Source organism: Nelusetta ayraudi, unplaced genomic scaffold (assembly GCF_046127955.1).
Source record: "Nelusetta ayraudi isolate G7.1 ecotype Tasmania unplaced genomic scaffold, CSIRO-AGI_Nayr_v1 ptg000017l, whole genome shotgun sequence".
In the NCBI taxonomy this organism is placed as follows: domain Eukaryota; kingdom Metazoa; phylum Chordata; class Actinopteri; order Tetraodontiformes; family Monacanthidae; genus Nelusetta; species Nelusetta ayraudi.
In genome coordinates, this window is record NW_027466067.1 from 9,542,722 (window position 1) to 9,672,918 (window position 130,197).

General features: G+C 44.1%; 8 protein-coding genes and 2 long non-coding RNA genes across 13 annotated transcripts; 3 read left to right on the forward strand and 7 right to left on the reverse strand.

The window, feature by feature from the left end:
* Nucleotides 1-5,098: 5,098 nt before the first annotated feature.
* Nucleotides 5,099-24,206, forward strand: nckap1l (NCK associated protein 1 like). Its single transcript, XM_076025306.1, has 31 exons — nt 5,099-5,304; nt 6,485-6,595; nt 6,971-7,063; nt 7,547-7,603; nt 8,060-8,202; nt 8,569-8,659; nt 9,010-9,147; nt 9,649-9,697; nt 10,176-10,332; nt 10,584-10,640; nt 10,735-10,831; nt 10,953-11,062; nt 11,249-11,381; nt 11,499-11,580; nt 11,676-11,734; nt 11,818-11,963; nt 12,045-12,177; nt 12,791-12,910; nt 13,261-13,400; nt 13,844-13,975; nt 14,861-15,079; nt 15,336-15,466; nt 17,516-17,613; nt 18,099-18,192; nt 20,519-20,601; nt 20,946-21,026; nt 21,830-21,923; nt 22,010-22,126; nt 22,631-22,740; nt 23,051-23,140; nt 23,865-24,206. Exons 1-31 carry the CDS (start codon nt 5,215-5,217, stop codon nt 23,979-23,981), a joined length of 3,372 nt encoding a protein of 1,123 aa, XP_075881421.1. The 5' UTR covers nt 5,099-5,214; the 3' UTR covers nt 23,982-24,206.
* Nucleotides 15,473-16,204, reverse strand: LOC142887570 (uncharacterized). Its single transcript, XR_012926554.1, has 3 exons — nt 16,069-16,204; nt 15,713-15,858; nt 15,473-15,627 (listed from the first exon to the last, which is right to left on the reverse strand). It is a non-coding gene; the product is annotated as an uncharacterized LOC142887570 (long non-coding RNA).
* An 804-nt stretch (nt 24,207-25,010) lies between the features above and the next one.
* LOC142887569 (dual specificity calcium/calmodulin-dependent 3',5'-cyclic nucleotide phosphodiesterase 1B-like) lies at nt 25,011-40,898 on the forward strand. 2 transcript variants are annotated; one of them, XM_076025307.1, is made up of 14 exons: nt 25,011-25,279; nt 29,887-30,000; nt 31,066-31,248; nt 31,657-31,723; nt 31,844-31,960; nt 32,162-32,302; nt 33,231-33,331; nt 34,790-34,915; nt 36,262-36,363; nt 36,528-36,648; nt 38,402-38,483; nt 38,734-38,851; nt 39,276-39,412; nt 40,307-40,898. In XM_076025307.1, the coding sequence occupies exons 1-14, from the start codon at nt 25,203-25,205 to the stop codon at nt 40,405-40,407; spliced, it is 1,587 nt and encodes a 528-aa protein (XP_075881422.1). In that variant the 5' UTR covers nt 25,011-25,202; the 3' UTR covers nt 40,408-40,898. The 2 variants fall into 2 exon arrangements, with proteins under 2 accessions (XP_075881422.1, XP_075881423.1); XM_076025308.1 differs by lacking the exon at nt 25,011-25,279 and adding an exon at nt 27,390-27,641.
* A 4,392-nt stretch (nt 40,899-45,290) lies between these two features.
* LOC142887571 (protein phosphatase 1 regulatory subunit 1A-like) lies at nt 45,291-63,850 on the reverse strand. The gene is made up of 6 exons (XM_076025310.1): nt 63,398-63,850; nt 55,100-55,160; nt 48,700-48,737; nt 48,484-48,547; nt 47,388-47,570; nt 45,291-45,747 (listed from the first exon to the last, which is right to left on the reverse strand). The coding sequence occupies exons 1-6, from the start codon at nt 63,476-63,478 to the stop codon at nt 45,401-45,403; spliced, it is 774 nt and encodes a 257-aa protein (XP_075881425.1). The 5' UTR covers nt 63,479-63,850; the 3' UTR covers nt 45,291-45,400.
* Nucleotides 63,851-68,229: 4,379 nt separating this feature from the next.
* npffl (neuropeptide FF-amide peptide precursor like) lies at nt 68,230-70,326 on the reverse strand. Its single transcript, XM_076024379.1, has 3 exons — nt 70,032-70,326; nt 69,183-69,298; nt 68,230-68,713 (listed from the first exon to the last, which is right to left on the reverse strand). The coding sequence occupies exons 1-3, from the start codon at nt 70,176-70,178 to the stop codon at nt 68,593-68,595; spliced, it is 384 nt and encodes a 127-aa protein (XP_075880494.1). The 5' UTR covers nt 70,179-70,326; the 3' UTR covers nt 68,230-68,592.
* Nucleotides 70,327-72,173: 1,847 nt separating this feature from the next.
* On the reverse strand, nt 72,174-99,594 carry itga7 (integrin, alpha 7). Of its 3 annotated transcripts, XM_076025313.1 has the most exons (26): nt 99,093-99,594; nt 87,870-87,997; nt 87,680-87,759; nt 87,305-87,560; nt 86,414-86,545; nt 82,675-82,882; nt 81,995-82,191; nt 81,784-81,872; nt 81,569-81,696; nt 81,382-81,477; nt 81,201-81,262; nt 80,703-80,872; nt 80,354-80,503; nt 79,833-79,948; nt 79,335-79,521; nt 79,162-79,236; nt 78,946-79,025; nt 78,725-78,802; nt 77,975-78,077; nt 77,666-77,881; nt 77,326-77,442; nt 77,065-77,178; nt 76,809-76,907; nt 76,592-76,717; nt 75,676-75,830; nt 74,293-74,433 (listed from the first exon to the last, which is right to left on the reverse strand). In XM_076025313.1, exons 1-25 carry the CDS (start codon nt 99,290-99,292, stop codon nt 75,720-75,722), a joined length of 3,318 nt encoding a protein of 1,105 aa, XP_075881428.1. In that variant the 5' UTR covers nt 99,293-99,594; the 3' UTR covers nt 74,293-74,433; nt 75,676-75,719. The 3 variants fall into 3 exon arrangements, with proteins under 3 accessions (XP_075881427.1, XP_075881426.1, XP_075881428.1); XM_076025312.1 differs by lacking the exons at nt 75,676-75,830; nt 86,414-86,545 and adding an exon at nt 85,756-85,863 and having other exon boundaries at nt 72,174-74,433; XM_076025311.1 differs by lacking the exon at nt 75,676-75,830 and having other exon boundaries at nt 72,174-74,433.
* A 2,953-nt stretch (nt 99,595-102,547) lies between these two features.
* LOC142887068 (uncharacterized) lies at nt 102,548-105,112 on the reverse strand. Its single transcript, XR_012926498.1, has 4 exons — nt 104,955-105,112; nt 103,722-103,864; nt 102,946-103,056; nt 102,548-102,858 (listed from the first exon to the last, which is right to left on the reverse strand). It is a non-coding gene; the product is annotated as an uncharacterized LOC142887068 (long non-coding RNA).
* Nucleotides 105,113-106,870: 1,758 nt separating this feature from the next.
* On the reverse strand, nt 106,871-108,743 carry LOC142887573 (protein shisa-5-like). Its single transcript, XM_076025314.1, has 5 exons — nt 108,584-108,743; nt 108,155-108,311; nt 107,902-108,059; nt 107,660-107,815; nt 106,871-107,152 (listed from the first exon to the last, which is right to left on the reverse strand). Exons 1-5 carry the CDS (start codon nt 108,648-108,650, stop codon nt 107,052-107,054), a joined length of 639 nt encoding a protein of 212 aa, XP_075881429.1. The 5' UTR covers nt 108,651-108,743; the 3' UTR covers nt 106,871-107,051.
* Nucleotides 108,744-109,654: 911 nt separating this feature from the next.
* Nucleotides 109,655-117,990, reverse strand: LOC142887079 (uncharacterized). The gene is made up of 5 exons (XM_076024390.1): nt 117,795-117,990; nt 117,037-117,184; nt 116,580-116,755; nt 112,405-112,629; nt 109,655-111,435 (listed from the first exon to the last, which is right to left on the reverse strand). The coding sequence occupies exons 1-5, from the start codon at nt 117,859-117,861 to the stop codon at nt 111,254-111,256; spliced, it is 798 nt and encodes a 265-aa protein (XP_075880505.1). The 5' UTR covers nt 117,862-117,990; the 3' UTR covers nt 109,655-111,253.
* Nucleotides 117,991-119,643: 1,653 nt separating this feature from the next.
* Nucleotides 119,644-124,948, forward strand: alas1 (aminolevulinate, delta-, synthase 1). The gene is made up of 11 exons (XM_076025315.1): nt 119,644-119,817; nt 121,073-121,303; nt 121,440-121,622; nt 121,721-121,867; nt 121,985-122,204; nt 122,620-122,804; nt 122,930-123,109; nt 123,274-123,438; nt 123,922-124,190; nt 124,326-124,488; nt 124,624-124,948. The coding sequence occupies exons 2-11, from the start codon at nt 121,090-121,092 to the stop codon at nt 124,782-124,784; spliced, it is 1,887 nt and encodes a 628-aa protein (XP_075881430.1). The 5' UTR covers nt 119,644-119,817; nt 121,073-121,089; the 3' UTR covers nt 124,785-124,948.
* The last annotated feature ends 5,249 nt before the right edge of the window (nt 124,949-130,197 follow it).

The window sequence follows — 130,197 nt, forward strand, 5'->3', positions numbered from 1 at the left end:
TCCCCTTGTCATCTCTTCCCACTTACTATTATACCCCCCCCCCCCATCCCCCGCCATGCCATGTCAACTATCAGCTGATGGCTATCGGGAAAGCAATATGAGCGATTGTTTCACGAAGCGTGGAGCCTTTCCAGAAAATAAGTCGGGTACACACACACACACACACACACACACACACACACACACACACACACACACACACACAAACGAGAGTATTACGCAACACTCCCTGTCTTCCTCTCACAGTCTGAAGTAATAAATCATTTTCTGTGCGCATTCAGTCGGCAGTAGATGCCTCAGAGCCTTTATTTTACTCACACGGCCGCTGAGTCAGGCCACAGCAGTAGTGAAATTGACTAAAAGCATTTGTTATTTAATCCGAGTTACCAGCTGAGTGGTTGGCAGACATCTGACCTGTATCCAGCGCGAGGTCCAGACTGTCTGTGAGCAATTTACATTCCTCCCACTGAGGCTTTGATAATTTCTGGCAACCTTGTTAGTGTAATTAAAGAAAAGACATCAGCCCAGAGGACACTTGTCAGATAACACCACTGTTATGAAAGTCCACCTGAGGTGTTCATTGTTGCTCTTTACTCTCACGTGAAGCTGTGTTGGTCTGGAGCGATTGCAGCGAATGTGTATTTGCCAAACTGAGACTAAAGGTGGCGAGAGAAAAAAACAGGGAGACGTTTGAGTGGATGAATTCGTCCCATTGGTGTAGCGAAGTGGTGTTTGAGAAAGTGGCACGCCCTGGCTAAATGAGCCCTGACAGGTTCTGAGAGGTGCCTGAGTGAAACGCGGCCACGGCAGGAAACGGGGATATGGAAAATTAATCCTGAGAAATTTTCACCCAGAGCCTGAGGTTCCTTCGCAGAAACGCACACGTGTGCCGCATGTGTCCGCCTGTAAGTGCGAAGTAAAACGCTCTCGCTTTTATGTTGCCTCCTTGATCGCACTGGCTCACCTCACATGACCAGCAAACACATGACTGTTATTCTCATTTTTCAACCGTCTGCACGTTGGTGAACACTTTACGATCCTTCAACTTTGCACACTGTGCCGTGGTTAAACTCCTCTCACTGACAGTGTTGTTGGGATTACTCCATAAAAGTAGTCCAACTACTGATCACTGATTACTCCTTAGAAAGTAATCTAATTACTTATTTTACTACTTTGTTTAATAAGTAATCAATTCCTAATTACTAATTACTTTAGTTAAGTTGTTTCCTGAACATAACATACAACGAACCACAATATTCTCTGATTTGGACGAGATGAACTCAAAATAATGTTTGTATTTCCAGCTACAAACGCTGTTTTTTCTTGTGCATGCGCGGCTACATCATCAATCTGCGACATTGTTGTTTTCGGTTGTTGTTCTAAATTTCAGACATTTTGTGGATAATAACATATTTTCAGCTTGCAAAATACTTCAGAAAAGTAATGGAATTGTTACTTGTTAAAGTAATTATGATGTAATTATCACTTTTGCCACAGAAGTCCCGTTACATTTCCCCGTGACTAAAAAAAAGTAGTTTAGTTACAGTAGTGGATTACTTAGTAATAGATTACTCGCCAACACTGCTCACTGATAATAATCGCTGACCTAACTGGATTCAGCCTGACAACGTTCCTCACATGAGCTTCACTGTTTGTTTTTTTCCTCCTGGACTCGAAAACCTTTTTACAGGTCACTCCGGCAGCCGCAGACCAGGTGAGAGGATTAACGTCGAACTTCATCCTTCACCCCAACAAACGCCTCCTTCTCTGCTGATGTCTCTCCCTCTGTGAAGCCCTGCCAGGTTAGTGGATTTAAACCTCCAATGAATGTCACTCGGCTCTGCACCGACTGGCGCTGGCTGGCACGGGCGGCCGTGTGGGGCACGTGCTGCACGCAACGTTTGGGGTCGTAATTTATCTGGTCCTCTCCGCCCGCTCTCACTTCGCCGTGCAATTACAGGACAAAGTGGGAGGGAAGGTCTCGTGTCCTGCAGTTAAACTCCTCCCTGTTGGAGTGGAAGCAGCTCCAGGTCATGGGTCATTTTGGTCACTGGGTTTCTTTCTGCCGCCCTCTTGCAGCTGCAGGGTCTTTGCTCTCCGTCTCCACCTTGCTTTCACCTGTGGAGGTCACCACATGCTGCTGTCTCCGCGACATGAAAACTAAAGGGGGGTCACGCTACGGACTCACTGTGCACCAACAGACCAACACTGACGCTTGGACAGCTTGGCATTAAAAAAAAAAAAAGTAAGAGAATCAAAACTCATTAGAAATATCAAAGTATTTTTCGACAGTCCTGCATGAGTTTGAATATATTCAGTCATTAAATCTGACACAGTCAAAGCGCGATACGTAAGACAGAGGAACTGTAACATTTTTAATATTTAAACCACAATAGAATATTTTTTGAAATGGTTCTTTTCCAGAGTTTGTCAAGCTTTGCCACCTTTAGTACCAACCTCAGTTTTTATGATTTTGCCTGTTTAAGAAACAAAAATATAATGAAATGAAATTACTTAAACTCATCTTCAATTCGAGAGAAATGTTCATCACTTGAAGAAAATATAAACACTAAGAAGCTCAGTCTGGGTAGAATGCATGAAACACCCAAATGTTACCATAAAGATTTCATTGGGTCCATCTTCTAGCAAATTGAGAATTATGCACAGCAGATTTGCTCTCTGAGTCTAGTATTTGAGTAATGAATTATTTCTGTATTATGGGCAACTTTGTGACATCCCTGAAGCCATTTTACTTAAGTCATTATTTCTGTGCAGTTCCTGTCTCACGTTAAGACTACACTTTCCATCCGGCTTCCTCTGTGCTGTGTCCCAGCGTGCCGCAGAAGAACGCTGCCTTTAAACTCCCCTGTATATTGAACTATTAAGATGTGTAATTATATGTTTCTTGTGGTGCCACAGTTTGGTGCCATATTTCCTCTCATGTTTCTGAAGAAATAAACAAACTAAGCAAAAAAAAAAAAAAAAACTTCAATAAACTATTAAAAGCACATGCGGAGAAAGCTGTAGTTACAGTTAAAGACTGTGGCCAACAAACATACACAGCTGAAAAATTTGTAAATCGTTTGTATTACAACTAGCAGAACCAGCACCATTTAGTTCTTTTCATTAAATTTACGTACTGTGAATTTTTACTTTTTATTTGTAATACAAAGAATTACATACTTGCATGCTAGGAAGGTCTGCCAATGCTAAAGATCTTGTGTGTTAACAGGTACTTACTCATATGCACAAGATATATGAGCACGAGTTGTTTAATGTTTCAAATGCAATCAAATTGGAAAGACTATATGTGAATACACGTCATTTTATTACTGTCAATTCAAAAGCAATATGCTTTAAGTAGCGTAAGAAGGTTGCAACCGGTCGCTGGCTTGTGCAGTCTTTGATATTTTCGGATTGCACACTTGCAGCTTCTACTATATGTGGTAGCTCATGTGCTTTTTTTTTTTGCCATCTCTCTGCTGACATCTGGGCTGCAGCCGGAGCTTTGAGCACTTCCTCAAATGCCTCCTCCTGCAGCACAGTTCACAGAGTGCCACAGATAATCTGTTGTCTTCAGTTCTGTTCCAGGGTTTTTTTTTTTTTTTTTTTTAAATCACTTTAATGACCTACTTTACTTGTTTCTCTTTAAATGCTAGCAACTGTCTTGAATGACACAGATGAAGCTCTGCTACTGTATGAGGGAGCTGAGGCACGACAGTTGAATATCAATGTGATATGAATCCCACAATTCTGCTGCAAAACTGCTGACAGTCACATTAGTGACCAGACCTCAATCCAGATTCTAATTTTGGAAGACGTCACAAAGCAGAAGATGCAACGTCCTTTTGCCAGTGTGTGTGTGTGTGTGTGTGTGTGTGTGTGAGTGTGCGCGCGCGCGTCTGTCCCTCTCTCTCTCTCTCTATTCCATAACGAACTTGTTCGGAGTCCTAACGTTTTACTGCGCTCGTAGAGAGTAATAGCTTTGTAAAGTTTGCACCCCTCGACCATCAGGCCACGCCTCCTCCTCCTCCTCACTTCCTCCTCCTCCTCCTCCTCCTCCTGTGTGTTTTCCCAGACAGCCTTGTTAACATGTCTACTGCTCTCTGAGCCTCTGCCAACGGGGAATAATAAACAGATTATTTCTTCGAGTCCACTTTGAATCACTCATTCACTCAGAGTTGCCCACGCTGATGTTGACATCAGAGAGTCCTGTTAGCAAGATTGTCTACAGTGCTCCACAGCACTGCACTGCAACCTGAGTTCGCACTTCACTGCACCAGTTACTTCCTAAAAAGGGGGTTACTGAGGTCTTTCAAGGAAGAAAAAAAAGAAAAAGAAAAACAACACCCGGTTGCCAAATAAATTGTTGAAGTGTTTCTAGCTTAAGTGCCGTGTCCTTGGTTTCAGTGTTGATGTTAAATCTCACGGCAGAGTTATGAGTCGGTGATCTAACTACCTGGCTATGACAGTTTTCTGAAGGTGCATATTTCAAATGACAGCATCCCACTTCAGTAGATGGACCAGATGTTGTAGGAGTTATCACATTGTCTGCCTGAAATGTGCTAAAGTGAAGAAGAGACTGCGTAAAAACGAATGACGTCTGTCATTGGGTGTTTGTGTCCGTCACTAGCAGAATACCGGTTTCAGTAGGTGAAAAGGGCCATCTAGTGGTGAACTCCGGTACCATGTTTGGAATTTAAGAATCGTGAGTTTTTGTTGCATTCTGCTTCATTGGATGGTGCTAGTCGCTGTTCTCGTCCCTCTTCAAAAAAAAAAAAAGGAAGGTGGGGGGGAAATCAAAATAACTGGGAAAAATATCACTTGGTTAGAGACATTTACTGCCATACAGTTACATAACACAATTATTAGCAAACTGCTTCCTTTTCAAAAAAACAATTCTAAAACGGACTGATAATTAAACTTAAAACTCTGAAATCATTTTGAGATTTTCTTCAGAAATATTTGCAGTTTGTCCGGCAATGATATATGTTTTTTAAGATATTTGATATTTCACCATTTAACCAATTCACCATTTTCTCGGTTTCATTCTGTGAGGTCGACTCGGCAAAGCTCCACCTCCACCACTCAGCTCCATGTGACTCTGTGTGGGTGAGGCTCCGGGGTGCACTTGTCTCTCTGTGTTTCATTGCGTCTCCTGAGCAGGAGGCCAAGGCTCGGCTGGAGGGAGAGGCGCAAGTGTGCCCCGGAACCATGGACTATCAACAGAAACTGGCCGAGAAGCTCGTCATTCTCAATGAGAGAGGGACCGGGGTGCTAATACGCATGAACTACATCAAGAAGGTGAGGGCGAGCAGGAAGAGTCAAAGCTCACCACAGAAAAGAGAAACCAGGAAAAAGGGAACTTTGTTCTTTTGTCACGATACTTTAACATTAGCCAACAATGTCAGTTTGAAATGATGCATCTAAGATTTTACACGTCAGAAATGCCGACATTTTTTCTCTTAGGTTTGTTCTAAAACACATTTCCATGCCAAAGTGGGTATAAATTGGCAATTTAAAGCAAACGACCTTCAGCCTTAAGACAAATAGGGTTTGATTGTAAAACTGTTATTATCGCTGCAATTTTTGTATTTAAAGGGGGGGAATTGTGTAAAACCAATCATGTAATAAGATATTGGTTGAAATTAATAAACAATAGAATGTCTGCGTTCAAGCCACGTTTGACCCCTATATTCAGTCCACTAAAGAGATTCAACACTTACTCTAAGTCAGATAGGTGTACTGTAGGTGAACAAAAGTGAAAGCTAAAGTAACAATGACGTGATGATCAGTTTTATTCAGAGTTTTTGTGAGGTGCATAATCCGCAGCATTGTCTCTCAAGCGGCAGCCGAACTTTTGGTCCCCAACAGGAAGTGCGAACAGGAAGTGAGTCTGAGTTGTCAGTCATCTTGAATTTCAGTTATTCTGAGCTGCAGTGAAACACACGCACACACACACACACAGCAGCAACAGCAGCAGCAGCAGCACAACAACAACAAGAAAATAAATGCTTTGTCAAAAAAAACAACAACTAAAAGGCGAAAATGAATTAAATTTGTCGTGATACCAAAAAGACTGCTGTTCGCCACCTCATAATCACGTTACTTTTTTCCCTCAAGGCTGTTAGAAAGGAATCAGAGAGTGGGAACTTGCTGAGTATGCAAGCTTAAAAAAGAGAGAACTTTCCAAAGGCAGCTTTGACGCTTGGGACGTGCTGCTGCTCATCTCTCTGCTGACAGCACAGCTACGCCAGGGCAGTTTCATGTTAAATATCCGGCCCATGAGGGAGGTATGGAAAGAGATGTTCGTTCTCCACAATCTGCTCAGCTACTCTGAAGATCGAAGTTCTTCACCTGGATGGAAAAACACAACATTTGTACAATGTTGACAGAAATGTTCACAAGATGGTGAAATGATGGTGTCGGCAGGATGAAGAACACAATGTGCAACCCCACCCTTTCTGCTTTCATTTCACCACAGACCTGCGCAGACCCAAAGAAGCGGCTCTCCTTCCTCACCGATAAGGGCATGGAGCCGGCCATCAAGTACATCAATAAGAAATTCCCCAACATTGATTTCAGGGGGAACATTGTAAGTGAGGAAGCCAGCTTGAAATGCATGACAAAACAATAAGATGTTGTATTTACTATTTATTCTTCTTTTATGCTCTGCTCATTGAAGGTGTCTAATGAAAACCATTAGATTTCTGTTGACTCTGAATGCGAGTGTGAATGATTAAATCTTACAAAAATGTTTTATCCAGCATGATTGATTATCCAAAAACTCAATTCATGACAATATGGATAATTATAAATAATATACAGCCTTAATCATTTATAGCACCCTGCTGAAAAATAAATGCTTTGTTGTACCTACAGTAATTTTTGATCAGGCCAAAAACAGACCAACTTCAATGCCAGAGTGTGGTCCTAACACCCCAACTCCTTTCTTCCTTCTGTCTTGCAGCACAATCTGATCAGCATCCAGCGACAGAAAACCGAGGTGCTGACAGCCACAGCAAGCTACTACGACTCCTTCCTGGACGTCATAGAGTTCCGGGTGATTTTTTTTTTTCTCCTCATCCGTATCTCTCTCCGGAGGTTCACATGGCGTCATGTGATTAACGCACAAAAGCAACAGCGGAAATCGCATCCGTGCCACGCATCCAACTCATCAAATCATAACAGTGAAGAATGGAAATGCATTGCTCTTCCGCTGTCCGGACTGAAATTTGCTCACCTGCTGTTCCCAGTATTTTGATTTAGAAGAAGACATTTACATATAGAGTGGTTTATTTTGGTGCGGGGATAAAATCATCATAATCGATTAATTCCAAAGATCAAGGATTGGCAGTACAGGTTAGCTACAGTCCTGTGAGGGAGGTCACGCTGCATCACCTTATAGCTGTGAGATTTTGATTTGCTCTGTGATGTAGTTTTCAATAATCTGATCATGTCTCTTAATTTTTTTTTTTTTTTGGCGTGTTGTTAGAATAAATGCATGCTGAGCTTGTTGTCTAATCCCTTCCTTTTCTCCATTCAGGACCATGTTTACGAGCTGCTCAACACCATCGATGCCTGTCAATGCTTCTTTGACATTGTGAGTTCACACTGTTGTGACCACATTTGCAGCATAATTACATTGTTATTATTATATTATAATCATTAAATCAAGAAAGTCTCATTTCCCTTGCGCTCAACATGTCCCACATACACTATTTTGCACTGACCAGCATGCCTTCTTGTTCTCTTTTCTCCTTGCAATGCATGTACAATCACTGGGATCATTGCACAGTTGTTACAAGTTAATTAAGACATCACTCTAAAGCATAGTTGGCTTATTTATAATTTAGTAAAAATAAATAAGATAAGATAAGAAAACACTTTAAAAGTACAATTTTCACAGTACTTTTTTATGGACAAATACCCCATAAAACTGTGGCAAGAAATATTCCAAAGATTGAGAGTGATCTCCGTGACATTGTGGCCTGGTGAAATGGTTAAAAAGATGATGGGGAAACTCGTCAGAAGATGATTCTTGAATTCCTGATTTCAGCTCGTCAACTTTGACTTCACCAAGAACTACTTGGACTTGATCGTGACCTACACGTCTGTGATCCTGATGCTCTCCCGCATCGATGACAAGAAGGCGCTGGTGGGCATGTACAACTGCGCCCATGAGATGACCAACGGCTCAAGGTGAGAAAATGTATAGGATCTTAGTTGCGCTGTTGCACTAGTATTAGTACGATGGCGGGTTTTTCACAGTCATCAGGGCAGTATTTGTTTTTTGAAACCATATAGTCAGTGTAATTATTGTAGTCATATTTTAACACCCACACTACACTGCTAATCCTCCCTGGTAGCCTACCCACCTTGCCTTGTATCTATGCATCTGCTCAACAAGGATTCTTATTTAAATTTTCCACAGACTTACACTCCAGCTCTTCTTTTTTCACAGCTGTGCCCGTAGACAAAGCTGTACAATGTTGTGGGCCATTTACCGCTAGCGAAATGCAACTGTTGCCATTGATTGTCTACATACTGTGATAACTCCAAATGCAGCGACCCGTCCTACCCACGTCTGGGCCAGATGTTGCTGGAATACGACCAACCATGGAAGAAGCTCACAGAAGAGTTTCGACCTCACACTAAGGTGAAGTCGGCGCTTATCTTCTCAAACACTTAACAGATCTGACAAAAGGTTATTATTCTTTAACTTTGTGAAAGTATCAGATGCCATTATTACATACAGTATAGTACAACAGTGGAAAAGACAGTGTCAATAAGCCGAAAATAAAACATAAATAAACTAAACTGCAACAAATAAGTCAAGTAAACAGAATCAAAGGTTTGTGAATGAATTGCGAACTATGCTGATGATGTTACACTTTAAACCTCAACAGTCCATCCTGCTAAAATGCAGCGCTGCATTGTGCATCACATTGGCCATTTCATCCCACTGACTCTTCTGGCTTGTCGTCCTCCTTGGATTCCTCCCTCCAGACTGTGACCTCAGCGTTGCTCTCCCTGAAGATGGTCTACCCACGCAGGAACCTGCCAGCAGAGCAGTGGCGCAGCGCTCAGCTCCTCAGCCTGCTCAGCGCTCCGACGGCCATGCTGGATCCCGCCTGTTGCGACACGGTGAGTCGCCGCCGAGGGCACTGGACACACATTTGTGTCCAAAATAAGTTTTATATTTCACCGGTGCCATTCGCACAGTTGAGACAAGCTGTCGCAGCCAGACGATGGAACTTCCATGTTTATTAACCTCTGTACTTCTGCTCAAACTTTTACTTTAACTCATCTCCCTTTATGTCCCATCCCGTCCTATTTAATGGTCTCTGTCCCCATCACTTGTGACCACGGGGGCTCTTTTGATGTACTGTTATGGTACAGCCGCTCAAAGCGCCTCATAAAAGGAACAGCAACTTTACCCAGTGAAGGACCTGAAGGCAGATACTTGTGATAAATATACAACACAATAAACAGGGCAGGCACTCACGTCCACTTATTTTAAATCCATGAAGAATACTATATTTTATTGAAACACTTTTTTACTTCCTTGACTTTTTGTTGCTCATCGACCAGTGGGTCGACATTTAAGGCTGTACTGAATCCATATAACTGTGTTGTTCATAACAGATGGCGTGTGAATATCTGTCTATGGAGGTGATGGAGCGGTGGATAATTAGTAAGGACCCAGAACACAATTCTATATCCTTTGCTTTGTACATACATGATTCATAACATGAGGATATCACATGCGCATGACGGATTAGGCCGGGTTGGTCAACCATTATTGTTGAAGGGGGTCCAATTAGTTTTCTTTGAATTAGTTCTAAATGTTGTAGCTCATACAATTACAACATCACACTTAGAATATTGGCATATTGACATTTTCAATGCTAGTCAATTTCATCTTGGCACACACACAGGCAGACAGAAACATATTCTATACATGCAGTAGTGGAAAAAAGCTTTTCAACACTCTAATTCTGCTAAAGGAAATTGCAGAATGATTCTCAATGCACTATGTCACAACTGCATGGGGTGTCCAAGAACCCTTTTTTCACCACTGTACATCATTAATACCCAAATACATTGTTCAAAGTGAATCTTCCTGCCTCTCTCATAACACGCACTTCGCTGCCTGCTTTTTTATTTTCTAGTTGGCTTCCTCTTGTGCCACAGCAGTCTGAACACAAACCAGGCTTCCCAGGAACTGTGGAAGATGGCGCTGCGGAGCGGCTTCTACCTCACGCTCACCAGAGACGAGCTCCTCAACATACACAAGGTCACCGAGGACCTTTTCGACAACATTAAAGGGTACGAAAGGCGCTCTGAGCACAGCCGCTGCAGCATTAGGAAACAGCCGCTGCAGATACACGTGCCCTCGAAAAACATACAATCACAGACAGTTTTGGAAATCAAAGGGCACCGATACCTTTGATCACAAGGCAGGTTAATTGTTTTGAGGCCGAGGTCTAAAAATTCACACCATACCCACATCACCCTCGACTAGTTCTCCAGTTTCAACAGCCTCTATCAGCTGCCCTGTAATGTTGTTCAATTACCAGATACAGCAAGCGCGTGGCAGACGTCAAGGAGTGCCGCGATCACGCTTTGGCCAACTGGTGAGGTTTCAACTCCAAAAATGAAACACCGCTGTGCTGTGGAGAGACCCGTGAGCGCCAAAGTGCCCAGGTTGATAGTTCTTGTCTTCCCCAGCGGGGCCATGCACAGAGAGAGGAGACAGTTCTTACGAGGAGCGCTGGCTGAACTGGTTAAGTTAATGGAGGATGAACCGGGACTTCTGGGACCAAAGGTAGAGGCTAAATAAAGTAGTAATAGACTTTTTTTTATTTTTTTTTTTTATCATTTTGAAATGTATCACTCCAAGAAGAGTCAGACTGAGAGTAATTTCCTATGTTTCTCGTTTGTTCAAGGCTCTCTTTGTCTTCATGGCTCTGTCATTTTCCCGGGATGAGGTCATGTGGCTTGTCAGGCACACTGAGAATATACCAAAGCTGAAGGTGATTGATGATTACATTGACAGGTAAGTTGTAAAAAAATAAATAAATAAATAAAAATGGCTTATTACAGTGTAAAAACTTTTGGAGCTGTCAATACGCCTGCCTGTTCTGGAATGCAGCGTGTGCAGTTCGCCTCAGCCATCATCTCAGTAGATTTCTAACAGGAAGTCTGGCTATTTTTGTTTTCCCTTCTTCCCTTTTTCCAACAGCCAAATGGCAGAGCTGCTCTTCTACGTGGAGAAGCTGAGAAGCCTGATGAGAAAGTACCACCACATCGTCCAGCGCTACCACGTGCAGTACCTGGCACAGTTTGATGCCTTGGTCCTCAATGACACCATCCAGGTAAGCCGTGCACGGCAAGAAGCGCACGTTTGGGTTTGCGCATGCATGTGATGAGCAGAGGGCTGGGCCTTCACTGGCAGCGCTAAGTTTAGAAACCTTCTCCTTTCACTTCTGCAGAACATGTATGTCTGTCCGGAAGAGGAGTCAGTGCTGATGAGCTCGTTTGTCTCCACCCTCTCTGCGCTGTCGATCAAACAAGGTAAACACAACACTGCACGGGGTCATTCACCTGGTACAATAACAGCATGTCAATGTGGAAAGTGAGAGCATAAAATCAATTTTCTGATCTTGAAGTGGATGAAAAAGAGGAGTTTGACTTCAGAGGGCTGAGACTGGACTGGTTAAGACTGCAGGTAGACCTCCAGTTTTTCATTTGACCGAATGTCTGCTAATTTGTATCTGTTATGATAAACTTTTTGGTTGCCTTCCATGTCAGGCCTACACAAGCGTCAACAAGGCGCCGCTCCCGCTGAGGGAATACACTGACTTGGCCAAGGTGATGAACTTGATTCAGTTCCACACCAGGATGGTGGACAGCGTGGACGAACTCTTGCACGAGACGGCGGAAGTGTCCATCTTCTGGTGGGTCTCCTCTCTTGCCTCGCCTTCGCTCCGCCTCCACCTTCTGTCTTCAGCTGAACTTGTGGCTGACTGGCTTTGCAGCTTCTTTCCGCGCACCTTTGAGAAGATGTTCACCCAGAGCTGCGAGGAGATGTACATGAAGCGATACCTCTTGGCCTTCCCGTCCGTCTGCTCCCACTTCAGCCAGTGTGGGCACCCTTTGTGTCCAGAAGAGGTCAGTGTTTGGTCATTTCCTGACCTGCTCTAAATTCATCAAAAGAGGCGAAAACACGATATATGATATTTAAGACCCCAATAAAAAGAAATGAAAATTCTCATGTAATTATTGATTTTATAAATCATGATGATGGCAAAATATATGCATTACACAACAGGCTGGTAACACTGTCAATCAAGTTTCGATCTGTGGTATAAAGCATAAGCGTGTTCAAAATGTTAATAAACGTGTTATAAGCTGATAATTCATGATGTTTTATGACTATGACAAGCCCAGTTAATTTTCGCATTGATGGTCATGTATCATGTTTGACAGCAGGTCGTATTGTTTTTATGGCTTGTGGTTATGACATGATGCACAACCCAACACTTCAGATTCATCTGTGACACACTGCAGAGCTTTATACCCACGTTATGAATGTATCGTGAATATACGTCTAATGCATGACCGCCATAGATCTTTAATGGCTTTACGATTATGCATGATTGTATTGTCTTGTATAGGACATGCGTGTTTACACAGTGCATGGCAGTATAGCAGTATTTTCCAACGCTGACGCTGTAAACCCTCCTTGCATGTGCACCGGCTTACTGTGGGCCGGTTTGTGCAGACGGAGGTGCTGCAGAAGAGGAGTCTGCATCTATGTGTGACCTTCCTGGAGCAGATTGCCAAGATGACCAGCAGCATCGTACTGGAGCTGTGTGCCGAGCAGTGCAACCTCAACGAGAAGGTGACGTCTCGTTTCGTGTCCAACCGAGAGATAATTACCCTGCAGAGGCTGATTCTGCCTAACTGCACGTCCATTTGGAGAAGACAGATGCAGAAGACAGATGAAAATAAAACAAAAAAGGAAAAACTGATGTAAAATTGTAAAGCCGATGTAAGATAATGACTGCAGGCTTGTTGCAGAACAGTGGGGGAAAAAAAAATGATTTGCTTGCCGTGTCCATTATGAATCCAAAATTCCCATTATCTGCGTCTGTGTGTGTTTATCTTGTCTTTTCATCCGACTCCATCGTATCTTCCCCCTTTCTCTCTCTTATCTGCGCACCCAACTCTTCCCCCTTAATGACCCCTCAGCTGCAGCCAAAGCACTGTGCCGAGACCATCAGCGCCGCTCACTACAGGAAGCAGAAGAAGCAAATGCCAAAGAAAGGGGAGGTCCCGAAAGAGAAGCCAGGTGCCGAGAGCCTGAGGAAGGACCGGACTCTGGCCACCAAGTCAGCTTTTCTCTTTGCCTCGACCGTGATCGATTTGTCTATTCAGTCATTCCAACTGATTCTGCTGGTTAAAGATGATTTTCGTTGAATATTGGAGAGCTTGCGAAGTGCGCAGATGAGAGAATTCCTGAGGTTGAAAAATTGTAATTCTTAAAAACATGTTTAAAATCGTTTTCTTCGCCCTCTGCAAAGTTATTAAATTTGTTAAGAGCGCTTTAAAAACCTGTCAAAGCTGACAAGTCCACAATTTAACCATAAAAATGGAGAAAAAAATGACACACTCTACAAACTTTATGAAATTACTTGTCTGCAAACCCCCCAAAAAAACGCCAAATCGCACTGAAGTCACTGTCAAAACATTTGTCTCATGTTTCCTAAAGACTCCTAAAGTCCTCCTCTCTGTCTGTCCGTGTCCTTCTCTCTCTCCCTCCTCTGTGTCGCAGCCTGGACAAGGTGCACCTGACGCTGACCGAGCTCTGCTCCTGCTACAGCCTCTGCGGTGACCTCACCGTCTTCGACCACATCGTCGTCCCGGCGGAGTTCCTGCTGTCCCACCTGGAGAGTCGCCTCTCCGAGTACGTTGCAGCGTTTCGGCCCTGGGCCTGCTAATTCAATTTGCCTCGCTGAATTACAGGAACTAATCCTGGCGGCGTGCGGACCGTCCCTGGGCTCCGAGTCCACCGCTTTCTAACAAGCGCCCTGGATGTTTGCGCTCGTTATTAGAGACGATGGTTCGCCGCCAGAGAGATATTGTTTGGGTGTGAGATTGCTTATCAATTATTACGGAGCTGTTTTTCCCCCCTCCTCACTCACATCGCGTTTGACCTTGGGCTTCAAAAAATTCTGTCCGTTCCTAAGTCACTGGGCGTCTGACTGATTATTTGCACCATCCTTTGCAAGCATACTTGGCTCCGGGCTGACCTGCGCGCTCAACAGGCGCAGTAAACAATGTCACGTAACACGCACTCGGAGAAGAACTCAAGAGCATCTTAACCTTTCCAGTGAGACGACTCTTCAGCCGGCTAAATGGACTGCCTTCTGCCATCTGCGTCGGGCTGCGTCGCACTCACTTGCGAACCTGAGGAGACGTCCATTCTGTCACTCCCCGGCTCTGCGTCATTTCACTCCTTACCGTTATTTAGATTAGGCGACTGGTACCAGGGCAACCTGGTGTTTCTGTGTGTTGGCTCTGCTCAGCCTCACGCTTTACGCTGATGACTATCTCCTCTGTCACCCTGAGATTAGCCACCTCGGAGTCGCAGCAGAGTGCCCTCACTCTGCTGCTGCTCCATTACGATAAACAGCCTTCAAAACAAACAAACAAACAAACAGCTTGAACATGGTGAAGTGAGCACCGGGACGCCACGGCTCGTTTGGGCCGTTAAAAGGCGGCCAATCTGTCGGCTCCGGCTCGACTCGGGGCCCCGGTGAAAACTGACGGCGGTGACATGTTTCCCCAGGATCATCGTGCGAATGGCAAATTACAACCAGACCACCCAGGAGATCGCGCGTCCGTCGGAGCTGCTGGTCTCCCTGAGAAGCTACACGGCCAGCCTGCAGAGCCTCTCCAGCTACATCAACGTGGACGTCACCCGGCTGGTGAAGAGCGTCCTGCTGCAGCAGACGATGCCGCAGGACTCGCGGGGATCGCCGACCATCACCACCCTTTACTCCAACTGGTGTGTGTGTGTGATGTGAACATACGTGCAACCACAGTACAGCGCACGCATGTATGAGTTCAAGGCCACAGCTATTGCCTTTATAGAACCGTTGCAGAATGATAAAAGGGAGCAGAGCCATGAGTCTCAACAAATGTTCCCTCTTGTGGTTTTTGACTCATTTCCTGTATTTCCCCCCTGTGTCTTCCCCCGCTGTAACTTATAGATAATTTGTCCTATTTGCCTGCTCTGCTTGTTGTTGTTTTTTGCCTCCCAGGTTCCTGGAGAGTCTCTTGCGTCAGGCCAGCAACTCCCTCATCATTCACTGTCCTACAATGCACTGCTTTGTCAGCCAGAACACGGACAGCGAGCCAACTTTCAGAGCGGAGGAGTTCTCAGACGTATCAGGTCAGCCCCCAAAGCTTTACTACACCCGTCTTCCGTGACTTCAATGTCTTTTCTGAGGGGGGGCAAAAAAATTTGAGTGGATTGCTTCAGTGTTTGCTTTTTATCTAGGAAAAAGTGAAGGCTGACAAAAAGTGAGAAAGGAGAAACCTCCAAAGTCTGTCCTTTTCACATGGCTTCGTAAACAGAGATATATATATAAGCATTCTTGCATTTCTCAATATTTTTTGTATGTTAAAAACTTACGACCAATTTTGAGCTGTCACAATATCGCCCAACCAATCAGTGTCTGTTGGGGAAACAGAGTTGAGAACTCTGGGGATTGATGAGTGATGAATAATATATCAGTGATAAAATCAAGAAGAAGGCAATGAGAAGTACCAAGCTGCAGTCACCTAATCTGATTGGCGCTTTTTACCGTTGCTATATGTGACAGGCTTTCTTTGCTTTGCACCGCCTTTTTTGGCATATTTGCATGTAAAATAAATCCTGTGTACAAATGGACAGTTGAGTTCATGTGTATATGACAATTGACACACGTTGATTGTGTCAATTAGTGTTGCATGCTACATCCACGGCAACCTTTACTCATCCTTAATGGTCACTGTGATCCTATTTGCGTTTCGTCTCCGTAGATTTTAAGCTTCTGCAAGGTATTGAGAACTGGAGTGGGAACTTTCTGACATGTTATTTTGCTCTAACAGTGTTTGCATAACAAGAGCACTGAGGAATTATTTCTGGGGAAATGTTTTCCCCGCTTTCATGTCCAGCAGACACTCGGCCCTCCACCTAGGGGCTCATAAAGTTGGCCCGTACTGCAATCCTCCAGTGATCTCCGTCCTGAGGAGCCCGAGAGGCATCTTGTCTTTTCTCAGATCTCACACCCCTCTGGTGACAGCGCACACTGGGAGAGTCATTTTCTCTAAGAAGGAAATGTGATCACTGAGGGTTTTTTTTTTTCCTCCATCGCCTGTCAAGCTGCTCATTCTGATTGCTGATTCTGGTACTGCTCATCTCCTCCATTGGCTGCTGTGTTCTAATCCTGCGTCACAGGCCCTCCTGTCTGAGAGCACATTTGTGCTGGATGTATTGAATCATATATTGTTAATTTCAATCCCAATATTAGTATCGATCAGTGCCAGCGTAATGAGATCTATGCTTTAGTTTCAGCCACTCTCCTGAACGCACTGGTGTAGTTTAGACATTCAATCTGGCTGACAAGTATTGTTTCTCACAGCACAGAGCCATATTTATTGTACCACACCCATAAATTGAAATAAAATAGTTTTTCACCTCATCTCATAAAATGATAGTGACGATTCAGCAAACTACCAGGACAAATTCTGTCCTAGATTTTAACTAATTGATAATTTGTTAAGGAAAAATCACAAAACCTCCAACAGAATTGGATGGAGCGTCCACCTCGATGAGTGAAAAAGTATCTTTATTGATAGCAATGTCGTTACTGACCTTGTGTTTACTTGGTTTTGGACTGATACCAACTTTTACAGTATCGCTCACCACCGCTCACACAGGTTATATCCCCTCAAGCCACAAGGATTCTGGCACGAACCCACACTCTGAACTGTGCTGCGCGCAGACACTTAACCCCGGCGATCAGCGCACGAGGAAACAAAACAAAAAGCCCTCACACGACTTTGCGCTGTCCATCCATTGCTCCTCCGTAGAGGCGGTGACTCACTTGCTCACCCCGTTACGCAACTCTATTTTTAACCGCACACGTCCTCATCCGTCCATACTCATTGAGCTGAGTGGAAGCGCTGACAGCTTCAGCACTTTGCTCAGTTTAGCTGCACTCGGAGCAAATTCGATCTGCGTGCTGTCTTGGATCCGCTGCCAGGGCCCAAGACGAAGCGCCAAGCTGGAAAGAACCGCGCCGACCAAAGCCGGGCCACATTCGTGCATTTATTTTTTTTTCTCCACACAAATGACTTTCTTTTTCCCTAACTTGACAGCATCATTTAACCTCTGCCAGTCCTTTATCTCCCTTCAATCAGCACCCTTTAATTATTCATATCGCCCTGTGGACAGAGCTGAAGGCGCTGGCGGAGCTCATCGGCCCGTACGGCCTGAGTTTTCTGGGCGAGAACCTGATATGGCACATCACCTCTCAAATCACTGAGCTGAAGGTAGGATGTGGTGAACGGATTTACATGGCTGTCACTGAGGTGAGGACAGGAGACTGTGCCACCCTTGAAGGTTGTGTTTTCCCAGCCGTGAAATTACCCAAAACATGCAAAAAGGATTATTGCCTGTTTGAAAAAAAAAAAAAAAAAACACATTTTGCTTTTAGGTGACATCTGCCTTGCTGTCATTTGACGCTTTTATGTCATAATTGACGATTGTATTACAATAGAACTAATTTCATCAGAATGTTGCCAGTCCAACTGTTTTTCCTTTAGTTTCAGACACTGCTTCTAGTTTCCTCACATTTGCTCACTTCTGTAAGACCTCTCACTCTGACGTCTGTGACTTTAAAAAAAAAAAAAAAAAAGACTAATGGGCCGTTAAAATGAATACAGTTGTCTGCCACATCTGTGACCTCTCCCTTTAACAACTCAGTGAGAGACAGGTTCACATCGTCCACTTCCCGTCCACCCTTCTCTCCCGTTAGAAAATCGTGACTGAAAACATGGACGTCCTGGTGCAGATGAAGAACTGCTTCGATAATCCAGAGGAGATGGCCCACCTCAAAAAGAAGCTGACAGGTGAGAAGTGGAGTGGGAGAATGCGGCCGCGGAGGGGATGGAATGAAGAGGTGGAGGTGTAGAGAGAGACAGAGTGCAGGAGGAGAGCAGCTAATGCACTGTAAATGAAGTCAGAGGGAGGGTGACAGAACATTGATGTGCACAGATCAGAATGGGTGGATGGAGAGAACATACGGTGCTGTGAAAAAGTATTTGCCCCCTTCCTGATTTCTGTGTTCTTTGCATATTTATCACACACAAAGGTTTCAGTTCATCAAACCAATTTTAATATCACACAGAGACAATGCAGTTTTTAAATGATGATTTAATTTACCAAGGGGGCAAAAAATACAAACCTATCTGGCTCTATGTGAAAAAGTAATTGCCCCCCTTTGTTACATCACAAAGTAGCTGTGACTAACCACAGCTTTGGGAAAGCTGAGTTCAATTTCACAGGCCACACCCAAACCTGATTACCACCACATTTGTTGAATCAAGAAATCACTTAAATAGAATCTGTCAGACAAAGTGAAGCAGGCTACAAGATCTCAAGAAACAAACTCATCATGCCACGATCCAAAGAAATTCAAGAAAAAAATTACAAAAAATGGGACTGAAATCTATCAGTCTGGGAAAGGTTACATAGCCATTTCCAAGGCTCTGGGGCTCCAGCGAACCAGTATCAGAGCCATTATCCACAAATGGAGAAAACTGGGAACAGTGGGAAACATTCCCAGGAGTGGTCGACTAACTAAAATTACTCCAAGAGTGCGACGACGACTCGTCCAGGAGGTCACAAAAGAACCAAGAGCAACATCCAAAGAACTGCAGGCCTTGCTGACCTCAGTTCAGGTCAGTGTTCACGACTCTACCATAAGAAAGACACTGGCAAAAAAAGGCCTCCATGGGAGAGTTCCCAGGCGAAAACCACTGCTGTCAAAAAAGAACACAAAGGCTCGTCTCGCATTTGCCAAAAAACATCTTGATGATCCTCAAGACTTTTGAGAAAACATTCTGTGGACTGATGAGTCAAAAATTGAACTTTTTGGAAGGTGTGCGACCCGTTACATCTGGCGTAAAAATGGCACAGCGTTTGATGAAAAGAACATTATGCCAACAGTGGAGCATGGTGGTGGCAGTGTGATGGTCTGGGGCTGCTTTGCTGCCTCAGGACCAGGACAACTTACTGTGATTGATGGAACAATGAAATCTGCTGTCTACTAGAAAATCCTGAAGTAGAACGTCCGGCCATCAGTTTGTGCCCTCAAACTCAAGCGCGCTTGGATCATGCAGCAGGACAATGATCCGAAACACACCAGCAAGTCCACCTCTGAATGGCTAAAAAAAAAAAAAAAATTAAGGTTTTGGAGTGGCCAAGTCAAAGTCCGGATTTAAATCCAATTGAGATGCTGTGGTGTTGCTAGAAAACCCTCCAATATGGCGGAGTTGAAGCAATTCTGCAAAGAAGAGTGGGCTAAAATTCCTCCACAGCAATGTGAAAGTCTCATCACCAATTATCGTGAACGCTTGATTTCAGTTATTGCTGCCAAGGGTGGCACAACCCGTTATTAGGTTCAGGGGGCAATTACTTTTTCACATAGGGGCAGATAGGTTTGGATTTTTTTTGTGCCTTAATAAATTCAATCGGCATTTAGAAACTGCATTTTGTATTTCCTTGGGTTGTCTCTGTGTTATATTAAAATTGGTTTGATGATCTGAAACCTTTGTGTGTGAGAAATATGCCAAAAAACCCCCAGAAATAAGTCACTGTCACTCACCATCCTTACATCATATCATCATCATAGACCAGTGGACAAAAAAAAAAAAATGGTCTTGGTCCGTCTGTTCATCTGGTGCAAGGGAATCATTGCAGTCCAAGAAAATGATTGCACTTTAAAAGAAAACACAAGGTACAAGGAATGTATAAGTTATTCAGTTGTTAGTGGAGTGTTTGAAATAAAACATAAAATTTAGGTAATTATGTAAATTGTATGTTGCTGATTGGACTTTGAGTTCAGGCATAACCGTTTGTTCTTATAACGTGTCAGGAACTTAATAATAGTAGTAATAGTAAAATCAACTTTAAAGCATTACATTTCAAGCACAAATATTTCTTCCAACCAGTTAAGTCACCAATATAATAGTGTATATAACAATTACCTTCTCATTTGAACACGTCAATCACAATTAGATCATCACCTTTCCTGGAGATGATTTCTATAATGACAATGTAATGTAAAAGCAGAAACAGGGAAAATCCACGATCAGTCTGATGAGCTGTGAGTCGCAGGTCCATCAAACCGCTGCGCTGAGGTCAACCTTTCTTCTTCTGAACTCTTCCACACAGGCAGTGAAAACCTTCTGAAGAGGATGACCATCATCGGGGTGATACTGTCCTTCCACTCGATGACAAAGGATTGCCTTAAAGATGTAATCTCCTGGAAATTTACAATACGTTATTATCATACATGCATTAGAAAAACTGTTTGTTTACAGCACAGCGTTTTTAGTGGTTTAAGTCAGAATAAGTCAACGCAATTATGTATTAAGTGATGTGTAAATCAGATGAAACCAAAAGTAGAAGAAACAGTAAGTGGACCAGGACTGAAGAAATATATTTATTCTTCCAGGCAAGTCTATTTTATACACAGAGCATTAATTAATGAATTAATAAATGAATGAGTTAATTATGATTTAATGCACTGTTGCTTTCATTTAAGTCAATCCAGAGAGCGTTACAGTCATGAATGAAGTCTTGCGATCTTGTTCTCTAGATCCTGCTAAAGCATTGTCCCTACATGATGGGGCCCATTGAATGTCTGAGAAACGTCATCTACCCTGACGATGACATCAAGGTAAACCGCAGCTTCGCCACCTCAACCGCAAACCCTCCTTTTAGGATCTCACACACTGACACAAATGTAACTGTCAGTTTTTGCCTTTATTTGAGAAAAAAGAAAAGAAAGAAAAACAACAGCGTCACTGTTTTAACAAGTAGTAGTATACAGTCACAAATTAAAAACTTTTGAAAGGATAATGACAGGGGAAAAGATGTTAGAGTTCACCTAATTGTTTCTGTTTTTTTACACCGATGTTTTGGAGTGACTGGTGGGAGACGCAGCAGAATTTATTTTCACAGGGCAGAAACGTCTTAGTGGGAGAGTCAGAGAGAAAAAAAACAAATCTTTATTCTCTCTAGTACCAACCAAATCAAATTCCTTATCTCCCTCTGGAGCAATCTGTGTGACTCAGTAGCCCCGCCTCCCGCCTTACTCACTTACGTCTGGCCTCTGAGTGAGGCACGACAGCCATGCCAAAGCCGCCACCAGGATAACCCCAAAGACGTCAGCAGCGCGCTCATGCCTCCGTGAGAGAGGCCGCGACTGCTGCTGCAGCTCCGCACTCCTCGACCACATCAGTGGAAACATTTTTTGCGCGGGCGGCCCAATCTCGCACGAAAGCAGAAACGCCAGTGCAAGACCGCAAACCTGTGTGTCACGGCAGGGAGGCTCCCCCGGTGGAGGGGGGAGGTAGTGCAGTGTTTCGGATTTCCAGCTGATTTGTACCGGCTTAAGTTTCTGTGAAACAGACTCCAAAGTCTCTAAAATATGCGCTGTTGTTTTATTGTGCCGCGACTCCCCCTCCCCTCCCCCCGCAGACGACCCTGGGCATTTTTCAGCTGGCGTCCGCGGCCGGCTTCAAGTGCGACATCAATCCGACCCTTGTGGCCGCCATCACCAGCATGCAGACAGGTAGCGTAAAAAAAAAAAAAATCCATCGGTGCCACTTTCGGAGGACAGCTTGGCCGTCACGCTCTCTTATCTCTCTGGTCTTGCAGACAACACGTCGATGGATCAGGAGTACAAGCTGTCCTGCCTGCTGCTGGTGCACATCGCCGTGTCCCTGCCCACCTTGGCCCTGGACCCCAACTCACTCTACAGCCAGCAGAACGGAGGTGCAAGTTCATTCGGCCATTCGTTCCCAGCTGCTGCGAAACCTCCTGACAGTAATTAGTCCCCCCGGCAGCCACTCCGCAAAGCGCTAACGACCGCTTCTATTGTAACGGACGCTCTGCCCCGGAGTCAAGCCGCCTTGTTTACATCTCGCGTATCAGACTTTCCCGTTTGATTGGCGCGGTCTGGTGGAAATTACGCCGGGGTAATGAGAGACTTTTGTTTGGAGATAGCTTTGTGTGACGCGCATCCCGTACGGTTAGTCTTGGCCTGCGGCCCCGGCGACCCCTGCCGCTTGGCTTTGAGCCTGGATCGCAACATTTAGAGCAAATTGCCGAGATTGCTATCGGAGCGGCGGCCGGCGTTTGCCCGTCTCTGTTAACAATCAGAGGTTGAATTCAAGTCAAACGTGCCGATTGTAAAGTCCTTTCCCAAAGCACAGAAAACATCCTCTCGGTAGCCTTTTCCATTCGCCACTTTCGCTGACGACTTCTCCGTCTTCGCAGGCCACAACAACAACATCCACTGCTTGGCAACAGCCATCAACCAAGTGGCCGCTGCCATGTTCACTGTTCAGGGCAAGAACATCGAGCACCACCTGAAAGAGTTCCTCCTGGTAAGCCGTGCAACAATCAGCGCTCCTGCCGCAATAAATAAAACCAGTAATGCAGAGTGAACAAAGGGGAATTGAAACACAGGCGCTGAATAAGCAGCTGGTCATGAGAAAGAAGCAATATTAGACACATGCAATGCAAGAGATATAAAAGTTTCTCACGCTACACTCCAACAATAGCGGAGTTAAAGAGGTTTCTCAAGACTCTGCCAACATTTTGCTCCGTTTGAGGTCAAGTTGACCGGTGTTGAAAAGAAAAAAAAAAGTTCCACTTGTTTGATCTGCGTCCTTTTAACGTTGTTTCGCCCCGCAGATGGCCTCCTCCACACTGCTACAGTTGGGCCAAAACATTGAGAGACTGGAGTGCAAAAACCGAGAGTCCGTCTACCTGCTCCTTCACATGGTAACGTCAACCACGCAGTATTAGTTGTGTGTTTTCAACGAGAGTTAATTCATTGGTGGGTCCGGAGACTCAAATTCCAATTCTTTATTTTTTAAAAAAAGTACATTAATCAACATTTCCACGAGAAAGAAAATATACCCAAGTTAGCTGAAGGCTAATTTCCATCGGCTGTCCCTTTGCCGGGTGTTAATAGACTCTTCAATAAAATACATGATAGACAAGAAGACATCATGAAGACGGACAGATACAGTACAAAGATTAAATAAATACAACAGTTTTAAAGGACATTCATCCGGTCACTATCTGATACAGACAAAATAAGAAAAGAAAAGAAAAAAACACTATCCACTAGTAGTCGTAGTACTACTAGTGCTCACATTGTTGGGAGTCAACAAGCCAGGTCTTTGCGTTGACTTTAAATGAGTGATATGACGGACACTCAATAACAGTAATGTAATCATCTGAAAAAGTGAAACATAAACAGTATTTCCCATTCAGCCTAAAGTGTGAGACATCTGCATATTGTGTTGCACAAATCTATAAAAATAAATAAAAATACAACAAATAAAGACAGGTCCTTACACCAGATCCTTTGAAAAATCGGTGTGTATCTGATAAATGCTAAGCTAAACGCCTAGCATTAAATGGCTAAAAGCTAAAACTATTCAGCTTCCTTGTCAGTCTTGCAGAAATCTAATATTTACGAAACGTGTGATTGTTTCAGATTGTGGAACAATCTCCTTACCTGAGTCAAGACATGCTGGAGAGTTGCTTTCCGTACGTCCTGCTGAGGAACTCCTACAGAGACGTGTACAAATCCTTCATTGTCACTCTGGGATAAAGACTTCAACAGTTATTTTCATTAATATATATCTGTACAAACATTAGCCTTTTTATGTTTTCATGTGTTTAGCAGTTTAACCTCGGTGGCGGTGTTCACGCCGTAGCTTTGCTGAAGTGTTGCACTAACAGATGCAATAATGGGACGATTTTAAGCCATGTTTTCCAAGTCAAACACACCATTGTATTCAAACTTATTTTTCCGATGAATAAATATTATAATACATCTTTTGTGTCCTGCATTGAAAAAGAAGAAAAAAAAAATCCCCACTTATTTTTACCCTCTTGTGTTTCCTTTCTGAGACTTCCTCCTTTTTGTTTCATGTACAATGTAAATGACACGGTGTTGTTTTCGAGCCAGAAGTGCTCTCTGCCTATTCATTCCCTCTCTTTCCCCTCTATTGTCTCTACCTCTCTCGCCCCGTTCTGCAGCTATCTTTGGTCGGTTGCTACACTGGAGATATGGGTGTATGTAACTGTGTGTGTGTGTGTGTGGTGCAAATGTGTGAAGAGGCCCATCCTACTCACAAGAGAGCAAAAGGTTCAATTCCCTTTACAGAGAACAATAGTGTGTGCACACAAATGAGCAGCGGCGTGTGCATAAACAAATGGCTAATCCTAAAAACAGCTCGCATTAATAAATCAGAGGTGTTGCACGAATGCCAAAGTCACGGACAGATGCCGCTGAGCAGCCGTCTATAAAGGGCAACTTGTCCGTCAGTCTGTCAGGTATGCATGTGCAAAATAACTCGCCGGATAAAATATGAGCGGCCGAAAACAAAGGTGTTCAAATAGTCATTTGCAGCCCTTGATTGCAGGATTTTGCTAATGGGAACTATTGCCTCCACAGTGTAAACTGTCCCCAGATAATGGTGGAAAGTCTGGTCCTGGTGCAGACGCTCTCTGCTGACGGTGACTTGTGAAACAGAGCTGCTCTCCTGCCGACGCACACACACACACACACACACACACGCAGACACACGCGCGCAGACACCTCTATGGCTTACGCCTCGGAAATAAAATAGAAAGCAGCCATACAACAGTGTAAACACAGAGCGGCATGGCTCAGGCTAACGCAGCGGGCGTCTTGGGCACGCAGGCAGACGGACGACGGTCACACATGTCGGATTTACTGTGAGCGGCGAGAGTTCTCTCTCTCTCTCTCTCCCTCTCTCTCTGTCGGCCGTGTGCGTCCCAAAGTCCTCAGTCCTATCCGGGGGTCATGACACCGACTCGCAGGGTACGCAGAGCAGCAAACAGACACCTCAGTCTGGTGACATGGAGGAGCACACTTCAACGGTAAGAGCAGCTGGTTGCGCCGTTTTGTTTTTTTTTTTTTTTTTTTTTTTTTAGCGTCGAGGAATTTATTGCAAAAAGTTACCCACCAAACTTGCATTTGTATTATGGTGGCGGATTTGTTGCTATGTTGTTGAACAACGCTGTCAGGTTATTAGGCGGGCATTGAAACTTCACAAGGGTCAGATGATTGCAAATAACAATAAATAATAATAAAGGAAGAAGGGGAAGGTAAAAGAACTGAAAAAAAGCAGATTTTGCTGTTTTCGCTGCTTCTTCGATCAAGGGGAGGAGCTAGCAAACAGAAAAGGCATTATTGTTCAGACCAAGCCTTGTCATTGGATAAGAAGACCGCTCAGTTTAACCAGTAGGCGGTGCTACTTTTTTTTTTTTTTTCTCGCTTTAGGACCAAATTCAATGGTCAGTTTTGCAGTCATGCAGCAGTCTGACCGGTGCAGTCGCGGGATTTGCGTCGTTTTGTGTCAACACGTGGCAGGTTTTGTTTGCCCTACAGCTGAACAAAAGCAATATCATGCGAAAGGAGCACCGCTCTCATGCTGTGTGATGACGACATGAATATTTGAAAGGAACCAAATGTATTCTTCGGAGAAATAAAGGGAGAAAAATAACCCGCTGGCGTTCTTACCCCATGTTATTCTGGAAGAAACACTGAAAGCACTAAATAATTAGATAAAGTCCTTGAGCTAATAATAGTTAAGGGAAAAAGGAGCAGATAGGGTTCGGAAGATTTTTGCATAAACTCTCAACATATCCCCAGGTGACCAGGAACGTCTGCACAAATATTTTTGGCGAGCCTCACGTTCCTCAGAGGTTCCTCTAAAAGAATAAAGAAAATTGTTTTTTTTAGTTCCCTTTCTTTTAACCTGAGAACAACTTGTCCGACGGTGGCGTTTGAAGAAAAACAAAACATCGGAAGAATTTACGTGGAGAATTTCCACAGACAGCAAAAAAAAAAAAATAAAAATATGTGTATTGTAGAGAACCTAAATGAAGCCACGCAGGAATCAAAGCCAGATGGCTAATTAGGTCTGAGGATCATCTCACGGGGACCAGAAAAACAAGAGATAATAAGTTTGCTGTGAGAATCCCCAATAAGTGGCCAAAGACTCATCAAAGACAGACTGAGAGGAAGGAAGCTGACTAGACGGCTGAGAAATGTGCAAGTGGAGAGTGAGGAGGTGGCCCTGATTATTAGAATTATGCTTGAGGCTCGACGTCGCGTTTCAGTGTTTTTAATTTTACTTTTAAGTCCAAGCAGAAGGTTTTCGTGTCATGAGTTGGCATCTTGTCATTATATATTTATATATTTATGTATTTTTCTCGCAGTATGCCATGGCATGTCAAAGAGCATGGGAGCCTGAGAGTCAGTCTGACCCGACAAGTGGGGAGGGGGTCGGACTGCAGGCCAGGGGTTTTCCCAGGCAAGCTGGAGCTCTCATAATAATAATAATAAGGACTCAATCGATTTTGTGCCTTGGCCCAATAAAAGAGTTTTGATAGCTGCTTTTCTAAAGCCTCTTTCAGCCTCCAGACTCCATGTTTCACAAAAGCCTCAGTTTGAGACCGACACAGGTGACATTTCGCTTAAAAAAGCGAAATGTAAACCGTTTACCAGGTTTAGCATTGTGCAATTATTTCAGCAATCATTTGTCACGATCAAAAACGTGAGTGGAGCCGAGTGACAGGAGGCGCCCTCTGAGACGGTGAAAGCCACGCCTTCTTTCGAGTCCCCCCCCCCACCCCCCCGCCCGGCAAACCGGCCCTTGCTGCCGAGCTGTTGTGGGTGGCTGTTTGTGTGTTTTGGTTTTGGTGACTTCTGGTGGGTTTCACTCAAAGACCCTCTGTGCGGCTCCCTAATTTGTGGCTGCGGTGGAAAATTCTCATTTGGGATTTGAGTACACACGGCTTGAAAGCCTCGCAGTCAACACTTCATCAGCGAGTAAGGTCAGCTCACTCACACTTCTCGCAACGGACACCCACGCGCGCACGCACACACATACACACACACACACACACACACACTCACTGACACACTTTGGGACTGCCTAACCAATCAGAGGGAAGTAGAGTAGGTCCCCCCAGAAGTGGGTGGGAGAGCTCTTGAAACAGAAGTCCGTCTCAGGGCACAAAGTTTTTGCCTTTTGCTTTTGGAGAACTTTTCTCATTCTGTGTCTGCAGCGGTTCTCCTTTTTTTTTTGTTCTTAGGTTTTGGTCTTTTTTTTTTTTAATTTACATCTCGCAGTTGTTTGAAATCAAATCTGGGGTCATTTGGTGCACAGCTAGAGTGTGGAATGGCTGAACTGGTGCAAATTCGTAAGAAAAGGCTGCAGATCCCCATCACTAGGTAAGACAGGGCTTCGGATTTACCACCTTTATGTTACAGTCTGTTGCTACCTGTAGACTTTTGTGACGTCAGTTGACAGAGCAGGCTGCTGCTGCTGCTGCTGCAGTAGAGAGAGACGAGGCTGCCTTAACATTAACGTGGCGTTGTTTTCAAGTTTTGCCGCAAATGGAAATATGTGTTCGGCATAGAGAGACCTGTTCAGGTTGAAGCAGCTCTTCCTCTGCCTGTTTGATTTACACGCGCGTTAGTCATGAGTGCGCCGAGCAGCCAGGAGCAGCAAACAGTGTTGAAGTGGCGGCGAGATCTCGCTGCGCTTCAGTTGTGGGAGGAAGACGAAGTGCAGAGTCGCTGTTTTGCAGTCTTGTTTTGGTTAATGTGTTTGTGCGTCGCTGTTTACCAGTCTCAGCTCGGAGGCCGGTGCCAGAGGTGAAACATCATCAGACGGGACGCTGACCTGCTTGTCAGACGACCTTCTGATTTATTTATTTATTACTTTATTTATTTATTTATTTATTTTTTACATGCTGACAGTTAATCGACGGCATCGCGGCGTCAGGAAACCACAGAGCCGGAGACAAGTGAACAAGTTTCGCAGCAGCTCCTAATGAGTGACTTCCTGTAGACTGACACCCCCGCCCTCCCCCGACACACACACCCCCACGCACACCCCCCCGGCTAGCGGTTCCCGTGGTGGTATTACAGACGGCCTTATCGTCAAAGATTGCCTGACATTAAATGCGAGCCGCGGCACTCAGATGGGGAGCTATTTTTGTGACTGGGCAGCTTTAGAAAGTCTGCGCCAGAGTGATTATCACTTGAAACGCCGCGATTGCCCCCCAGGAGCTGCTGGTAGTGCCGGGCGGCGGCGTGGACGCTGCTTGTTTACGAGGAGTCCGAGGAGGCCCAGCGGCAGTAATCTTGCATCTAATAAATCACCCGACGCAGATTTTTAGAGAAAATGAAATCAAGGAAAGAGAAAGAGATCTTATATCCATGCTGTGTGACCTCCCCAAACAGCATTAGCATCTGGCGGGGAACCTCCCTAACCCTCACCATCACCCTCACCCTCACCAACAGACAATGTTACAAAATATGTGTTAACATTTTTTTTCTTCTTTCTATTCAATAATTGTTACATTTGTTTCGAATAAGAATACGACCAACTAAGTAAGTGATTATCAAGGCCATTTTTCAGTTTGCTGCCTCATATTTTCTTGCCTTAGTTGGCCAATAATTAGGTTTTTTTTGCAGCAGTGTCTTCCACAGCTGGGCTGTCTGTCTGTTTGTCTGTTTCCTCTGTGTCTCTGTCACAAACCTGTCCAGCAAATTAACTTGATAAATGATGCAAACCGGCAAGTCGCGCCACGAACAACGTTTCTGACTGGCCGACACTCATATTATATACTGTGATAAATTATAGTTAATAATAATGATTAAAATATAATTTTTATTCCATTATTCATTTATTTGCGCTCTTTTTCTTATCTTCTCACGACCCCCACTCTAAAAAACAAAACACTGCTATAGAGAATTACAACCCTTCAGCCACGACGTTAAAGGTGAATTCAACGAATGCAACCGCTGGCAACGCCGAGCCCTGCTGTTTGTGTTTGCGGCTGTTTATCAGAGCTTTATTGTGACTGCCTGTGGATTTATTATTGAGACGAGCCTGGATTAACACGGAACAGCCGTGTTCAGCTGTGGAGAGAGACGGGAGCGGCAGACGGTTTTTGCAACTTCCTCATTGTGGTTGACTTGAAAACTCGAAATCTTTTTTTTTTTTTTGTTTTTTTTGCTTGTTTGTTTTTTATGACGCCCCCCCCCCCCCCCCCCTGGACAAAATGCAGCTTACATAAGACATCTTGCCATGGAGGTTTTTCCTTCCATGGAAAAATCAGGCAGTAATGATGCCCTTTTGCTACCGGCGACTTTGGAAAGCTTGGCATTGAAATCTCTTCCGCTGAAACTCTCCCTCTTTAATTCAAGTTCCGCAAACCTGTTCTTAAAGCACCTTTGAGGCTTTATCTCTCTCTATCAAGGCAGTTCCAAGCACTGTCAACCTCCAGGGCTGCACATCACACACAAGAATATGCAGTCCTGCTCTTGTCAAGGCCAAACATAGCTTTATTTAAATGGATCTTACACTGTTGTCCCTGACTTTAACAAATTTAAGTTTAAGGTACTAGCAGGTGTTAGCTAACTTAAACTCGCCTTAAACAAACAAATAAACTGTGTTTCCTGCCAGGCTGAGGGGCATGCTGAACCAGCTGGAGGAAAAAGACGTGGACTTCGAAGAAATCAAAAAGAATCTGGATTTCACAACATCGTTACTGGAGGCCGTTTATCTTGACGGAAGCAGGTAGAACCCGTGACCTACAAACCTTAAAATCCTCGCTTCTGTCTGAAACATGGCCTCCAAGAGGCATAAATCCTTCATTCTTGCATGAATGCCCACTTTAGAAAAAAAAAAAAGGGGAAAAAAATCGGTGGAGGGCAGAGGGCTGAAGACCATCCCAGTTCACGCACAGTTCACTGGTCACAGGGCGGCACATACAGAGCATTCACAATCACACCTTTCACACTGACATTCACACCCACCGTCAATTAACAGCTCCCACTACAGCAGGCCGTCGAGTGCCTGCAGCGCTCAGAAAAAGAAAACACACCTCAACAAATTAGCAAATGGACTTATTGAAGAAGAAATAAAAGTGAAAAAGTGAAAAATTCATAAATAAACCACTGTAATCAGTGTAGCAAAAAGAACAAAAAGTTTGTTGCCTTGCTGTCTAGTTGTACTTGGATGTAGTTAGTTAGTTAGCTAGCTGTTGCGTTTTTTCCCTCGGAATAAATACGTAACTGTGGTACAAAGAAACATGACTACATCATCACAGTATGAGATGATAAGCGTCTGATGGAGACGAGACATTATCTGTTTGCCTCATTCTGTTTTATCTTTAGCCTTTTTTTTTCACGCCCTGGGTTTTCAAACACTTATCAGCCACGGAGGAGCTGCTCTTCTTTTAGCAAGGCGTGTGTTTTAAAGAAACACAAACTTCACTGATTGGCCCCTCTGTTGAGGATAAATGGGTTGTATCCAGGGCTTTCACCCACAATACTGCAGTTCATGGCCTGTTTATGACGGGGGTTGGGTGGGGAGGGGGGGGGGGGGTTGGGTGGGGGTTTACTGTTAATTATTTAAACGTTATATAATGTGTTCATATATTTATTTATTTTCATCCACACTCAAATAAAGTTAGTCCTGAGATCTACTAGATTAAGTTTTCTTACACCGCTCTATCAACTGAGGCGACACATCGTCAGCAAATACATGGAACGTGAATCCGTGTGCTCCTCGTGCCACTGGGAGAAATCCTTTCCCACGTGGAATGGAGTCATCCCATTTTTTTTTTTCCCCCACTCCCAGGCAGTGCCTGGAGTCTGAGGATGACCTCCAGCAGCTGCAGTCGGACGGCGTGCCTTCGGAGGTCACCGATTGGTTGGCGTCCACCTTCACCCAGAGGGTTCGGCGACCTGCGCGACGCTCCGACGAGAAGCCAAAGTTCCGCAGCATAGTGCACGCAGTGCAGGCTGGGATCTTCGTGGAGAGGTGCGTGGCGTTGCCCGACGGGGCCTCCGTCCATCAGGGTTCCAGAAGCAGAGCCGCGCCCCCCCCTCCCACCCTGTATGCTATACACCCTATTTACAAGATTATAAATGACGTTAGACAATAAAATACTGTCTTATCATGAGATTCCCATTGTGCATGAATGATTTCCACTCCAGCGCTATAACTCCTATCGGCCTCGTACATTGTCGTTGCCGTCGCGGAGTCAGAAAACGCCGACGGCCGCGCCGCTGGGTGAAACATTAGCCTTCTTTTCTCTCTAAAACATCCTTCCAAAGGCGACGGGGGGACTGCGCGGCCTCTCTGTAAACAGCCCGTGAGACGAGTTCGCTGCACAGTGTCATCATCTGAACTCTAACTGAACTCAACATAAACATTGCATTATTCCAGGATGTTCAAGAGGGCCTACACGGCAGCCCTGCCAGACCAACCTGCAGCAGTTGTAAACTGCCTGAGGGTAAGACTCACGCGGCCGTCCGTCTCGCCGCCGCTCAGCGCGTGTTTGGACAAAAAAAGTCGGACATCACACGGGGCGGGGAGGAAATCGTAACGTCGTCTACTTTGGTCTCCCTCTCAGGATGTCGACCGCTGGAGCTTTGACGTGTTCGCTCTGAACTCGGCCAGCTGCGACCACGCACTGCAAACTCTGGTCTTTGAACTGATCACCAGATACGGACTCAACAGCCGCTTCAAGGTCTTTATCTTTGGATCTCGTCGCACTTGAGTAATATTCTGTTAAAAAACCCCAAAAATAAATAAATAAAAAGCTAAGTAGTGCAATGATTTTTCCGCTTTTACAAGAAACGCACATGCAACCGCTGATAAGACCTGTTTTGGCTTTCTTTTATGTCCCTGGATGGCGAAACACAACTCGATTGTGCGCTGCTTTGTGCAGATCCCCATCTCATGCCTGACTGAGTTCCTGTCTGCGCTGGAGAGAGGATACCGCAAACACAGCAATCCTTACCACAGCCACGTCCACGCTGCTGATGTGACCCAGACGTTGCACTGCCTGCTGCTGCGCTCCGGGCTTGTGGTAAATCACACCGTAACTTGCGATTAGATGAAATGCACAGCTTTAGCATTGCCGTGTGTTCTTACGTGTCATTGTCTATTAAAACAACAACGGCAACAACAGAATGCCAGGCTTCTCATGTGCTCTGCACAACTGCAGTAAGAAAAAGAAAACAAAAAAAAAAAGCTGATGTTTCTGAGGAAATTGTTTGCCTTAGCAGGATGAATAATGGTGTCATTTGAATTACCGGTTTAAATTTGACTAACAACAGGTGGGTGGGGGTTTGCGGCTGTTCACTGTTACCTTTGCACAGCAGCTGGATCTCATAGATTTTAACTCTCTGTCGTTCTCAACCATTGTGACATTCTTAAAAATGACACTGGAGTCCATCATCTCCCTTTTAGTTGCGTCATCAGAAGTGGTTAGCATCGTAGAGGGAGTTCAGTCAAAACATTATAACAAGGTGGCTAGCTCGCCATTAGCTTAACTAAGCTATTTGCTTGCTCACCACTAGCTTAGTCAAAGCATAACAGCAGAGTGGCTAGCTCGCTGTGTTTCTGTCGCCAGCAGGAAGGCTCTAAGTGGCTTAGGCAAAGGCAACAAATCTGATTAGTCTGCTTGAATTCAGCCAATCATCTTCTAAGTTCTGCCTATGTCTTTTTACACTTTCTAACGGCTATTTATCAGATGTACATGTGGGACAAACAAACAACAGAATTTAAGAATAATTTATTCGAGCAGACCAAGACGCCCTGGTGGTAAATAGGGAAACTTTACTGTTGCGTTCATGTAATTAGTACAACGTGAGTTGGAAAAAACAAACAGTTGGTATATTTCCTCAGCTTGATAGGGATATTCAAGCTACGTACCTGCCCAAAACGACATTGTCTGCATCCTGCTGCATGTTCACAGCTGACATTAATCTCTTTTGTCTCTTGTGTCTGCCAAGCACTGGCTGACGGAGCTTGAGGTGATGGCGTCACTATTTGCCGCAGCCATCCACGACTACGAACACACGGGAACCACAAACAACTTCCACATTCACACAAAGTAAGGAACCTATTGTCCATTTGGACTGTACTTATGTACGCGCTGTTGAGAAACTGCAAAATTGCCGAAGAGGAGTCCGCAAATAGAAGGGCCAGTGTTGCTCTCCGAGCAGTTTGAGAAACAGCGAGCGGGTCAGACTTAGCTCTAAAGCAAACACACACGGATGGAAGGAACACAGTATTTTTAGATGCTGATTTTCCACATAGGAGGGCAGAAGAACGCAGTCCCTGGGCACACATCATCCTCCGCAGCTCCATCCAGGGAATATAAACTGTCCAAAACAGGCAACAGAAAAACCCCAATCAACCTTATAAACTTTACCTATGAAAAAAAGATTTCCATGAAGTGTGAAACCTTCTTCCAAGAGGCTGGAGACAGCAGCTGCTCTGACTTCACCGTTTTAGCACCTTGTGAAAGAGGCAGACTGGAAAACTGAAAAAGCCTGCGAAAGGCAGAAAAACATTTGCTCCACGTAACCTCTTGAACTGCAGCTACTGCGGAGCGTCTTCTCACACTCAGCATTTTATCAAAATATGATGACATGCACGGCCTTCTGGCGGAGGAGACGCTGCTCCCACTGTCTCCTCACTGAGACACGCAAAGACAAGACACACAACGCTAACTCAAAAAAACAAACAAAAAAACAAACTAACAAAATAGACAAGAATGAATTCACAAAAACAAACCTCTTCCCATGTGAATGTGAATTCAGTGGAACATTCCTTGGTAATTACTGGATGAAAGAATGGTGAATTTGGGTGGAACATTTCAAAACAAAAAGTAAAGAAAAGGGAAAAACCCTAAAAAAAAAAAAATTAAAAAAAATCATTATGTGCCAATTAATTACCAGCCTCAGCTGTTCAACTGAACGTTTTTTTATGTGTGACTGCATGATATAGGTACACATACAGGTTATAAAAGTCCACATTAAAAGGCCCTGAGCGAAAGATTTAGTAGCATCTAGTGGCGGGAAAACAAATGAACAAATACATACACATGTGCCATTTGCTAAGCCTGTGGAGGTCCTTCGCTGGAAAACAACAAATTGGATGTTTTGCTATCAAATGCCTTCGGCGTTTGGTTTGACTGTGAAGTCTCTGCGGAAAGTCCAAAATAATCACATAAAAGAGAAAACTGTATTTACTGCCTCATAAAGTTGATCACTCAAATGAGCGGACTCCAAATGGCTGATTGGGAAATTAGCTAATTAACATGTTATATTGAGACATTAATACCCACAGGGTGCCGCTTCATCACTATTATTATTATTATTTCATCCCATCGCACTCCCTCTCCAGCAGTTTAATATTCATCATGACAAACCGCCAGCCACAGACCTGAAATGACCCCCTGCGGACACTCATCTCTCCCCCCCCCCCCTCCTCCTCCTCCTCCTCCTGCTCCTCCTCTCAAACTCGTTTGCTCACCGTGCTCGTTCTCGCTGTGTCTGTTCGCCAGGTCCGAGTTCGCTTTGATCTACAATGACCGCTCGGTGCAGGAGAGCCACCACCTGAGCGCCGCCTTTCGTCTGCTGCAGAATGACCAGATGAACATCTTTGTGAATCTGACGAGGGAGGAGTTGATGTAAGATCTTGGCACTGTCAAAAGCTGTCGTTTAAGGCGGAGATCGCTCAGACAAGGAAGAGTCAATTGAACTCTGGGTTGCCAGAATAGGAGATAGATGCTATCAAGCAACATTTCAGTAGTGTAGCTTAATAACGCTGCTTATTAAGCAGTCGGGCTATTTCGACATTTTCACTGCCAAAGGGAGATATTTAAATTTCCCCAATTTGCCACTTGCCGCTGTCAGTGGAGGCTGTGGTTCAGTTTCCCAGCCAATTAACCTGACTGAGGCTCAACGGTCAAAAAGAATGCCAGCCAATGGATGCTGAGGGTATCTAAAGGAGACACAACACGTCTCCTAACTGTTCATATGCTGCCAGAAGTAGTGTTGTCAGAAATGTGCCGCAATATATCGATTTTTTTCGATACTGAAAATTAGAAACAACACGACGTGACTTCTCCGCCGTATCGATATATCGGTACTACATTGAGGCGACATGTGGCACCGCCAAAACACACACAAACGCTCTGAGCGTTCCCTCCACTACCAGGAGTGTCGCAAAGAGACTTCTGCGGGACTTCAGTGCAATTTGCAGAAACCTCCGCGGATGCTAGTATCGAAAATCAATACTTTCACCAAATATCAAATGGAAGTTGGAAATCCAGCATCGTGACAACACTACTCAGAAGACTTCGGTGGCCGTCAGAGTGAGTCCTCCATGTTGAAACCCTCCAACATTTTATTATTTCCTATGTGGTGTAGTGCTTGTTAAAAAAAAAGAAAGAAAAAAAAAGAAATCACTTCTCTCGCTGATCTTTTGCACCTTATTCACACAGTGGAGGGTACGACTGAAAACACAGTGGCTGTTTCAAATCAAATTGGATGGGTCACATTTTCCAGCAACTTGGATGAGAATACACAAGTGTTACGGAGACACGTTGTGTTTTTCTTCTGTTGGAGTGTCTTTACTGTCAACATCCAATGGAAATAACTTGCAAATAGATCAACTCTCTTCGTGGGTGAATTATCCCCTCAGTTATGCTCTGTTAGTTAGTTGGCGTTTCCTGCTCCCCACCACAATCTATACCATGCAACATCAACATGTGTGAAGGTTTTATGTAGGGCAGATATGTTAAGTGACTGCAGAGAGCTTCAGTGACGAACAACAGCAAAACTGGAACTGGCTTCCACGGGAGCCAGCGTTACCATGGGAACAAGCAAATCCCATCAGCAAAATCTGAAAAGGGTAGAACCCTGATAACCCCCCCTCCCATCCCCGCTCCGCCCTGTATCTCAGCTCCCCTAATGCAACCATGTGCATAATCCAAGGTCAACTGTTAAAGTGCGTGTGTGCGCTTGCTTCCAGGGAGCTGCGCTCGCTGGTGATTGAGATGGTCCTGTCCACGGACATGTCCTCCCACCTTCTCCAAGTCAAAGACATGAAGGCCTGCCTGCAGCAGCAGGAACGGTAAAGCCGACGGGCTGCCCGCTGCGGCGGATCCCCCAAACGCCAGCAAATAAGCGCTGATTGAAATAGTCCAAACGCTGGGAGAAAAAAAAAAAGGACGCCCGGCTGTCATGCTCAGATTCGGAGCCTGTAAAGAAAAGTGTGTACGACGCTTCCTTCCACAGGATCGACAAGCCCAAAGCGCTGTCTCTGCTACTCCACACGGCTGACATTAGCCATCCGTCAAAGCCCTGGGCGCTACACTCTCGCTGGACCAAAGCCCTGATGGAGGAGTTTTTCCAGCAGGTAGGAACTCTAAAAGATGTGACATTGGCGCTTGTCTCGTCCTCCAAGCTCAGTCATCAGTAGAGCTGTTTATACCAGGTCAGTGAGGCGTAGGTAGAAAATAATTCGGATGTGAGTCACTGTTATGACATGAGATTTAAGCGAGATGTAACATAAAGAAGCCTTCCCTTCCTGTACTCGCAGCATTTTCCATGCATTCTCCCTCCCGTCTCTCCCACTTCAACATTCCGGCACGCTATCAGTCATGCCAGGCCAATAAATCAAGAGGTTACGAAGCCTAATGGGAGATTGACGTTCACGGATGAGTCATCACAGCCTCGCAGGAGGCGTGACAGCCCCTCGCAGAGATCCATCACGCCGGAACTTAAGTGGGAGCGACATAAATACACACCTCTGGCGCGGAGCGGCGGCAGTCGGAGAGACGGAGCCGTTTTTGAAAAGTTGAGGACAACGCTCACTTTGTGGCTGTCACAGTCGCAACCTGAGACACTATCGGGTGAAAGTTATCTGGAAGGAGGCAGAGAAGCAAGGCGAGTTGGGAAAGGTTGTAAAACTTTGGCTGCGGATGATATCGTTAAGCTTACATTGGAAAGGGCGTTTTGACATTGTAAATCAGGGGTATTTAGAGAGTGGTTTTGCATTACAACTGTGTGGAAGGTTGTTTTAAATTTTGTCACTTCTTCTCGTACTTTTGCTCTGGTATGTGTTGACGTGGACCCCAGGAAGATTAGACGCTGCCGTAGAAGTAGAGAATGGGGATCTATGAGGATGAGGATGAAAAACACGCATAAAATAAAATTTGCTTGTTCAGATTGTCAGGAGGGTTCATTTATACGATATATACTGCATGTGGTGGCATTCAGCTAATGCCGCTGTTTGGTTATCACTGAATTCGAGCAAGAGAAGGTTCATCTAACACCTTGCAGACTCATGTTTTATTTTTATTTTCTGGATGGGGAACATTTAGAAAATATGTTTTTTTTTAATGTCCATTCTGCCCAGATGGACAGATGTGTGAATAGATTTGACAAACTTTCCACCTGGCATGCTGGGTCGCAAACACTCATGATTCACAAATATTTGTCGTATTTTTTGTATAATAAAATAGTGTTGTCGCAAAGCCAACACAGATAAGTGGAAACAGCTACTTGCTTGAATTATCGGTTCCATTTCAAGCAGTTTTCCTTCCTGTTGGGATGAGATGTAAAGATAGCGACGCAACAACATATTGTCAGTTGTTTAAAATGACATTAGGGGTTTCGTTATTTATTGTTGGCTGGATTTCTGAGGACGTACAGAGCACATAGAGAGATTCGGTCATTTAATCAGCTGTAATCATAATTAATAGTTCTAAGTTTAAGGTGCCATATGGACTGCGTCAAGTGTTCCTTCAGCAAATGTCTCCTCAGCCTTAGCAGCGAGTTTGCTTCTCCCACGTGGCTTCAGCGCGACTGGATTTCCATTAAGTCCAGAGACATGTTGCGGTGCACCGTTTTCTATTTTCACTGCTTGGACCTCTTGAAGAACAAAATAACCGCTGAGAATGGAGGAGGTGTTGGAGCCTTTCAAAATAAGACGTGAGTGAAGCCTCCCTCCAAAGGCTCTTTCAGAAAGCCGCTAGTACGGCTGTGTTTGAACACCGCGGGAGTCCTAGGCGGTGGAATCAAATAACCTTTAAAAAGTTATTTTCAGAGCCGAGTGGGATGCCCTTTAATATATCTTCTCTTCCCTTCTCTTTCTCTATCTTTGCGAGGGTGATAGAGAGTTGGAACTCGGCCTGCCCTTCTCTCCTCTGTGTGATCGAAAAAGCACCCCGGTAGCCGAGTCCCAGATTGGTACGTCTCTCAAAAATCATTAAAAAAAAAAAAAAAACAACAACCACCAAACCTTTATTCTTGTATTCAGTCCTGTTGTTCTGAAAGAGACACATCTTGCTGTTCTGTTTCTGCTATATGTTTGTTTATCTTTAAGAAATGGCAAAGCAGCAGACCCATCAGTCTTTCTCAACTCATATCTTCCATTTGTCAATATTTAACTGAGGTAAATAAATCCACAATTGTACGTCTGCTGAATTTGCTCCCACAGGCTTCATCGACTTCATCGTGTACCCCACGTTCTCCCTGCTGACAGACATGGCTGAGAAGATAGTGATTCCTTTGGTGGAGGAAAATCCTGGTCCCCCAGACCCCTGCAACCGACACAGGTGGCACAACCAACGCTTTTATCCAATGCCATAAAAAAGAAGCTTTTGTTGAATGGATGTTATTTCCAGGATGCCGGCAGCGAGGTGGAAAGTCCAAAAGGAAACTCATCTGCATTTCTGTTTCTCCCATGAGGAAAAAAAAAAAGACTTGGCTGTGACTCTAAACATTCAGTTATTCATGAGATATTGCTTTGGTTTTGTTGCTTCGACTTACATTTGAGTATTACCAAATTTTATTACCTTTGTGCAGAGGAGTCCTGTGCCAGTCGAACTCGACGCCTGATTCTGCCTTGTTGTTTTTCCTCTCTTTATTAGACTTGAGATGGGTTTTTGTGAGAGGGACACTAATGAAAAGGGCGAAAGAAAGACGCTGAGAGACGGAGCAGATGTTGCCGCCCTGACGGTGCCTGTTGTTTGCCAACAGCAATGTGTGGAAGGAGAGTTCAAGGGGTCTGCAGTGGAGTCTCGCCCACATCACAGCCGAGCTGGTGAGCTTTCGCTCCACGTGGACACGGCACACCGAGGACAACAAGTTCAAATGGAAGGAGAGCGGCTCCAATGGTATGTTGGGAGATCCAGTCACCTGTTATTCACCTGTAGGACCGGGTTGCCATCAAGAAGCAGTAACTGAGGAAACAAACAAAACAGTGACACTTTCCTACCAATCTTCCAAACCTCAATCAAAACTCACCAAATACGCAATCCAACAGCTCCAAAATGCTCTAATGGACAAGTTGAGACCTACACATTCACCACACTATGAATTAATAACGTGCAAGCACATGTAACAACGAGTGACACAGTGCCACAGCAGAAAGTGCTGCATAGCTACTGACTTGGTTTTTGGCTCAAATAATTCAGGTCCCGGTCTCATTCATTAAGCAATGATCATCGCCATTCAACCACACAGTCTGTCTCAACAAAAATATTGTTTTGATGACAGGAGTGGCTGCACTGAACGTGCACTTTTGAAATCACGCCACCCATCAGGTATGCCTGGAATGCACTTCTTCCTCTGCATTTGTCATGAAAACAACTCTGTCTCATAATGTTTCATAATTACTATTATTATTTCACAGCATGGTGAATTTGCAACTTTTTCATTTTGTAGTTGTTGGATTGTGTATTTGAGGAGTTGACCTACACCCACATTCATCAAATCGCACGACTGCAGCAATTATGGCAATTAGCGCATTTGGCCAAATGTTGAACTGTTCCTTTAAAAAGCCTTTGACAGCCTCAGTAACACAACGCAGACGTGTTTTTTTTTATCTTCTTGGCGGCAACAACTCCCCGAGCTCCTTAAATGTTCTCACTCTCCCTGATTCCATTTGCAATCACTGTTTGTTTTTGGTATTGATCACACGAGGGGATTAGCAGACGGAGAACTTTGTTTCCCTTTCGGCTTAACAAAAGTTTTCCAGCGCCTCTTCCAATCTCCTTCGTCCGCCCCAGGGTTTGCAGAGTGCACCGTGACCACGGCGCACCAATCCAGAAGAGAAGAGGCGTCAGGCAAACCCCTGCAGGACCTCAGCAAAGATAGAAAACAGCAATAGGTTTACACTTTGTCGTAGAATGCGCGGGGAGGATTGACACTGTTGTGAATTCTGGAACTGAACCGTGATTTCCTTCTCTACAACTAACATGGAGGCCAACAGGGGAGGTTTGAGCTTCACAGCTTCATCATCATCATCATCATCGTCATCATCACGGAGTGAGAGAAAGCACTCACTAAAAACAAACAAAACAAAAAAAAAAACAGTCCTTATGTCTTATAATTGTAGTATGTTCTGATTATTTAAATGAAAATTATACATGCTGGTCATGTTATACCATTTAGCGCATGCTTTTAATTTAATTTGACACCTCACATTAAATAGTTTGACCTGTGCACAGTCATCACTTAACCAAGTTGCAATAAAAGCTGTAAATGTGTGTTATTCTGCAGCGATTAGTTTCAGAGTGTTTTTATTGATGTGCTGTGTCCTCCTTTGACCTGAAGCTGGCCAGTGACGTCAGTCCAATATTAACTTACTCCAAATTTGCATTTACGTCCGAGTCCACTTTGTACCAAAGTATAACTGATGCACATCTCAACTGAGTTTCAAATGAATTTATGACTTAATTTAAGTTCCATCTTGTTGGATTTGTTTGTGGATTTATCATCCATCATTGGGTTAAATTATTCTTAGCTTCTCTGAAGCAATGACTTATCATGTTACTGTGGCGTTCCCCTAAAACAAAAAGCTGAAGGACAGAAGTTTGTGATTTGGGAAAGTGTCAAACGCTGGCCAAGACCATGAACTGAAGGTCAAAAAGAAAATGGCCCCCTGGTGTCTAGAAGGTTGCAGTCCCCTCACTGCCACTCAGTGCTTGACCTAAGGGCCTCGATCCAAAAGTAAAACAGAAGAAATTCAAAGGACGAAAGGGGGCAAAATGTATCATAACCATTGAAAAGAAAATCTCAGTCACAATAAAACTGCACTCGAAGAAGAAGACCGGGGAGCAAACTGATGGTGTTGACTCTCCAGAGGACACACAACAAGCAACTACACGAGGAAGTGCAACCTCACTATATAGACACTGTCAGTCCCAACTGACAGCCAGGTGGGGCTGTGATAAACACAGGTGGCCCCAACAGCTCTTGATGAACTGTGGCCTAGATCCTGAAGAAAAAGAAAAAAAAATCAATAGTGCAGGAAAGGATTGGTGAGAAACACACTAACGAGGATTAGGGCCACAAGAAGAGAAAAAAATATTACAGGAAGAAGTTTTTATTTAAGTTTTCATTTCGAGTTTTATGTTGACATTTTGTCAATAAAGTCAAAATTATGTGAAAAAAGTCGTCACTCGACTTTTTTCTAGACATTTTGACTTACTTCACATTGACAATAAGTGCAAAATTTCGATTTAATTCATAAAATGTTGTCTATTTTACGTCAACTTTATTCTCGAAATTTCAACTTTAATCTCAAAATTTCAACTTTATTCTCGAATTGGAAACTTCAAAAAAAAAAAAAAGAAAATCTGTCTTAATTTTTTTTCTCTTCTTGTGGCCCTAATACTCTCCTCTCTTTTATAAACAGCATTAACTGAAAAAGACGTAAACAAATGTCTTCTTTTTTTGTAATCATTAAATGCAACTTGAATCTGGCAATTCCGTTAAAGGACATCTGTCTGATGACTTGTTCATTAAGGCTTTCACCTCTCTGCTCTCCCAGCTGGTGGAGCTGTAGAGCACACCGAGACCTCCTGCTGCAGGGTCGCCCTGGGGGGCTCGGCTTCAAACGGCAGCTTCTTAAAGGAATCGGAGTAAATGTTCATCACTCAAGCCCTTTGAAGTGTGCAACCACTTTTTTCCCCCCTTTCCATGTTATGAGAGAGAAGCGTTGTGCAACTAATGTGCAAGTAAACAACACGAGTCACACACGTGCACTAATGAGCGATTGTGCACCTTTGACAGAGCGCAATTTTCTGCACAATTTCAGGTTGTACGCTCCGGCCGGACGAAAATTGAAAAGGGTGTAAAATGCTTTGACAACTCAACACAGCAGCGATTAGCAGTGTCTCTGGCTTAGATTGCTGCAGTGCTACAATATATATTTGTGAAAACCAGCCCTGTGTATGAAAAATGAATGAATATGTTTTTATCCTGCCGGTTCTCAGTGTGTTGCATTATTAATTGACAGTCTGACTATTTTTAGTATATAGTCAAAAGTCGACCTCCTACAAACTCATGAACAGCGGTGCTCTGTTTCCAAGCCTTTGCCCTGACTTGACTTCTTTTTGCCATTTTAATGGGTCCTGGTAACACTGCACATGGCTCGGACGTCGGCCGTCTCTAAATATAGCCGAAAGCGGCTATTAGAGTGGATGTGACCCACAGATACGGCTCAGAAGACTGGGACGAGCGAGACAGATGAAACAAAGCCAATCACCAATTTAAAGACTTTTATTGTATCAAATAATTTCAGATTACAGACGTAATCATCAATCAATTCAAGTACAATTTGAAGAAAACTCCCCCGATTGAATTCATGTACCGTTGCCATTCGGGAAAAAAAAAACAAAACAAAACTGAGCAAACATTTTGTTGTCCTCGAGCACGCTGCGGAATAAAAACAAAAACGTTCGCAGGAATGTTTTGATCTCTGTGGACTTGGCGGTCACCGTTAGCGGGCAGGAAACGGGGCCGCCCTCCGCTGCCAAGTGATTTGCTTTTTGCTCAGGTATGTCAAGTATAACGGGGGAGGCGTACGGGAGGATTGTCACACAACACAACATCATAATTCCACTCCAGTGACACAGACAGCGGATGAAATGACAGCACGTTTTGTGAGCGTGACGGTGAATTTTGGACGCGTGGCCTCGTCACAAAAAAAGAAAGTTAAAGAGGGAGCAGCCTCGCGTCACACTGTGTGTCCAGTGATTCCAATGGAGGACTGGATGATCTAGAGAGCCTCTGTACTCTCGGTGCCATGCAGGGACATTTACAAACAGGGGTTGACATTCCCAGAACGCTTTGCATTCAAGTGTCACAGATGAAGGTGCAGTTTTGCTCTTTAAAGGTTGCGTTTATCTGGAAGTCTAAAGCGAAATGAAACAAAATATGAAGGTGCGTTGACTTCCTTATCTTCCTCCGGGTGGATGCAGTACGTATTATGATGATTGGTAAAGTCTTGATCACAAATAATTATGACTGGAAATTTACAGGCGTAATAAAAGCAACTCTAAGTGCTAAATTATACTGGTATCAAATGATAGTAATGAGTTATTGTTATTATTAAGCAGTAATAAACAAGGGTAAATGTCCAGTGGAGACAAATCCAGTGCTTCAAAGTGTTTCCGTATTTGTTCAACAGGAAAGCAACTTGCGGTGTCGTCCACTTCATGTGACGGACTGTTGTAGATACTAAAGAGTCAACAGCTGTGTTTCCAGGATGTTTCTAGTGTGTTAGCTTGGTGGCTAATTAGCCATCCAGCCTGAGCTCTGGTGTCGGCATGTTGCAAAGATAAGGTGCAGGGCACAACATGATCTTTCTTTCTTTTTCTTTTTGGACATGAGAAATGAATTATTTGATAGCTCAGAGAATATAAATTGTGGAATATATGGATGATTTCACATAGCCTGAAATGTGAAGGTTTAAATAATGTGGATTAAATTCACTGAAATACTTTCACACCAATTGTTTGCATGTTTTATTTTATTTTTTTCAAAACCATCTCACAGGTTTGTCTGGTCACTGCATGTTTAAAGAAATCTAATGCAGTTTGGATTGGAAATGCAGTGGGCTGCACGCAAAAAATATTTGGAATCAAGGAATCTAAAGTAAAACAAAAAAAAATATTTTCATTTTTCTCTTTATTCTCTTTGGATTGCAAAGAATAATGAAGCAAAATTGCAGAGAATGGATTTATTTTGGTATTTTAAGTCTATTTATTTATTTATTTATTTATGTTTTCTCATTTTCCTTGATTTTCAATACTGTGTTTAAAAGGTGACGCATGTAATGTCATTTGAACCATCAGCTTAAAGCAACACTTTAATGCTAAAGCAAATTGCATGAGTTACCAATGATTTTAGTGTTGTTTACATTATAAATGAATGACCGGGTGTTTTTCTACGTTGTACTCCATCGCTGATGAAGAATCGCCGTGCAGGTAGACGCACTGCTTATTGACTCAGCGACAACTTCCTGGAGCGAAATAATTGCATCCATTACTTCCAGTTTCAGCTACCAGTGAGGTAAACCTACATTTTTTTATTGCTAGGATGAAATATCATTACAGTCACGGCACATAATTGATGACCGAAACCCGCTGAAGGAGGCTTGCGTTGGTTGCCTTTGAACATAAAAAGGAGGAATTAACGTATGTGAGTCTCGAAGTTCCTGGTCGTAACCATGACCGTCTGGGTAATCAACTGGGCAGCCTGATTTATCGGTAGCACAACGCTAATTTAGTTCGGAAAAGGAAAAGAAAAATGGCATCAATAGATTGCCGTCCCTCTGCACAGGATCTTTCTCAGGATTTTTTTTTTTTTAATTATTATTCATTTCTAAAACCTGACTGTGGGGGAACGCTGCCGCCCTGCTGTTTATTGGGTATGGATCTGCAGAGACAATCTTCGGTCTTTGTGTCGGGCCGGCTCAGCACTGCGTTGGACGTCTCTACTTCTCCTTCTGCTGGCCGCACTTCTCTGTCTTCTCCGACAACTGACTCGCGCCGGACGCGGCGGCCTCTTTTGTGTCTGCACAGCACGGACAGGGACAGAGGAGACAAACCCTTTGATCAGCATCCAAAATCACCTCCCTGTTTACCCTTGACTGATAAATCCATCTAAAATGAAGAGACACGGGTCCTAGTTTGTCTGAAAAGCGTTGGTAACTGGCAGTCGAAGCTCTGCGTTACAGCCTGCTTCAAATGAATCCGAATGCAAAAGCGCACGAAGACGCAACAACCGCAGTATTTTTCTCCGCCCCCTCCACCCTCCTCGCAAAACCACTCTCGGCCCTTTCATACGGAGCTGCCTCCCCTGAGATTTCTGTTCTATGAAGCCAGGATCAAAGCGACGCTGCAGATGTTTACCAGGGTCCCATGAAGGCAGGAAAAGCCGGCCGAGGGTGCGGAACGATTTACCGCGTCTAAATAAACGCTGCCTGGCGAACGGATGACGACGGCTCCCATGAGGACGGCGGGTTCGTGCGAAAGCGCTTTTGACTCCGGAGTACCTGCGTTTGTGTGCTGCTGCTGCTGCTGCTGTTGCGACGATGACGAGGAGGGCGATGACGATGACGGATCCGCCGCGCCGGCAGCGTTGGAACGTTCCTCTTTCTCCTTGGAGAGGGGACACTCCAGTCCACCTTGGGCCTCTAATAGACTTTCCCTGGAGAACTCTGCAGGTGGGGAAGGACAGAGGAGCAGGAGCAGGGAGGGTAAATGCACTTTATGTAATCTCTGTCATCAAGAGCTGCGCTCGTACAAACGCTCTGGCAGCAAAAAAACAACTGCCACCCATAAGGTGTCATACTCACAGTCACCTCACCAGATGGATGAAGGGATTTCATGGGACTTCCCCGCACAAAGGAGCCCAAAGGAGGACTAGCATAGATAACCAAATATGTTTTTCACATATTAAGATGACTATCTGTTGTTGTTGGAATCAATCAGTAAAGATGCCCTTTGCTGTGCTGTGTCGGACCAAATGTCTCAATCAATGGGTAACAGAACACCAGATGTTATTTTTACAGTACATGTCGTAAAATATTCACAGTAAGTGATGAATTCAGTATACAGTAATACAGTAATAATCACAGTGGATGGCTGGCTTTTTGGACGAAGGTTAAGTAATGGAATTTTTATAGCACGACTCCCCAACCTACACAATAATGAGTCATATTACAACACAATCAGCTTGACTTTTCATATACATATAAGTATTTGTCTCTATTTTTTTTCCAGATCAATTAAAGCGGTCGTTTTATTAAGAGAATAGGACTTGACCACTTCTTGCCAACAATCAGCGACTGCAGACGCATTGAAGGCCTTTCTCTGCAGGATCGGTGTTAATGTCCATTGATTGGTTTCTCCCAGCATGCTCTGTGCTTTTCCCACCTCGCCTAACAGGCTAGTTTGCAGTGCATCAGCAGCCCACTTGCCAACGTAAAATCTGCTTCTACGCCGTAAATAACTGTGTTGACGTAAATTGAAGTTATTTTTCACCACGAGCAACCAGCAACCTTGTCGGCACATGATGCATTAGCGAGAGCAATTAGTAAATGTGTGGACAGAGTGCGATACTGGGTGGCCATTTAGTCGAGTGATTCTATGCTAGCCTCTGCATTCTGCCCTCACACGTGAGACATTTGGCAGGTGAAGTGAGCGTGGGCCGTGCGCCAGGGCGCCGGCATGATCTGGATGAGTGTTTTCATTAAAGGAACGTTTGCTAAGGTTGGTGCTGAAAACGGTACTCAGGAAGTACGGCGAAAGTTGCATCCTCTTCCTGTTAGCCGTCCTATCTGGTTTCGTAGGAATTCCAGAAAATGCAAACTGTGCTTTTTAGGGGATATTGGGGCGGAGCTGATCGAGTCAATTGAACTTAGATAGATGGGATGTTTCAAGTTTTTTCGAGTCTATACCACTGAAATTGGTTAAAAAAAAAAAAAAGGAAAAAAAAAAGAAGAAGGAATTTACCTTCGATGTAGCGCTAGCGTCTTTAGAATAAATCAAGAAACTATAGTATGCGCGACATGAAATAAAATATTTACTAAGATCTTTACTTGCTTACTTGCTTAAAGGTACAGTTTGTGAAATTTGACATTGCAGAAGCCAAACTGTGTTTTCAGTGTTTTTAATTCCTGCACAATGTAGCGAGTGTTTGGGTTTTTCCAGACTTTTATCAGACTTTCAGAACAGGATGTTTTGGGAATGCACACCATGTTTTTTTTTTCAAATTTGGCAGGATTATGCGCATGACATGGCAAAAAAGCCAAACCGCATCTAAAACCATTTTTTCCGTCATCTGGAACAAACATACCCTCCATTTGGCAGCGCAGCTTCTCAATGGCCTCGGCAGTGGCCTCATCATCGTGTGGCAGCTCCTCCCCAGTGGGAAACGAGTCGGGGCTGGGCCGGTCCGACAGGCAGCTCTCCGAGGAACACTCGTCCCCGGCTCCCTGCTGCTGCCTGTACAGGTGGTGCTCCACCAGGAACTGCAGCTCTTGGGAGGAGTTCAGGTGAAGAAAGAGAAGAGAGACAGAGGGAAAGATCACGAGTTAAAGACGTTTAAAGCTTTGAACGGTGGGAGAAAAATGGGAACAGGTGCACGGAGAGAGAGAGAAGCGGGAAAGAGTGGAGGAAAAGGATGGAAGTCACTGGGGAATTTGAGAGAGAACCAGGACGGGGGAGAGGGGAGAGTGGTGTGATGTGAAGGGAACCAATGGGAGAAAAGTGGTGTGATGAAGGCCTGGGATTCGACAAGACAGGCATCACTAAAAAGGAACATAGCGAATAATGTTTGGAATGAGGAGAGGTAAAGGCACATCCGAGTGAGGATGTGATTAAGTTGTTCAGTTGTCTTCCTCAACCTCCTTCAGTCACAGTTTTATTGCCCTTAATCTCCTGCTTGAAGGGATTTAAAGCTCACTTAATACTGTGTGGGCTTCCTCCAAGAAAATTCTCATTATATAAATGTGTGGAACCAATTGAGAATCCTGCCACCAACATTCACTCATCGTCTCTTCATATCTTTTTTTAATGTCCAAATAATGTTGTGTTCAGTTGGTAATAATAGATTTTTATTTCTTTTTTTTTCATTGTATTTTTCCACATTAGGTCACTATTGCGTTCTGTCCGTGATGTGTACTTCAACTGTCAGTAAACTCACCAAATATATTTAAAAAACATAATAATTATCACAATTATTTGAGTTAAATCAAATACAACAATGAAGAAATGAATCTTAGTCAAGTGGCTCCCTCTTCAGTTCAAGACCTACATTTAATAATGTCGGTCCAGAAGTGTGACTGCTTCTCTTTTAAAAGGATGCCCAGCGCTAGTGTTGCTTCACCTGTGACCTGAAGCAAAGAATGTCAGTGTCTGACACTGCTGACAAGCCCCAGGAGTGACGCTACCTTTCATCGTCGGCGTTCCTTTCTGTCCTTTCCGCCTTTGCCGAGGGGAGTTCAGTAAGGCTGCCTGTAAAACAACAACATGGCAGATCAACCGGAGGAGGAGATGTGAGATGGAGAAAAGACTGGCTTTATGTAATTACAGCCTGTTATTATAAAAAAGGGAAAACACAATTACATTTCTCTTTGTGTAATCATATTTGACTTAAATTTGATTACCTTGTACAGTTGGTTGGGTAGACGATCTTCATCTATTTCTAAACAAAATAAAAAATATTATCAGTTGTATGCTGAACACAATACATGATAAGCAGAGGAGCTCTGTGTATTTTACAGAGATTACATTTTCTTCCAAAACCTTTGTCCTGTGTTATTTACTGAAGCCGTCCCTACTATATATCGTATGTTCTTGTTGCTTGAATAAGGTTAGCTTGACGAAAAGCTAACATTTTGAATATGAAAGGCCTTTTAGTTATGAAATACAGCAGGTTTTTGTATACCACTGTATTCCATATTTATTGGTTCAAAATGTAAGTAAGCCCAAATTACATGTTTTGGCCAACTTTCACAGCAAACATCATCAATGCTAATGTGCTATCAAGTTAGCATTCCAAAAACCAAAAAGTAAGCCATATTTACAATGGAAAGAAACAAAAAAAAGCCCTGCAAGCTATACGTGTGCATGTGGAGTGAGCCTGTAATGGGAAATATGTATTCTTGGGTCATTCTTTATTATGTTGTATTCTGTGTCATATGATCACTAGTAGCACGTGTAATCTGTTCGTTTCATAGTATAACCTTCTCGAGACATTCTCCTCGTGGTCCACCAGAGGAGGCTGTAAATGTGTCAGCTTGTGCTGATTCTCTGTGCTTTGTTTTCCTCTTCTTCCCTTCCTTATCTGTTCCCCTCCCAGTCCAGTGTATAAGAGACCTTCTTCCTCCTTTCCTCCTCGCACTCGCACTCCCATTTTACTGTGTTTTGTGCCTCGGAGCTCCGATCCCCTTTTTATTGTTTGTTCATTAAATTACTTATTATCCCAGTATTCCTGCATCGGCATCTTCGCTCTTTTCCACAACAAGCCACATCCTACTGACTGGCTGTGGAACCAATGAGCTTCTTCTTTTTCATCCAATGGTGACATGCTGGTTTAACTAATTTCTCCGTAAAACAATGCAAAACATGCTGAGGTTTTCAATATATAACATGTGGTCCGTCATTGGCTTTCTTTTCCATCCCTGCATGTCGGCAGATCAGCACTGTTTATCCAAAGACCTTCGGGGAGCAACACTGCCGCAGGCAGTAATTAACAGCAATAACAGTGATTTTATTTTAATAAACTTCTAACGTAGACCAAGACAGTTCAACATTCGGTATGAAACAAATATGTATCTTCCCGGCGATTTTGACTTATGATGTAGATGATTTTGTTCTGATTACAAATCATTTCAACACAACTCACAGCTCGCCACCAAAACACACTGAAAGGGCTGAATTTGTTGTCTTTGACACATGATGCGATCATGTGACGTTCATGCGACTCCTACGGGATACAGGGAGGCGCTATTGTTGTGGATACGTGAAACACGACTCTGTCAACGCTTTTACAGTAAAACCATCTGCTGTGATCGATACTGAGGACGTGGGCCCCAAATACTACGAGTTTGTATCCAAGGAACTTTTTTTCTAGGACACCATGTTGTTGCTTGGCAACCCATCCATCCCGAGGCAATAAGAAGGTAGTGAGCGCGTGCGTGCACGTATGATATTCAGAAGAAAGCACTGTCTTTTAAAAACCATTGATTTCTACTCTACTTCTTTCATTTCATGTGAATATATATACATTAACAAATGCACACATACAATTGCATGCAATAAAACAGATTTTTAAATGTTCGATGTATGTTCGCTGATATGGTTGGAACAAGTGCTATTCTCGGGCTGGAGGTCACATAGAGCCCTCATGGATTTAGTTTCAAATCAATTCCAGGAAAACGAGCCAGTCATGTGCTGTCGCTCATTGATCGTTTCATCTCCAGCAGCTGTCAAACTAGGGCAAAACTGAGCAGAAGAATATCTGTAATTTGATATACTGCAAAGGACTGTCACAATTGTATTTAAGTACGTGGCCCAAAAATGGCATAATAAAGGTGGAACCAAAATAAAAATTGAAACATCTCAGTATTTACATTACTTTAAAAGTTAATGGTTGCACTATGGACTGCAACATATTTCATGGAATAAAGTTACTGAACTTTCAGAATTTAACTTTTTTATATATATTTTTTTGATTTTCATTGTTTCAAGTTTTTTCATGGAACTATATAGGGCATTTTGTCATGTAATCTCCATAAGGCAGCACATTGAAGCAGATATGTTATAAGGTTAGAATTAAAACAAAATCTCCCACATTGTTGCTGAGTTCATAAAGGGTCTGTGTGATACTAAGTTGTGGTAGACGGAGCTGGAAATGACTGAGGTCACAGTCAGGTTTTTTCGCACTGCAGCTGAAATTGGATGGGTTTGTGTGTGCAGTCAGTCCATCTGCTGCACACTGAGAGAGAAAGGCTCGAGAATAGAAAGATGAGAAGATCGCTGGAGCTCTTCACTGAACGTCTGTCTGACAAAAACTCTTGTAACAGTGAGGAGTCACAGCTTTTTCTGTTCAGCCAAGCTGCTGAATTCTATCCCTGCTTATATAAAAAAAGAAGGAGGTCAACTTGTGGACTATTTGGCCCTTTTTTTCCAGGTGTTTCTTATGCCATTTCTGAATTTAAGGAATCAGACTGGTCAAGCTTTTATTTTTTTAATATAATATATTTTGATGAAACACAGTTGTGGTTTCTGTCTGGTTAAGCAGCTGATTAGGTTTATCAATTGTCATTGCCCTGAAGTGTGGAAACGGAATTCTATCTTGACCATTAGCTCGGTCCAATTGAATCAAATGGGTCTCCATGCAACATGCACATCAGCGTTACAGATAACTACAATCCATGATATAGAACGGGAAATGGGAAATGATTAAGAGGATGTTAGCAGAGAAGACACTGAAACTGTTTGAAAACAAATAAGACAGCAGGAAAGAGTAACCAAAGTCATAAGTTGGTGACTTGTCCACAGTGTAACTCTACCTTTGCCTGATGACAGCTGGGATAGACTCTAGCATAAGCAAAGTTCAGATATAACATATTCAGACTGAATTCATGACAACATCTCGATCACCTTGGTCTTAGTGCTCGAAATCCCCATGAAATCCTGATAAAGGCATGGCTTTCATATTCTATCTGCCTCTATTTCACTGCTTACTGCTATCTCACATAATCAGGAATCAGTGGAGATAGAGGTCCGAACAAAAGGTGAGTCTCCTGGTGAGGAACAGCCTGATGAGGCAACCAGCCAGCTCGTGTCACAGCTCTCCAAGTAGAGCAGGATTCTTGTCTTGCTCAGTTCCTTGCCAAAAGCTGTTCCAAAGAACAGCCCTCGCTGTTTTTCTCCTTTCTGTCATGCAGGGGTGGGTGTTTCTATGGTGACAATGAGGTAAAATTTAGATCGGATCTGGGCTTGGTAATTTCCACCATTGTGTAGACAAATTTTTTTTAAAGCCAAGCATGCTGCCAGTTGAGAGCAAGGCAATTTAGCCGCTGTCTTGGGTATTTTCTGACAAATCATGATGAAGTCATGATTTGTCAGAAAATACCCACTTGTCACTCGTTCTTGGTCTTCTGTTGTCTTTAAATGACCCATTGTTTCCAGAAAGTCAGAAATAGGCACAAATTAAACACAAACCACGTTGTTAGCACCTGATCCAAGTCTGCCGCCATTAGTCAGGGATACATTAGCTATCTAGTTAGCTACGGAAGTGACAAAGTCCACCGTTTCGGCTTTTCCAGATCGTTCAAGCAAAACGGAATTGGAGTGATTTTGCAACGTGACTCCTCGCTGCTACTGGCTAATAAAAATATTTTCATCCATAATGAATCCATTGCATCCCCGCAATCAGGCTCAAATTGTTTTTTGCATTCTGGTAATGAAGGCTGCTATCGTTCTAATGTCCCTGGCTGAGGCTGGCATGGAGGTCACGGCGCGACTGGCAGAGCAATCTGCTGAATGCAGTGTGGCTCTCTGTCAGATGTTGGGCACCCCATTACTGCAGCAGCACAGCTCATCCTCTCCTCCTCCTCCTCATCATCATCATATCAACTCCATCCCATCCCCCTCCTCGCCAAGCACAGTGCACTCACTCACAGACGCACCAACCAACGTGGCCTCTAGTTGTGTCCCTTCCCGCTGTTGCGTCTTCAGCCAGACCCCCTGCTGCTCCTGTGCTCTTGAACCTGCTCCCAACGCAACTGTCTTTCTCCCGATGTCTCATATTAAGGACACTCACACATACTGGCGGCATGGAATTGGGAAAAAAAAAAAATCAACGTTAAAAAAGTCACACAGCTTGGAGTGCCTTCTTTCTTTTCCATCCAGTGTTGCAGCTCGGATGAGGAAGAGGCTGCTTCATACAGTCGGACGATCGATCAGGATATTGAGTGACCTCTGAGGAGGACCTGTTTTTAATGAGCTAGTAATGTTTATTCCTGAGGGAATGTAACAGATTTACAGAAATGTACACGGTAGCTATTAATACACGTGTGATAAGCACATTTTGAGACCCGCCTTGCCCCCACTCTGAAGCAAACACAGCAAAATGTATCATGTATGTTACTTGTATGTTATATGATAAGTTTTTCTACATAGGTTGGCCTTCCATCTACATTAACCCTGCAAGCTAAAAAAGCCAGGGGGCGCTGCAGAAAATTAGATGATATATTCATATATATATATAATCTAATTATTGTGAAATCATTATTATCAATCTATAATAATATATCATGTGATTTCCTGTCAAAAACATTGTTCATGCCATTGTGTGTATGAGCTGCTTGTTTTGCTCTTCATCAAGGTGATTTGCTCCACAAGCCACCTTAGGGAGAACAAAATGAACAGGTTTGTGGCATAGACATCGAGGTAACAGACCGACTGTCCAGCTGTGAGGAAGACACTGCTGCAAAAAAATAAAGACCAATTATCATATTAATAAAGAAAAAGAGTGAATTTTTGGAAGTGATCTCCTGCAGCTCCCCCCAAAACAGCATATGTTACCTCTTTTCTTCTGTTCATTAATTTAAAAAAAATCCAAATTAAATAACATAGATTCTGTTTGTTTAAGCCATTATTGCATATTCTCTTTCCGCCCACTCACAGATGCCGTTTGAACTCAATGAATTCCTCATTTCATTTTCCTTTTCTCTCATTTGGTCTCTGCAACAGCGAGATAGCTGAAGATCCCCGCCACCCTTTCATTCAGAGATCAAGGATGACTCGGCGACACTTCACACACTCAGCCTCCAATTACCGAATCAAACGCTGATACCGCTGCACCAACACACCAGACGCCAACAACTGATCACAGCCGCACGTTTTTAATTAGACGTGGCCACAAAGGCAGCTGTTAAATTCTTCGCGTGAGGAAATGCTTTGACGCAAAACAACAAAACAGTGGCGGTCCCTGCTGTTATTCAACCACGCATGAATTCTTGCAAAGTAATAATAATCCCCTTCAACAGGAAAAAAAAAGACAAAACTTGAATCCATTCTACTTTGTATTCGAAGCACACATTTTATCTCAGCGCAGGGTCATAGCAGAAAGTTGGACGAGCGAAGCGCAGCAGAAGCAGCGGTTGGGGGAAAATGGTGAGTCATCAAACAAAATAAACCTCAAGGAGTGCAGCTGTGTTTGATCGTCGTGCTCCCGCGCGAGGATGCAACCGGCCTGGTGTTTCGCTGCTCTCCAATCAGCACGTTAATTTGCCGCAAAATGGGGTTGAGACTCAGCGTCACAGCAATCAAAAGGTAAAATAGAAATGTCTGTGACGAATGCTGAGGCTGTAGGAATGCGTTGGCATGTGGGGATTAATTACCTGCATCGTTCCTGATTAACCAACAGAAGGAGGAAAAAAATAATGCTACATTGAGTTTCATTTCAATATATATATTTTTTTTATTTTGTGTTTGTGCTTGAACTGCAGATCAACACGGAATTGGATTTGCTCAAAAACGGTGTCAGGTATTATAGTTTATGACAATTTTCATATAAGCTTGATTGAAACTGAGGGCAGAACTAAATTAGTGCATAGCACATCAGATTAAGTTGATTTTTAAGTTGGTTTAAAATGATTTGCCAGCAATGAGATAGCAGACAATGGGAATTTCTTTCTTTTTTTGAAAAAGAAAAGTTTTTAATACATGGTGCAGTCACTGTGGAGGCATCCATCTACAGTATCGATCAAGCACAGTACAGATAAATCTTGTATCACTGAAGTCAAAGAATGATCAATCCTAGTGCACCTTTTAAAACTGCTTGACTGGCATCATAGCTGGAGTGATACCTGGTGTGATGTGCTAAGATTTGATGTTGGTGTCCTCAGATTTCACCAACAAAGCTCTTCATCTCAACATGTGTAAACATGCAGAAGGCTGACGTAAATACTTTGGATTGTAAAACCAATGACGTTGCAAGTGATATTTAAAAAGAAAACGCAAACTTGTCCTGAAAGTGATGGAGTGTCTTACCAGGTGAAGACTGGTCGCTGGATGCAACCAGAGTGGCTGGCGTGGGCCGACGTCTTCGGATCTGAAACGAGGGACACAGGTTCATGAGCGGCCAAGCATAAACAGAACCCTCAGTCAGGCGGCGAGGTCAAGCATGTTTCACTGGATCACTCCAATGCAAACAAAGCAGTAAATCCAAGTGTCGTAAAGGGACTCCAGTCTGTTGTCTCTGCGCCAAGTGGCAACCAATTACACAGACATACTTTCAATTTGGTCACTGTACACTTCATGTCAAAGAGGGGTGCGTGTGTGTGTGTGTGTGTGTGTGTGTGTGTGTGTGTGTGTTGAGGGGATGAAGGGGACTCCATCCTCAGGCTATCTACTTTAATGGAACTGTGGTGAGTGAACAAGCCAGTAAACTTGAAAGGAAATGAGAAAGAGGCTTCGGGGTGGCAGTCACACAAATGTACAGTGGTGCAAAAATATGTACATTGCATTGATTGATTGCATTGATTAGGCTGTGCTAGGCTGCAGTAAACAGCCACATTCTCAAAGCACCATCGACTACAGTTTGAATCAGGCAAAAGAGGGAGTCTGAGCAAATATAAAATATCATCAATATAAACACATGTTGGAGCTATTTGGCTCTGCTGAACAAGAAGTCCGGGGAAAAGTCAAATTTGTTGTTCAACAGCTAAAGCGCTTCTCTTCACATATTCTGTTGCTTCCTATCTATGCTGACGATCACTCCCTCACGGATACATTTGCCTGAGCATTTAGAGATCTGCACTGTCTGGGTTGTGGAGACTGAAGCGCAGAGATAATGAGAGCAAAATCAGAAGCGAGCAGCTTCAGCAGCCGTCTTGATGGTTTATTCAAAGTTGAAGAGGTTCCCTTTGTGCTGCCCCGAGAATCACAGCAAGGCACTCGAAATGAGAAGATGCACTCTGTGATTCCACAAGCGCTTCTTTCCTTTTCCATTTCTTTTTTTCTTACCTTTTTTTTTTTTTTTTTACTCAGATTTTAGAACTTCTAAAGCACGTCAGCTATTCTACACAACCTCTGCGCGAGGCATTTCTGCCTTTGATGTAATCCTGGGAATCAGGTCAGTGATACACTTACTTTATAATCAGATGCATACACACCAGCCAGATCGTGGATTCTAAACACCATCAAAGGCCTGGTTGGTAGTGCAAAATTCACTATACCCATGTTAATATGTATATTATGTGTGGAACTTCTGTTTTGATTGAAAATTACCATCTTGCAGACTTCATATGAATTTTTTTTTGTAAAGGCTTCTTGGTAAGAATATAAGTGTATGTACAAATAGGAGAGAGGGAGAGCCTGTGGTCTCATAGCAGGCAAGAAGGTTGTGGGTTCTATTCCTTGACCTGTCTGTGAGGATTTGGACGTTCTCTCTGTGTCTGCGTGGGTTCTTTCCAGCTACTCCAGCTTCTTCCTACACTACAAAGACGTGCACATGAGGTGTATTGGCAACTCTGAATTCGGTGCGAGTACAAGTGTGGAGTAACCCCTCCCTCAATACGACTGACTCCAGCAGCCCTGAATGCAAAGAAGCGGTGATAGAAAATGGATGGAAAAGCTGGAATATTTATACATTGCTTATGTTTATGTGGACCCCAAATAAAACAAGCTCACTTAAAACCCATTTATATGTATCTTTGTCCATGTCAATGTTAATTTCCCGTGCCGGAAAAAAGAAAAATTACCGCTTCCAAACTTTAAAGCACGACCGGCCGTGGCTTTGTAGAATGGCGAATTATGGCGAAGGTCATTGTTATTCTCCTCACCCCACTGCAGAACAAACTGCCGATGCTTCACTCACTGCTAACTGGACAGACTCGCCCATCAAAACCCTGAGGTCTGCCTTTCAACACAGGGCCTAATTAAAATGCAGCTGTGTCACTCACACACAACAACAACGAGCAAGTCACTTTTAAAAGTGATGGGTGGGCCGACAAAAAGAGCTGCGCGGGCCTCTGTGTGGGGACAAGTCAAGCGAGACACCTACTGTGGATGGTGCTGTTCTATTTATCTGGTCCCAGAAACACTTCATGGAATCAAGGTTCAAGGTTAATTTTATTGTCAACTTGTACAGGACACAAAGAGAAGGTTGAAGTGTCGTTTCTCTGCTCTCATGAATTTAGAAAAAAATGGACAGATATACAGTATATAGACAAGAAATAGACCAAAATGCAACAGACAACATTCAATGAAGTGAGTAATGCAAATACGAAAAAGCAAAAGTGACAGTGCAGATGTAAACAGGTGGTAGTTACATACACAAAATGCAAAGTGTTCAGCATCCTGACCATTTGATGGACAGAGCTGTTTGCAAGCATTGTGGTGCAGGCCCGGAGGCTTTGGTGCCTTCTGCCTTCAGGCAGAAGGCTGCCGTATGAGTGTGTGGTGTGGAAGGTGTCCTTCGCAGTGCTGATGGCTCTGCGGGTGAGACGTGTGGTGAATATGTCCGTGATGGAGGGCAGAGGTGCTCCAATGATCCTACTGGCTGTGTTCACTATGTACTCAAGTGACTTACGGTATGTGTCCGTGCTGCCACCATGCTACACAGTGATGCAGCCAGTGACACTCACAATGGTGCCCTGGTAAAAAAAAAAGAAAAAAGAGCACCATTGTGAAATTGTGGGGGTGAAATGCTTGCTTTCTTCAGCTTGCGCAGAAAGTAGAGGCGTTCCTGGGCCTTCTTAGCCAGTGATCTGGTGTTGATAGTCCAGGAGAGGTCCTCAGAAATATACATCCCAAGAAACTTAGTGCTGCTTACCCTCTCCACAGCAGCACCATTGATGGTCAGTGGGGGATGTTTAGGAGGGTGTATGAGCTGGGGTGCTCCTGTGTTCAGTGTGATAGTCCTTGAGGTGTTGCTGCACATACTGTGGCCTCTCTGTTAGGAAGTCCAACACCCAGCTACAGAGAGGGAGGTTTTCAGTCCAAATTGACAGAGTTCTGAATGGTGTTGGGGGACGATTGTGTTAAATGCTGAACTAAATTCCAGGAACAGCCTTCGTACAATGTTGTTCCGTCTGTCCAAGTGAGTGTGTGCTGGATGGGGAGCAGCAGTGATTGCTGCTCTCCATCCAAACTAGTGGAGACACAAGATTAAATGCTAAAAAAAAAATAAAAAAAAAATGTAACTGAAGAAACCTCCTTGTCTGATCCATTTTTGGCAAGAGCATCAATCGCTCCAACTACACACGACACTTTTCTTGTGACCTTCAGGAGAACAGTGTGCTTTCATGCACTTTCTTTTGAAACGAACACAGAATTCACACAGTGAAGGAAAGTCCTCTGGATCTCAAGGTTACAAAAGGCCGTGTTTCCATTGGCTCTTTTGAAGTCAGAAAAAAAGGCTTTAACACAGACAAGGATTCATGGGATCATCCTTAATTTGGCCGTTTGAAAAATGACTACATTTGTCTCTTGCGCTCAGCATTTCTAAACCGGTGGAGATTCTGAGTAGTCCCACGTTGGCTCTGAAGGAAACGACCTCAAAAAAAAAAAAAAACTGAGCTAATTAACTTTTGCTTTCTTTTTCCAATCGTCTACCTTTCTTTCAGATTATTCTCTCTCATGCCATCTTGCCCGCTCTTTGTCATGTAAGCATAGAAAGGATTCCATTTTGAATGCAAGTTGGGTTTTTTCTATAAATAGATTTTTATGCAACTTTCTCTGTTCCCTTAGAGACTTTCTGAGCACCACGGACTAAATTAGTAAGCTTAATTACAATATGGAGCTGAGGGGGCAGTGCTTAGATTTCTTTCTTGCACCAAAGTCTAATGTAAAACCTCGTTTGTGGTACGGTGGTATACGATTCTGAACAAGGTCATGCCAGAAACTAGAAGGGATATAAAAGTCTGTCCTCGCACAGATGTACATTTTCTTATAAAGCATCCATAGTTTGTTAAACTGTCAGTCCATTTGTGTCACATGTCCAAAGTCAGAAAAGTTTAAACATGCAAAAAGAAGATCTAAGGAAAAGGTCACATACTTACTGCAATATAATGCAGTATTCACTTTGCCAAAGTTGTGTAAATCAGTGTCTCCAGCCTCTCAGTCTCCAGTATTTGTCCTCTTCCAGTGATACCTGATTCCAATATAGAGCTATTGGTCTTACAGCATGAATAGAAAAATTCAGACATATTAGTAAGAATAAGATTGCTGTATTTTATGTATTGTAAAGATATGCTACTGCAGGAAATAAATGGTTTTACATAATCCAAAAACACTGGGAACCACTTCCACTTGCGCTGGCAAAAAAAAAAAAAGAAGAAAAAGCACAACTATGAAGTTCAGATGAGTGTCTCACAACGTTATCTGACCGCGCGTGGATAAGAAGATGAGTGAGTGCACTGTTGTTGTTTTAAGGGTCAGACCTCAGGGAGGATGTTCCAGCTGACATTAATTCTCCACACGGACAGATTTACTGTGCTGGTGGGTGTCAGGTGGCAGAGATTACTGGACCATGGGAGAAGCCCCCCGGAGGGAACATTCATAGTGCACTGAAAAACAGAGACAGAGACGAGGACACACACACACACACACACACACACACACACACACACACACACACACACACACTACAAAGGCAATGGGCCAAGATGCAACCACTCTTATTGACATTAAAATCTCCAACCTTTCTTCAGTGTCTGCCAAGTCTAACTGAATTTCACTTGTATTCAACTTAAGCAGCCAGCGTGCAGAAGGGAAAGTAAGCATAAGGTGTTCAGCATGCCAAGTCAAATCCTGGGATCAATATTGTGGTAAAATAAATGCAGACAGCAGATGCAGATTCCCAGACACAAGCAAGAGGGTCAAGGAGAGCAGACTGTTTTTCTCTACTTCGTGGAGCAACATGGTGACTTAGAATGAATTTCTGCCTACCCCTTCATATGCTTACCGGTTTCAAAATGTGCCTTTCTCACTTCTGGTGTCATGTTTATCTACTGTGGAACACTGAGGTGAAAACTGCATTTTATTAGCCTGACATGACAACAGAGAGTTGTCGTGGCGACACTCTGGAAACGTATCCCGCTGTTTGACAGGTTCTGTTTGGAACAAATTGTTGGACCATGACTTGTCTTCTTGAAAGGTGCTCAAAACTGCAACCTGTCACAATGACTTCAGAATTCGCAGGTCTTGCAAGTCTACCGTTCAGGTCTCCTAAATATCCCTGTTATTCAAAAAAAAAATATGAGACAAAAATGATGTATGTCAGTGAAAATGCAATAAACTGTCTTCAATAACTGACACTTGCACCAATCAGAATTATTATTCTGGATTATTTGATTGGATTAATATTATAAAAATGAGAAAAGAATACTTCACTGGCAACTCCTGTGTCCTGTATTATACTCCTACATTATGAGTGTATTATTTTAGCTTTTTTTTTTTTTTTTTTTTTTTTTTTAAATATAATTTTTTTTAATATTTATTTCTGAAACTTTAAAAGGAATGATTAACAAACTGGTTGCCTTTCATAGAAGGAATATAGCAGGTCAGAGTTGAAGGAGTAACATCCTGTGCAGAATTCGAGCATAAATCATGACAGAAGCCGTCTTACGACACGTTACATGTCGAGCGGGTCTAGACCACCGTCTTTTATAATTCACTGACCCATTTACTAATTTACAGACACCCAGCATTCCCTCATGTGCCGCCACTCACCTATTTAAGAATCCGGCGAAGACCTACAGTGGGATTCAAGCACTTATAACCCATCAAGAAAATCCAAACCAGTGAATTATGGACGAGCGGACGCCGCTAAATAAAACATGGAATTTGAATAATTGAACAAAAAAACCTGAGCAGCTGCTGAGGCTGAATCTCAGGATCGGTCCAACCAAGTGTTTAGAATTAAAACCCCATCATCAGCATTCACATCTGGGTCCTCCACATACTGCACCATCCATTTAATGGTCCTCATGGCAGCAGTTACTGTAGTGACAGAGTTATTCTGAACTACCGCTGGACTAAAATTGGCAAGAGACATGCACCACAATATCAAAAATGATCTCTTCACTGTCAGACGAGCTTAATTCGTTTTTTATTGAGTCAGCGCAAAATGATTTTACTACCAGGCCAGGACGCTCCCAGATCTTAATCCCTATATTTGCTACACACTAAATACTGTCCTTCACAACCCAGCAACAATCAGGAGTACCTGCCGGAGGCATTCATTGCCGTGGTTACAATGGCATCTATAGAATGCGGAGTAAGCCGTCACTGGTAATCCTTACACGCTCCCTGCGTCAAACCTCTCAAAGGCGAACAAGCTTTGAAAATGATGACACCATAAAATATATTTGCCCTTTCGCTGGCGTCAAAGCCTCCTTTGTCATCCCTTTTCCTCGTCACACACTCTCCCAGGTTTCCTTTGGTGCGTGACACATTTGCTGATCTGAAATGTCAGGCAACCTCAGGTGATGCAACTTTCCCCTGACTCATTATTTTAAAGCACACAGCCCCCTTGAGTGGGGCGGCAGCAGTGTGCGGGACCACAGAAAGGCACTGTGACGCCACGGCGAGGGGAAATGTCATGCAATCACAGTGCGGACCCTGCCGTCGATAAAAAGGCCAGAGGTTCATTATGGGGACAGCCAATGAGAGGGCGCCCTTCCAGAATGAGGAGCTTATCGTTGATCATGAGTAATTAGTCGCGGGTTAAAAGCCGAGGCTCGTTATCTGATACTCTGGTCACCTGACACTGACTGACAGCCGAGCTGTCTTTAACTAAGAGTGTGCCTGCTTCAGGTGAGATCATAATTACAGTGGAGATGTAATCAGTAGTAGCTACTGTTGGCCGCACCGACGCTAATATAAGATGGTATGAGATGATTGTTATTAAATGGCTTCCTTCTCTCAAACTACCAGAGGCCATCACTTCGTAATACAGAGGTTCACAGCAAGGGTGCATGTGTTACATTGCATTGTGTAGTACAGGTTACATGTATTTACTGATTGATTTACAATCAAAGCTGGTATTATAAAGATGTGAGATCAAATCAGACACAAAGAAATATCTGAAAATAACTGAAAGCCAATTAATTAACGTTATCTTTGCTTACTGTTATAGCACCAGAATGAATAATAAATACATTAACTTTGCAAGTCTAAAAAAAGGTATTCTAAATAATGAAAATGTTCATTCATGTTAGAGTTAAAACAAGAAAAACAAAAGTAAATTCAAAATGTCCGTCAAATTCAAGACGGATACGATCCGATTATTCAGGGCCGTGTACAAATTTCCACAATGTCTACAACATGATCACTCACTAACCTTTTCAGTCGCCTTATTCCCAGCAGGACTTTCATCTGACACCCTGTGTCATCTAATAAAACGTCCTAGTATTGTGAGGCTAACATTAACATAAACACACTCCCCTCTAGAGGTCTGGGCAGTTGTGCAGAAGGGTGGGCAGCAGGAAGACGGAGGGAGGGAGGTACGCTCACATATCTTTGCCGCTTTTACTCCAGGCTCATACATTATGAATGAACAGTCCTGTTCATGTTATATTCAGCAGAAAGTGGGACACATCTCTACACTTTATGCTGCAAAGTCACACAAATCCCCCCCCTCCCAACCCCTCCTTTATTTGCACTTTTGCAGTTTTGCTAAAGATGTGGGAAAAAAAAGTCACCTCAATTGTTTGTTTGTTTAAAAAAAAAAAAAAAACTGAAGAAATGTAATCTAATTTCTTTTGTGTCGTGCCGCGTTATCATAAAAGTGTCTGCGGCTGGGTTTGCCTTATCTTCTGATACCAGGAACTACTTGTATCTCTCAGCTGTACAGAACGTGCAGGCAGGCAGTCAACAAAAAAGAAGAAAGAGAACGGCAGCCCCCACAGAGGCACAATGCAATGCTCCTGCTGAGGCTGCTGTGTGTCGGAGAGCCCGCAACACTGCCAGCGGAGGCGGTAAAAATCAATTCTAAATTCATCACAATGGCCTTGGATGCCGCATTTTGACAAGAGACAGCTTGTTAATTGGTTTGGGGGCAGTAACAGGCAACCTAAAGATGTGGGTTGAGCAAAGTGCTTATATTTCGCTGGAGGCGGCAGGCACCGGCTACTCTCTCAGTTGTCTTGAGGTTTTTGGATATACAACAATCAGCATTGACTTTTTAAAAGATTTTTTTTTTTTTTTAAAAAGTTGAGTTTAAAAAAAAAAAAAAAAAAAAAAAAAAAAAATCTAAATAGGAATCCTAAAGAATCCCAAAACCCCAATAACTTCCACTGACCATAAAGATCCTTCATCATCCTCCTTTCTTTGACCACTTACCTGCTCGGCTGCCTCTGGGTCCAGGTGGGTGTCCAGCAGGGGGACAGTGAACTGTATCTTCCTGGGGCTCCCGGTTTCCATGGTGGCGCTGTCTGTCAAAGAGGGGGATACAGGACGAGGAAAAAAAAAGAGCAGAAGGAGGAGATGATCCACGAGATTAGAATCCGTGTGGGAAAGACGGAGGAAGAGGAGCTCAGTGAGCGTGGCCGGGCATGAAAAGAAGTGAGCACCAGCTCAACAAAAAAAAAATCTAAAGCTGTGTAGTAGTGTCTTTTAGATTACTTCCTGCTCTTTTATCGCTTCAACAAAACACTCCCTGATGCACTAGCTTGCTTCTTCTTCTTCTTCTTTTTTTTTTTTTTTATCTTGGCACCGTTGGTTCAGCTCTACCCTGCTCTCCCTTCTCTCTCCTCAGCACCTGCTGCTGTCTCAGCTCCGGCTTCCTCTCTCCCAGCTCTCCGCACTGAGGCAAGGGCATTCTGGGCTGGGAACACCTCTCCTTCCCTCCCATTGGCTGTGCCCGACTGCCTCTTGCGCCGGTCCCGCCCTCTTGTCACGGCTCTTTCCGCCTGCATTGGATGCGTCCGAGGCGAGGATGTGCTCTGCAGCAGCCGGTGCACAGATGGGAGAGAGGGGATGACATCAACATCTTTCACTCTGCCTGTTCTTCTTTTTTTTGGGAGGGGGTGCAGGTTCAAGTTTTTCCTTGTTCCTGTGTTATAACTTACAGCTGCAAGCAGAGAAACCTTTGCACGGGGGCCGCCTTACGTCTCATATGTGTGTGTTTGCTGTATATTTACAGACACTTGGAAGAGAAGTTGTGATCTGGCCGCCTCAGTGACCGGCCTTGTCCTCGCAGTGGCCCGGCCAGCCAATCGATCGCCTCTCAGTTACATCACACGTCGGCTGGGCACTGACACCCAACACCTGCAGCCGAGCTCCACATAAATGCCGTGGCGCTTCACATTTGTTTTACATGTGTGTGACTGGCTGGTTGTGAATGTTTTTGAGAGGGTGTCTGGGGTGATGTATTTCCTTTTTATTTTCTTTCTCTACTTAAATACTGTTTCATGAGGATTTTATTTCTGTATAGTTCTATGTTCAGAGGTGAGATAAGGAAATAGCAGTGATTTCCATTCTGATCCGATATTAAGTAAAAGAGAAGATCTTTATGGATACATTATAGCTTCAGCAGAATTACAGCAGTTATATACAGTTTTGCTGCTGTAATAATTAAAATTTCCCCACTATGGGATCAATAAAGGTCTTCTTCTTTTTCTTCTCCTTCTTCTTCTTCTTATAATCCCCAATTATTTTCTTAATTCTCAATTCTTAGTGGCAGCAAAAAACTGAAAAATACTGCCCAAACATTCCAAAGACAATATTCTTTGCATCAGCTTATTGACAGTTCAAGTAGCATTTTTGACGCGTCAATCAAGCTTCCTTTGTTACTTTCTCGGATGAAACAACACGATTTCCGTTCCTCTCTCCGTCTGTTCCATTTTTTTGTTCATAAACTAAAGTATCGATATTTCATGACGGCATTCGATCCAAACAAGGACAGCTCAACTATCTAATATCCTCGAATATTCATCCGCAGACATTTACACCTAGTAGCTGTAATCAGACGCTGGGACTGCGAACCAACACCGAATTGTCTGCGTCATCAAAGTGGGTGTGACCGTATGCCGCACTGGCGTCAACAGCTGGAACCGTAGTTTCCTTCACAATCTTTGATGTTTGTAGTGGCTGACGGGAAAGGAGTAAAAGTGATGAAACATGTCGCCATCCCTCCACTCTCCCTTTGTCCGCTTCAGCCCGGTCTCTGCGTGAGCAGGGGGAAGCCCACCGCCGCGTGTAAAACACTCCAGCAGATTGCTCCAGTTTTTATGTGAGCACTGTGAACACCGAACATAACCCCCACACAAGCCATTATAGACATTTTTGGCAAAATCTCCCTGAAGGGCACAAACTAAAAGTAAAGTATCTGCATGCTTCACTCTATAAATCACTCTCTAGCTATTATCGGTTGATGTGTGGGACAGGCTGCGCTGTGTCATGGCCACACATGGCTGCCTTGTCAGGTTTTGTCAGGAAGAGCCCAGCATACTGCTGATATAAATTGATTTAAAATGAAAGGATATATATCTCAGATTTTTTTTGTGTGTTTGGTCTCGAGCTGTCTGTCTCTTCCCGTGCCCTGTTATAATTGCGGAACACATAGAGCCTTTTTCTGAACCCCTGCAGACTCATGAAATTCAGATGAGCAGTATCTCTTTTCTTTTCTTTTTTTTTACTTAGCTGTCAGATCAGAGGCTACAGTCGTGTCGTCATTAGTAATCCCCCCGCCCCATCCCGTACCTTTGTCTTTTGTCTCCACGTGTGTCTTTACCTCATTCTTTATATACCATTTTGTTTGTTAGTTTTAAGTATGCACTCTTATATGTCCTGGCAGCCGGGGCTTCCTTTGGAGTATTTTCAAGATGAATGTGTCTCCAAACATGATTAAAAATATCTTTTCTAAGGGTTGTATTTTGACAAAGGCTTGTAACAAAAGTGTATAATTACAAAGGGCTCCACTGTCAGATTAGAGTTTGGATTTGCATTTGACAAATTAATGATGAAGAAAAAAAAAAAAAAACACTTGGCAAAATGAATAAGGAGTCGCCCTGATATGGGGAATCTTGAATTGTCCTGTATGCAGATGATATTCACTTCTATTCACCTGAGAACCTGTAATCTCTCCAGCCCATTTCCTAAATTACACTAAATATTTTTGTCTACTCACTGGTTATACAATTAACTGGCGGAAGAGATTTTTTTTTTTTCAGTGTAATAATGTTATTTGTTATCCTGCAGTAAAGACCATAATCCTCACTTAATTGTGAGGGTTGTGGTTGAAAGGTCATCAAACTTAAAAACCTAACTACTTATGGAGGATTAAGGATTTACTTTACCTTTGGGAGGGCATTTATTTTGTTTTCGGGCTGATTTTGTTGAATTACTAGGGTCCGAGCACTGAAAGCATCAAACGACCGTTTTTAAATTGCTAGAATTATTAGTGGTGGTAGTCATTGTAATAGTCCTTTGGAGGTTCTGAACACGCGCAGAATGTCACACACAAATTTTATTGGTGTCCCATAAAAGAGCAAATTTTCAAATCCGATGCCATTCTTATCAGACTTGGTGCAGTTTATCCACAGACATCAATGCTTAACCATTAAAACAGGAAGTGAGTTTGTCTCAGACAGGGAATGGACGATCCCTTGGGCAAAACATCAAAGTTGAAAGCTTTAACGTTAGCCAGCAACAGTGATCCTTTTGGGCAAACAGTCTATTATTCAAATGGAGTTAGGACAACAGGCCTCATCCAACAGAATATCCTTCTTGTTTTAACACAGGTCCTAAATATTTTGCTGCATGCATTTCATGACAGCAACACAAAAAAATATATTTCTTGTGTTTTGTTTGGTTGTGTTTTGCTTCTTTTTTTACCTCTTTAGTACAGAGGTCGAGCAAGTAACCAGTAAGCAGAACTGCCTATTAAAGCTGGTTTATAAACTGACGTTGAGTTGTATCATTACACCATGTGGGAAAAAATGTATACTATGAAAATGATTATACTGAAAATGAACACTAAGATTAGTCTTCATTGTATCTTCAACACGTTGCAATACCACAAATGGCCACTGGGCTTTTTTTTTTGTCTTTATCCTAGATATTCTTTGTGTATGTGTACCACATACACAAAGAATAAGAATCATTATAGTCATCTATTACTGTTGTACTACTACCACAACAACTATTGCACTGTTATTGGCACAAGGGCTGCCACTGTACATAATCTAATGTATACATCTCATATATGGACATCACTGCACCTTTATTACCTATTTTAACTTGCCACTGTTTTATCATATCTTCTTTTTTGTTGCATGTAAGTCCTTAGTGTGCCACCCTTTGCACCCTTAATTTCCCCTCACGGATGAATAAACTATTTTTCGGAATCTGAATCTTTGTTGCCATTTTCCAGAATATTGTCCCTTAGCAAACTAATGTCCATCTAATATGAATCATAATTTTATTTTTTGTACTTGTACTTCACCGTTTATTATGACAATTTTGACACTTTCAGACCTCTCACAACATGTTTTCTGAAAGTGAAGGCAATAAAACAAATCACACTGACTGAGGTTATCACTGACCTCTAAAACTGCCTCCAATCTAGTTATTCCTCATTTTGTCTTCTGGGCTCATAAAGAGGAAGGGGAGGTCAGGCTAATAAAAGACCCTCGCTAAGAGGGATTGACGCTCTCTCCTTCACAGTAATTGGCAGCGGAAACCATGAAGGCGTCGAGTAATTGCGTGTTGCTCTGTTTTAATTAGTGCTGAGGCTTACCGCACGCTGCCTCCCCAGGTGGCCTGTAAAGTCGGCACACACAAAACCAAACAGCCGCTTCTCTGTAAGCCAGAGCTACACAATATTTTACACAAGATGATTAGAGGACAAAACATTGGCACGTCATCCTGGCTGTGGGCCGTCGTTTGAAGATGGAAGTGATCACAATTTCACATGATGATTTTTTTCACAATAATTGTGAAGAAATGCAGGTTAGGATAACTTGTCAATTTTAACTCATTGTGCATTAAACAATTATCTTGTTTTTTTGTTTGTTGGTTTTAATGTTCATTGTTTTTTTTTAAGATTTTTTTTTTTTAGCTTTACTCATCATATCAGCTTTGACTTGATCTTTATACTCAGCACCTGATCTTGTAAATTATGCTGTGTCTCCAGTTGAAATGCTGATGACTGCACACACAACTCAAGCTGAAAGGTGTTTTATTTGACCCAGAAAACACAAGGACAACAGGTACTTGTAGCAACTGGTTTCCTGCAAACACATGTGATCCTGAATGATTATCCTGTCTGGACTGTAGAGTTGGCTCAGAAAACATTGTGAGGCACTTTCTGCCATGCTCTGTGCCGGTCTAAGTCAGATGGAGGACTGAAAATAAAATCAACAAGCTCATATCCCCTTTATCTTAACACGGAGCGTCAAATAAGGCCTCATTAGCTGGGAAATTGTTTTTAAAAATGTACATTTCAGATTCATATCTGCATATATTTATTTATATTGTATCGGTCCTGAGCCGCCTGCTTCTTAGCTCAATGCCAGGACAGCGTTGCGAGGATATTATTTCTTGCCGAATCTCTGAGGCCCAGCCATACTCCAGATCTGACCGGGGGCGGCCTCCCACTCGTTGTTGTGCATCTGATCCTCGGACATCACCTGACCCCTGGAGTTGCGACCAAACCTGCGAGGAATCAGAGACGAAGGCAGAGGGAGGCTGATGCAATTACAAGAAACACAACAATGAAATACATTTTCATTTTTCACATGGATAGCCGGAAATAGTGCACGTTTGCTAATCTATACCTTTATGTGGCAGATCGGAAATAGGAATGGAAAAAACAAGTTCCAACCTACTTCCAAAGTGGAGGCTGCGTTTTAGTACCAAAAACCTTATTGCATCTTTTTCCATAAGAAAGAGGTCGATGTGTTAATTCCTTTCTCATGAGTTACCTTACTTTATTTTTGACTTTTTTTAAATTGTCGATCATCACATTTTTTTCACCATACAATTTGTAATAAATCAAGTTTTTTTTTTTTTTTTGTTTTGTTTTTCTGAAAATCCCTCCAACCTAAACACACCATGACAAGATTCATCCTAGAGGCTGATGGTTCTTGTCGCTTTTTGCCTGCGTAATGAAATCACCACTGACCTCTGTGGCTGATGAAGGACGGAGTTCCTGGTCTCTCTCTGTGATCCGAGCAGCAGAGCTCTCAGTGCGGCGTTCAGCAGGCGTTCGTCGATGCTGTTGTCCACGGTGTCGCTCTCCTAGAGCACGACAACAGGCACACAAACGACATTCAAAGATTGTTTTTGACTCAACGCCGCAACGCAAAGTGTCCGAAAGGCACGTCTTCTTTAAAATATGATACATTTGAAGCTTGTTGTTAATGAGCTTTACTGCATTTATTTTGTTTTTCTTTGGAGGAAAAACCAGACACAAAAATATCTTCTGAGCAGCCAGATCTGTGACTGCCTTGGTTTTGAGGTGCAGCAGAAACTCGGGGGCTCCAATTAATCCTGCTGTGTCAAGAGACCTCGAGCTATGTCAGTGCACACAAGCAAAGAAAAATTCATTGTCTGTCTGATAAGTACGCATCCATTGCTCATTTTTATGCAATGTGGAAACGCTGCTCTGTATTCCTCTGCACACCAGTAGGAAAAAGCCTGACATTTTCCCCAGTGGGTTGAATCACCACGATCCTTCTGTCTCTCTGCAGAGCTCAGAATTCGTTTATCCTGCTACATGACAAGGTACGCAACTTGAAATTTAATTTTGTCCGATTCTATTGATACGATAGGAGCCCCAATCCAATTTTAACACTTCTGCGAGAAAGTGAAAAACACCTTTGAAAATACGGACGGTCGCTTTCTTGTGGCGTACTGCCAAAAAAAAAAAATCACAATTCAACTCTGTTTGGGGAAGAAAAAAAAACATGACAATCTAACATAAGGTACACGATGGAGAGTTTAAACTGATTTGGGAATATTTGCGTCTCACCAGCCCCAGCAAACTGTCGGGCATGTTCTCCTCCGAGCCGAGCAGGATGTCGTCTTTGTCCAGGTTGCCTTGGATGTGAAGAGCCTGGCTGACGCCAGCCATCGCCACAACCAGAACCAAAAGTGTCACCTGTGTCGCTGTGTCCATGGCGTGGAACTGAGGAGGAGGTCAGGCAGCAAAAGAAGGTCAAGACTGATGTCCAAGCTGCACCAGTTGTCCCAGGAAGGTTTGGTTCTGGTGGGAGGTGAAAAAAGGATGCAGGGCCGGTCCTGTGTGTGGATGAAGGTCCTGTTGGTGCAGCGGCCAGGCGAATTTCAGTGGAAGCGACATCCTTGCTTGGCCTTATATACACCTTGCAGCCGGAAGAAAAGCCCCTGGAGATGCGGAGAAGGATGCTACTGTACGTGGGGAGATGAGGGACAGGATAAAGGAAGGGCTGGCCACTAATATGAGACTTAACCAGGTCCATTTAGTGGGATCAGGGCATTAGTGATGACTGAGCGTCAGAGTACGTTATTATGTGGCCCTTAGGGCAGTGCAACACAACTCCCCCAGTTATTAAACAGATAAATCCCTGTAAATGGACTGATGCAACAGTCCCTATCGTCCAGTGGTCCAAAATATACGAGGAGGCAATATGTGACGACGCCAACACCCGCTTTATGACTCAACGCCAGCCCAGACAAGACCATTACATGCATCATTTACAAGATGGAGAAAAAAAGAAAATGCAGGACTACATAAAGTTAAACAGAATAACGAGGCAGCAACAATTTTTGCACAAAAAAAAAAACAATCTGTTTGTGACCGTATTGGTGGTTTGTTTAAGTATTTTCCTTGGAGACTCAAACACTGTCCACTGTGTGTTTCCTGCACGACTCATTGCCTACACCTGGGGATCATTTAGTACAAGGCCAAATGTTCCACTGTTTTGTAAACAGTAGCACAAATGCAATTTGAGAAAAAGTTGTTTCGTGGGTTTGTGTGTCTGTGTTAGAATAGAACTTAAAAAGTCTGGAACGTAACACAGATAATTGCGGTTACACTGTGGGGTGAACAGCTATTTCTTCTCCAGGACCTGACGTCCTATTACGAAGGTGAGGAAGCAACAACAACAAAAAAAAATGTGTTGCTTCAGTTTCAACTGAACTCTCTTCGTTTTATTAATTCAACGGTGCCTCACTTGTGACGGGCACTGGCCTCATTAGTGTCAGCGTCTGTGTGTGTGTGATAAGTAACTTGGGTGATTGTGGATGTGGCATCAACAGCTTTGGCTCGCCTAGTGTTTGAAATCGGCTTAAACTGAAACACAACCGCACACAAAGTGTGTGTGTGTGTGTGAGAGAGAGAGAGAGAGAGAGAGAGAAATATATATATGCACACACACACACACACACACACACACACACACACACAGAGAGTGTCTCAGAGAGTCTACCTGTGACTGTCTAAATGTCATGGCAACCCAGATGACATCAGTAGGATTCAGAGGGGAATTAGTTTCTCATACTATAATACAATCAGGCTGCTTTGAGCTTTTGGATTAGAGAAAAGTCCCATTTAGTCGCTCTGACGTGAATGCAAAGTGACATTTCCGATAAGCCCGTTCAAATGTCTTCTAAATTTCAAACAAAACCCCAAACCGAGGATCCACCTCCTCCATCGAGGAATACACAAGAAAAATGGAGAAAGAAAGAGATAAATGAGGAAAATCTCTGCAAAGCCTTTTCAGCTCTGTGTTGAAGCAAGTCAGATTAACGCAGGTGCTCGCAATGATACTAATTGCGGCTCTGCTCGGTAAAAGCGCAGGTGCTGCGCCTTTGCCTGATTGCTCGGGAGAACATCTGCACCACAATTAATGACCATCATGAATTTCATAACATCTATGTTTTACCCTCATCAGCACTCACTCAGCCACTGTGTTCCCGTCCGAGGTTAACATTATCATAATGTGAAAATCAAAACCGTCATCTTGCCTTCACATTAGCAGAAATTCTGATCATTCACTTGAAAACAGGGCTCAGAACCTGAACATTATAGTGGTCTGAAAACTGGAGCGCGCAGATGTGTGGAAATTACCGCTGTTTCCCCATTTCTGTTTTATTTACAGATGATAACAAAATGTACAGTGATACACAGGAGCAAAATACATTTATTTATTTATTCATCTGCATTAGTATTTACATAAAAGAGACATTTCTTTCTTACCAAATATTCTAAAGCCTTTTTCTTTTCTCCTTTCGATGCAAGATGTCTGTCCTCATGTTGATTGATTCAAGTTGCAATAGGTTACTGGCAACATTACTGCTGGAAATGAGTGAACTCATGCAAATTAATTCTAGAGCAATTGCATTTTTTTCTCCCCATCGTTTTATTAATGTTGCTCCGAACCCAAAATGGCCAAAAAAAAAAAAAAAAAAAAAAATGCTTTTTCACGTCACTACACTAATAATTGACTACTTTAATCCAGACAAATCTAAAGTTCCACAGTGTTGAGGGATAGTCGCAGACTTTTGCTACCACCCAGTGTTCTCAGAGTGAACTGCATTTCTAAAAGTTACATTTGGTAGATTTTTTTCGCATTTCCTCGTAATTATTTACATAGTATTTTTTTATTTATATATATGATGATGAAGCAGTGCAGCCACGCATGAAATAAAAGACACAAACACGGAGCAGTGACGAGCTGGATTTCAGAACCCAGCGGACGCATCATGCAGCTAATACAAGATTGTCCAGCAATACCTCAAAACTGAAAGACAAAAAAACTGATTTTTCATGCACGACAGCAATATTATTGATCCAAAATGAAAAATTATATTTAAAAAAAAATGAAAGTGTATGCTGACGTCCTTACTTGATGTTTGTGTTGGGAAGGAGTTTATCTGGAAATAGTGTGTGAGCTGCCCTCTGTTCTTCTGCTGCAGCTGCACACAGTCAGCAAATGTTACCATAAGGCACTTGTATGGAATAACACACAATGTCGTAATATATTTTGAGTACACTGCCAGGAACATTGAAGGACACATGTTGATATTACGACATGAGTCTTAAAGTCATTCAATTATTATTAAAGATCATGATACCTTCTGCTCAGATTACTTTGACCATTTAAAATAAAATAATCAAAAGATGGTTTGCTTGAAAAACGTAAATTTGGACGTAGCTCTTCAGCAGTTGTGTCTCAATCTTTAATTTTAGACCAGCTATATTTTCACAAAAATCCCTTAACACACTAAAAAAGAAGTGGGGGGAGGGGCACTGGTTGGACCGTTCAGAATTTAGTTTGCTACTGTCAGAAATAGCTACTTTACATGTAATAACAGTTCTATGGCCATGGCTTTCATACACTATCACTATTATTATTATCATTATTATTTTTTTGCTCTCACTCAAGTTCATTCAGGCTGAAATTGTCAAAAAAAAAAAAAATACAAAAAAAACACATTGGCAAACAAAAACAGTCCTTCCTTGAAGAGGGATACCAAAACTACCTGGCAACCTCATTGAAAGGCTCCATCGGCAGCTCGCAGCACTCTGCAAGCTCTCACAACTCGTGCAGTGTTCTGCAACATCCCACTCTTCTGTTTTATCTTACACACAGCCGTTTCCCAGCGCTCCAGAAAGAATTTCCCAAAGGATCACACATATTTAAAAAAAATGTTGTTTTTTCTTAAATTGTCCTCATTCGTCTTGCAGTAGTTAAGGCATTAAGTAGTCTTTTTCACGGGGCGGTGGCCTCTTTTCCAGGACTGAGTGTGTGTGTGTGTGTGTGTGTGTGTGTGTGTGTGTGTGTGTGTGTGTGTGTGTGTGTGTGTGTGTGTGCATCTAACATTAAACTGTATGTCTGTGCGTTCAAGCGTCGTGTCTTCCCTCTGTGGCCTCGGTTCGGCCACTCAGAAAAAGATGGCAGGCACTGAAGTCCCTCTAACACTTTACTGAGCAGCTGCTGCTTTCTAATTTTACCGCTGACCTCCAGTGTTTATTGATGGATAGGCTCGGTGTTTACCCAAGGCCTGGCTGTCGGTGGGGTTCATTATGGGAGAAGTCAAATCCAGTCACGGCGCGCCAGGCCGCAGATGAGCGGCGCTGGGCGCGCTGGATGTCGCCATCTCCGTCAAGGTGCACTTTTATTTATTCATTTATTTTTTCTTTTGTCCGTCGGTTCTGATCCAAAGGCAGAATGATCGCCGCACACGGTGAGTTCAATTAATTGGGTCAGTCAGTGCTCAGTCGGGAGTTGGAGTTACGAGGTACCGTCGCTCCAGTGCGTGGCCCAGTCCTTTTTCGACACGACTCCCGACTTCTCAGTCTGGAACTGTGGCCGATCCTGGCGAGGAATCTTCACCGCGTGGTACTGAGGCAGTTTGTCTTTGTAGTGGGCGCGTTGGAAGAAGCCACACTGTCAGGAGGAAGGGCCGGGAACCAGAAGAAGCGCGGGTGGACGAGGAAAAAGGGAAAAAAGGGGGGGAAGAGAGAAAAAAAATTAACTGATTGCATTTTGTTTTGTTTTTGTTTTTGTTGCTGCATTATTTTTTGTACAAAGTCGTAACAACCCGAAAGCTCACCACCGTGCTCTTTGATTCAGCATGAGTGTTAAGTGCGTCTTATCTACACGGCAACACACCAACAAAGTGCTATTCATTTAAAGGGATAGTTCACCCAAAAATTGCGTAAATGCTGCTGTCATTTACTTGTCCGTGAAACCTTTCTGCAGTTTCACAGAAAAAAAAAAAAAAAAAGTGACAGTAGACATGTACTTCTAAGGGCAACTGTAGTTACAAAGGCCAAAGTGGCATTTTCCATCCAATACAGTTTCAGCCCTGGGCTACAAATTACGGCCGGGGGGGGGGTGAACTAACCCTTTAATATTGACATAGTGCAATTCAAGTGCTGGCAGGTCAATTCTGCCACCTGATATCATCAGTGAGGGAACGCAGGTCAAATGTGAACGTTTGAATGAGTTGCGTGACAAAGTCAGCAAACAGGTGTCAGAATGAACAGGCGCACAATAAGCCACAGCAGAGACACACAGAACGCACAACACAACACAGCACAGCAGGCACCCAGGCTCATAAAGGAGAGGGGGCTGAGGCGCGTCCAGAATTAAGTATCAGACAGGAAATCCAGCCACCCAGATCAGTTTGGATTCATTTATGAAGCTGAGGTAAGAAAAAGCGAATCATTTTTATGCCGTCAAGCAACTTGTATAACCAACAAAGAACGTACTAATCTCTCTGGTCATAGCTAAATAAGATAAATAAACACACATTTCCTTAGATAGACAGATAGATAGATAGATAGATAGATACTTTGTCTGTTTTTCAGTATAAAAAAAAAGAAACAGAAATTTGTCTTTGACAAGCTTTAAAAATAAAAATAAGAAACCAAAAAAGCACTTTGAATTTATGCAAAGTCATGAACGGATTGTCTTTATGATGCAGCTTGAAATGTGTTACCCAAAGTGTGCTTTAAAGAGATGCCAAGACATTAGTGACCACCACACGGCCAGTTTGAGTATTTTTTTTTGTTACTGCGCAACATGTTTCAACATGTCATGCCATCGTGAACATCACCAGCCACACAATGAGCAGCACTGAAGCCATCACACGGTGTTTTTTGTATTCTGTTTTGTTCTTTTTACCGCTATGAGGGAGAGGAGGAGGGGAGAGCAGGCCAGAATTTTTATTATAGTTCTGATGCCTGCCTCTCCGCCTCCGAGGGTTGGACCTCCAAGTGTGCTCGGTAGTACTCCGTCTCATAGTGCCGGCGCGGCTCGCTGCGCTTGAAGAAGCCGCACTGGTGGACAGACCGAGCCGGTGAGGTGTGGAGGGGGTGCAGGGAGAACAACGGGGGGGCAGGGTAACATGGACATGGAAATTATTTTTTTGGGAGTAGACAGATTCCACATGGACACGAAAATAAAAGGGGAGACAACCAGGGGACGGAGAGAGGAAATGGACAGATGAGAAGTGGGCTGATAGGAGGAAGATGGTTACACAACAGAGTAGCTGGCTGAAATAACTGGCCTTAGCGAGAGACTTGACATCAGACAGATAAAGTTCAGACTCAACTGAAAGGTAAAGTGTGTAATATTTGGAGATTTTGAAGAAGAAACAGCGACATGAAGTGGTTACATTTCAGATTGCGGCGTCTTTCACTCTCTCTCCTTCTCTTGAGCTTGCCAGCGAACTACGGTGGCCTGCGCACCCAAACCTGGAACCCTTGTCCACCTTCTTCTTTGTTGGTTTATTTGAGAATGCTAGCAGTCTATATACTATTATATATACACTAGTGTATACTATATATAAATATACTGCTTTATGCTTAGTCTTTCATATGTATGTATATATATATAGATATATATAGATATATTTACAATATATATATATATATATATGAGAACCGTTTTAAAGGTAGGAAAACAAAACCAACCAATTACTTTTGTTGTACTCCAATTATAAACTCCAATATAAAAAACATAATTCGAGCCAAATATTACACACTGGACGTTTAAACATTAATGGACAAGACGATTCAATGAGAAAACCTGTTGTTACCTTCCACAGAATGCAGACGAGCAGCGTGAGCAGGAGGATGCCGGCCAGGATGGCTATGAGGAAGATCCACCAAGGGATGGAGTACTGGTCAACAAGACCCGGTTCAGGATAGATCATGACTGGAACCTGAAGGATGAGTGAGACCACGGTCACAAAAACGTGAAATGAAAGAGCGCAAATCTGTATGGCGTTCCATGTGCTGATGCGCGCAGGGCACCTGTGCAGCAGCGTCCTTCAGCACCAGGTGTTTGATGCTGGACTTCACGGTGATGTTGGCTCTGACCAGCAGCTCCAGAGCGCTGACCGTTGAAAAGTCCTGAGAGGCAGGGAGAGGAAAAAATTAATGAACTGCGGTCGTGCACACTGCAAATTCACCATTTACTAAGTTGTTTTTCAGGGTCGCGCGAGGGAAACCGTAGTTGCGATGTGCAGAGAAGTGCGTCGATGCAACAGCGTTAGAACTTTTGTCTTGCCTCTATGAAGCTACTGTTCCAGAGTCTGGCATGAATTTTGAGGACCGCCTGCCCTGAGAATCTGTGGAGGGGACACTGGAAGAGGACACAGCGTGCCGAACCCAAAAGACAGTCCTGCGGAGAAAAGGGAGAGCTGAGGTGAACTTTTCTTTTATTATTTCTATTTTAAAAAGAGAGAGACAGGAAATAGGACTTTCGAGAAAGCTTTCAAGAAAGTGTCAACTCGTTCTTCCTGCAAACACCTTTCTTTTCCCGTCTTACCAGTTTGAGTGACTTCCGTCTATCTGAAGCTGACACGGCAGGAGTTGTGCGTCCAATGCTGCCTTTTGGGGTCACCTGACCCTCCTCCTCTGCGTGTGAGCGACGCGTTCGCCCAGCCTGTGGAAGCGAGCAAGCAGTCATGAGTGAAACTATTTGTAGAAGGATGCTGAGGTTGGAACTGACAGACAGGAGGACTAGAGGAAGAGCAAAGGGCAGATTTACAGATGTGTAGTGAAAGAGGACATGGAGTCAGTTGGTGTGGCAGAGGAGGATACATCGGAGACGTCTAGATGGTCACTCACTTACAGATAGTCACTGTACATTTTGAAAGTAGTCTTACCGTGTGATTGAAAGGCAGCGGACGTGTTGCAGGTGACGTACTGCTGAGCTTCAAGGGATTCAGGGCGGCTGAGAGGGCGCAGTGCGTGTCTGGGTGATCCTCGAACGTCATGCTGGCTGGGTACAGGAGCCACTTCTCGTTGGCCAGCTCGTAAGGCCACATGATGTTGAGGTAGGCGGAGCCGAGCGTCTCCAGGGCTTTACCCGTGTTGACCACCTGACAGAACAGGGTTAGGGGCGGGGTGAAGCTGAAACAGAGCTTCTCGTCTGGCTGAGCCGAGGATGCTATTTTCCAAAACCTTCATCTCACCACAAACTCAATGTCCACTGGGCTGCCGATGTCCTCCAGGCTGGTCATGGCGCTCTCGCCTTTCACCGCCCCGCTGAAGAAGAGCTGGTGTGGATTGGCCAGGCTGCAGTGAAAACAGGGGTCACAACAGTGGATCACTCAGTCTGATTCACTAAGGATTAGGGCCACAAGAAGAGAAAACAAATATTAAGATAGATAGAATTGTTTTTTTTTAAGTTTCCAATTCGAGAGCTGACTTTAAAAAGACAACATTTCGTGAATAAAATCGAAATTTTGCAATTAGTATCAACTTTAAATAAGTCAAAATGTCGAGAATAAATTCGAAAGGCTCTACGCGGAAGTCCGGTGGAGTACTTCCGTTTTTGCCGGATTGCTGATTACTGTGGGTGAACCTTGTGGGATACACCTGTTTTCGGCAGTTTGCTTTTAAACGTGGGTAGCTGGGCTAATCCACCATCCATTGACTCTACTCGCCAATTTCTTCTTTGATTGCGCGACTTTATTCAAGAAATTTTGACTTTATTCACGAAATTTCAACTTAAAACTCGAAATGAAAACTTAAATAAAAATCTCTTTCCTGTATTTTTTTATTTTTTTATTTATTTATTTATTTTTGCTCTTCTTGTAGTCCTAAGACTTTTTCGTAAAAATGAGAGTGATAACAACACTATTGTATTTTTTTATTTTTTTATTTAAAAAAAAAAAAAAAGAAAAACAAAGATGGTGCGCGTTGAAGAAGCGCGTACTCACCCGCTGACCGACAGAGGGAGCAATATTACAACTTTAGCGAAAGCTGTGACTGGTGCGAGGTCAGACTGCTCGCTGATACTGGGGAGAGAAATCCAATACTTAAATAATCATGACTCCATAGACAAGATCGTTTTATTGTGTTGTTTTTTGTTTGTTTTGGGGTTTTTTTTTTGCTTGTTTTAATTCTTAAATGTCAAAATAGGGTGCAGGGTCTGGCTTACGTTGTCAGGGAGAGGTCTGCTGTCAGCTCAGTGGTCTCAATGGTGATGTTAGCTGTGCTCAGATTGATGGTGAATGTATACTGTAAAGGCAAATGTCACCCAAACGTCAAAATGTCAAATGTCAAAATGACGTAAAAAGAGAGGGACGTATTATTCAAACAAACATTTAACACCAGACATGACAAACATGACTGGCCTCGTGGGCTCTTCTCTTACCTTGGTGTCCCTTTTCATCGGGTTCCCCAAGTCACATTCAACCTGGGAGCCGTTGGTGTTCGCTTGGCATCTCATCTGCAAACAACCAGGCGTTTTGGGACAAAAAACATCAACACAGTCAGAGACACAAACCAGCTTGAGGTTTCTGCTATTCATCTTGAAGAGTCCCAAACCTGTGGTGGGATTCTGGAGCCCGCATAGGACAGAGTGGGTGGGAGAGTGATCACAAGCTGGGCGGCATGAGCATCGTCTCCATCCTCGAAGGGGTTGAGGGGGTCAGAGGGCATGTTGGCGACGGTGACCTCCAGCACCACCAACCGCTGGTCTGACAGAGACAACACCTGGACACCGTCCTCGTCTCTGGAGAAGGAAAAGTGATTTGGAAACAGCTGTTCAAAGCTTTGGGCTGGTTCATCCTGAAACAGCGGTATGTTTTCATCCTTCCCCAGTTACAGAATAAAAAAAAAAAACATGACACAGACAGTTAATAAGAGAAAGCAACTTTCGCAAAAAAAAGAAAAAAAAAACTTTCAGAAAACATTTTATTAAAACTATGCATTCATTAATTCAGTCCTTGGTCATATTTGAATTATGTGAATTAAATCTATGTTTGTCTGCGTCTGAGTCAGTTGCTATGTAACGGATCAGGCCCGGCTCTGCAAGATACTCACTTGGTCAGTGGAGTGAAGAGGTCGGAGGTGGAGGGCCGCGTGCCAAACTGGTAGCTCATCTTCAGGTTGCTCTGGCAGATATTGTCGGGGCCGCATCCTTCGCGCAGGAAGTCCACCTGCAGGGAGCAAACAAGCCAAACAGGAAGTCCTGCATCAAACTTTGTCGCCTGCACTTCTCATACATTGCACAATTTCGATGATGATGATGAAAAACTTGTGTCTTTGCTTATTGCTTTTGTTTGAAAAGAAAGTGAATTAATACTATTAAAACTAGTAATATATTAACTATAAACATATTAAAAGTTTGTCTATTTTTGTGTTGCCATAGAGTTCATTCATTTTTATTCACATTAATATTGTTCAAAAACTAAATTTACATCTCAGTCACATTGTTGGCTTTGCATTGCACAAAACTTGTCTTTTTGTCCAGTAAGCTGCCTTCAAGCCCCGCCCATTGACACTAATCCTGTTAGAAAATCTCTTGTTTTGTTTTTTTGTTTGGTTTGTTTTTCGCTCCAGACCTCATAGGGTATTGTGTTGGATGGGGAAACATTCAGCACAGGTGCCAACTTCTCCAGCCTCTTGGACCCAGAGTGTCTGCGCGGCGGGACAGACTTGATTGTGTGAGTTATCGCCAGCGAGATGGGGCGCAGTTTGTCGCGAATGCCTTCCTGCAGCAACAGGGGTTTAAGAAAAACAAAAAAACAATGAGTTTGGTGAGAAATCGAGTATATAGAGTAAAAATGAAATCATTTCAAAGTCGGTAGAGTAAAATGAAACAGGATTGTGATCATCTTTCCGTCCAAACTTTGTCCAAGAAAATAAAAATGAAAACATTCTGATGTTGGCACGGTCATGTGCATAACTGACGTGGAGCTGGAAGGTTGCCGTGGTGCACGCAGCCGTGTGCTGCCTGTGCAGCTCGACCTCTTCGGTCTGGGTGTACTCTGGCTCCAGGGAGCTGTGGCCCAGGAAGCTGACACGGTGCGGAAGGCCCAACTTCCTGCGCTCAGTGTCGGCCTCAAAGTGCACCATCAGGGCTGGGTGAGAGCAAAGAGAGACAGAGAGAGAGAGAGAGAAAGAGAGAGAAAGAGAGAGAGAGAGGGCAATAACTTTAACGACGACGTGAGGTGAATTGAGAAAACAGAAATGTCAGAGCGCGCACGGAAAGCACTTTGAGTGAGGCCACTGGGGACTGGACATGAGTGAGAGTCCGTAGAAGGGGAGACGGTGTTACACAGCTGTGATTTCATCAAAACAAACTGCAATGCCACTGCATAGATACGGTTTCTTCCCGGCTGCAAATAGAAATCCTGGCCCCAAGTGAGCTTAAAATCCTGCTTGAGAGACAAACGGCCGGCTACTTACTCATGTGCGGTGAGTAGTGGTGCGGGTGGGCCGTGAAGGCGAAGCAAGCGGTGACCTCCACACTGCAGACAGCAGAGGGTTTGAAAGCCATTAGCTGGGTTTTACATTTGTTTGTTTTGTTTTACATTTGTCCCTCTATCAACCACCAGCATTTTGAGTTCAGTCCCTGAACATTAATTACCAGACTCCCTCTCTTCCCTTGCAGTTGTATTTCTCCAAATCAATGTGCTGAGGCTCCACTGATATCTCTCTTATGATGTGAATGACTGGACGAGACCTTTGAGAACAGAAGAAAGAAATCACAGAGGTTGAGGAACAATTACCTCCAAAAAAAATTAAATAGTGACGACAGATTGAACATTTCTCACCGGAAAAGAACCACAGAGTCATTGAGCGATCCCACAGCAACATCGGGGTACTGGTTATTGTCGATGTCCAGACCACCAGAGATGGAGTATCCGAAACGTCTCACATCAAAGTCGCGACCATCCAGAATCTAATAAAATTTTAGGAAGGGTTTTGCCTGTCGGTCATTGTTTCCCATTGGCTTTTGGCTGCAGTGCTGGATAGAAATTAGACTCACCTGAGCCGGTTTGGTCTCAATCCCAGCGTCTGAGCCTCGGTAGATGAACACCTTGCCGTCACCGTCAAACGGTGCCCCGACAGCAATATCTGCACAGGTGTACAATCATTGCAGTTTAACAAAGTGATTCATGTTCAACACTAATCACTAATGTTCAACACTAATCTATAAAGTACATGAGACTTCTGGGCAACATAAAAATCAATCAAACCTCCGTATCCATCCTGGTCAATATCTCCAATGTTGCTGACTGTCATTCCAAACATGGAGTCATAGGTTCCATTGAGGCGGATGGGCCGAGCCTGATCGTCCCAGTGTCCGAAAGGGTTCAGGTAGACGTACACGGCTCCTCCAATCTCGGCTTTACGGTCAAAGAAGTTGGGAGCCCCGACAATCAGATCCGTCCAACTAGTATTGACAAAAACATAAGTTAGAAATCAAAGATTTCTTTCTCTCTTTCTTTTCCCAAATACAGAGACTGGGTCACTTGTTCATTTACAGTTTTCAGTCTAATTGACACAGCAGACAGTTGGAAGCCAGTTTAACCACAGTTTTTTTTTTATAATAGTCTCCCTGACCTTTTATATTTCCAATTGCACTGCCGGCTCTTTGTTGATCACACCATTACCTGAAAGGTCATGTTGTACTGTTGTCATGTTCTGGATCAACTGTCTAGTGTGTCTGTTTTTACTGTGTTTATCTTTATTATACTATCAAAAAGTAGAGTTGGGTCAGTTGTCAGTTGTCTCCCAGCTTTAAACATTTTTTTAGGACTTGATGATCGTGTGTGTGTGTCTTGCCAGCTTGATTAAGACGCCCTCCACTTTTATACACCGATCTACATAATAACTATTCCTTTTATTGGAGGCTCAAATGTGTGTCTCTCTGTACCCGTCCTTGTTCAGGTCCGTGGTGGCCACTGAGTACCCGAAGGAAGAGGCCAGCTCTTCCCCCCAGAAGATGTGCTGCGGCACCAGTCGGTACACGTTATCCTTCTTCAGGAGCACCACAGCCCCCGTGTGATTGGCCCGGGGTGCCCCCGCCACGAAGGTCAGCTCCCCGAGGCTCATTATCCCCATGGCGGAGTCCACTGAGAACCCTGCCGAGGGAGAAGAACGGAGGACGCAGGAGGAGGAAGAGCGGGAGATGGAAGAAGGGTTAGTATTGACTGCAGGGCTGCAGAGTCTCATCTCCTCTCAGTGCTGCATGCCGCACTCATCTTCCTTCTAATGAAATGTGCTTTAAGTGGCTCATTGATTTTGATGTCAAACTCATGATGGCCGCAAATGTCTCATGTGCCGTGTTCCGCCGTGGCTGCGGGAGGCCCGATGAGGGTGGAGTTAAAGTGGGTGTATCGTATGAGGATCAGGCCGGTGTGTGGCGAGATTCCCTCCAGCAGAAGTCAGTATGTAAACATGCTGGGCGGACATAAATCAGATTTACTGCCCCGAGGCTCCTCCTCTTTGGTTCGCATTCGCAGTGGGTGTGTGTGTGGGTGGGTGTGGAGATGTAAAGACACGCATATAAATCACATAGAGCCAAGGAATGAACCAGCAGTCGGTTGCCGGTGTTTATGTTTTGTCTCTGGCAAAAAACGATGCGCAAAAAGTAGCGCATTACATCCATTGTTTCAATGAGGGAAGGAAATCACCTAATGGAAGCGGCCAACATGCAGTGGCGCTTTTGAAAAACATGCAGAGGCTGAGGAGGAGGAGGAGGAAAAAGAGGAGGAGGAGGAGGGAGTAAATTATTGGGACAAGTGTGAGAACCTGAGTAAACACACAGAGGGGAGACGACAACAGAGACAAACAGTGGGCAGCTCCAGGGTGGCAGGTGTGGAATGCAGCCATCAGCTCTACAGCTCTAGTAAACACTATAGGGAGGAGACAAAGGCGCTAGTTTTTCCACGCAAGGCGGCTTTCAGCGCACGGACTGGCTACAAGGTCACCGCTCGTAAAACTAAATAGGGAGTGGAAGCGAAAGGCAGCGAACAGCCTTCAACTCGCCTGTTTCAGCCATGATACATTTATTTTTATGTATTAAGTACTTATTTTGCATGTGTTATACAAAAATGTTGTTGTTTTTTCGCCCTGATTAAATTATTCAAATACGTTCTTCTCAATAAAAATGGACTTTCATCTTTTTTCTCTTTTAGATAATGTTGGCCTTTCTCTCTGTTCATCTCACCAAATAGATTTTCTGATCAATTTTCTTATGAACAGAGACAATTAATTTTTTTAGCCATTTTTTAAGATCCCAATCATGACGTCAAGTAGAAATGTTGCACTGAAGCAAGTAGTGTCTAAAGCGCTGACACGCACAGACGGAATTAATTCTTTGTAATGCATGGTGGGCTGAATGGCTGTCAAATTGACTTGTTTATTAAAACGCGCCATTAAGCGCCTGGTTAAGTTTATCATAACAACCTGCAATAAATCCCTCTGGAATGAATGAGTCTATGGGCGTATCGCTGTGACATTTCAGATGTTTACGATGGTTTCCAAAATAAATCACCAGAATTAGCTGCCTGGCACTGGGGTTGGATTTTAGTAGGCATGCATCGGTGTGGCACATCATCTGAATCAGATCAATGGAAGCATGTGAGTAATAAATGAGGGCTAAAAGGTCATGTGGGAATTAGCGTTGCCAAGGAGACGGCTCAACGTGCAGAGAGGAGGGCAAGAAGGCTATGCGAATGAAGAGATTTATGGCACATCCACGCACTTAGTGAAAAGTAATAACTGGGACCCCACAATAGCAACAAAGATATCCTGCCAAGCAGCGATGTTGCTGCTACCAGCAAAGACAATACCACAACCATAACGCCCGCTGGAGAGCAGAGGCAAACGTCAACATCTACAAGAGAGGTCAGGGGTGTCACCCTGAGGTCCTATTTTATAAATGCAAATAAAATATGTCAAGAAAAGACCTGGAAGACAACCATAGTACATTCTCATGAGTGAACAACAGTCCGTCCTAACAACAAAATGTTAACTCTGGTTGAAATTTTCAACTTTCCGACTATCCATCTACATTCTAGAAGTGCTTCAGGGAGTCCATCTTTGCTCCCGGGTTACACCAAGAACACAAGACGCCAACACAGAGGCAAACAATGCATCCACACTTACAGACAATTTAGAGTTGCCAATCAGTCTAATGTGCATCTCTGGACTGTGGGAGGCAGCCGGAGTCCCTGGGGAGAACCCCCCGCCCCCCACACACACACACACAGGGAGAACATGCAAAGTCTACTCAGAAAGACCTGGGAATCAAACCCGCAACCTTCTTGCCGTGAGGCGACAGTGCCAAACCACTGCATCACAGCATGGCCTTGTTTTCGAGTGCTAAACCCACACTGACAATCCCACCAGCGTCGTGTCTACCCTCAGATTTGGCAATTAAAATGTTACTGGAGACAGCAAACGTGCTGAACTGCAAATTCTGTGAGCGTGTTAGCAAGACGTAGAAACTGGCCTTTATCTGCAAACTGAACTTACACAGGGAATGCAAATTAGTAAACCTGCAACAGGTCGGACAAAAATACCAAACTTCCACCACCAGGAGATTTTGACGCTGACACGCACATGCAGACTGTCTGAACATATGACATAGGGACAGGTGCTGACAGACAGAGAAGACAAACAGCCTAATGCTGTATGAAGAGAGTGCCACCACCAAAGAGGAAAATATCAAATAATTAACAATAATTAACAAATAATAATATTTTGAAAATGAAATAAAGAATTAAATTAAATTAAATTAAATTAAATTAAATTAAATTAAATTAAATTAAATTGTGATGGCCATCACTTTATAACAGCAAAGGTGATACAGCTACATTTATAGACATATTACAAACCAGACGCAGACAAGGTTGAAACTACCAGAAAGGAGTAAGACGGAGGAGACGGTAGGACTACACCACTACAAGCCCAAGTCCGGTCCAAACAAAAACACTTCACGCCTACAAACCTAAGTAGCTATTATGAGCTACATCCTCAAAGGGCGTGTGCCGGCTGGAGGGCTCCAGAGTTTTGTACAGCAGTGCATCTTCAATGGGGCTAGCCATGAACAAGAGCCCTATGGTGGCCCAAGAGAGGACAGAGGGAGAGACAGAGTGGAGGGGGGAGGGTGTGGGTGAGGAGTGAAGGGGGTGGTGAAATGGTGAGGGGAGGGGGGGAAAGGAGGACAGGGAGGTGCAGGTGAGACAGGCTGTGAATGATTGGCTGTTTTTTTCGCCCTCTTTGCGGCCCCCCGCTGCGGCCCCCCGCTGCGGTGGTGTTTCCTGCAAACCCACCGGGGGAAAACCTGTCGAAGGGACGACGTTTGGGGCTCAGACTGCAAAGCGCCCCCCCGTCAACATGTTGGCATTTAAAGATGGAACTTTATCGGCACAACGAGCTCTTGAGATTTTCCCACCATCCTCTTCCCACGCCACTGGAAATAATCCATGGGAAATTGCCAGTCAGGAACATTTTGGGCTTTTTTTTTGGGCTTAGCTTTTGTGACCAGTCCTGGTTGATTTTTTTGGGGGGGGCGCACACTCTGTAGCCCCGTAGCGTCGTCCCTTCTCGGCCCTCTCCTTCTCTCCTGTGCACAGGCAGCAGTGAGCAGCGAGGGCAAATCCTACCCAGGTAACTGTGGTAGGGCACAGGGATGAGCTGGGCATTAAGCTGTTTCTGATCGGCCACCTCGTAGGGCCCATCGTCATAGAGGCCGAGGTCGAGCAGAGTCTGGTTCAGGAGCTGGACGCGCATCTCACCTGAAAGGGAAGCGGGTGAGGGCCGAAGCAAAGTGACAGTGAAAACACACTGGAATACAAATGATTACATGTGCAGACACACACGTGTCTCCCATCGCTGCCGTCCACTGTGACAAAAACCTGGATATGGAAAAGACATAAATACAACAAAAGGAAACAAATCCATCCACATGCAACATGCATGCACCCAAAAAGTCACTCATTTGTTGTTCTCAAAGTTTTTTTTTTTATCATCATTGTTCATTCATTGTTCATATTTGTGAAACCAAATGTTCCACCACAGTTAAGAGTACAATACAAAAGACTACCGCTGAACACGAGACAATAAATCTAAATGCTGTCTTGGTTTAAATGTACTCGCCGTCTCAATCACGAGATTGGTTTATAAATCAATTTGTGTTTTTGTATTATTTATTTTTTAAATCACGAACAGCACTGTCCTGTTAATTATGCAGGTGATATTGGGCTGTTTGCACGGTTGACTCTCCTCTTGGGCTCGACTATAAATCTAGTGGCTTTTTTAACGTCACAGTGCTGACCACACATGGTTAGTTCACTGTAGCAGCCGGGCTTAAGTAGGTGCATAAATCCAGATCATTTTTTCACCTCGTATGAAACAGCTTCACATGCAAATCTTCTTCCAATTACTTTTGATTTCTGAGAAAGAAAACCTACATCAATTTGTTTGTGCCTCCTTGTGACCACAGATTTTAAATCTCAAAAAAAAAACAGTTTTCTTTGATACAATCAAGATCATACCTTTCCAATTGTACGTCCCTGGGGCCCCAAACAAAATAAAGTTGTTGTCTGGGGTGAAACTGACAGACAGCCCCTGCTGACAGAAGCCAAACTGCTCGTGTCCCTGCGGACGGCCCTCGCAGAACTTCCATTCCCCTCCGTCCAGGTCATCTCGCTCCGTCAGGTCCTCGCTCAGCACGTAGCAGCGGCCGATGGGGTCGCGAGTTTCCGAGGGTTTGTTCACCCGTTGCCGGAGCTCATAGAGGTGAGCGCAGGTCTGGCGGAGGACAGAGGGTACAGCAGCTGCTTTTAAACTCTGTGGAACCCAAACGCAACAAACCGACCTTCCACCTTGCCTCTCCTCTGATCTCTTTACGGGATGTGGCCGAGACTTACCACCACTTTCCCTCCGATCCCCTGACTCTTGACTGTGACTCCCAGCCACTGGTTGTCTTTGCTCTCTCTGCTCAGACTCACTGAGGGGAAAAAAAAAACAGAGGGCAAAAGGCAAAAGTTACGGCTTCCGTATTGCTAACAAATTAGCATCTGAACCACATTAGTACAAAATCAGTTGGTGTCCACTCACCATCTCCATCGATATCCACCCTTTCGCAGTCGTACTCCTCCGGTGTGACTGGACACCTGAACAGGGCACCTGGCCGACTGCCCCTCAGCCGACCCTGCCCTGCCGCCTGTGGCGCCCCCACAAGGATCCTGAGGTGACAGAAATGACACTTAGCTGTAATGGCGTCAAATACTGGCGGCTAATTGCCGGTGTGAGTGAACCAAATGAATGGTTTTGTCCCCAAGTGGTGGGGTCCCCCACCTGTTTCTGCTCTGTTTCACACCCAAACCACCAAATTGCCTTCGCCTCCCAAAGCCAAAATGACTTTTAAGGTTTTGCCAACATTACGTAAACTTAAGACATTCAAAACGCAAGCGAGACCACCAGAGGCAAACATGCCTTCGCTCTAAGGTTGTTTTTCAAAAACAACTCTCTCATGTGAAGGTTCTGTCACCAATCACGCTTCGCTATCAGGCAGAAGAGGAGTTTTATTCTGAGAAGCCGTTGTTGGTATTTGGGGGGCAGTGTCACTGCCCTCTGCCTTATTAGGAGTGGCTAATTCAACCAAGGATGCTATTTAAAAACCAAACGCTGGGCCACATTCCACCCAACACCATCGGCCGCGGCACAAGCACGGAAGCGAAACGTGGGGAAACAGAGTTTGAGGACACAGAGCAGGGAAGAACACAGAGGAATGCTGTAAAAATGGAAGACAGGAATCCGAGTGAGGTGCCTAAACTCGTTTGTTATTGATGTGTGATCAAAATGATGATAATGGAGGTGGAGAAAACACTTAATTGCCCCCTGCCTCCCCCCCATGTCTTGAACATTCTTAAATTAGAACTGTCTTTCTGGAAGTCGTTTGCCTAAAGATACTGTGCAGCAAGCTGATAGCACTGCCTGTAACTTGGATGGACAGGCAGACTAGACAGAGGAGAAGGTGTCTGGGTGGTCACTGCCCCACAAGCACAACAGACCACCACCCCAAACATGAGGGTGGGTGCCAGGAACTCCACAGCTGCGCTGGGTTAATGTGGACGCCCGGGAAAAGGAATGATAGTTGAAGGTACATCTCACGCATTAAGTGATATCCATAGTCCATAGGGAGAGAGTGCCTGGTTTTAGCCATCAGAACTCCAGTGTCCTTCCCCATTCTATTCTCTACTCTCGCCATCTCCGCCTCGACAACCAGCTCTGTTTAAAATCAGCCATGCATGAGACAGGAATGATTCTCCTCATCCTTTATGACCACCAACCCAAAACAGCCGGCCAAAGCCAAGGCCCTTCCATGATGACCACTAAACATCATTGGTGGTCCACGCCAGAAGCCAGACTGAACACTTCTTGAGCAAAAGGTATTTGATAAAGTCAGGAGGGGAGCATATCGCTGCAGAAAGAAAGATAAGATTGTATTTTCTCCTCTGGCTTTACATTCCGGGGCGCTCTGGTTTATGTTTAGGAGCGAAGGTGATACCTATCATTCACCCCGCATGTGCAGAAGCACATGCAGGTGTCTGGAGAAGAGAGAAGGGTCTGTTAAGCTCTGATACTGCCAGTATTGGGAAGGGTACAGGAGTCAGACTTGTCTACATAAGAAAGTACGATCTGTTTTAATGAAAAAAAGCTAATCGGCCAATTACTTGGCAGTAACTTAATGCATTTACACTTGTAAATGTTGCGAATACAACTCGCTGACAGCCTTAAAACAGGGAACAAAGGCAGGTTAAGTGACATGGAACATATGAATGTAGTTGATGGTGCCAGACAGGCTCGTCTGACCATTTCTCCAACTGCTCATCTACTGGGACTTTCACAACCATCTCCAGGGTTTACAGAGAATGGTCCGAAGAGAGAAACTATTGAGTGGGCAGCAGTTGTGTGGAGGAAAATGTCAGAGGTCAGAAGACAATGGGCAGACATGGTTGGAGACCTTAAAAAGGCAACAGGAATTCTAATTACGGCTGGTCACAACCAATAGCATCTGTGAACACAAAACACCTTTAGCATTGTAGCAGCAGCACACATATATGTAAATACACAATTAGGTATCTGGTGCAAGCAAGGTGGATCTAATAAAGTGGCCTGCAAGTGGATTTCTGGACAATGAAGTTCTAATTACAACTGTGAAAAGAACAGGGACACGTTGTTTGGGTTGTATGAATATGGGTGATGGAGTTCATCCGCCGATGCCCAATAAAAAAGAAATGGCAGGCATCCTAATATGATGCATGAAATGTCATGACTGACTCATGCCTTCATCTGTTTGCCCCTAACCCACTTTTAAGCCTCTCCATTGTTGGAGACTGAGTCAGACAGTGTGATCATCATCCCCACTGCTGCTTCTCATCTATCAGTGAGCCCTCATAGATTTGACATGGTGTGTGTGTGTGTGTGTGTGTGTGTGTGTGTGTGTGTGTGTGGGTGGGTGGGTGCGTGGGGTGAAATATGAGCGGTGAGATGCCAAGGAGGTGTTGAGCGTGACGATGCAATATCTTGAGGAAAAACCCAAACAACCCACAGCCAAGTTATGGGAGGAGGTTGAGGAGTGCACCTGGCCAGCGCCCGGATCACTGCTGGCATTTCAAAAACCAATAAAAATATATGCACTGAGCTATGTGGAGAGTGTTTCTGCTGCTACATTTAGCCTAGATCAAGTCTGGCTTTGAGCAAAACATTCACGGGCTGTTGTGCTTACAATAACAAAGCCAATACAGCCATTAATTTTGAGCACAAAGATGAACAAGAAACAAAAAGTGATAAGATTAAGAAGTAAAAATTGGAACCCAAGTATTAGACTACCTGTTGGGTAAAGACATTTTTGGATGCATAGTGGCCAAAACCACGAAAAAAAAAAAGGCAGGAAAAGTACACAACACTCTATTTGTTCACTTGGAACAGCGGTTTGCCCCTGTATAAAACTAAAAATGCAAACGTCTTCTCAAAGGTATTTTATAATCCAGCTTTAGCCCCGATTTGTTATCGTCTAGCATTCACAGACTTGATCTAAGACCGAAAAAGGAGAAAAATCCGATAGAGGATGTGAGAGACGAGAGCAGCTGAGTTATTCATCTCGCTGCCTCACGGAGAATTCTTCAACAACGCTTTTTCAAACGAGATTTTTTTTTTCTTTTCTTTTTTTCAGACCACAATCCAAACGCTTTTTTTTTTTTTAGAATTTTCCGGACGATGGACTTCGGACAAATTAAAGTTTGCGAAACGCAGAAAGCAAAGTTTATGATCTGTCTGCTCCAACACTGTAACATATGTCCATCAGGGAGCAGCATCAGCATGAGGCAGCAGACAGTGGCTCTGTAGGATCAGCATGGGGCCAGAGGGATCTGGCCCTTCTGTTATTTCTGAAGAGAGACTGTGACCTCTGCCCTGGACACACACACACACACGCACACACAGAAAGGAAAACCTGTGCAAGCATGCAGACATTAATGGCACCATGAGAAGGTCCACATAAACTCTTTGCAATGAAACACAAAGCTCCTCCAACAATCAGGCACCCGATTGGCAGCACCTGTGATGACCAGAAGCTCAAAAACAAGACTCAAAGTTCCAGCAGTTTGGTATTGGCGGGGTAGTCTTCTAAGATCTGCTCCTGACCCCACAGATGAGCGTCCCTCAAATGTGAAGCCACACATTTAACTTGGGAAATAAACAGGCTTCCCAAACATAAATGATTCATTGCCAAGAAGCAACGTGACATCAAAGAAATTATCTACCAAACACAATTTTCCAGTACTTGTTATCCTCGGTTTATTTGTCCATAAAGGCAGGCAAGCATTTCCACGTGCACACACACACACACACACGCACTGGACAAGCAGCCCTTTAAACAACTGTGTAAACTCAGAGTCAACACACCCGTCCAGCACAAATCCACTGTGACAATCGCTCTCATAAAAAAGGTCTGACTAGGTAAAAAAAAACAGCACCTGACTCCGGTTTCCCCTCCGAGTTTTTTTTTTTTTCTCCTCCCCGCCCCCCACTGATGAGACAGTGACAGCTGCAAACGAGGTGAGTGCACCGTGAATCATCACATTTTTAACATCTCCCTCCGCTCCGGGCAGAGGAGGGGAGCTGCCCCGGTAATGCACAAGAAATGGCAAAAAGAGAGAGACAGGAACAGCTGCCAGGCACGCCAGTCAAAAACAACAACCCTGTGGGATATTGTGGTCAGCTGCCCACGGATGTGACTCAACTTCCTGACTGCAGCGCTCTGAGCGGCGATGAAAAGATGATATGAAGAAGAATCAAAAAGTCTGTCGGAACATCTGTCCAGCGAGTTCTCTTTCAGGAAGCACGCGAGGGTGAACGCTGGGATTTCACAAGACGACGGTAACTCCATCTTTACATCACATGAATCTTTAACACACCCCGGGGCTCGCCACCTGTCCCGCCACCGATCAATAAGCGGACGGCCACTTCCAGACAGAGGGAGGCGTAATGATTGGCCTTCGAGCCAAAAGCGTAAGAAGGAAATGACCTCGCCGCCATCGCTTTCTACCTTCCCCCTTTTCTTTCTGGGAATTGATATTTCTAAATATTCCCATTTCAGCTTCTGTTTTGGAATTGCGGCTCTTTTTTTTACGAGAATCGCTCTGCAGCAGGCAGAAGCGGACGTTAGCGACGTTAGCCGCGCGGATGTTGCCATCATTCGGGGTAACAAAGAGGTGTGAGCTGTCTCAAGCTCTTTTGCCGCTTTTCCATTCAGGTCATTTTCCTCTCGGTTTCCGCTTCACAATCACGCGGCATACGAAACAAAGCTAAGGATAGTTGTTAGAAAAAAAAAACTGCAAGTCACATTGGCAGGAAGGTCAGCATGCCAATGCTGGCTTCCTTGTAATTCTTTCTTCTCTTTGGGGGAAAAAACTCAGCAACTGAGTCGGCCCTCTCTGCTGTTTTTATAACATTAATGTAATCAGGGAAAAGTGTTGCTTTAATACCCGACTTAATATTGAATCTCCTCAGACTATTTGGTAGTCGCACTGTTTTGCAGTAATGACGGCACTGACTTCTCTTCAGGCTCACTAATTCACGCTGAAATGGAAAAATATCAAATAAAGACTGCTAGGTTGTGGGTTCGATCCCCAGCCGGGTCAAACCAAAGACTGTAAAAACGGTACCCATTGCCTCCCTGCTTGGCACTCACTATTCGGGGTTGGCTGCTGCCCACTGCTCCTTCAGGGGATGGGTCAAATTCAGAGAACAAATTTTGCATCCTTTGGGATGTAGCAATCAGCGGGACTTTGACTTTATATATATATATATATATATCATATATATGGAAATTGGCTGAAATACACTGGTGGAAAATATTTTTTCCCATGCAACTGTATTCTATTACATTAATCATCAAATCAATCAAGTCTCCAATGCAATTTCTTTAAGTACCATCACTTAAAACAACCTACTCATGCTCTTACAACCACGTGAGGTATTTTTTGCATTGATTTTGTGCAAATATGAAGGCACCACCGCCAGCTAGTCTCTCTCTCCCCTTCCTGGTCTTCTAATTAATTACAGATCCTGAACCAGCTGCGTGAGGAGAGAGCAGGTGGAACCAGCTGCGAGCTATCAGCAATCCACTCACCTGCCATTTAAGGCGACTCCGTCTGGCTTGGGTCCACCACAACCAGTAGCCTAACAGTACATGCGCGCCTTGTACATGCATGGTGAACAGATCGCGTTCACTCTTTTATGGAAACCTTGCTTTGGATGTTGGAGCATTAAAACAAATATCGCTGCCCTGTCGTTAATTTAATGGATTGGCCGCTGTGCATTCAGTCCACAGATCCCATTTGTATTCACTTAAATGTGACATATTAATTCCAGCAACAGCGCACGGCCACTGCGACCAACCAATTCATCCTCCGGCTTTGTGAGGAAATGACAAAAGATAAGCGGGAGCGTTGCAATAACGGGAGTGGTTATAGCAGCATGCTTATCACGTCTGAAACACCGGAATCAAAAGAATTCCCCGTTTCATCACCGTCTTCGAGTGCTACGTAAAACACCTGCACGTTGCCGTTTCGTCTTCCACGCCAATTTTTCTGCTGTGTCAGTTCTGAGAGGCGATCAGCTCCCAGTGGAGCCGCCTCTCGCTGATTGATTAAACCGCGTCTTTACCAGATCCACTCCTCCCGACCGCCTCCACATAGACACGTCTTTAATCAAAAGGGAGAGCTTCCATGATTTATTCATCCCTGCTACGCCCGGCCCCTCCCCCACGCGCAGATACAATATCTGTCGCCGGGTCAGGGTGATAGTTTAACAGCCAAGGTTTCCCTGGAAAAAAAAACAAAAAAAAAAAAGGCAGAAACCAAAAAAAAAACAAACACTGGAGGCCAACATGAGTACCATAAAATGTATATATCACAAGAAATAATAATTTGCATTCGCTAAAATGCAGCTCCATCAGATCTTAGTTGTGGTTTTTCCTCCTGACTCTGCAACTTGCCCCTGTGTCTTCTGTGAGCACGTGGACAACAGAGTAATATCCCTGAAAGCCCTCAGCCAGGCACGGCCGCGTCCCACTGAGCTTTTGTCAGGGCCGGTGTGGAGGAATGGCAGAATGCTAAACAGACAGAGTAAGTGAGAGCTACTAAAGAGCATTAAAAGCGCGCGCGTGTGTGTGTGTGTGTGTGTGTGTGTGTGTGTGTGTGTGTGTGTGTGTGTGTGTGTGTGTGTGTGTGTGTGTGTGTGTGTGTGTGTGTGTGGCCCCATATACCCCTCTGCACTTTCTTTCTGATCCCCCATATAAATAAGCTTTTGCAACTGGCTGAGTTCCTCCATTTACGAGGCTCCTGACATGAATGGCCCGGAGAGCCAGAGAGAGAAGGTGCAGAAGAAGAAGAAGAAAAAAAACATGAATCGAATTAGGGGGGAAACTGGATGGCGCCCTCTCCCCCCTTTAAGCTCAGGGTGAAAAAGCAGCTATTATTTAGCCATTATGATGCAAATTAGATTCAAGAAATTCTCCTCTGTGATATGAATGTGCAGAGAGCAGTTATGCTGGACTCCATCTACACGCTTTTATAGTTGTATTAACAGCAATTGAACAACAGTATTAGGATTTGTTTTAAGGATTAAATGTAATCATTTGAGCCAATTGGCCAAATATTGTTTGTTTGGTTTGGAATTTGAGATATTCAAAAAAAAAAAAAAAAGAAGCTGACTTCGCTTTGTTTGAAGAAATTGATGTTACGCTGGGACCTCTCCTCATCCAGGTGTGGTTGCACAGTTATTAACATTGTGGAATGCAGTTGATCTGTGTTTGATTGACTGTCATGTTTAATTGTTTTAATTTTACATTATGGTTAAAATGGTAGCAGACGACAAAGATGGTGAAATAAACATTGGTGTTCAGTGAGCTACTACCAGGGAGTAGCAAATAGCAGCGTGCAACCCAGGAACAACAGCACCTGCTTTAAAGTGTGCTAACCCAGTCTATGAATTTCATCGACCGCTTGCCTTTTTTTCTTCAACCAGTGCACAGGAATGTCCGTCAGAATTGTACGCCTGTTGGAATTTTCCTTCCTCAAGAGTCGTCACAATCCCTTCTCCGCTCCAGTGTTGCTGTGTTTTTTAAGCCGCGTTAATCAAGCCGGTAGCACAACGAGAGGATTTGTTCAGCTCCAGGAGCTCTGTTTTAGTTCCTCACTCAGACAGCAAAATGAACTCCGAGAATAGAGTCTAGTCTGTCATTAAACCGCAACTTCTATTGGCCTCGGGAAGTGAGAGTTCGGTCAAGACACCGAAAAGGTGAACTTAGCCGCAATATGAACCCTGAGCGCGAGATAACGCTCCCTACACTGAATGCTTGATAGCTTGAGGAATTTGTGATACGGTCCCGGAGACATGCAGTGGAGGAAAGTGCTGTCAAGAAAGCGACATTTAACAAATAAACAGAAACATCTACAAGTCTGTCTAGAGTCTTTTTTAGGAAATGCAGTCACCTGTCTTTTGCTTATCTATAAGTGGGAAGCGACAACAAACGTTGAAAATTTATGGCCTCAGAACTGCCTCACAGCAGTGGAAACCACAAAAATCCCTACCAGTAAATAACATTGTAGAAAATCAATATGACTAAACAGGATGAGCTTAAAGCTTCTTGGCTACAAGACAGCAATTTACATTTTTTTTAAGCTTTGTTGGAGTTGCTGGTCCTGAATATCTTATTTTCATTGTACTATTCTAACGCTAGCCCTGGTAGAAAAACAAACTCCTGGTTCATTAATGGTCCTGAAGTACTGCGTCGTGCGCATACACAGGCAGTAGCTATACACTCGGCCAGACTGTCAGTGGTGGGATTAGACACAGTGGCCTTCCTTTCTACACCAGGGCTACTATTAGCGGAAGCTCGTCTCATGGCATTATAAATAGCAGACACACACATAACTCTGACTGAAATACGCCCTCATCTCATGCTTGGGTAGTGGGGCAGCCAAAAAAAAAAAAGGGGTTCACTTTGGAACAACTAGCATCGCGACCAATCCAAGAGAAGATGCATTTGAATGTTCAAGTTTAATCGTCCAAATTGAGGCCTCTCAGAGACGAGTGTGCCATTCTTTGTCCTCCTCCCAACATGTCAGCGAACAGTATCTCATTACAGCGTGACTCAATATGAGATCATTGTGCCGCATGCTTTGACCTTTGCCTTGGTCTTTGCCGCCCTGCTGAAAAGGAGCACCAGGTTCGCCGCAGCCATAACTTGACGCTTTAAAAGCAGACAAAAGAGACACTGATTCCATAAATCTGCCGGCGGTATCTTGGCTGGTGGTCCCTTCCTTGACAGTGGACAGTAGCCCCACATATCCAAAGGCCCCATGGGAGAAGTGCCACTCAATCGCAAGGGAAGGCTGCGACTCTTCGACTGAGGTGATTCCGTGAATGTTTAACGCGGCCCCGTGTGTGATCAAAGCCCTAATATCGTTTTCACCATTCAATCCAGCTGCATCGGGCACAATGGGGGCATCGCAGCATGACTACAGGCAACAGTAACCCAAACCTTTCTGATATAAAGAAAAAAATGAGTCATTAGCATCTGATTACAAATACAGGCCGGGGTTCTCAGGACCTTCAATCTAAAGAGAAGCACCTGAACGGCAATAAACATGGGCTGCAGTAACACAGACAGCGTTGGCGAGTAATCTATTACTAAGTAATCCACTACCGTAATTAAACTACTTTTCAAATAATGGAGTACTGTAATGGGATTACTGTGGCAAAACTGGTAATTATATCATAATTACTTTATCAAGTATAACGATTCTGTTACTTTTCTGAAATATTTTGCAAGCCAAATATTGCCTTACTATTCACAAAATGTCTGAAATGTGCATGAAACGTCATTGACGCGCCAAAACAAGAATGACAGACGCAAAAGAAACAAAACGCAATTGCGTTTGACAGCTGGAAATGCAAACATTATTTTGAAATCATCTGAATAAAAGTATATTGTGGTTCGTTGCACGTTATTTATCTTTTTTTTAAACTAAAGGAATTAGTAATTGATTACTTACGAAACAAAATACTTAAAGAAATAATTAGATTACTTTTTTTTAACGAGTGAACAGTAGTTGGATTACTTTCATGGAGTAATCCAAACAACACTGAACACAGATAGGGGAAGAAAACCAACCTCGTGTTGTGTGTGTGTGTGTCTGTTGTTCAGACATACTATTCAGGTACTACTGGGATGTTACTGCGTGAAATAACAGCCTTCTAATGGTAGTGCCATCACATCTCCTTCAAGTCTTCCTGAGGCCCAGACAGCAGTGAAAACCGTAATCAAGGCTAAATCGTGGTTGTCCAATTGAGACAAAAGGTACTGAAAGCAGTTACTTCTCTCTATCTATCTATCTATCTATCTATCTATCTATCTATCTATGACTGTATCAGCTGGCAAAAGGTCAGCGTGTTGCTGTCATCCAGTCTGATCCAGGAATACGGTGATGTCACAGCCGCTGATGACAGTGCTCTTCATCCCAACTCTCTTCTTCCAGTCGATGCATCGCGTCAGCCCCGTTTACTCACCGTCCCCTCTCAGCACTGACTCCAGCAGAGTGGTGCTCTCCCTAATTGCTTCCCTCTGAGGCCGGCTAGAACATCAGCGGCAGTTCCAGTCTGAAGCCTCCCGCTCTCAGGTGTTAAAATAAGAACCGGGGAATGCTGCTGGACAGCGAGCAGGTTTTTTTCAAGGGGGGGGGGCGGTGGCGGGGTGGTCGGATTGTCCAGGGGTCTCAATGCTGATGTCACCGGTCTCACCCGGCGACAGGACGACTCCAGCGTGAGTAAAACGAGGAGCCTGCGGTTAAATATGGAGTTCCCAAAGCAGCAGCAGCAGCAGCAGCAACAGTGGCAGCCTTTTCTTTAAATATAAATATATACAATAAGTGTATATTATGAGCTTTACATGAGTGTGGCAGAATCAGGAAAGGCTAAGTTAACAGCAGCACCTGTTCTCAGTTTAAATAAAGATTTTGGAATTGAGATGGTTTCGAGGCCCATCCAACATTTGGCTCTCGGTGCTATTTTGCGACAGAAAAGAGGAAATATGAAACAAAACTCCTGTGGCTGCAAATGGCATATCTATTTATAGTAACACAACGAAAGTGTTGACTTCATTTTCCAATAAAAAAAAAATAAACATATTCCCTATTCCCTATTGGCCGAACATCCGCACTGTAGACGTCTGCATAACTGAACCCACATCCATTAACGGTGCCTGCATGCAGCCCAGCGCAGTATCGGGCGCATCACTTTCTGCAATTGCCTTGTTGAGGAGGAACTGCCCGTTAGGGGGAGGGGAAAAAAAAGACTGAATCACTGCAACAAAAAAAAAAAATCACTGTAGCAGATTCCAGGAAAACACGTTCTTATCTCCTCTCAGGTTTCCTGCAAAATCACCTTCTAACAGCGCCCTCGCCGGGCCGCCCGCAGTCTTTTAGGTGATGCTATAACTCCTGCAACCAGCTGAGATTTATGGATGCTGGGGTGATTAAGCAGCATGCGTCGGGCACGCTGTTGGAAACGCTGACTGGAGCAAGTTCACAAGTCAGCTTCCAGCCCGAGGAATGAAAAAACATTGACGAATGATAAGAAAACATTTAAAAGCGCAAGATAAGACACTGATCCTGGATACAACATCTATACAACTTATGGTCAAACAAACTCACACTCACACACACAGAGCGAGAGGACTCACAAGGCAACGCATGCTCGCACACTCACCAGCTCTGCGGCTCCGGGGTAAGCTGCTGGTGGAGCGCCAGGGAGAAGCCAAAAAAAGTGCCATTGTCCCCCAACTTGTGCAGCGTGTGCGTGGTGTCGAGGTTGAAGCCGCGCGCTTGGCCGCAGAGGCACAGCAGAGCCCAGAGGAAGCAAGTCCAGCAGGAGGAAGAGGAGGAGGAGGAGGAGGAGAGGGCGGCCATCGCAAGGTGCACAGCAGAGTTCACTTCAAGAGGGAGGGTTTGCAGGACAGATTCTGAGTTGAAAAGAGATGAAAATCCAGCGTGTAGCCTCCCACCACCGCCCCACCGACGCCACCACCTCCACCTCTGGAGTCCGAGTCCGGTTCTCCTTCCAGCCGGCTCCGCTCTACCGCCGCTGGCTCTAAACTCCGCTTGCTGCTGTCAGTCTGCGGAGCAGGCAGGGAAAATGTGGCCGCCAGTAGCACATGAGTGTGAATGAGAGAGAGAGAGAGAGGGAGAGAGGGAGTGTGTGTGTGTGTGTGTGTGTGTGTGTGTTCCTCTCAATGCATGCGTGCCTCCCCCCTCCTCTGAGCTCCGAGGGAGACAGAGGACAAGTGCCTTGAATAGCCCGCTCACTCCTCCCCCTTCTCTCTCTCTCTCTCTCTCTCTCTCTCTCTCTCTCTCTCTCTCTCTCTCTCTCTCTCTCTCTCTCTCTCTGTCCCATCCTCCCCCTCCCCTCCGCTCCCCTCTCTCAGCTGACATCAACACTCAAGGGACTCCTGCCAAAATACCAGGCAAGGTTGTCAAGATACTTGGGGTCTATTGAATGGAGAGAGGGTGAAAAGACAGCAGACTGTTTTATCCGCTGGGTTCGCACGGCCTGAAACGGCCCCTTTCTGCGGCCGCTCTCCGGTGCTGCAGGTGCCAGTGTGCGACTGAGGAACATGGAAGGGGGCGGGGGGGGGGCCTGAGGTACAAGCTTTAGAGATAGAAAAGGCGAACAGCTTAAAAAAAACAGGTTCTTTTTACTCGCCCGCAGCTTAAAAGGCTTTGGGGTCTGACTTTGTTGGTGCCAGTGATCTGGAAGGAATCCCGGAGACAAAAGAGGGGGCTGGACTGTGCACAGTGACCCCGGAAAACTCCACTGGAGACCTTTTACCTCGGCTGGAAAAAATGGGAGACGAGGAGGAGGAGGAGGAGGAGGAGGAGGAGGAGGAGCAGCACAGACACTCGCGCCGCCGTGAGCCACTGTGGGTTATCAAGTGTCCAACAGTGAGATCAGACACGTCGCACATGGCGCGACGGGTCAGAATCTCCCCGGTCTCACCGGCCCGAACAGAGGAGGAGCGGTTTCCCTTTCGCCTCCGCTGACCCGCCTCCGCTGACCCGCCTCTGCTGACCCGCCTCCGCTTCCGCTGCCTGAAGGAGCCTCGGTCGTGGCCCCATCCGCCTCAGCTGCTGCTTCAAACCAGCTGATTTCTGTCTCTCCGTCCGTGTGCAGCTGTCACTGTGTCACCTCAACTGTTGCAAACAATAAACCTCACACACACTCGCAAGCACGCACACACACACACACACACACACACACACACACACATACATACGCACAGCAGTTGCACGCCTACAACGCCACATGGGGACGGAAAGAGCCGGCCCGCAAGCTTTGAATGTCATGTATGAATGTATTTTATTGTGCAAAAGAAGCCGTTTTTCTCTTTCTCTTTGTTTTTGTTTTTTTGCAGTTGTAATCCATCCGATGCCTTTGATTTTTGAATTTTTTTCCTCTTGGTTGATTAAAGGGTAAAATGTGAGACAGAAGCAGAAGAATTCCTTTAAAAAAAAAAAAAAAGTGATGCACATAAAGAGGATTAGACCAGGTAGCAGATTAGTGTCTCTGTGCACTATCTTCAATGGGTTCGCACACAGAAGGCTGGACACACACACACACACACACACACACACACACACACACACACTGACCGGGCTAAACCATGACTGGTCAAACTGTCTCAACATCCTTTTTGATGATATATAACATGTGGAAAAATGTGGAAAAAAAAAATGTCATGTTATTGACAGAACATTAAGCCCTATTATTATTCCACTGACTTCTACAACCCAAGGACAGATGTTAAAAACCTGGCAAACCAGTAAAAGTGCTAAAATTATCACAGCTTGCACACTGACTGCCAATTGTTTGCATTAGAATGCAAAGAATGCTCATCAGCACTTCGCTAATGAAATTACAGTTGATGACAGGAACGTCATTTGCTCTGATGTTTTCTTGACGTCGGCTCATGACCAAAGAATATTCACAGGGAGCAGTTTATGAAATGATTAATGTCGGCTTGATGTTGTTCCAGAGGAAATAGCGTCACTGACTGTGATAAAAAAAATAAAAATAAAACATGCTAACCGTCGCAGCTAATGCACCTTATCAATTCAACCGGTCAATCGAGTCGTCCGCAATAATCTGAAAGGCGTTTCACCTTTGCCCACAGAAAAGATTAGAAGGCTTCACAACCTGAAAAGTCATGCTTGTCAGGGCTGTGTGTGTATCCAAGCATGTGGGAGGCTCCGGCATGCATCTCTCTGAGCATCTTGGCCGGAGGATCGGCACTCACTGGGGAGTTTGTGCTTCTGTCAGCAGCTGCTCCCACACATAGTTCACTGGCTCAGTGCGCAGCCCAAAATAATGATTCTCCCACTTTTATTCAAGGCTTTCTGATATTCAACGATGCCTGTCAGTGATCTTCTCGGATTTGAGATTCCCTTTACGTACCAGAGAGATTCCGCAGGGCAGAGGAGAGGGAGGAAATTAAAGGAGAGACGGCGAAAAAACGCAGGGAGAATGATGAGAACGCCGTAATGGCAGCTCGGGCAGAGGGCAAGACGAGAATGCTTTGGGAAGCGGACAAAGCACAGTAAGAGGGATGGGCAGCAGGAAAAGAGGGGAGAAGGCACGGAGAGCGGGAGGAGAACAGTAGTTCTTGGCTTGGATGATCTGACGCCACGGCCGTGACAGCGGCTCCAGCTGAAGTGCTCATTAGCAGTCTGAGCCTCACTTCAAGGTGAGCCTCTTATTTTAGACGGGGAGCCGGGAGCCGGGGTCGCTTTTCCTATTATAGACCAGAGCCGCTTCAAAAAACGGAGACGGGCACAGTCAGCACTATTGCTGTATTGATTAATGGCTAGCGCAGGACGCATCGAGAGGGAGTGGTTGTGGTTATTATGGGATTAAATGCGAACGCGCCCACTCGGGCCGCTTAACAGCGCGGGATCCCTCAGGGACGGAGGCCGAGCTGAGCCCCTGGCTGCAGGTAACAGCTCACAGAGTTTGGATGGAGAGAAAAAGCGCAACGTTTATTGTATTTTACACGCAGATGATTCAGTTTATTAAAAGAAAATATAAAATATAAAAAATAGACACACATACTTTAGGCATAAATTAGAAAAATAAAGATCATTACACACCAGACTTTCTTTCTCATGTTTTTTTTTTTTTTTTTACCACACATAGTATATTGCTGCAGAAAAAAGTGGTTCTTGTGGCTGTGCAAACATCCATGCCACATTGTGTGGCAAATGTAGCATGAAAAGTTTTGGTCGCCGACATTGTTCTTGTCCTTTCTTCATGCATCGGGTGTGTCAAGGCCTTCAAACTCGCGCACTGGTGCTTCACCATCGTGCAAACATCGGACGTCAGATGTGGGGACCCGTTGAAATGCTGCAGGGTTGTAGGGCAGCTGTGCGGCTTCAGCTGGTTGCGGTGGAGAGTGGCGGTTGTGGGGGGAACATCTGCTGAGCTGGACGTTGGAAGGTGGAGGGAAGTTGTGCATTTTAAACAATTTTTTGTTTGAACAGACTACAATTTATGTATAAATGAAACTCACTGGCTTCCAAGTACGAGGGTGGTGCGCCCAAGTTGGGCCGTCCTTCATGTGCAAGGGACATGGCAGGCAATTGCTCCTGGTCCGGCACAGTCACATAGGCTTGGTTTCTCGCTGTTGAAGGGAGGGCAGAGAGACCGAGCTCCGAAAACAAATATTCTCTTTCAGATGTTGCACTCTTTATCGACACATCTGCATCATTGAGCCGGGCTAAACCAACAGGCTCCTGCGCCTACCTCATAGTTAGCTTAGCATAAGGACAAGTCACCGCAGCTGAATGTGAGAGTGAGAGCTGTTTCCAGTGTTGCCAGCGAAATGCTAAAGTATTGCACCAGTGGTTTAAACTTATCAGATTTTTTTTTTTTTGGGGGGGGGGGTATCGGACACAGCCAATTAGTATTCTGACTTGACTCGGGACCAATTAAGACCAATAGCGCGTTATCATGATGGACTTCGCCTATTATGACGTAGAATGCAGTTTTAATTAAAATCATTTTCCGGCTCCTGGCTGGCTGTGTTTGAGAATTAATTGATGAAGCCATGGAGCAATTGTAACCATTGTTGCATTGCTGTTGTTCATATTGATCGTAGTGCATAGAGGGGGCAAAGTTATCTCACAAATATCCTAATTAGCCAACGACTGGCAACGCTGACTCTTGCACAATGTTCTTCCCCTTATTACGGAAACGACCAGTGTCCTCACAGAACTGGACATAATGAAGACTGCCTGCACACAGTTAGCTGTAACTGGGGTGGTGGTGGTGGTGGTCGGGGCCTACATTGGGATCTTGAGTTTTTCTTCTTTCGACAACAGCACACGCAACAGGTAACTGTGGCGCCGCAGCAGAGGACTCCCACGATGACTATGACGGGCAAAGAAATCCCCAGAATGACTCCAAAGACGGCAATCAAAAAAAAATCTCTTTAAACACAAGAATCACAAACACGCAACAGAAGTGAGACTTGGAGAAAATGATACATTTCCAAGAATCATGACAGTGTGACTGAAAATTAGGCCTAGGCCTCATGCAGCCAGGGCCGCAGTCAGTACCAGCCTTGGTAAATCACATTGATCACACCAGCGGTAAATGACAGCGTATTTTGCAAAGATGTTGCGCTTGCAAAACTTTAGCATCGTAGCTAGCTAGGCGCTCCTGTGCGTTACAATGCCTCCGTCTAGGTGTGAGCGCTGCCATGATCGGAAGGCAGCCGACTGCCGTCAGTTACATACAGTATTTGACAGTTATCGCCACCTGAGCGCAATTTTGTAGCTGTTTTGTGGTGCATTTTCCCACAAAACCCGGGCTTTGTGGATCTGGATCCTTCTATTTGCATCTTCTCCGCTCACTATTGTTGCCCGTCTGACAAACACGAGTCATTTTGAATAACGTCTGATTGTTGATAGGAAGCAAAAAGTTCTGTCCATTGATGGTTCTTGTCAAAACCATCAAGATCCACACACACCAGTCAAAGGATTGGAAGCATCACTAGCAAAACACAGCAACAAGAAAATCTTTAACGAAGCTGTCAGTGGTTTTGGTGTTGCAAAGTTGTTGTTGTTGTTGTTGTCTTAATGCTGACTTGTTTTTTTTTTTATTTAAAATAAAAATCAAAGTTAAGTTCGAGCACTGAAAAGTTTGTAATACTTCCTGCTTTTGCTGAACTGTCTAAACACCAATGAGTGAAGAAAGTGTGTCAGACTGTTGCACTAACCAAATTACAATTCATTAATGATTCATTCAATCGTAATAGCAAGCACGAGGCGATGAGGCGAGATCAAAAAGACATTTATATACAGTAGAGAGTAGCATTTCAAAGCTTGACTTTTCAACACGGATCCATGACTAAACTAAACTAAATTAAACCGTCAATTATCATGTCAATTATCATGACTTTCACCTGGGATCAGGGAACTTGGCTGGCCAGGGGAGACCGTGCTAGGGGAGACCGTTAGGACTCGTCCTTACATTACTTAGCACATAGCTAAGGACAATCACAGTCAAACTTACCACATGCTGCTTACTGCTTAGGCTTGGTAAACAAGGAAACACTCAATCTGTAAAAGGCCCTGTAATAAATGTAAAGTGAAAGTCTTTTCTTTTGGGATCATCAATAAATTACTCTTCAACTTCAACTTTTAAATTGTTTTTGTTGTTGTTTTTTGTTTGCTTTTCTGTTTGTTTGGGGGTTTTTTTAAGTAGTAGTAGTAGTAGTAGTAGTGTAAGAGAGTCGGATCAGGGGCGCATTTCCAAACAAACATGTTCCCACTGAAAAGAAAACATAAGATAAGTATGATTTCTGTTTTCAAAACAAAGTAACTTGTGAAATTTACAGAACACAATATGGGTATTTAAATGTCAATAGCAACCAGAGCCGGCCCAAGGCATAAGCGAAGTAAGCGATGGCTTAGGGCCCCAAGGCCACTAGGGGGCCCCCAAGAGCAATCAAAAAACAACAACAATTTTTTCCACCCATGATGATTTCTATATGATCAAAGATACATTAATGTACAAAAACACACTTTCAACAGAGTGCAGCTGCTGATGTAGACCTAGCGATTCTTAATGCCTCTGCACTCTCCCTGTGACAGTTGCTTCTGCAGAGCGGAGCTTTTCCAAGCTCAAATTGATCAAGAACTACTTGAGATCTTCCATGGCACAAGAAAGACTGAGTGGACTGGCAGTGATTAGTATCAACAACAAAGTTGGCCATCAGATTTCTTACAGTGATGTCATAAGTGACTTTGCCTCTAGAAAAGCCAGGAAGCACAGGTTTTAGGAGTGGGTGGTTTTAAGACCTAATTGTTATTCAACTTCATATTTGTTTGGTTTTTTTAGACCATTTGTGTTACCTTGTTTCAGGTAAATGTTCATTTATATCATTCAGTATTTGCGTGGTATTTATTGTTTAGTTTATTTTATTCTGTCTGTTTTTGTGCAATTGAATTTATTATTTTTATATAAGTGTTATTTGTTGTTGTTGCACGTTTTTGTTGTTCTTGCATTACAACTTATTGTTGCACCTTGCTGTTGCACCTTTTTGAATGTCAGTATCTCGTATTCTGAATTGATTTAATACAGCCAATTTAGCCAAATACCCCAAAACCCAGAAATCCAAAATAATGTGTCGACATTTATTTATTCTACATACGCAGGATTATTATACTTTGCAAGTGCCAAAAGCTTGATTTGAGGAGTTGGTGACGGGCGTTCGGACCAAACAAAACGAGGACGTTAAAATGATGTTTGAGTTGTGCAAGTTGAACAGTAATTTAATGACAGCCCCTAACTGCAGTCAGGAGTGGCCTATCTTCCTGCTACAAGTCTGGGGCTCCCTCTTGTGGTCGTACAATATCAACATCTCTTGGACTGGTGGAGCAAATATGAGGAGACAGAGGGTGAACTCTGATGAAGTTTGCCATTTGTTTTTCAAAGGAACGCTGAACGAAACCACATCTGAAACGCCGCTCAAATAAGTGGGGTAGTGGCGTAATGAACACTTGTCCATTATTGTTCTGCATCATGATCAGTGGCCCTCAACTGAAATGATGTATCGGGTTGCTTTTGATGCGTTTGATGTGTACATTTTGGACATTTTCAAGCCGACCTTCAAGGAACCTTTGAACTGAAGTGGAAATGAGGGAATGATTTTCAATCCCAACTTTTAGTATCTCGATTTAAGAGTCTTGACACCGCCAATCAGCTGCCTCCATCTAACCCTGTGCTCTGCATCCTCTTCTCTCCCTCCAACGAACTTCCTGTTTCACAATAGTCATAAACGCTGCCAGCCTGCCAGTTCAAACCACAATAATCAAAATGCCGGTATGCTGTTTTTCAACTCTTGTTGTTTTGCTTAGCAATATTTTAATCTACAGAATTCAGCCTTCAGGCTATTTCATAAAATTGTTACGTAAGCAGCCAGACAGATATTTAGGTGTTTACATTTTATTTCAGCATGCAAAATTGGACACTGCTCAACAATACAATACAATACGCCGTTACATTTGTCACCTGAGGGATTTGACAGCAGAGCTTAATAGAAAAAGCACAAACATTTTAAATTTCTCTTTGATAAGCTACAAAGGGCACCGAGTTTATTGTATGTCCATTTCAGGAGCGTGGGTCATACGTTGGGTTGAAGGGTGGCTGTGAAAGTTCATTCGGTGGTGGCCCGTACGCCTGACAGGGGTAGGGTGGCTGCATTGGACCAGCTGAAAAGACAAAAGTCAAATAGCAGTTTAAAAGGTTTCCCTAGGAATTTGAAAAAGTCAGTTCTTTACCCTAATTTTCAAAGACAGAAGAGATAAATATGCCGTTCTACAAATTGACCCCTGGTGATTTTTAGAAGGGCACGGCTACCGCTCTTTGCTACTAATCCTTCTGCCGTCCCGCAGCAGCTTGCAGCTAGTTCAAACCAAAACTTTATGCAGCAGGCTGCAAACAGAAGGACCAAATGTGCTGCTTTCTGGAGTTCTACATCTCGTTTAATTGTAAATCTTGCAAGGCTGCTGCATCTGAGGCTCGAGGTGAAAAGCAAACATTTGAATGTGGGCTCAATGTGGGACCTGGCTAATGGCTAATGCTGTGAATTAGAGATCGTGATGAATCCCTCCGGGGAGTCAGCTTTCACGTTGACGCCAGCTACTGATTGAGCTACTGATAAGCCAGAGCTGCACTTGAATCTGTGAATCACCGATAGGAGGAATGAGTTAACTCACAAGACCCCATGTATGGTAGCGGTGCCACAGGATTGTGCAAGCCCCCAGGTCCGGGATGCACAGGCACTGCCTGGTAGCCTGGGTAGGACGGCTGATACCCGTAGGGAGTGCCTGGCTGCAGGGGTGTGTTCACAACCGTGGTAACTGTTCCAACGACTGAAAAACAAGGCGGAAACGTCTGTTATTGACTGAAACCGCCCACTACGAAGCTGAGATTTTGGTGTGCCAAAATTGTGTCCCACCTTGCCCCTGGTGGCGTGGTGTCCTACACTTTTTGTAGAACAAGCAACAGGGAGCCACAAAGCAGACGAGCAGACCCACACAGATGAGGATGGGGATTACTGCTCCAAAAATGATTGCAACAATTCTGATTGAATTCATTTTTTTCTCAAAGCGTGGCCTGTTGATAAAACAAACAGAGAAGGCAATTTAAAAACACTTCAAAGAAAAGGGGTGACATTTGTATTTGCTGCAGCTACAATGTCTTAAGCCTACCATTCAGGGCAGAGTTCTTGCGCTCCTTTGCTTAACTTCAATAGATCATTATTGCAGCAGTACCTATGGCTGCAGGACCCACAACAGTGCTTGAGAAAACAAAAGTCCAAGGGATGATACTCGCCAAATAGGCTGGTGTAGCTCTGACAGCTATCAGCTGTCGCAGGAAACACAGAGAAACGCAAAAGAGGAGGGAGGTTGGGGGGTCAGGGTGGAAAATTAGGAATAGTAATTTTAAAACAATTCAGATGGTTGACAGTCTAATCGAGTAAAAACCAACACAAAACAGAGTTTTTTTTTAAAAAAAAAATGATTCGCTGTAGTCATCACCAGTGGATGTTTCAGTTTCACTTTTGACACTGGCGCGTCACTGCAAGAGTACCGAAATGCGATTCAAAACACGTTGAAGGGAGAAAATGTAAAACTCACCCCATACAGACGGGATCAGGCTCACAGACGAGGCGCACACAAGAAGAGCTACAACACTGGACACCATTGTGGCTGAAATTGAGGCTAGACAGGAAATGTCTTGGGCCGTACTGCGGAGTCTGTTGCAGCCTGTCCGCCCGTCAACGTCCCACCCATCGGCAACCAGCACAGCAACGTTCTACACCGAATGCAGCGCCCGATGAATCATTTCCGCATCTGTTGCACAAAGCCATAAGCCATCGTTGCTGGTGATTTATGTTATTACTATTAGGTTGCTGTTTTGTTTTTGTTTGTTTGTTTGTTTGTTTGTTTGTTTTTTTAAACATCTCATACAATACTTTATACCTTGTTCTTGCACACACACATATTCATATTTGCGTCACAATATGCTTGTTTTCTGTATGTACCTCTTCAAGAGTGCTTGTTATGAGATTATGAGATTTGTTCTTTAATTCTGCTGCATCCGGTTTGTGACAGTGTGTTAATGACGCTGTCACACTGTAATTTCCAAGGCTGGGATCAATAAAGCGCCTCTATCTATCGATCCCTCCATCTAGTCATTTGATTCATGACTTGGCTGATATAGCATGTTCAAGACTCGACATTAGGTGTATGGATATTTATTTCCCTATGTACACACCACCATAAACATGACAATTAAAATGCTTGCGTTTTATTTTTGTGGGAATTTACTTCATTTTTGTTGACAAAAACTATTAAATTGCCTTGTTTATTCAGACATCCATCCATCCATCCATCCATCCATCCATCTTCTGTGACTGCTTGTCCTGCAATCAGGTTTGCTGAGGGTCATGTCTCAGCTTCAGGTGAGAGCCAAGTTGCACCCTGGAAAAGGCACTAGATTCTCATGCACTGACGCACACACTTTACAAAGAGTCAACACTGGCCAAAAGGAATGAAACCCAGGCAGGATTTTGGAAGGAGTTTATGAAGACCAAAAGTAATCGTCACGCATGACACGTTTCCATCTGCAGGCGCTCTCAAAACGAAGGAAGCTGAAACAGCAATTTGGTTTAACTAAATGGAAAAGAAGACCCCACACAAAACACATGAAAAAAAGGTCCCTTTAATAAAACTGTTGAGATATTTTTGAAATTACTACAAGCTGGCTGCAATGATGTCACAGTGAAACACAGGCAACAGTGATATTGATTTCAGGATGGTGAGAGAAAAAACAAACAAACCACTAAATCATTAACTAACGAGGCACAGAGCTGAGTAGAGGCCAAGAGTTGAGAGGTCAGAGTGAACTTTTTCACCTTCAGAAATCTCCCCAAAAAACAAAATATCCAAGCGTGACTTCGCTTGCGACTGTGGCAAGAATGATGAAAGACAGAGGGGGTGATGTATGGCAGCGAAGGTGCAAAATCCTCGGTGCTATCATTTACACATACTAACAGATTACAACAGAAAACCCACATCAAAGCACGGAAAGCAATAGGAGTCAAAAGGCCTGGTTGCTTTGTGCATTATATATATCGTTTTACACTGGTGATCTTTTTAAGAAATGACAGTCTGAACATTTGGTTGACTAACAGAGGATATAATGTCTAAGGCAATCTGCGGTGCAAATGCTGTGAAGCGGAAACAATGAAAACTGACCTGAGTAAAAACAGGGGGGGAAAAAAAAACTAAACCTCCCCCCAAACTGCAAACATAAAAATGTAATGTATAACATCCCTATGTGTACAGTGTGTAAAGTGGTTTTCTAACATCTTTAAAGTCCGTGTGTAAAATTTCCAAAAGGAGAAATTATACATGTATGCAAGTATGTAGGTCACTCTGAGAAATAAAGACGAGGAAGAATGTGTTCAAATAAATAACTGCCGTTTGCAAAAAATTTTTTTCACATGCTTTCAAATTTAAATAATGGCTGGGTTGCAAGTGGCCTGTTGTCTGCAGCGCAGCTTGCAAGCTGCAAACAAGGCATTGCTTGCTTGCAGCTTGCTTTCATACCATTACGTACTACTAAATATTACACACTGGACTTTGAACAGCCTCACACGCATGATTTCCATCTTGAACACAATCTTGAATACATTCCCTGGGCTGGATTTGCAATCATGTCAGACGTATAAAACACTGTCTGTCTCCTGAAGAGTAAAGGCAGAGGACAGAGAACAAAAACTTAGACGTACGTATAGAAAATATTTCCTTTTTGAAAACAAACAATGGGGGATGGGGATGGAAAGCAAAATTTCTGCGGACAACAAACGCTGCAGGCGGCAAACTAAGGATCAGTGAGGTCGGGCTGGCGAGCAGCAGAGGCAAGAAGGCATCTGAAAGTTCAGGCGTGTTCGGAAACGCTGTCCACATGTCGAAGCACTTCACTGTCTTTAGGAAATAAAAACAGGTGGGTTTTTTTGTTGTTGTTTTTTTCAGTCCAAGCAAGAAGGGAAGAGGTATGAACATTTTGCACGTGGCAACTCTTCAACAAAACAGATGCGCCACAACGACAGCAACAACAACGACAGCGTCGCTCGAACTTTCATGTTGGCCCGCTTCAAGACTCGGAAAGACTTAAATCAAAGTGGCTCGGAAGCAAGCGTCGTCTTAATTCAAATGACAAACTTGCGGTTCTCAAGAGTTGCGATAATCGTGCTCTAAATTGGAAAGTGGCCGAGCGTGCTCGTCTATCGGCGCGGGCCGTCACCCGGTCCTGGGCGCCGCAACATAGTCCGGGTTGTAGGCTGGCTGGGCAAGGTAGTCGGCGTGCGCCGGAGGGCCGCTTGGCTGCGGCGGGTAAGGCGGCTGAAGAGGGTACGACGGCTGGGCGGGGGAGAAGGCCGCCTGGCTGTAAGGCATCGGGGTGGGGCTGAAGGCCGGACCGGCTGCAGGAAAGAAAGCATGGAGGGGAATGACAATGGTCAGAGAAAAAACACACACACACACACACACACACACACACACACACACACACACACACACACACACACACACACACACACACACACACACACGGCTAAATCCAGCCAACATCCAAGTTTAGAGCGGCAGTGGTTGCTGCACCTCCACTTCCGACCGACGCGCTTTGTCATCGCACAGTCTCATTCTAAAACCTCTCCTTCCAAACCGTCTTCTTTAAAAAGCACAAAAGAATGTTTGTAGAACAATATCTAGTTTGAAAAAAATGTTTAAAAAAAAAAGTTGTTTTATAGTAGAATTTGTAATGAATTGAGTCGATTGACATTAGGATAGAGCGAGAACTTGATGTTCCATTTCAGACAAAAAAGGAGAAGAAGGGAAGAAAAGGAAAAGAAAGAAAAATGTTATGGCGTTCGAGGGAACCATTTGTATTGTATACGAGTACTTTTTTTTCAAGTACCATTTTTTGTATTCATTTTGTTTACATTATCTGAAATTTTGATTTCAAAGTTGTTGTTTTTTCTCAAGTTGAATTGTTTAAAAATAAAGTTATATATAAAAACAGGTTAACATAAGACCTGGGAGAAATGTATTCACTAAAGCTCGGGTCCGTTTGACCTCAACTTCCTCATTCGCCTTCGGCTGCTTCTGATATCAGCCCATGCACTTAAATGGAAATCAGAACAGTGAACACCATGTGCAAATCCCCCCCCCCCCTTTTTTTTCTCAGGTTTCAAGTCAACACACTGCAAGACACCACTGACAAAACAAATATTTCTTTGTACGGTTTTGCTGACTCAAACTGTGCGGACTTGACGCATTGGGGGGGGAAATTGTGAAGCGTGAAAAAAATGGATGAAATGAACAGACTTTTAAAAAACTTTTAAAAAAAAAGAAAGAGAGAGAGAGAGAGAGAGAGAGAGAGCCACACTCACTTGCTTCCTGGTAGGTGGGCGGCGGCCCCGCTGTGAACGTCTTCGCAGGGTACGGTGCTGATGTCGGGGCCGGGGCTCCGTATCCCATCTGCACCGGTACCGGCTGGTACGGCGGGTACTGCGCCCCCTGGTAGGCCTGCGGCTGTCCAAGCGATGCAGTCGGCTGCGGGGGGTAGTGGGGCGTGCTGGTGACCACGGTGGTGTGGGTGGTGGTGGCGATCACGGCTGCGAGGCAAACGAGACACGGGGCGACAACGGGATGAGACGCAGCAGTTGGACGCGTTGACACGCGATGAGCTGCGTGACGCCGTGCGTGGCCGTGGAGGGCTTGTATTATCGTTAGCTTATCTAAAGCAGACAATGAAAATGAAGCTGAAAATATCCCCCTGTACGGATGTTAGCAATTAATCCGTTAGCGATTAACAGTCAATTAAGAATTTAATCGATTAAATTCAATTAGTCGCAATTAATTGGACATTTTTTACACGGGCAGTTAATATCATTATAACAGTGTAGTGGCGGGAAAGAGCAATTCACCTGGAGATACTGTGATGGTCACAATATACCTAGAACCAGTTACTTTTAAAGAACTTGAACTGAAATGTGACCCATTAGAAGTCAACTTAAAGTCAGAGGATAAATGTTTAGGCTGCTTTTACTGTTCGCTGATGTAAAAATGGGTCACATTGGACCCTCAACATTATATAAGGGTTAAGTCATGTGTTCCTTCCACATTTTCCATTGCGAAATTTAGGTTCTCCGCAAAAATTGCAGCTCATCAATTAATCGTCAATCAATCGATAACGACAATCAACAAACGATTGATGAAATAATCGGTCATTTGCATCCCTAGCTCAAGCCGCAGTCACGTTGTTAGTACTTGTAGTGCAATGACAATAAAGGCTATTCTATTCTATTCTATCCTATCCTGTTTAAACAGGCTCCCGAGTTCACATCTAATACATAAATATGGGTTGAACGACCCGCAAGAGACTGACACACGGCCGCTCGCCTGCCTGCTGTTGTGCGCTCAGTTTCCGTGTTACAGCAGGAACGCCACGACCTTTGCAAACCACAACACACACACACACACACACACACACACACACACACACACACACACACACACACACACACACACACACACACACACACACACACACACACACACACACACCAAAGATGTAATACAGAAAACCACACTTTATGCCAGAGCACAGGCGCCTAAGCGGGAACACCATCCTAACAGCAACACTGATTTATGGTCACTACCTGCAATTTTTCTTCTAAATAGCTAAATGACAAATGTGTTAGAAAGGCCTCGCTGCTTCCTGCTTTGACATCTCTTTTGAAAACACACTTTGGCTTTCAATACATTTTAATACAATCAAACTTATTCCCACTTTGTTTGACTTCCTCTGAGGGAGCACTTGCCGTGAGCCTGTTCATTTGGTTTCTTTTGTCCTTGAGCCAATGTTATGCTTCTAATATAATTGTTTAAAGTATTATTTGTCCTACTGGACGGCACTTTTGCTGCCCCTGTGGTTTTTAAAATGTGCTGTGTAAATAAATGATGATGATGATGATGATGATGATGGTGTGGCGCAGTGTGTGCCCTCTCTGCTGTTTGTTGAGACGGTTGACAACACGCACAGCCAAAAAAAAAGAACACCCACTCTGCGCTAAAAGCACTTCCTGAACATGATTTCCACCGGGACGTCGCGTCTGTCTGATGGCTGTTATTTTATTTTTTTTACGACAGCAGCGTGCGGTCAGTGAGTGGGGAGGCCGGACACAATCACGTCTCTGTGCCACCTGTGTGTTTTTCTTTTTCCCCTTCAACTTTTTTGTTTCTTTTTTTAAACAGGCACAGGGCATCACGGTGACCGCTTCCTGTAAATGACGTGGGACGAGCAGGAGCTTCCCACGCCCTCCTCGCTGTGGTTGTCTTGGAAGCAATGAGTCACCGGGGGGTGGAGCCATGACATTCCTGGAATTGCTACCCACAGCCAGAGGCAGACAACCCACTTGGGTCTGCTCGTTAGAGCCTCGTCATTATTTTTCTTGTCCCGCTGCCCTGGCATGACTTGGAACAAGTGGCCAGCAGATGTGTAAGAATTGTTTCATAATAAAAGAAAACGTAAAGAAAAAAAAAAAAAAAGAAAGTTCAGACAGCCGAGTACAGGGGACGCCCTGGCTTTCTGGAACTGGACAAACTGAGACGAGGAGGAAATTCACAAGTTGAGATTCTCTCTGCACGTGAGCGCATTTCTAAAAAAAAAACTCACGTTTGGTAACTTGGGGTTTTCTTCTTTCCTGAGCAAGACACAACCTTGCTCAAGGCCATTTATTCTCAGAAAAAAAACCACAAAGTCCTCCTTTACACTTTTTTTTTTTTTTTTTTTTTGCAACTGTTAGTTATAATATACCATCCAGAACTTCAGTGTCACTTTGCCATGGAGGTATAAAACATAATGAGTGATGAGCTAATAACACAATATATCCGCCACTTATAATCATTTATAAACATTGTAATAAGTTGTCATGAAGGATTCTGAACATTAAGGAATAGTTTTTTATATTGCCTTAGGCACGACAATGCCTTATAAAGGCACTCATGATGCATCATACAATAGACCTTCATAGAAAGTGTTACCAAAAAACACATTAATTTCTGCTAGGCTCAATGATAATATGCTGACAGTTTAATTTAGGAACTGTCCACTGATACTTGGCTGAAAAGAAATGGTATAAAGTCTTTCAACTTCTCTGATGCGGCAAACACCCAGATTTAAATAGCCAGACAATGAAAAGCAGTTTTTGCAGTCTCACAGACAGTATCCGATTGATGTTTTTTTTTCAATGTGAGAGAGAAAAAGGGGAAGGAAAGATTTGCTACACTGATCAAAACCAAACAACGTTATTCAATTTGAATCGCAGTTCCTCATGCAGTCGAAAGCACTGGCACCACAGTTGTGCGTTTGCTGCCGTGCACTGGGACTCAGGATGGGATTAGGCGTAACTATCATCCGCCCGCCGCGTGAAGACATAAGCAGGCCTTGACCTGTACGATGATGAAACTGCACCAGAAACCAACACATTTTCCACACAAAATCCAAACAGCAATTACCCCCGGTGGCTGCCCTGAATCATCAGCCAGTGCGACTGACTGCTCGGCCAAGGACGTGACTTAAGAAGCCCAATGACCACCTGGCACTGCACGCTCTGTGATGACTTGCACAAAAATGTGCCAAGGAGGAAGTTCTTGCCTCACACTTCACTTCACCCGAACAGCGGCCTTGTGAAACAGCCGGCACTCTTGCAAATCAGAAACCCAAGCGTCTGATTTTTACTTCGCGTCTGGGGCTCTGAGAGACAGTCGACGTGGTAATGAGAGTCATGTGGCAGACGGCCCAAAAGACATCAGATGACTCCACTTGTGGTCTGTTATGGAAATGTCCAACAGTGCCTCACAGTGGAAACCCCCCCCAAAAAATTAACAAAGGCTTATTTAATGAAGACAATATTTCAGTTTCCACTTCATTATTAATAATAACGACATTGAGACGCGACGAGTAACAACAATCAGATGCTACTTTAACCACAGGCTAATTAAGTTGTCATCAACGTGTGCCTAAATTAGTTTGCTCAGTTTCAAATATGGTTGGCACAAAATGTTAAAATTCCAATGATGTTGTAAACAATCCCCCTCGTACATGACAGTAGCACTGTAGCGCTACGAGGTTTTTTTTAAAACCTTATCAATCTAAACTGACTGCCTTCTGCACATCTTGCTCTCGTTCTTTCGTTCTATTTTTATTCACTTGGAGATTCCTTCGAGTGATTGTTGTATAGTTTGTATTACCTTTCATGCTGCAACGGCAGCAAGTTGGGATCAATAAAGTACATCAGCCTATCTAGACATTGGCATGGTGCTCCAAAGGTTCACTGCATGCACACACAGAGAGATCCAACCACAAAGAAAAAGTCAGAAATTGCCCACGTGCGAGACCACCTCAACAAAGCTGCCATGTGGCGCCTAGCATGCAGCGCATGACTTCCTCTCATCATACAATACGAGCACAGAATTCCCCCTTTATCTGTCACAGCTCTCTGCCCACCTCCTCGACCTTGTTCATCAGAATCGTGTGAGTGCGGATGTGGGGGGGACTTACGTCTCGGCTTGCGGCACAGCTTGTACAGACAGCAGCAGGGACAGACGCAGCAGCAGAAGATGATGAGGAAAACGACAGCAATGCTCGCAAAACTAAATATCATGGGCAGTGGGGTATAAGAGAAGTCATCTTTTGTAGAGCTGAAAATGAAAAGAAGAAACAAGACTGTTGTACTTCATTGTGGCACAATAACAGGGAAACAATGATCACTAAAGATTTTTTTTTGTGTGTGTAAAGACAAGTGAGGGCTGACAGTAAAATCTCTTCCTTTCTCATATGTTCAACACACTTTTGGTCTGCTTTGTGGAAGCAAAACGCCACAGCAGCATGAGACTCAAACATTGCTTGTTTACTTCCTGTGGCTTGCTGCACAGCAAGCTGCAAAATTGCAAGCGTGGTGGTTCGCTTCCATAGCGAGTCACTATCCACAGAAAGAAGTTCTCAAAGGAATTACCACAAGTCTTGCTGGGTCTCAGTTAAACGCCGGAAACTGACAGAACAGCAGTATCTATTGTGACAGTCGCCGCAGCAGAATCCCACCCAGCATGACTTGGACGGCTGATATATGTTGTAGTTGTCCGTGTAGGATTCACAGTCATCCCCTCCTGAAACAGAGAAGGGACAGAAAAGAGGGAGAATCCGGAGAAGGTCAGTTAGCCTGACAACAGCTGACGGGGTGACAGACGATTTACATATGGCTGGAGGACCAACTCTTCCTTCAACCCAGGCACTAGCACACGGGCGAATGGCAGATGTCTCCGTTATCAACCTGAGTTAATTCAGGATTGACTTGAGCAATTGCTTCAACGAATACCTCTTATTTATCATTTGAGCTGTTTTGTTGTCCTGGCAGGGCTTATTTGGGCTCAAGCGACCCCTTTTGGGGTGAGTTACTCCGTAGCCGTCAACAGTCGACAGTGGTCGACTTTAGAGGCACCATAAAACTGTTAGAAGTCGAACTGGAGCCGCTTTGTCTTCGGAAACGGTGTTAAAAGCCGCCGAACGAAGACACAACGCCGCTGCCATCACACCCAATTTTTTTTTTTTTTCCTTTTTTTTTTTGCTAGCTTGGTCGAGTGCCTGTGGCTAACTGACGTCAAACAGTTGGCTTTTATAAGTTAAACCTGCGGGGGGGGGAATGCGCCAAAAACGTAAGATATGTTGGAATAATCCTAAGTAGAATATTAAATGAATACATAAATAAATCAAACATACCGTGTACACACGGGGCCAGGGTCACACATAAAAGAAGAACGACGACACTCGGGAGGCTAGGCGCCATGTCTCCTGGATACAAGACAGCGACTCTCTCGGACTTCCCTCTGACTGCTGGTGAAACTGCATACGCGTTCAAAGATCGTGTATGAACCAAAACAAGTTCGACTCACTCTGCTACCATATCCGCCTGTTCTTCTTACGTCAACCACATTGAGAAGCCAGAACGCTTTTACCTCCGCCCATATTGAACCCCGCCCCGATCTGCGTGCGGCAGTCAGGGGCTTCTCGTGGCGCTTGTCCACATTTGGCAATAAAGAAACGTCGCCCCCTGGTGCCTGTTCCCTGTAAAGCTTGTAGGCTTGAATCTCCCTGGTTTACTCATGCTTGTTAAAGGACACTGGTGCAAAGCACCATTTTATCAACAACAACAACAACAACTGTGCGACGCTGTAATATTGATATTCTCAAAAAATAAATAAATAAATAAACAGATTTTTTTTTTTCAGCATACGGTTCTTTATCATAATACGTGATAATTATACTGAAGGCAAATAGGTTACCAGAAGCATTTGCTGGGTGCATGCTTGATGGGTCGTTCACAAATGTAAACCGGTTCTAAGAGCCGGCTCTTTTATAGATATATGTGTGTCTGTGTGTGTAGTTGTCATGGCAGTATTTTTCTTTTCTTTCTTTTTTTTTTTTTTAAACTACTGAAAGGAGAAACAGGATCAATTCCTCAAAGCTGAGGCATTTGTTTTTTGTTTGTTTTGTTTTGGGTTGTTTTTTTTTGGAATGCCAATCTTGGCTAAACTGAAAATTCTTTGCTGAATGCTGCTTTCTGTTTTTCATATTTTTGTTTTCATCTTGTTGTGATGTTCTGTTGGTGTGTTCTTTCACTTCTATATAGTTGTATTAGGGTGAATGCTTGTTTTGATATTTTATATCAATTTTTACAGCACTGTGTTCCATGCTGAGGGAATAAATAATACACATTTAATATTGTTGATGTCATGTACATTAGTCATCAATTTTAGCACATCATTTGGTCGTAAAAAAAAACCCCAAAACAAAACATCTAAGGAGCCACTTGGAAGAGCTGGCTGTTTTCAGTGAGCCGAGCCATAAGAACAGACTCACTGAAAAGAGCCGGAATTCACATCACTGTGCGCTCAACATAAACGTCTCTTCCCCAAGATATGCCTTATCCCACATCTGATCTGTCATTGAAGCATCAGCAATGACCGTAGGGTCTGAATCACCGTCTGCTTTGCACCAGCAGAGGTCAGTATTGCACAGAAAATGTCACCTTTACGTCAGAATGAAGTACTCGCGGTGTGACGTTGCAGCTACTAGGCCGATGTTGTGCAATGAAATAAAAATACAGTGCTTATCAAACACTTTTTAAACGTCGGTCGGTTTTCACACAATGTTTCATAAGCACTTACTACAATACATTGCCGCTAGTCCAGCAATCAAATATGCGGCAGTAGTATGTCTAGTAATGTGTAATACAATTTTTGATGTCACCCATTAGATTAGATTAGATGTACTTTATTAATCCTTTACAGGAAATTAAATTGTCACAGCAGCAACATTCATACAGTACCCTCAAGACCCTTAGGTAACAACAATAAAAACCTATTAATATGTAATAGCGATGTATCGTTAATATGTGGCGCTTGTGTCTTACATTCAAAAATAAAATACGCGACCAGTCACACTTTAACATTCAACGTTAAAAGTGAAAAGAAATACACAGACTAACTTTTGACGTAACGGAACGAGATCTCGCGAGAGCTCGTGTTCGCCTCGGCCACGCCATAAGCTCTTATAAGCGCTCGCCGTCCTCGTCCTTTTCGTTCGTCCTCAGTGCAGGATAACGGAGCAGTCGTCTCACCGTCGCCTCAGCGAAAGACAATTCTATTCGGCTGTGCACCTTCCTCCAGTCCCGTTGCTTGTTCACTGACCAGACCACAACCAAGAAGACCGTTTGCGCCTTGAGTTTTCGAGTTTTGAGGAGGTAAGTGTGCTGTTTAGTCACCATCCTTCTGACTTTTGCCTTATTAGCATCTTAGCTCAAGTTAGCAGCCTAGCTCACGATCGGCTCGGTCAACCGGCAAGGACTGTGAACCGTGGGTCTTATGTGAGGGCTCTCACAAGCTTTAACTTTGCGCAGAACGAAGGAAATTCCCCCCGCATTGTTGCTACAAAAGGCGTTCGACTTAGGATGTAGTCCAGGGCTAATTTTTTACGGTCATGGCAGTAACGTAACTTGCCGGTGTAAAGCCCCGCATCTCTGATGGATCACGGAAACTAGCCTTAAGTTCGTCTAAAAACCTCAAGATTTCTCTTTTCATTTTCATTTTATTTTTTAGATTTATATTACAATGTTATGTTGCACTTCAAAATAACTCTGTTTTGGTAGTAAACATGTTTAAAAAAAAAAAAATCATTATCCAGTGTATATTCATCTTTGGGAAACGTGAATCGAAATATTCAGAAATTGATACATTATGGACGTTGATGCTTTAAAGAAATCACCGTTGTTGCATCCTGATGTCAGTTTTTTAAATCGCTCGCTCACTCTCAAATCTTCCCTCTGTCGACCAAACGGGCTATGCTGTTGTGGTAATGACTCTTTCGAGGACTGTGTAGACTTGCATTCCATATTAACTGGGGAAAGGGTTACTGTCAAGGATTGACGTCACCGATGTCTCCCTGGTTAAGCAACGGAATACTTTTTCATTTTGGAATTTTTCAGCATAATGACAACGAGAACGGGATTACTATTACTATTATTACTCAAAGACATTTGGCAATCATTTCACAAAGCCTGTGTACTATTGGTTCAGTATCATGAGTCAATGTATTTATTAATTCCTGAACAATGTTTTATTTTTATTTTCTTAAACCAATCGTCTTGTAAAAAAAAAAAAAAAAGTCACATTACTCTGTTATAAAACATTATTTTGAACAAGACACACAACCTTTTACTTGTATTTCTGAAAAATGCATGCTCTCAGCAGCAGTCAGAGGTATTCATAAAACTTTTCAGCTGTTTTCTTAAGCCAAGCAGAAGTATACAGTTTCTGGTTTACTCAACTGGTCGAATCTATTTTTGTCTGGTTTTCTTTTTGACTACGTCTGCCACACTTTACAGTTAAAAAAAGAGAGAGAAAAAAATCTGAGAATTGTTTTGTAATCAAGAACCCATGTCACCCACCCTTTTTTCAGAACAAGTTTTGAAATTTCTCATTTTTTTCTCCCCCCTCCAGATCTTGAGACAATCAATATGGATGTGTTGCTGCGTGGCTGCCCGTTCCTGGCCCGTGTTCCCCAGGCCTTTCTCCAGCAGACCAAAAATTCTCTTGTTGGTTTTGCTCAGAGATGTCCCGTCATGATGGAACTGGCCTCCAAACCCATGGCCCCATCAATGGCACGAGCTCTTTGCTCCTCCACCTCGTCCTCCCACCCCAGGACTGAGGACGCTGTGGCAGCCGGTGAAGGTCAGTGTGTCAAAACAGAAAGAAAAAGTGTGTTGGGCTTTTACTTTGTAACTTGTTTGGTGTCAAAACAAGACATAATAGTCAAAAATATAGAGATTGTGTTGAGGTCTAAATTTAATTTTGTTTTTTTTCATAGACTCCAAGCAGAACGGAGAGTCTAAGCTGCCTGCCGGCCATCCTGTGCCCCCTTCAGCGCAGGCCGGTGCCTCCAAATGCCCCTTCCTCGCTGCTGAGATGGGCCAGAAGAACAGCAGCGTCGTCCGTCAGGTCAGCATGGAGTTCCAAGAGGATGTCCAGGAGGTTCGCACTGTCCAGAAAGGTAAAAGCCGTTTCAGGAGTTCAAGATCCAACGTGCGTGTGAACGTCTTAACATATGTTTCTTTTCTTTTTTTTTTGCTCCCCTCGTCCATTTCACAGAGGTGTCCTCTGCCCAGTTGAAGAAGCCCTCCCTGGCAACCCCCCACCGTGGACGCGCAGACCAGGGAAACAGCCTGATAAATAGCCTCCTCACGCAGCGGCCCAAAAGGGTCTCCCACCTGCTGAAGGACAACTTCCCGGCCGACCGTGAGTGTTGCTGGTGCCCTTTCGAAACGTCTCGCTGTGGCAAGCCGTTGCTCCAGAACCCACCGCCCCGGTTCCAACGGCAGTTTTCGTGACGCAAGCCCTCTTCCTCTTCCGCAGTGTCTCGCTTCAGCTACGACGAGTTCCTCGAGGAGAAGATCGTCGAGAAGAAGAGCGACCACACCTACCGCGTCTTCAAAACCGTCAACCGCCTGGCCAACGAATTCCCCATGGCGGATGACTTCACCGGCTCCCTGGAAGAAAAGAGGGAGGTGTCCGTCTGGTGCAGCAATGACTACCTGGGCATGAGTCGTCACCCGCGGGTGGTGCAGACCATTATGTAAGTAAGACGAGGATTGTTTGTGTGGACCAGGCTCCAGTTGTTTATGCTGAAGACAAATATTTTTCCTCTCTTTCCAAAACTCTCAAAGGTCAGGGGAGTGACTAATCTGCCGAGATTTAAAGCGCAGGAGCATAATTAGATCCAACAAAGATGTCATTGCAGGTTATAGTCGGCTTTTTGAGTTGTTTTAAGACTCAGTTGGCCTCAGTTAGAAGTGGGAGTGTTGTCCTCTGACATGATAAATCTCCCTAACAGTTGTTTAGACTCGCCCGCCCCTTTATACTCTGCGTTACCGGCTGCATTGCACAACCAACCAACTTAAATATTTGCATGGTCCTGTGTTGAGTAGTTCTTACCCGTTGCTCTGACGCACTTTAGCTTTCAACTTGTTTGTGTGCGTTTCGTCCTCCAGAGAGACTTTACGAAAGCACGGCTCCGGGGCCGGAGGCACCAGGAACATTTCTGGGACCAGCAAATTCCACGTGGAACTGGAAAGTGAACTGGCGGACCTTCACAACAAGGACGCTGCCCTGCTCTTCACCTCCTGTTTCGTGGCCAACGACTCCACCCTCTTCACCCTCGCAAAGATGCTGCCTGGTATGCTAAGATGAACACCATTATCAGGCCTTACTTGGAAAAAGTCACGTACACACCGATTCTGATTCTCACTTCCTCACTTTTTGTCTCCCCCCTGCCCCTCCTCCACCCCACCTGTGGTGTAGGTTGTGAGATCTACTCTGACGCAGGCAATCACGCCTCAATGATACAGGGTATCCGGAACAGCGGTGCTAAAAAATTCATTTTCCGCCACAACGACGTCGGCCATCTACGAGAACTCCTACAGAAAGGCGACCCGACGAAACCAAAAATTGTGGCTTTTGAGACGGTGCATTCAATGGATGGTTAGTGCAGAGCATTACCATTAATACTCGCTGTGTGTGAACTGAACTGAAGTGTAGTTCACTATTGAGAAGCCTTATCAGGCTGCTTTCATTTAAAGCGCTTCCTTCTCCAGTGGCTTATCTCTTTTTTTTTTTCATTATTATTTTAATTTCCTGTTGCGCAGGTGCCGTGTGTCCTCTGGAGGAAATGTGCGACACGGCCCACGAGTTCGGCGCCATCACCTTCATAGACGAGGTTCACGCCGTGGGCCTGTACGGCGCCAGAGGAGGGGGCATCGGCGACAGAGATGGCATCATGCACAAGATGGACATCATCTCAGGAACACTAGGTTAGCGTTGAACCTGTGTCATAACTGTGACTATATGTGTTTCGGTTGTTGTGTTAGTGTAACTTACATTTTACTGCGTTTAACTGCAGCCCTCCTGGGGCTGGCGCAGCCCTGCTTGCTTTGAATCCGGTCGTGGTTGTTATTGCGCTGAGGGATCGGCTCTCATGTGTGTCACCCAACGTGCCCGAAGGCTCGATGAAGCCAGAGCAGCCCTGTTGCTTGGAGACTGTGGGCTCTTGTCGTGCTCATATTGAATTACGCTCGCTGCTCGTCAAGCTTTTTTTTTTCTTTTTTTCTCCCCCACTCTTTCGAGCGAGCTGCCTTTTAACCCCTTGCGGCTCCTCTTCCGGCATAATCTTGTTAGCGAACTGACAGTGGGAGGATTCATCAGCGAGGCCCCCACACAATGGCGAAACATTGATCGTTCAGTAGCGGTGTAGCGGTTCAAATGATAACCTTTCACGTGCCGTGTGTTCCGTTTAGGCAAAGCCTTCGGCTGCGTCGGCGGCTACATCGCCAGCACGGCCGCGCTGGTGGACGCCGTGCGCTCGTACGCCGCCGGCTTCATCTTCACCACCTCGCTGCCGCCAATGCTGCTGGCCGGAGCCAGGCAATCCATCCAGGTCCTCAAGGAGGAGGAGGGCCGCGTGCTGAGGCGCAAGCACCAGCGCAACGTCAAGCTGCTCAGGCAAATGCTAATGGACTCCGGGCTTCCTGTGGTGCACTGCCCCAGTCACATCATCCCAGTTCGGGTAATTTCCCTTGAAAATGGCGTTTTATAATGGTGACCGACACCGGTAGCTGCCGACGCTGAATTGCATTTTAATGTGTTGGGGAAGTCTTGAGTTGGTTCTCACCACTGATGGTCGTTGCGTCTGTCATTTTAGGTGTCCAATGCATTGAAAAACACTGAAGTGTGTGACCTCATGATGAGTCGTCACAACATCTACGTTCAGGCAATCAACTACCCCACAGTCGCCCGGGGGGACGAGCTGCTGCGCATCGCTCCGACTCCTCACCACACCCCCGAGATGATGAAATACTTTGTTGGTGAGCAGATCCACCCGTCTCGCTTCTGTGTTTGTTTGGTTTTTATCCCCCCTGGTGACGTTAGGCTGACATTTCTTTCGACTCTCGGTTGTCTCGGTCAAAAGTCTGATTTGTTCCTCTGCTTGTCCTCTGCAGAGAGGCTGGTGCAAACGTGGACGGAAGCGGGCCTGGAGCTGAAGCCGCACTCCTCGGCGGAGTGCAACTTCTGCCAGCAGCCGCTGCACTTTGAGCTGATGAGCGAGCGGGAAAAGTCTTACTTCAGTGGTCTCAGCCACCCGATATCAGCCCGCGCATAACACTGCCCACCGCCGCGGGGAAGAGATGGCACATATAATACACTCAATATCCATTCCTGTGTCACTGTCAAGAGTGCATTAAATATCTTTATAAATATATGTTTATTTAAAATCTTCTATGTCCAAATGTTCTCTATGCGCAAATTAAATTGTACAACAACAAACCACTTGTTTCTCTGGGAGTTTTTGTTTGGATTTGTTAAGGGGTGTTTTGTCTCTCTTTTTTTTTTTTTCCAAGAAAAAAAATTAACATTCATGAACCCACAACTGGCTTTTTCATAACATAGATGGGGCGTATACAGAGCAAGGCAGCACAGGTAAATTTAAAAGGCCTTTGAAAGCCTGATTACACTGAGGTCTCTGTAAGTAAGCAAATACACCAATAAAACGTTAAAGAAAAGCACTGGTATAGACAGAAACACTGTCTGTTAAATGCAAGTATCTGAAGATGCTGAGTAAGACAAGCCTGAGCAGACACTGATTCGGGTAGAAGGACAGTGGTTTAATTTAAAGAAGCACACGTCATGGAACACAAAGATGAAAAACAAAACTCGAAAGAATGACAGAGGCCTATGTAGAAAACCTCTACACAGTAACAGAGGCTCACTGATCAGAGTACAAGCTTGGAGCCAGCAAGCATACAGTGTGGAAACAAAGGTTTTGGACACCCACACATCTGAGATAAATTGCATCAAGAATCATTCTTGAAATCTCCACGTGCCATTTATTTTATTACAGTCGCCCACATTAACCCACATGCTCCTTTCTGCCCGGGCGCTGTTCCATCCAGGTCAAGTGGGTGTTTCAGCGAGATAATAATGACCATTATCGCACATCAAGGGCAAATGCAAGAATTTGGCTTTGTGTTCCCCCCGCCCCCCGATGAACAATCAACAAACACATGCATTTGCTTTCAATCCGTCTGCAATAAGAATCATGGTTTACCGGCCACCGCAAAAGGCTTTCATGTCTCAGCTGATTTCGCTCTGTGGTTGGGAACAACACAGAAGTGCAGTCATTAAAAGGGATCAACTGTTGCACATTGCTCCAACTGCTCCCCACCGCGCCCCTGAGATGATGAAATACTGTTGATGAGCAGATCCGATAGTCTCAGCAGAGGAGGGAGAAGAAAGAAGTGAAAACATTTTTATACCATAAGAGCAACTTTATATGAAGCTGGTGAATGGCTTCAATCTATCAAAGGCCATCTATGTTTTTGTTCAGTTTAATGGGGTCAGAAAACATCCTGATGTTTTTTTTTCCAGCACAGCAGCCACTGGGTTTTCTCTTGTGGCAGACTGCTGTGTGTGTTGTTCAAGGTGGAGCCTCGCCAAGGGCTTACGCAGTGTTATGAAAATGGTCCGAAGCAAATTGTCAGGTGTGACAGAAAACCCTGATTATTTTCGATCCACTGACCTACTTCTGCTTGAATGAGATGTGGGGCAGTGAAAATACAAAAAAAGCATCAATTCAGCACGGAGGCGAAATTCTATTTGAGGGAACTGTTTGTTGATTGATCACCGGGGGGTGGTGGGGGGGGTGTGTGCCCACCTATGCCTTTGACAGTATTAATGTCATTTGTTCTCCAGTTTCTTGATAAGGTCGAGGTCTGTCTGTGTTTGGACCAATGCCTACTAAATCCATTAAATTATTCTTTGGCCTATTTATCTTCTTGGAACCTTCGAAAACAGGTATCTATTCAGAGAATGACCCTCCACTCGCCCCCGGCCCTATTCTGCTGTTTTAAACAGCGAGATGGGTGGGTCGTGTGAAGGGACCTGGTGACCCACTATCCGCTAAACTCAAATGATTGCGTGATGCTGCTTGCACGACACGAGGTGGCTGAGAACAACAACAGCAAGAGGTCAGGATGTCCAGAGCATACGCTCCAGACTCACGTGCAGGTGCCACTTCCTGTTCCTGGCATAGACACAGATTTCAGCTTCGCATCCTGATCCTTGCATTGCAATAACTCGGACCGCTCATGGATCTTATTGAAACAAATCGCTTCCTGTCCTGAGGGATACTTCTGGAAATTTGAAGAGACAGTGTTGTTTTGGATTACTCCATCAAAGTAATCCAACTACTGATGACTGATTGCTCCTTTAATTAAAGCCCATTACATTACACCGTTATCTAAAAAGTAGTGTAATTGGCATAGTGGATTACTAAGTAATAGATTACTCCAAGAGAGCACAAAACCAAAAAACTCAAGCCCCTTTGACAAAGGTCAGCTGTTTCCTTGCGCTGTCGTTCACTGCTGTCTCACGAGGAGGCAGATGGAAGTGATCGGGGGGGGGGGGATTATTTTTAGTCGGCGCCTTGTAAAGTGAGAGCGGCCTCTCGCTTTGACCTGCCGTTATAACGTCACATTTGCCGCTCCGTCACATGACTGCTGCAGCTCGGGGTGGCCTTTATCGCTGGCCGCCAAGGTGTCCTGGGGTGAGCAGTGCAGTCAGCCAGAGCTGGGAATTCAGGCTTAAAAGAGCACAGTGATATTCGACAGCGAAAGCGGGGAGTTTAACCTTGAAGTGATTTAGCTGTGCGGGTTGAGACTCGTTAAAGTCTTTTTTGAAATATACTATTTTCTTCCTTACAATTCAATGTGCCTCATGTCAAGCTTACAGCACTCCTCTCTCTCCTCAACAGAGAGCCCAATGTCAAATTTAGATTTGATTTGAGCAAAAAGAAATTGACCCGCGAAAGTAAATACAAATGAGCGTCGGGGTCGTGCTAGCGGAGCTGACTGCCACTTCAGCTATTTTTATTCCTCGAACCATGTGAGTCGTTTCGCTCGCTCGCTCGCGCGCGCGCGCACCCGCACACAATAAAAATAAACCACGTGTACAGATAGCAGCACCTCACGTTTCAAAGGCTCGGTGGGTTAAAGTTTTACTGCACGTTCCTAGACAAATCCTGACTAACACGGAAGGTTTCCGCTTACGTTTTCGGTCTCACGGGGAAGTCCTGTCCTCATGGACCGGGACACTGCTTTGTTGTCCCGCTTGTTATTGTCTCAGAGCTGTAAAAAAGCAACACAGGCTTCTCAGAAAGGGCATGTGAATGGACATATCTGTCATAAGAGGACAGGAACAAATCACATGAAACTTCCTTCACACACTTCCTCTTGATGCAATACGGCCGTCTTAAAGGGATTTTCACTGCCTGGGAAATCAATTCAATATTCCCCCACCACACACACACTCAACACACATTTCCAGTGTTTGGAACAAACCTGGTCAGCCGAATGAGAACTGGATTGGGCCTTGTTGTTCTGGCCTTAATATGGGTTTATTCACTCATGAATCTGACCTCAAAAGAATATGGCACCAATTGGAAAAAATGGAAAAGCGTACTGGCTCAAGTTAAGGAATACCTTGTTTCAACAGGAAAGAATGTGGTGGGGGGGGGGGGGGGGGAGAAATTTGAATCATGTACAATGGTTTCTAACACTTCTCATTATTTAAACATATGACAGAAGATCACCCTTGTTCTTTGCATATTTTGTGGTAATGTTTGTGCCTCTACGTGAGCACATCCAGACTCCCCTGGCTGAGTCATGTGCGGATGCTGTACGTTTGGGTCCAGACAAACTCGTGGTTGCCTTCCAAAGTCAGCCGCTGCTCACACTGAGTGATGGCGGCACCTCCGAAATCCCAAGAATAGCAAATAAGTCAGCTGCTAAGGTTCCTTTAAAATATTATTCGCACTCTCATGTTCACTCTCTGGACAATCTTGCTTTTGAACTGTCGCAGGGTCACATCAGGTCAGGGTTGCATTAAGCATAAGGCCTGACGTGTACACCCTCCCAATGCTAATTTGACATTGACATTGACTTTGTTCTGATTTATATTGCTGTGTTTGTATTTCACCAAAAAAAAAACTAATAAAAGGCTAAAGAAAAATACAGGGTTAACCAGACACTGTAAACTATTGCAGGAAACAGATCTGAGAAATACTTTGAAATTAAATGATTTATGGAGAATGGACCAAGTTCACCAGTGATACTATAGATAGACTGGCAGGTAAAAGAATGTAATTGTTTCTTCTTCAGTTCAAACCACGCACTGAAACGAAAGATAGCAATGATGGTGGGTAAACCACTACAAAAAATCTCTCAATGACTTGTCATGTGACCTTTCTGGTTGGCGTCGACCCGATGTTAAAATGTGGACGGCCCGATGAAGAGGACTGTTTCCATATTGCCGTTAACCACCAACAGAATGTTATTCTGAGAGTTGTGAAACATTGAGCAGTCAGACATGTCAAACGTTTAGATGAGGTCAAATGAAGTTCACCGGTAAATGTCACACTGAGACATTCAGCTTTCTGATGAGACTTCAAACTATTTGTCAGAGGTGTATAAAAACCTAGAAACGTGTGTGGCTTTAGCTTACGTTGGCACTCTGGCCTGTCTGGCACGAAACTGATTGGAGCACGATTGTTGTCAAGGTCTTGTTGCATTCCTCAGTGTTTTCCTCAGAGTGCCTCAGTGATGGCACCCTTGCCGCGCACAATAGGTCTCCTATTGGACCTGCCTCGTCATCTTCCTTTGAAACGAGATGTTTCCATTTCATCTGCCAAACTTTCAAAGACTTGGAGGCGATAGGATCGTAAGTTCGTTTTGGCTAATATCCAAGGTTAGGTGCTGTCGTTTAGTTTGTCAAAACCAAAGTGTAAATGAAAAAAAAACTTCTCTCTTTCAGGTACTTTAATCATTTAGTTGAAAGTAACTGGGACCTCATTATCTACCGCCCTGATGTCATCACGGTCCAGATAACTCCAGGCCACCGGGCCTCCTGGAATGTTACCACGTGCCTGCTGTGGTGTTTCGTCCAAACTTGCCTGCTGAAGTGTCTCCACACAAGAATAGTGCCAGTGGATGGATCATCTCTAAATCAACAATCGCTCGCATGGACAATTGACTGTATTGTTTAACATTAAAAAAAAACGTATATGAAATCTTCCCGTCAAGATCATGACTGTTGGGTTGAACTCTTGACTCATACCGGGGCTTCCCTCTTTTTCTGGCTTCCACTCCCTCCTTGCTAGTTTACGCTGTATGAGGAGAAGTGATTAGAATGATCAGAAAGGAGGTCCTCGCACGCATTGTGCAATGAAATGTGCATAAAAGATCTTAAGGACATGAGGAAGTGCTTGAGCAAAGGCGGCAGAACTAATGCTTTTCACTCATGCGTCACCTTCTGGTCTGTTCCATCCGTCACGTGGTAGTCGCAGAGCAAAGCCACATCACTGCATTCACACGAGCGTCTAAATATTCATCACACATAGAGGCTGGCTCGTCTCACATAATGTATGTTTTCTCATTCTTATGATGTGCACAACAAGCCAAATCAACCCGACAAACCACCCAGAAGAGGCAGTAACCAGACTTTATTGAAATTTCGTGTTC

Bases quoted from the DNA above. Each gene is read 5' to 3' on its own strand.
- LOC142887571 (XM_076025310.1), bottom strand. From the start codon at position 63,478: ATGGAAACCGGGAGCCCCAGGAAGATACAGTTCACTGTCCCCCTGCTG. The intron at 55,161-63,397 runs GTAAGTGGTCAA...CCCTCGTTTCAG, and splicing joins ACCCAGAGGCAGCCGAGCAG to ATCCGAAGACGTCGGCCCAC. The intron at 45,748-47,387 runs GTATGTTTGTTC...CCCCACCTGCAG, and splicing joins GCTGCGCTGCCAAATGGAGG to AGTTCTCCAGGGAAAGTCTA.
- LOC142887079 (XM_076024390.1), bottom strand. From the start codon at position 117,861: ATGGCGCCTAGCCTCCCGAGTGTCGTCGTTCTTCTTTTATGTGTGACC. The intron at 116,756-117,036 runs GTGGTAATTCCT...TGTGCCACAATG, and splicing joins ACTGAGACCCAGCAAGACTT to AAGTACAACAGTCTTGTTTC. The intron at 111,436-112,404 runs GTGAGTGTGGCT...TCTTTCCTGCAG, and splicing joins GCCCACCTACCAGGAAGCAA to CCGGTCCGGCCTTCAGCCCC.
- LOC142887573 (XM_076025314.1), bottom strand. From the start codon at position 108,650: ATGGTGTCCAGTGTTGTAGCTCTTCTTGTGTGCGCCTCGTCTGTGAGC. The intron at 108,312-108,583 runs GTGAGTTTTACA...TTCCTGCGACAG, and splicing joins CCTGATCCCGTCTGTATGGG to CTGATAGCTGTCAGAGCTAC. The intron at 107,153-107,659 runs GTGAGTTAACTC...TTGTCTTTTCAG, and splicing joins GCTACCATACATGGGGTCTT to CTGGTCCAATGCAGCCACCC.
- LOC142887569 (XM_076025307.1), top strand. From the start codon at position 25,203: ATGACACCGACTCGCAGGGTACGCAGAGCAGCAAACAGACACCTCAGT. The intron at 31,961-32,161 runs GTCTTTATCTTT...TGCTTTGTGCAG, and splicing joins GACTCAACAGCCGCTTCAAG to ATCCCCATCTCATGCCTGAC. The intron at 39,413-40,306 runs GTATGTTGGGAG...CGTCCGCCCCAG, and splicing joins GAAGGAGAGCGGCTCCAATG to GGTTTGCAGAGTGCACCGTG.
- alas1 (XM_076025315.1), top strand. From the start codon at position 121,090: ATGGATGTGTTGCTGCGTGGCTGCCCGTTCCTGGCCCGTGTTCCCCAG. The intron at 121,304-121,439 runs GTCAGTGTGTCA...TTTTTTTCATAG, and splicing joins CGCTGTGGCAGCCGGTGAAG to ACTCCAAGCAGAACGGAGAG. The intron at 123,439-123,921 runs GTTAGCGTTGAA...TGTTCCGTTTAG, and splicing joins CATCATCTCAGGAACACTAG to GCAAAGCCTTCGGCTGCGTC.
- itga7 (XM_076025311.1), bottom strand. From the start codon at position 99,292: ATGGCCGCCCTCTCCTCCTCCTCCTCCTCCTCTTCCTCCTGCTGGACT. The intron at 79,026-79,161 runs GTAAGAGAAGAG...TTGCCTTTACAG, and splicing joins CGATGAAAAGGGACACCAAG to TATACATTCACCATCAATCT. The intron at 77,179-77,325 runs GTAAGACGGGAA...TTTTCTCCGCAG, and splicing joins GACGGAAGTCACTCAAACTG to GACTGTCTTTTGGGTTCGGC.
- npffl (XM_076024379.1), bottom strand. From the start codon at position 70,178: ATGGACACAGCGACACAGGTGACACTTTTGGTTCTGGTTGTGGCGATG. The intron at 69,299-70,031 runs GTGAGACGCAAA...GTCGTGCTCTAG, and splicing joins CCGACAGTTTGCTGGGGCTG to GAGAGCGACACCGTGGACAA. The intron at 68,714-69,182 runs GTCAGTGGTGAT...GATTCCTCGCAG, and splicing joins GTCCTTCATCAGCCACAGAG to GTTTGGTCGCAACTCCAGGG.
- nckap1l (XM_076025306.1), top strand. From the start codon at position 5,215: ATGGACTATCAACAGAAACTGGCCGAGAAGCTCGTCATTCTCAATGAG. The intron at 11,063-11,248 runs GTAAGTTGTAAA...TTTTTCCAACAG, and splicing joins ATTGATGATTACATTGACAG to CCAAATGGCAGAGCTGCTCT. The intron at 18,193-20,518 runs GTGAGAAGTGGA...TCTTCCACACAG, and splicing joins CCTCAAAAAGAAGCTGACAG to GCAGTGAAAACCTTCTGAAG.